Genomic DNA, 144,179 nt, shown 5'->3' on the forward strand with positions numbered 1-144,179 from the left:
GAAGTCGGAAGTTTGCATGCACTAAGGTTGGAGTCATTAAAACTACTTTTTCAACAACTCCACAAATTTTGGCAAGTCGGTTAGGACATCTACTTTGTGCATGACACAAGTCATTTTTTCAACAATTGTTTACAGACAGAGTATTTCACTTATAATTCACTGTATCACAATTCCAGTGGGTCAGAAGTTTACATATACTAAGTTGACTGTGCCTTTAAACAGCTTGGAAAATTCCAGAAAATGATGTCATGGCTTTAGAAGCTTCTGATAGGCTAATTGACATAATTTGAGTCAATTGGAGGTGTACCTGTGGATGTACTTCAAGGCCTACCTTCAAACTCAGCACCTCTTTGCTTGGCATCAAGGGAAAATAAAAATAAATCAGCCAAAAATGTAGACTTCCAGAAGCTGGTTCTACCTTGGGAGCAATTTCGAAACGCCTGAAGGTACCATGTTCATCTGTACAAACAATAGTACACAAGTATAAACACCATGGGACCACGCAGCCGTCAAACCGCTCAGGAAGGAGATGTCTCCTAGAGATGAACGTACTTTGGTACGAAAGTGCAAATCAATCCCAGAACAACAAGAAAGGACCTTGTGAAGATGCTGGAGGAAACAGGTACAAAAGTATCTACATCCACAGTAAAACGAGTTCTATATCGACATAACCTGAAAGGCCGCTCAGCAAGGAAGAAGCCACTGCTCCAAAACCGCCATAAAATAGCAAGACTACGGTTTGCAACTGCACAAGGGGACAAAGATCGTTCTTTTTGGAGCAATGTCCTCTGGTCTGATGAAACAAAAATAGAACTGTTTGGCCAAAGTGACCATCGTTATGTTTGGAAGAAAAATGGGGAGGCTTGCAAGCCGAAGAACACCATCCCAACCGTGAAGCACGGGGATTGCAGCATCATGTTGTGGGGGTGCTTTGCTGCAGGAGGGACTGGTGCACTTCACTAAATAAATGGCATCACTCTACAACATCCGCAGAGTACGACCCTGCCTCACACAGGAAGCGGCGCAGGTCCTAATCCAGGCACTTGTCATCTCCCGTCTTGACTACTGCAACTCGCTGTTGGCTGGGCTCCCTGCCTGTGCCATTAAACCCCTACAACTCATCCAGAACGCCGCAGCCCGTCTGGTGTTCAACCTTCCCAAGTTCTCTCACGTCACCCCGCTCCTCCGCTCTCTCCACTGGCTTCCAGTTGAAGCTCGCATCCGCTACAAGACCATGGTGCTCGCCTACGGAGCTGTGAGGGGAACGGCACCTCAGTACCTCCAGGCCCTGATCAGGCCCTACACCCAAACAAGGGCACTGCGTTCATCCACCTCTGGCCTGCTCGCCTCCCTACCACTGAGGAAGTACAGTTCCCGCTCAGCCCAGTCAAAACTGTTCGCTGCTCTGGCCCCCCAATGGTGGAACAAACTCCCTCACGACGCCAGGACAGCGGAGTCAATCACCACCTTCCGGAGACACCTGAAACCCCACCTCTTCAAGGAATACCTAGGATAGGGTAAGTAAGGGTAAGTAATCCTTCTCACTCCCCCCCCAACAAGAGTTAGATGCAAGTGGCTGTTCCACTGGTTGTCATAGGTGTTTGCATCAATTTGTAAGTCGCTCTGGATAAGAGCGTCTGCTAAATGACTTAAATGTAAATGTAAACGAGGAAGGGAAATTATGTGGATATATTGAAGCAACATCTCAAGACATCAGTCAGGAAGTTAAAGCTTGGTCACAAATTGGTCTTCCAAATGGACAATGACCCCAAGCATACTACCAAATACTAATTGAGTGCATGTAAACTTCTGACCCACTGGGAATGTGATGAAAGAAATAAAAGCTGAAATAATGAATTCTCTCTACTATTATTCTGACATTTCACATTCTTAAAATAAAGTGGTGATCCTAACTGACCTAAAACAGGGTATTTTTCCTGGGATTAAATGTCAGGAATTGTGAAAAACTGAGTTTAAATGTATTTGGCTAAGGTGTATGTAAACTGTACAGTACATATCTCGCAAGGTATCCGCCCACAGTGGGTACACAAAAGGATTCTTGTTTATCAGCACCGGTCATCCGCGTTCAGAATGAACTCAGCCTGTGTGCTGTGCTATCTTTATTTGGCATGTGAAAACCAGTTTGACTGGTTTTATGGCTCGCTTGACGAGTGTGCATGTGGCTTCACAGACAGTGATGTACGCCACCTGATTTCCTTGGCTTTCACCATTTCCCTGCTATCATCTACACTGAACAAAAACAAAAATATAAACACAACATGGAAAGTGTTGTTCCCATGTTCCATGAGCTGAAATAAAAGATCCCAGAAATGTTCCAAATGCACAAATAGCTTATTCTTCTCAAATTTGTTTTCATCTCTGTTCGTGAGCATTTCTCCTTTGCCAATATAATCCATCTACCTGACAGGTGTGGCATATCAAGAAGCTGATTAAACAGCATGATCATTACACAGGTGTACTTTGCGCCGGGGACAATAAAAGGCCATTCTAAAATGTGCAGTTTTGTCACACAACACAATGCCACAGATGTCTCAAGTTTTAAGGGACTGTGAAATTGGCAAGTTGAGTCAGTATGCTGACTGCAGGAATGTCCACCAGAGCTGTTGCCAGAGAAGTTCATGTTCATTTCTCTACCATAAGTCGCCTCCAACTTCGATTTAGAGAATTTGGCAGTATGCCCAACCGGCCTCACAACCGCAGACCATGTGTAACCACGCCACCCCAAGACCGCCACATCCGGCTTCTTCACCTGCGGGATCGTCTGAAGGGAGAGGGGGTGCTGAAGACTATTACTGTCTGTAATATAGCTCTTTCGTGGGGGAAAACTCATTCTGATTGGCTGGGCCCCGGTTTATGCTCTCCATGGCCCCCCCATGGCTGAACCCCAGCCGAGTCTGCAAATTCATAGATTAGGGCCTAATTCATTTATTTTCCTTGTAACTCAGTAACAGTAACTCAGTAAAATCTTTTAAATTGTTACGTGTTATGTTTATATATTTGTTCAGTGTACTATTTTACCCCAAAATTACATTTACATTTACATTTAAGTCATTTAGCAGACGCTCTTATCCAGAGCGACTTAAAAATTGGTGCATTCACCTTATGACATCCAGTGGAACAGCCACTTTACAATAGTGCATCTAAATCTTTTAAGGGGGGGGGGGGGTGAGAAGGATTACTTTATCCTATCCTAGGTATTCCTTAAAGAGGTGGGGTTTCAGGTGTCTCTGGAAGGTGGTGATTGACTCCGCTGTCCTGGCGTCGTGAGGGAGTTTGTTCCACCATTGGGGGCCAGAGCAGCGAACAGTTTTGACTGGGCTGAGCGGGAACTGTACTTCCTCAGTGGTAGGGAGGCGAGCAGGCCAGAGGTGGATGAACGCAGTGCCCTTGTTTGGGTGTAGGGCCTGATCAGAGCCTGGAGGTACTGAGGTGCCGTTCCCCTCACAGCTCCGTAGGCAAGCACCATGGTCTTGTAGCGGATGCGAGCTTCAACTGGAAGCCAGTGGAGAGAGCGGAGGAGCGGGGTGACGTGAGAGAACTTGGGAAGGTTGAACACCAGACGGGCTGTGGCGTTCTGGATGAGTTGTAGGGGTTTAATGGCACATGCAGGGAGCCCAGCCAACAGCGAGTTGCAGTAATCCAGACGGGAGATGACAAGTGCCTGGATTAGGACCTGCGCCGCTTCCTGTGTGAGGCAGGGTCGTACTCTGCGGATGTTGTAGAGCATGAACCTACAGGAACGGGCCACCGCCTTGATGTTAGTTGAGAACGACAGGGTGTTGTCCAGGATCACGCCAAGGTTCTTAGCGCTCTGGGAGGAGGACACAATGGAGTTGTCAACCGTGATGGCGAGATCATGGAACGGGCAGTCCTTCCCCGGGAGGAAGAGCAGCTCCGTCTTGCCGAGGTTCAGCTTGAGGTGGTGATCTGTCATCCACACTGATATGTCTGCCAGACATGCAGAGATGCGATTCGCCACCTGGTCATCAGAAGCAATGATAGGAGAGACCATGTGAGGTTATGACAGAGCCAAGTGACTTGGTGTATAGCGAGAATAGGAGAGGGCCTAGAACAGAGCCCTGGGGTACACCAGTGGTGAGAGCGCGTGGTGAGGAGACAGATTCTCGCCACGCCACCTGGTAGGAGCGACCTGTCAGGTAGGACGCAATGCTTGGATTGCGTCCTACCTGACGCGCCGGAGATGCCCAACTCGGAGAGGGTGGAGAGGAGGATCTGATGGTTCACAGTATCGAAGGCAGCCGATAGGTCTAGAAGGATGAGAGCAGAGGAGAGAGAGTTAGCTTTAGCAGTGCGGAGCGCCTCCGTGATACAGAGAAGAGCAGTCTCAGTTGAATGACTAGTCTTGAAACCTGACTGATTTGGATCAAGAATGTCATTCTGAGAGAGATAGCGGGAGAGCTGGCAAAGGACGACACGTTCAAGAGTTTTGGAGAGAAAAGAAAGAAGGGATACTGGTCTGTAGTTGTTGACATCGGAGGGATCGAGTGTAGGTTTCAAAATCGAGTGTAGGTTTCAAAATCAATGAATATTAATAATTTGACCCCTCCCACTGAGAATGTGATCCTGAGTTACAGTTCTCATTTACCACAAATGCATAGTCTCTGCTTTGTTCCTCTGAATCAAACATATGTCACAGTCTGTTTCGAGTAACCTTTAGTCTTTATCTCTCCTAGGCCCCCCCATGGCTGAACCTTTAGTCTTTATCTCTCCTAGGCCCCCCCATGGCTGAACCTTTAGTCTTTATCTCTCCTAGGCCCCCCATGGCTGAACCTTTAGTCTTTATCTCTCCTAGGCCCCCATGGCTGAACCTTTAGTCTTTATCTCTCCTAGGCACCCCCATGGCTGAACCTTTTGTCTTTATCTCTCCTAGGCCCCCCCATGGCTGAACCTTTAGTCTTTATCTCTCCTAGGCCCCCCCATGGCTGAACCTTTAGTCTTTATCTCTCCTAGGCCCCCCCATGGCTGAACCTTTAGTCTTTATCTCTCCTAGGACCCCCATGGCTGAACCTTTAGTCTTTATCTCTCCTAGGCCCCCCCATGGCTGAACCTTTAGTCTTTATCTCTCCTAGGACCCCCATGGCTGAACCTTTAGTCTTTATCTCTCCTAGGCCCCCCATGGCTGAACCTTTAGTCTATCTCTCCTAGGCCCCCCCATGGCTGAACCTTTAGTCTTTATCACTCCTAGGCCCCCCCATGGCTGAACCTTTAGTCTTTATCTCTCCTAGGCCCCCCATGGCTGAACCTTTAGTCTTTATCTCTCCTAGGCCCCCCCATGGCTGATCCTTTAGTCTTCATCTCTCCTAGGCCCCCCCATGGCTGATCCTTTAGTCTTTATCTCTCCTAGGCCCCCCCATGGCTGATCCTTTAGTCTTTATCTCTCCTTGGCCCCCCCATGGCTGAACCTTTAGTCTTTATCTCTCCTAGGCCCCCCCATGGCTGAACCTTTAGTCTTTATCTCTCATAGGCCCCCCCATGGCTGAACCTTTAGTCTTTATCTCTCCTAGGCCCCCCCATGGCTGAACCTTTAGTCTTTATCTCTCCTAGGCCCCCCATGGCTGAACCTTTAGTCTTTATCTCTCCTAGGCCCCCCATGGCTGAACCTTTAGTCTTTATCTCTCCTAGGCCCCCATGGCTGAACCTTTAGTCTTTATCTCTCCTAGGCCCCCATGGCTGAACCTTTAGTCTTTATCTCTCCTAGGCCCCCCCATGGCTGAACCTTTAGTCTTTATCACTCCTAGGCCCCCCCCATGGCTGAACCTTTATTCTTTATCTCTCCTAGGCCCCCCCATGGCTGAACCTTTAGTCTTGTAGATTTTTGCAAAATGGTCCCATTACATTCCTTGCAGGTCTTCCCATGTGCTGGACAAGCAGGGTCTTTTTGCAAAATGGTCTGCATGTCCACAACAATAGCACACCTCTTATTTGTCCTTCTCCATTCTGTCTCTTCCCCTTTTTGTAATGTTTCCCCTCTTTTTTGAAAACAGGAGGTCTCATTATCCTCAATATCTGTACTCACTGCATGGTGGCCATTTGCACTTCAGTTCTTTCAGATTGCGCGGCTAGCTCGAGGGACCACGCTAATGTTAGCCCAGGGCCCTCCTCCAATAGTTTTCAGCGCACATATTCAGTATTACAGTTGCTCAGTATGGCATCTCTAATCTGATTGCCCTTATCTCTCGTATGGCATCTCTAATCTGATTGCCCTTATCTCTAGTATGGCATCTCTAATCTGATTGTCTTTATCTCCAGTGTGGCATCTCTAATCTGATTGTCTTTATCTCCAGTATGGCATCTCTAATCTGATTGCCCTTATCTCCAGTGTGGCATCGCTAATCTGATTGTCTTTATCTCCAGTGTGGCATCTCTAATCTGATTGTCTTTATCTCCAGTATGGCATCTCTAATCTGATTGCCCTTATCTCCAGTATGGCATCTCTAATCTGATTGCCCTTATCTCCATTATGGCATCTCTAATCTGATAGCCCTTATCTCCAGCAAAATCACAGTCTTTAGCTGCTTGTCTAAGACGAGCAACACATTTCTGTCTCAGCAGTTTTCTGTGTTGATAAAATGTCTGTCTGTCACCTGTGGTACGACGTATGCAGCCACAGCCCTGCCGTAGTCCGTTGGTTCTCCGGTGTCTGCGAGAAAATGTCCTGCACATCTGTCCCAGCACGATGTAGAAGCAAAGCTGTCTGTCGTGTAATCAAACTTGTCTGTACGTGAGTAAAACTACTAATAGTGTATCTTTACGAAGGCACATGTACTGCTAACTTGATGTTGCTTCACATTACAAGCCACCTGAGAGAGATGCTTTCCTCATGAACTCCTACATTCCCACAGGCCCTCATTAGCATATGGCCAATCAGGATGCTATATGCAAATAACACCACACTTTCCTCCGTTGTTTTGTAACCGCATCAACGTCACCGGATAGTATTAATCCTTTACCATCAGCGAATAGCTCCAACGTCATCACCCACCTGTTCCAGCGTGGACCTAGAGTAACAGGCTCACTGTAGCAGTCACACTTTGTCACAGTGTTTTCCATCTTGACGACACTCAATCAATCAATCGTATTTATGAAGCCCTTTTTTATATCAGCCGATGTCACAAAGTGCTGTACAGAAACCCAGCCTAAAACCCCAAACAGCAAGTAATGAAGGTGTAGAAGCACGGTGGCTAGGAAAAACTCCCTAGAAAGGCCAAAACCTAGGAAGAAACCTAGAGAGGAACCAGGCTATGTGCGGTGGCCAATCCTCTTCTGTCTGTGCCGGGTAGAGATTATAACAGAACATGGCCAAGATGTTCAAATGTTCATAAATGACCAGCATGGTCAAATAATAATGATCACAATAATCAGTGGTTGTCGAGGGAGCAACAGGTCATGACCTCAGGAGTAAATGTCAGTTGGCTTTTCATGGCCGATCATTGAGAGTTAGAGACAGCAGGTGCGGTAGAGAGAGAGTCCAAAACAGCAGGTCTGGGACAGGTAGCAAGTCCAGTGAACAGCTCAGGGTTCCATAGACTCAGCAGCAGCATGACCACTTTTCAGATTTAACTATTGTTTTCTAACATTATCAACATTGTTCAAACCTATACTTACAACTTGTGTATTTCTAGTTACCCATTCTAAAACTGACTGAAGCTCTATGTTAAGGCTGTTGGTTATTTTACTGTCGTAGTCGAGGTGAATACTGTTGAGTCATCTTGAATGAGATCCAGCATGTATTTTTACTTAACCTTTATTTAACTAGGCAAGTCAGTTAAAGAACCAATTCTTATTTACAATGACGGCCTAGCCCCCCGTCCAAACCCTCCCCTAACCGGGACAACGCTGGGCCAATTGTGAGCCGCCCTATTGGACTCCCAGGCGGGTGTGACACAGCCTGGATACCAACCAGGGTCTGTAGACCGCTGCGCCACTCGGGAGGTCGTATACTTGTGCCATTTGATGAATGGAAATGGGCGTGTTACAAAACAACCCCAAAAATGCCTGATCTGCGATTGCCATTGATTGGCCTACATTAATTTATGCGTCTTGCTGACAAATTTACCTTTTTGTAGCCTGAAAAGTGGGACATCTGAAATGGAGCTGAAACTGTCCCGTGACAAACGTGATGGTCAACCTAACACACAGTCAACCTACTAGACTAGACTACAATGTGTTTTATAACATGATGGTCAACCTAACACACAGTCAACCTACTAGACTACAATGTGTATTATAACATGATGGTCAACCTAACACACAGTCAACCTACTAGACTAGACTACAATGTGTTTTATAACGTAATGGTCAACCTAACACACAGTCAACCTACTAGACTAGACTAGAATGTGTTTTATAACGTGATGGTCAACCTAACACACAGTCAACCTACTAGACTACAATGTGTTTTATAACATGATGGTCAACCTAACACACAGTCAACCTACTAGACTACAATGTGTTTTATAACATGATGGTCAACCTAACACACAGTCAACCTACTAGACTAGACTACAATGTGTTTTATAACATGATGGTCAACCTAACACACAGTCAACCTACTAGACTAGACTACAATGTGTTTTATAACATGATGGTCAACCTAACACACAGTCAACCTACTAGACGAGACTAGAATGTGTTTTATAACGTGATGGTCAACCTAACACACAGTCAACCTACTAGACTACAATGTGTTTTATAACATGATGGTCAACCTAACACACAGTCAACCTACTAGACTAGAATGTGTTTTATAACATGATGGTCAACCTAACACACAGTCAACCTACTAGACTACAATGTGTTTTATAACGTGATGGTCAACCTAACACACAGTCAACCTTAGACTACAATGTGTTTTATAACATGATGGTCAACCTAACACACAGTCAACCTACTAGACTACAATGTGTTTTATAACGTGATGGTCAACCTAACACACAGTCAACCTACTAGACTAGAATGTGTTTTATAACGTGATGGTCAACCTAACACACAGTCAACCTACTAGACTACAATGTGTTTTATAACATGATGGTCAACCTAACACACAGTCAACCTACTAGAATAGACTACAATGTGTTTTATAACATGATGGTCAACCTAACACACAGTCAACCTACTAGACGAGACTAGAATGTGTTTTATAACGTGATGGTCAACCTAACACACAGTCAACCTACTAGACCTCAATGTGTTTTATAACATGATGGTCAACCTAACACACAGTCAACCTACTAGAGAGACTAGAATGTGTTTTATAACGTGATGGTCAACCTAACACACAGTCAACCTACTAGACTCCCAGAATGTGTTTTATAACATGATGGTCAACCTAACACACAGTCAACCTACTGACTAGACTACAATGTGTTTTATAACGTGATGGTCAACCTAACCACAGTCAACCTACTAGACTAGAATGTGTTTTATAACATGATGGTCAACCTAACACACAGTCAACCTACTAGACTAGACTACAATGTGTTTTATAACGATGGTCAACCTAACACACAGTCAACCTACTAGACTAGAATGTGTTTTATAACATGATGGTCAACCTAACACACAGTCAACCTACTAGACTAGACTAGAATGTGTTTTATAACGTGATGGTCAACCTAACACACAGTCAACCTACTCTAGACTACAATGTGTTTTATAACTGATGGTCAACCTAACACACAGTCAACCTACTAGACTAGACTACAATGTGTTTTATAACATGATGGTCAACCTAACACACAGTCAACCTACTAGACTAGACTACAATGTGTTTTATAACGTGATGGTCAACCTAACACACAGTCAACCTACTAGACTAGAATACAATGTGTTTTATAACATGATGGTCAACCTAACACACAGTCAACCTACTAGAATACAATGTGTTTTATAACATGATGGTCAACCTAACACACAGTCAACCTACTAGACTAGACTACAATGTGTTTTATAGCATGATGGTCAACCTAACACACAGTCAACCTACTAGACTACAATGTGTTTTATAACTGAGGTCAACCTAACACACAGTCAACCTACTAGACTAGACTAGAATGTGTTTTATAACGTGATGGTCAACCTAACACACAGTCAACCTACTAGACTACAATGTGTTTTATAACATGATGGTCAACCTAACACACAGTCAACCTACTAGACTACAATGTGTTTTATAACATGATGGTCAACCTAACACACAGTCAACCTACTAGACTAGACTACAATGTGTTTTATAACATGATGGTCAACCTAACACACAGTCAACCTACTAGACTACAATGTGTTTTATAACATGATGGTCAACCTAACACACAGTCAACCTACTAGACTACAATGTGTTTTATAACATGAACTTCCTACAGGTCTACCGGTAGCCAGTGATGTAGAGGTAAAGAAAAGGAACAATCCCTTTACTTTCAATCTACTTTCAATGAATTTTTCTGAAAAAGTTGGGCCAACTGCGTTTATTTGAGTTGACCCTCCACTATGCCTACACTCAGGGTTGGCTAGGTTACCTTATACATGTAATCAGTTACTAGTTACCAGAGTCCAACATTTTAATCAGTAACGTAACCTTTGGATTACCCCAAACTCAGTAACGTAATCTGATTACATTTAGTTACTTTTAGATTACTTTCCCCTTAAGAGGGCATTAGAAGAAGACAAAAGGTAAGTTACCAATCGAACGACATCTATTGCAGGATAAATTAATGTTAAGGTTTACATAGCTGGCCATATATGGATGTTAAATGGTACTTTATGGTTTGGTTGTCGGCGTCTTCTAACCCATCGCTCTCTACTACATATAATAACATGATTAAATTATATCTTTACATTGAAAACCAAAGCCTATCAGAATTCCACTCATTTCAATAAATGTTATACTCCTTGATCTTCAAGAATAGGACTTGGAAATATGGAAGTATAGATTAGCCAAGTTGTTTGACCTGAGCATGACCCCAAAACTTCAGGAAACAGCAGAGGGAATACCCCCTATCCACATCGATGGAACAGTAGTGGAGAGGGTAGCAAGTTTTAAGTTCCTCGGCATACACATCACAGACAAACTGAATTGGTCCACTCACACAGACAGCATCGTGAAGAAGGCGCAGCAGCGCCTCTTCAACCTCAGGAGGCTGAAGAAATTCGGCTTGTCACCAAAAGCACTCACAAACTTCTACAGATGCACAATCGAGAGCATCCTGGCGGGCTGTATCACCGCCTGGTACGGCAACTGCTCCGCCCTCAACCGTAAGGCTCTCCAGAGGGTAGTGAGGTCTGCACAACGCATCACCGGGGGCAAACTACCTGCCCTCCAGGACACCTACACCACCCGATGTTACAGGAAGGCCATAAAGATCATCAAGGACATCAACCACCCGAACCACTGCCTGTTCACCCCGCTATCATCCAGAAGGCGAGGTCAGTACAGGTGCATCAAAGCTGGGACCGAGAGACTGAAAAACAGCTTCTATCTCAAGGCCATCAGACTGTTAAACAGCCAACACTAACATTGAGTGGCTGATGGCAACACACTGACTCAACTCCAGCCACTTTAATCATGGGAATTGATGGGAAATGATGTAAAATATATCACTAGCCACTTTAAACAATGCTACCTTATATAATGTTACTTACCCTACATTATTCATCTCATATGCATACGTATATACTGTACTCTATATCATCGACTGCATCCTTATGTAATACATGTATCACTAGCCACTTTAACCCTGCCACTTTGTTTACATACTCATCTCATATGTATATACTGTACTCGATACCATCTACTGTATGCTGCTCTGTACCATCACTCATTCATATATCTTTATGTATATATTCTTTACCCCCTTACACTGTGTATAAGACAGTAGTTTTGGAATTGTTAGTTAGATTACTTGTTGGTTATTACTGCATTGTCGGAACTAGAAGCACAAGCATTTCGCTACACTCGCATTAACATCTGCTAACCATGTGTATGTGACAAATAAAATGTGATTTGATTTGATTTGAAACTAAGGACGTATTAGCCAGCCCTACTCTGTTGTTTATGATTTTGTTGTCATGGAGACTGATTGGGCTCATGGAACAGCATGCTTTACCAGTGTGTGCAAAGCTGTCATCAAGGCAAAGGATGGCTACTTTGAAGAATCTAAAATATATTTTGATGTATAAAATAGTCAAAATTAAGAAAAACCCTTGAATGAGTAGGTGTGTCCAAACTTTTGACTGGTACTGTATATATCATTTAAGTCGAAAAATGGATGTATCAACTACAGCCTATGGAATAACAGCTGTATAGTGTGGATCCCAGCCTATGGAATAACAGCTGCATAGTGTGGATCCCCGCCTATAGAATAACAGCTGCATAGTGTGGATCCCAGCCTATGGAATAACAGCTGCATAGTGTGGATCCCAGCCTATAGAATAACAGCTGTATAGTGTGGATCCCAGCCTATAGAATAACAGCTGTATGTGGATCCCAGCCTATAGTAACAGGATGTTGATCCCAGCCTATAGAATAACAGCTGCATAGTGTGGATCCCAGCCTATAGAATAACAGCTGCATAGTGTGGATCCCAGCCTATACAGCTGCATAGTGTGGATCCCAGCCTATAGAATAACAGCTGCATAGTGTGGATCCCAGCCTATAGAATAACAGCTGCATAGTGTGGATCCCAGCCTATAGAATAACAGCTGCATAGTGTGGATCCCAGCCTATAGAATAACAGCTGCATAGTGTGGATCCCAGCCTATAGAATAACAGCTGCATAGTGTGGATCCCAGCCTATAGAATAACAGCTGCATAGTGTGGATCCCCCGCCTATAGAATACAGCTGTATAGTGTGGATCCCAGCCTATTGAATAACAGCTGCATAGTGTGGATCCCCGCCTATAGAATAACAGCTGCATAGTGTGGATCCCAGCCTATGGAATAACAGCTGCATAGTGTGATCCCAGCCTATGGAATAACAGCTGCATAGTGTGGATCCCAGCCTATAGAATAACAGCTGCATAGTGTGGATCCCAGCCTATAGAATAACAGCTGCATAGTGTGGATCCCAGCCTATAGAATAACAGCTGCATAGTGTGGATCCCAGCCTATAGAATAACAGCTGCATAGTGTGGATCCCAGCCTATGGAATAACAGCTGCATAGTGTGGATCCCCGCCTATTGAATAACAGCTGCATAGTGTGGATCCCAGCCTATAGAATAACAGCTGCATAGTGTGGATGTTATTCTATAGGCTGGGATCCACACTATGCAGCTGTTATTCTATAGGCTGGAATCCACACTATGCAGCTGTTATTCCATAGGCTGGAATCCACACTATGCAGCTGTTATTCTAAAGGCTGGGATCCACACTATACAGCTGTTATTCTATAGGCTGGGATCCACACTATGCAGCTGTTATTCTATAGGCTGGGATCCACACTATGCAGCTGTTATTCTATAGGCTGGGATCCACACTATACAGCTGTTATTCTATAGGAAGGGATCCACACTGTTATTCTATAGGCTGGGATCCACACTGTTATTCTATAGGCTGGGATCCTCACTGTTATTCTATAGGCTGGGATCCACACTGTTATTCTATAGGCTGGGATCCACACTGTTATTCTATAGGCTGGGATCCACACTGTTATTCTATAGGCTGGGATCCACACTGTTATTCTATAGGCTGGGATCCGCACCATGCAGCTGTTATTCTATAGGCTGGGATCCACACTATGCAGCTGTTATTCCATAGGCTGGAATCCACACTATGCAGCTGTTATTCTAAAGGCTGGGATCCACACTATGCAGCTGTTATTCTATAGGCTGGGATCCACACTATACAGCTGTTATTCTATAGGCTGGGATCCACACTATGCAGCTGTTATTCCATAGGCTGGAATCCACACTATGCAGCTGTTATTCTAAAGGCTGGGATCCACACTATACAGCTGTTATTCTATAGGCTGGGATCCACACTATGCAGCTGTTATTCCATAGGCTGGGATCCACACTATGCAGCTGTTATTCTATAGGCTGGGATCCACAGTATGCAGCTGTTATTCCATAGGCTGGGATCCACACTATGCAGCTGTTATTCTATAGGCTGGGATCCACACTATACAGCTGTTATTCTATAGGCTGGGATCCACACTGTTATTCTATAGGCTGGGATCCACACTGTTATTCTATAGGCTGGGATCCACACTGTTATTCTATAGGCTGGGATCCACACTGTTATTCTATAGGCTGGGATCCACACTGTTATTCTATAGGCTGGGATCCACACTGTTATTCTATAGGCTGGGATCCACACTGTTATTCTATAGGCTGGGATCCACACTGTTATTCTATAGGCTGGGATCCACACTGTTATTCTATAGGCTGGGATCCACACCATGCAGCTGTTATTCTATAGGCTGGGATCCACACTATGCAGCTGTTATTCCATAGGCTGGAATCCACACTATGCAGCTGTTATTCTAAAGGCTGGGATCCACACTATGCAGCTGTTATTCTATAGGCTGGGATCCACACTATACATCTGTTATTCTATAGGCTGGGATCCACACTATGCAGCTGTTATTCCATAGGCTGGAATCCACACTATGCAGCTGTTATTCTATAGGCTGGGATCCACACTGTTATTCTATAGGCTGGGATCCACACTGTTATTCTATAGGCTGGGATCCACACTATGCAGCTGTTGTTCCATAGGCTGGGATCCACACTATGCAGCTGTTATTCTAAAGGCTGGGATCCACACTATGCAGCTGTTATTCCATAGGCTGGGATCCACACTATGCAGCTGTTATTCTATAGGCTGGGATCCACACTATACAGCTGTTATTCTATAGGCTGGGATCCACACTGTTATTCTATAGGCTGGGATCCACACTGTTATTCTATAGGCTGGGATCCACACTGTTATTCTATAGGCTGGGATCCACACTGTTATTCTATAGGCTGGGATCCACACTGTTATTCTATAGGCTGGGATCCACACTGTTATTCTATAGGCTGGGATCCACACTGTTATTCTATAGGCTGGGATCCACACTGTTATTCTATAGGCTGGGATCCACACTGTTATTCTATAGGCTGGGATCCACACTGTTATTCTATAGGCTGGGATCCTCACTGTTATTCTATAGGCTGGGATCCACACTGTTATTCTATAGGCTGGGATCCACACTGTTATTCTATAGGCTGGGATCCACACTGTTATTCTATAGGCTGGGATCCACACTGTTATTCTATAGGCTGGGATCCACACTGTTATTCTATAGGCTGGGATCCACACTGTTATTCTATAGGCTGGGATCCACACTGTTATTCTATAGGCTGGGATCCACACTGTTATTATATAGGCTGGGATCCACACTGTTATTCTATAGGCTGGGATCCTCACTGTTATTCTATAGGCTGGGATCCACACTGTTATTCTATAGGCTGGGATCCACACTGTTATTCTATAGGCTGGGATCCACACTATACAGCTGTTATTCTATAGGCTGGGATCCACACTATACAGATGTTATTCTATAGGCTGGGATCCGCACTGTGCAGCTGTGGCTATCCACTGGTTTCAAAAACAATGATTTATAGGCAGCTAAAGCTTCTTAAATTCAACCATTATTGGGTTCAAATTCACATTTAGATTTGTGTTCAGCTATCCACAACAACCACAATCCGTAAGGCGCATATAGCAAAATGAGAGAGCAGCAGTGTGATTCACATCAATGCGCTATGTAGATATCAATAATAAGTGATATCCATATCACCGTAGACTACACCACTACTGGTTGGATAATCTTTGGATGCCGACTGCAGTCGCACCATTGAAAGAAATAGATTGGACTGTAACCTACAAAAGCCAATTCCTGCTCTTTTCCCACAAGCCATCAAGCACATTTGGTGTGTCATCATAGTGGTCAGTGCCACTCAGGTGGAACAAACTTAAACTTTGCACCTTTTTTCAATCCTGATTTGAATGTCATTGAGAAAACAGAAATGTCAAAGATTTTTCTCGCAAACATCGTATCTGAATTTAAAAGTAATCGTCGAAGTAGTCACCTAGTTTTTCAAAAGTATCAGTCATCTGATTACAATATCTTAGCTGGTAACGTAACTGATTACAGTAATGTAATCCCTTATATGTAATCTATTACTCCCCAACCCTGACTACACCACTGCTGGTAGTCTACCCTCCACTAGGACTACACCACTGCTGGTAGTCTACCCTCCACTAGGACTACACCACTGCTGGTAGTCTACCCTCCACTAGGACTACACCACTGCTGGTAGTCTACCCTCCACTAGGACTACACTACTGCTGGTAGTCTACCCTCCACTAGGACTACACCACTGCTGGTAGTCTACCCTCCACTAGGACTACACCACTGCTGGTAGTCTACCCTCCACTAGGACTACAGTACTGCTGGTAGTCTACCCTCCACTAGGACTACAGTACTGCTGGTAGTCTACCCTCCACTAGGACTACAGTACTGCTGGTAGTCTACCCTCCACTAGGACTACACCACTGCTGGTAGTCTACCCTCCACTAGGACTACACCACTGCTGGTAGTCTACCCTCCACTAGGACTACAGTACTGCTGGTAGTCTACCCTCCACTAGGACTACAGTACTGCTGGTAGTCTACCCTCCACTAGGACTACAGTACTGCTGGTAGTCTACCCTCCACTACAGTACTACTGGTAGTCTACCCTCCACTAGGACTACACCACTGCTGGTAGTCTACCCTCCACTACTACCACTGCTGGTAGTCTACCCTCCACTAGGACTACAGTACTGCTGGTAGTCTACCCTCCACTAGGACTACAGTACTGCTGGTAGTCTACCCTCCACTAGGACTACACTACTGCTGGTAGTCTACCCTCCACTAGGACTACAGTACTGCTGGTAGTCTACCCTCCACTAGGACTACAGTACTGCTGGTAGTCTACCCTCCACTAGGACTACAGTACTGCTGGTAGTCTACCCTCCACTAGGACTACACCACTGCTGGTAGTCTACCCTCCACTAGGACTACACCACTGCTGGTAGTCTACCCTCCACTAGGACTACACCACTGCTGGTAGTCTACCCTCCACTAGGACTACAGTACTGCTGGTAGTCTACCCTCCACTAGGACTACACCACTGCTGGTAGTCTACCCTCCACTAGGACTACACCACTGCTGGTAGTCTACCCTCCACTAGGACTACAGTACTGCTGGTAGTCTACCCTCCACTACAGTACTGCTGGTAGTCTACCCTCCACTACAGTACTGCTGGTAGTCTACCCTCCACTACAGTACTGCTGGTAGTCTACCCTCCACTACACCACTGCTGGTAGTCTACCCTCCACTAGGACTACAGTACTGCTGGTAGTCTACCCTCCACTACAGTACTGCTGGTAGTCTACCCTCCACTAGGACTACAGTACTGCTGGTAGTCTACCCTCCACTAGGACTACAGTACTGCTGGTAGTCTACCCTCCACTAGGACTACACCACTGCTGGTAGTCTACCCTCCACTAGGACTACAGTACTGCTGGTAGTCTACCCTCCACTAGGACTACACCACTGCTGGTAGTCTACCCTCCACTAGGACTACACCACTGCTGGTAGTCTACCCTCCACTACAGTACTGCTGGTAGTCTACCCTCCACTAGGACTACAGTACTGCTGGTAGTCTACCCTCCACTAGGACTACACCACTGCTGGTAGTCTACCCTCCACTAGGACTACACCACTGCTGGTAGTCTACCCTCCACTAGGACTACAGTACTGCTGGTAGTCTACCCTCCACTAGGACTACAGTACTGCTGGTAGTCTACCCTCCACTAGGACTACAGTACTGCTGGTAGTCTACCCTCCACTACAGTACTGCTGGTAGTCTACCCTCCACTAGGACTACAGTACTGCTGGTAGTCTACCCTCCACTAGGACTACAGTACTGCTGGTAGTCTACCCTCCACTAGGACTACAGTACTGCTGGTAGTCTACCCTCCACTAGGACTACAGTACTGCTGGTAGTCTACCCTCCACTAGGACTACAGTACTGCTGGTAGTCTACCCTCCACTAGGACTACAGTACTGCTGGTAGTCTACCCTCCACTAGGACTACAGTACTGCTGGTAGTCTACCCTCCACTACTGGACTACACTAGGACTACAGTACTGCTGGTAGTCTACCCTCCACTAGGACTACAGTACTGCTGGTAGTCTACCCTCCACTAGGACTACAGTACTGCTGGTAGTCTACCCTCCACTAGGACTACAGTACTGCTGGTAGTCTACCCTCCACTAGGACTACACCACTGCTGGTAGTCTACCCTCCACTAGGACTACAGTACTGCTGGTAGTCTACCCTCCACTAGGACTACAGTACTGCTGGTAGTCTACCCTCCACTAGGACTACAGTACTGCTGGTAGTCTACCCTCCACTACAGTACTGCTGGTAGTCTACCCTCCACTAGGACTACAGTACTGCTGGTAGTCTACCCTCCACTAGGACTACAGTACTGCTGGTAGTCTACCCTCCACTAGGACTACACCACTGCTGGTAGTCTACCCTCCACTAGGACTACAGTACTGCTGGTAGTCTACCCTCCACTAGGACTACAGTACTGCTGGTAGTCTACCCTCCACTACAGTACTGCTGGTAGTCTACCCTCCACTAGGACTACACTGCTGGTAGTCTACCCTCCACTAGGACTACAGTACTGCTGGTAGTCTACCCTCCACTACGACTACACCACTGCTGGTAGTCTACCCTCCACTAGGACTACACCACTGCTGGTAGTCTACCCTCCACTAGGACTACAGTACTGCTGGTAGTCTACCCTCCACTAGGACTACAGTACTGCTGGTAGTCTACCCTCCACTAGGACTACACCACTGCTGGTAGTCTACCCTCCACTACACCACTGCTGGTAGTCTACCCTCCACTAGGACTACAGTACTGCTGGTAGTCTACCCTCCACTAGGACTACAGTACTGCTGGTAGTCTACCCTCCACTAGGACTACACCACTGCTGGTAGTCTACCCTCCACTAGGACTACAGTACTGCTGGTAGTCTACCCTCCACTAGGACTACAGTACTGCTGGTAGTCTACCCTCCACTAGGACTACAGTACTGCTGGTAGTCTACCCTCCACTAGGACTACACCACTGCTGGTAGTCTACCCTCCACTAGGACTACAGTACTGCTGGTAGTCTACCCTCCACTATGACTACAGTACTGCTGGTAGTCTACCCTCCACTAGGACTACAGTACTGCTGGTAGTCTACCCTCCACTAGGACTACAGTACTGCTGGTAGTCTACCCTCCACTATGACTACAGTACTGCTGGTAGTCTACCCTCCACTAGGACTACAGTACTGCTGGTAGTCTACCCTCCACTAGGACTACAGTACTGCTGGTAGTCTACCCTCCACTAGGACTACAGTACTGCTGGTAGTCTACCCTCCACTAGGACTACAGTACTGCTGGTAGTCTACCCTCCACTAGGACTACAGTACTGCTGGTAGTCTACCCTCCACTAGGACTACACCACTGCTGGTAGTCTACCCTCCACTAGGACTACAGTACTGCTGGTAGTCTACCCTCCACTAGGACTACAGTACTGCTGGTAGTCTACCCTCCACTAGGACTACAGTACTGCTGGTAGTCTACCCTCCACTAGGACTACACCACTGCTGGTAGTCTACCCTCCACTAGGACTACAGTACTGCTGGTAGTCTACCCTCCACTATGACTACAGTACTACTGGTAGTCTACCCTCCACTAGGACTACAGTACTGCTGGTAGTCTACCCTCCACTAGGACTACAGTACTGCTGGTAGTCTACCCTCCACTAGGACTACAGTACTGCTGGTAGTCTACCCTCCACTAGGACTACAGTACTGCTGGTAGTCTACCCTCCACTAGGACTACAGTACTGCTGGTAGTCTACCCTCCACTAGGACTACAGTACTGCTGGTAGTCTACCCTCCACTAGGACTACAGTACTGCTGGTAGTCTACCCTCCACTAGGACTACACCACTGCTGGTAGTCTACCCTCCACTAGGACTACAGTACTGCTGGTAGTCTACCCTCCACTAGGACTACAGTACTGCTGGTAGTCTACCCTCCACTACAGTACTACTGGTAGTCTACCCTCCACTAGGACTACAGTACTGCTGGTAGTCTACCCTCCACTAGGACTACAGTACTGCTGGTAGTCTACCCTCCACTAGGACTACAGTACTGCTGGTAGTCTACCCTCCACTAGGACTACAGTACTGCTGGTAGTCTACCCTCCACTAGGACTACAGTACTGCTGGTAGTCTACCCTCCACTAGGACTACAGTACTGCTGGTAGTCTACCCTCCACTACAGTACTGCTGGTAGTCTACCCTCCACTAGGACTACAGTACTGCTGGTAGTCTACCCTCCACTAGGACTACAGTACTGCTGGTAGTCTACCCTCCACTAGGACTACAGTACTGCTGGTAGTCTACCCTCCACTAGGACTACAGTACTGCTGGTAGTCTACCCTCCACTAGGACTACAGTACTGCTGGTAGTCTACCCTCCACTAGGACTACACCACTGCTGGTAGTCTACCCTCCACTAGGACTACAGTACTGCTGGTAGTCTACTCTCCACTAGGACTACAGTACTGCTGGTAGTCTACCCTCCACTATGACTACAGTACTGCTGGTAGTCTACCCTCCACTAGGACTACAGTACTGCTGGTAGTCTACCCTCCACTACAGTACTGCTGGTAGTCTACCCTCCACTAGGACTACAGTACCCTCCACTACTGGTAGTCTACCCTCCACTAGGACTACAGTACTGCTGGTAGTCTACCCTCCACTAGGACTACAGTACTGCTGGTAGTCTACCCTCCACTAGGACTACAGTACTGCTGGTAGTCTACCCTCCACTAGGACTACAGTACTGCTGGTAGTCTACCCTCCACTAGGACTACAGTACTGCTGGTAGTCTACCCTCCACTACTAGTACTACTGGTAGTCTACCCTCCACTAGGACTACAGTACTGCTGGTAGTCTACCCTCCACTACTACAGTACTGCTGGTAGTCTACCCTCCACTAGGACTACAGTGCTGCTGGTAGTCTACCCTCCACTAGGACTACAGTACTGCTGGTAGTCTACCCTCCACTAGGACTACAGTACTGCTGGTAGTCTACCCTCCACTAGGACTACAGTACTGCTGGTAGTCTACCCTCCACTAGGACTACAGTACTGCTGGTAGTCTACCCTCCACTAGGACTACAGTACTGCTGGTAGTCTACCCTCCACTAGGACTACAGTACTGCTGGTAGTCTACCCTCCACTAGGACTACAGTACTGCTGGTAGTCTACCCTCCACTACAGTACTGCTGGTAGTCTACCCTCCACTACAGTACTGCTGGTAGTCTACCCTCCACTACAGTACTGCTGGTAGTCTACCCTCCACTAGGACTACAGTACTGCTGGTAGTCTACCCTCCACTAGGACTACAGTACTGCTGGTAGTCTACCCTCCACTAGGACTACAGTACTGCTGGTAGTCTACCCTCCACTAGGACTACAGTACTGCTGGTAGTCTACCCTCCACTAGGACTACAGTACTGCTGGTAGTCTACCCTCCACTACAGTACTGCTGGTAGTCTACCCTCCACTACAGTACTGCTGGTAGTCTACCCTCCACTAGGACTACAGTACTGCTGGTAGTCTACCCTCCACTAGGACTACAGTACTGCTGGTAGTCTACCCTCCACTAGGACTACAGTACTGCTGGTAGTCTACCCTCCACTACAGTACTGCTGGTAGTCTACCCTCCACTACAGCACTGCAGGTAGTCTACCCTCCACTAGGACTACAGTATTGCTGGTAGTCTACCCTCCACTAGGACTACAGTACTGCTGGTAGTCTACCCTCCACTAGGACTACAGTACTGCTGGTAGTCTACCCTCCACTATGACTACAGTACTGCTGGTAGTCTACTCTCCACTAGGACTACAGTACTGCTGGTAGTCTACTCTCCACTAGGACTACAGTACTGCTGGTAGTCTACCCTCCACTAGGACTATAGTACTGCTGGTAGTCTACTCTCCACTATGACTACAGTACTGCTGGTAGTCTACCCTCCACTAGGACTATAGTACTGCTGGTAGTCTACTCTCCACTATGACTACAGTACTGCTGGTAGTCTACTCTCCACTAGGACTACAGTACTGCTGGTAGTCTACTCTCCACTAGGACTTCACCACTGCTGGTAGTCTACCCTCCACTAGGACTATAGTACTGCTGGTAGTCTACCCTCCACTACAGTACTGCTGGTAGTCTACCCTCCACTACAGTACTGCTGGTAGTCTACCCTCCACTACAGTACTGCTGGTAGTCTACTCTCCACTAGGACTACAGTACTGCTGGTAGTCTACCCTCCACTAGGACTACAGTACTGCTGGTAGTCTACTCTCCACTAGGACTACACCACTGCTGGTAGTCTACCCACCAGTTTGACTACAGTATTAATATATAATAATAATAATAATATAATAATATATGCCATTTAGCTGACGCTTTTATCCAAAGCGACTTACAGTCATGTGTGCATACATTCTATGTATGGGTGGTCCCGGGAATCGAACCCACTACCCTGGCGTTACAAGCGCCATGCTCTACCAACTGAGCCACAGAAGGACAGTACTGCTGGTAGTCTACCCTCCACTAGGACTACAGTACTGCTGGTAGTCTACCCTCCACTAGGACTACAGTACTGCTGGTAGTCTACCCTCCACTAGGACTACAGTACTGCTGGTAGTCTACCCTCCACTAGAACTACAGTACTGCTGGTAGTCTACCCTCCACTACAGTACTGCTGGTAGTCTACCCTCCACTAGGACAACAGTACTGCTGGTAGTCTACTCTCCACTAGGACTACAGTACTGCTGGTAGTCTACCCTCCACTAGGACTACAGTACTGCTGGTAGTCCACCCTCCACTAGGACTACAGTACTGCTGGTAGTCCTACCCTCCACTAGGACTACAGTGCTGCTGGTAGTCTACCCTCCATTAGGACTACAGTACTGCTGGTAGTCTACCCTCCAGTTTGACTACAGTACTGCTGGTAGTCTACCCTCCACTAGGACTACAGTGCTGCTGGTAGTCTACCCTCCACTACAGTACTGCTGGTAGTCTACCCTCCACTACAGTACTGCCGGTAGTCTAACCTCCACTACAGTACTGCTGGTAGTCTACCCTCCACTACAGTACTGCTGGTAGTCTACCCTCCACTAGGACTACAGTACTGATGGTAGTCTACCCTCCAATAGGACTACAGTAATGCTGGTAGTCTACCCTCCACTAGGACTACAGTACTGCTGGTAGTCTACCCTCCACTACAGTACTGCTGGTAGTCTACCCTCCACTACAGTACTGCTGGTAGTCTACCCTCCACTACAGTACTGCTGGTAGTCTACCCTCCACTAGGACTACAGTACTGCTGGTAGTCTACCCTCCACTAGGACTACAGTACTGCTGGTAGTCTCCCCTCCACTAGGACTACACTTCTGTAGACTAGCTAGTGATATTGGTGTCTAGTGAAATCGGTGTCTAGCTGTCTAGTTATATTGCTGTCTAGCTGTAGGCTAGTGATATTGGTGTCTAGTTGTGGGCTAGTTGTCTAGTGATATTGGTGTCTAGCTGTGGGTCGTTGTCTAGTGATATTGGTGTCTAGTTGTGGGCTAGTTGACTAGTGAGTATGGTGTCTAACTGTAGGCTAGTTGTATTGTAATATTGGTGTCTAACTGTAGGCTAGTTGTCTAGTGATGTTGATGTTTAGCTGTAGGCTAGTTGTCTCGTGATATTGGTGTCTAGCTGTCGGCTAGTTGCCAGGTGTTTTGGTGTCTAGCTGTAGGCTGGTTGTCTAGTGATCTAGGTTTCTAGTGATATTGGTGTCTAGCTGTAGACTAGTTGTCTAGTGATATCGGTATCTAGCTTTCGGCTAGTTGTCTAGTGATATTGGTGACTAGCTGTGGGCTAGTTGACTAGTGATATTGGTGTCTAACTGTGGGCTAGTTGTCTAGTGATATTGGTGTCAAGTTGTGGGCTAGTTGTCTCGTGATATTGGTGTCAAGTTGTGGGCTAGTTGTCTAGTGATGTTGGTGTCTAGCTGTAGACTAGTTGTCTAGTGATATCGGTATCTAGCTTTCGGCTAGTTGTCTAGTGATATCGTATCTAGCTTTCGGCTAGTTGTCTCGTGATATTGGTGACTAGCTGTGGGCTAGTTGACTAGTGATATTGGTGTCTAGCTGTGGGCTAGTTGTCTAGTGATATTGGTGTCAAATTGTGGGCTAGTTGTCTAGTGATATTGGTGTCTAGCTGTAGGCTAGTTGTCTCGTGATATTGGTGCCTAGTGATGTTGGTGTCTATCTTTAGGCTAGTTGTCTAGTGATATTGGTGTCAAGCTGTCGGCTAGTTGTCTAGTGATATTGGTGTCTAGCTGTAGGCTAGTTGACTAGTGGTATTGGTGTCTAGCTGTATGCTAGTTGTCTCGTTATATTGGTTTCTTGCTGTAGGCTAGTTGTCTAGTTATATTGGTGTCTAGTTGTATAGTAATATTGGTGTCTAGCTGTAGGCTAGTTGTCTAGTGATATTGGTGTCAAGCTGTCGGCTTGATGTCTAGTGATATTGGCGTCTAGCTGTGGGCTAGTTGACTATTGATATTGGTGTCTAGCTGTGGGCTAGTTGGCTAGTGATATTGGCGTCTAGCTGTAGGCTAGTTGGCTAGTGATTTTGGTTTCTAGCTGCAGGCTAGTTGTCTAGTGATTTTGGTTTCTAGCTGCAGGCTAGTTGTCTAGTGATTTTGGTGTCTAGTTGTCTTGTGATTTTGGCGTCTAGCTGTAGGCTAGTTGTCTAGTGATATTGGTGTCTAGCTGTAGACTAGTTGTCTGGTGATATTGGTGTCTAGCTGTAGGCTACTTGTCGAGAGATATTGGTGTCTAGCTGTAGGCTAGTTTTATAGTGATATTGGTGTCTAGCTGTAGGCTAGCTGTCTGGTGATATTGGTATCTAGCTATAGGCTACTTGTCAAGAGATATTGGTGTCTAGCTGTAGACTAGTTGTCTGGTGATATTGGTGTCTAGCTGTAGGCTACTTGTCGAGAGATATTGGTGTCTAGCTGTAGGCTAGTTTTATAGTGATATTGGTGTCTAGCTGTAGGCTAGCTGTCTGGTGAATAATATAATATAATAATAATATATGCCATTTAGGACGCTTTTATCCAAAGCGACTTACAGTCATGTGTGCATACATTCTACGTAGGGTCCCGGGGATTGAACCCACTACCCTGGCGTTACAAGCGCCATTCTAAACTGAGCTACAGTGATATTGGTATCTAGCTGTAGGCTAGCTGTCTGGTGATAATGGAGTCAAGCTTAAATGATTCAACACTACTGAGTGGATAGTGCTGCCACAGAAATAGGGGGTGTTTGTGTCATTTGGAAGCTTTTATTTTCATATTTATAAAACATATTTACCACTGTAAAACATATTTACCACTACATTTGAAAGAAATAGGAGAATATTGAATTAGCATTATTTAGAGACCTCCCCACCCCCCCTCCCCAAAGTTTGACATTTGCTGAATTTAGGGGAGCTAACATCTCTGAGCCCTCCATAATTCCCACCTTGACTATGTGCATATGTTTTCATTATAGGCTAACTGGTCTAATCCAGTTTGCTTGCGTATATCTGATACGTCAGTACATTGTGGTGGATGAATCCGAATTAGTTGGGTAACATAAATAAGATGTTTTATTTACATAATATGCATATTCGAGATACTTGTCATTAGAATGTTTCCCTTTGGACTATAGGGTTGGCAGTTGCACTTCTCAGCTAGGGCTCAGTCACTTGGGGCCCAGAGAGGGGAGAGATCAGGCTTGTCTTCATATGTGAATGTATCTGTTAAACCATCTGGTGCTATGCAGAATATCAGAAGGGGAGGAAGACAGAATGGAACATTGTCTTCTTCTTCTTAAAACCTGTTAGGGATGATGCGAATTTTCGCAGCTTTTTGTAAAAAATCATGCAACATTTCAATGTCCTGCTACTCATGCCAGGAATATAGTATATGCATATGATAAGTATGTGTGTATAGAAAACACTTTGAAGTCTCTAAAACTGGTTAAATCGTGTCTGTGGCTATAACAGAACGTGTTTAGGAGTAAAAATCCCAGGGAAAAACTGTTCTCCAAAAACACAAAAAAAATATCCATCCGCCAGTCAATGTAGACAAAAAACGAGGCCCCCATTACAATGCCTACAGCTTCCACACGATGTCGCCAGTACTGGCATTTTTTGGCTGCTTTATCCTTGGTTAGATGACGTATAGGCACTTCCTTTCACCCCAGGATGTTGTGAAATTGAAAACATGGACGGTGATTTCAAGACGTGCTGCTATCGAATACAGAATTTTATAGATTATTAACGTTTATTAATACCTAAAGTTGGTTTAGAAAAGTAGTTTGAAGTGATTTGTAAAAGTTTATAGGCAACTTTTGTAAATTTATAAAGTGACGTTGCGTCTTGTAAAGGGGCATTTTCCTGGATCAGACCGGTCTGCAGCGAATGACATTTTGGGTATACAATGACGGATTTAATCGGGAAAAAGACCCAATTGTGATGTTTATGGGACATATAGGAGTGCCAACAAAGAAGCTCGTCAAAGGTAATGAATGTTTTATATTTTATTTCTGCGTTTTGGGTAGCGCCGGCTACCGCAAAATCTATTGTTTAGGTGACGTTCCGGTATTTTGGGGGGTGCATGCTATCAGATAATAGCTTCTCATGCTTTTGCCGAAAAGCATTTTACAAATCTGACTTGGTGGCTAGATTCACAACGAGTGTAGCTTTAATTCAGTACCTTGCATGTGTGTTTTAATGAAAGTTTGAGTTTTATCGAAAACTATAGGTGGCGCTCTGAAATTTCCGCTGATTGATGTTCCTGCACTGGGATTAGATTCTGCGTCATCCCTAACTTACCATGTGAAGGGATGGCGTGATTAATGGGGAACCAATTAATTGTCTCCACAATGTCTGTGCGCCAGTTGCTCCCTCCTTTTCCATTTGGGGGGAGGAGTATGGCAGTGTCTGGAACCATTGTATGTCCCCTCTGATGTTGCCCTTATCTTGACATAGTATATGACCTAGAGGCTCTCTCCCCTCAGTGAGCTTGTCCAGGAGTGGGGGATTCTTGAGATGGGAGTATCTAGAGTTGACAATTGATATATGCCATTGGATGAGTTGGTGTTTTTGTACTATGAAGTAGCAGGAACGAGATTAGAACCTTGTCTTAGAGAACAAACTGAACAATAATTTATAGATAATGCTATCTGGCTATGGGATACTCCTTTCTAAAGTAAAAAGCCCTTTGTGAAGAGTTCCTGAGATCTGTGGTTTGTCATGTAAGTTGAGAGGGGTGGATCTTTGCTATAAAAGATCTCAGTTGCCATTATGTTGACACTCAACTTTTCATTAGAGAATCGTTGAAAGTCAAATGCTATTGCAAAAGCTTAATAAGTATTATTAAAGGTGAAGTTTAAGTATAACTCTGACTGGTGTGTGGTTTGTAACTCTCCTCATTTGGTAATACAGGAAATTAATCTACCATAACATTCTGTCCTCTTTTAATCTGAACTTCCATTAAACCGTATACACTACATTACGGTATATGTACTATTAAGGCCTATCAAATATATACATATAGTATCTCACAGTGAAGGAAGACATATTTACAAACAGTTCGCTACATCCGCAGTAACATCTGCTAAACACGTGTATGTGACCAATAAAATGTGATTTATATATAGTCCTCCTACATGTCTCATACATTATTATAACGCAACAGTACTCCAAACAGTACAGTATATCTCAACAGTGCTCTAACCAGTACAGTGTATCTCAACAGTACCCTAAACAGTACATTGTGTGTCCTCTTTCTCGCTAAAAGGTCCTCTGGTGCAGCTAGAAGGTCCTCTGGTGCAGCTAGAAGGTCCTCTGGTGCAGCTAGAAGGTCCTCTGATGCAGCTGGAAGGTCCTCTGGTGCAGCTAGAAGGTCCTCTTGTGAAGTTAGAAGGTCCTCTGGTGCAGCTCGGCCACCCGTCTCAGAGCATCTCTCTGGTAAGAACACATCCTGGTTCTACTGCTCACCTCTGTCCACCGGACCAGCTCCACACAGCCCACGGTATTCTCAGCCTGGAGGGGAGAAAACATATAGTATTCATACTACACTTTATAGTACGTACCGGCTCCACAAAGCCCAGTCTACTAACTCTAACCCACTGGACCAGCACCACAGCCCAGACTACTAACTCTAACCCACTGGACCAGCACCACAGCCCAGACTACTAACTCTAACCCACTGGACCAGCACCACAGCCCAGACTACTAACTCTAACCCACTGGACCAGCACCACAGCCCAGACTACTAACTCTAACCCACTGGACCAGCACCACAGCCCAGACTACTAACTCTAACCCACTGGACCAGCACCACAGCCCAGACTACTAACTCTAACCCACTGGACCAGCACCACAGCCCAGACTACTAACTCTAACCCACTGGACCAGCACCACAGCCCAGACTACTAACTCTAACCCACTGGACCGGCTCCACAGCCCAGACTACTAACTCTAACCCACTGGACCGGCTCCACAAAGCCCAGTCTACTAACTCTCTAACCTACTGGACCAGCACCACAGCCCAGACTACTAACTCTAACCCACTGGACCGGCTCCACAAAGCCCAGACTACTAACTCTAACCCACTGGACCGGCTCCACAAAGCCCAGTCTACTAACTCTAACCCACTGGACCAGCACCACAGCCCAGACCACTAACTCTAACCCACTGGACCAGCACCACAGCCCAGACTACTAACTCTAACCCACTGGACCAGCACCACAGCCCAGACTACTAACTCTAACCCACTGGACCAGCACCACAGCCCAGACCACTAACTCTAACCCACTGGACCAGCACCACACAGCCCAGACTAATAAGTCTAAATCACTGAACCAGCTCCACAGCCCAGATTACTAACTCTAACCCACTGGACCAGCACCACACAGCCCAGACTACTAACTCTAACCCACTGGAACAGCACCACAGCCCAGACTACTAACTCTAACCCACTGGACCAGCACCACAGCCCTGACTACTAACTCTAAATCACTGGACCAGCACCACACAGCCCAGACTACTAACTCTAACCCACTGGACCAGCACCACAGCCCAGACTACTAACTCTAACCCACTGGACCAGCACCACAGCCCAGACTACTAACTCTAACCCACTGGACCAGCACCACACAGCCCAGACTACTAACTCTAACCCACTGGACCAGCACCACAGCCCAGACTACTAACTCTAACCCACTGGACCAGCACCACAGCCCAGACTACTAACTCTAACCCACTGGACCAGCACCACACAGCCCAGACTACTAACTCTAACCCACTGGACCAGCACCACACAGCCCAGACTACTAACTCTAACCCACTGGACCAGCACCACAGCCCAGACTACTAACTCTAACCCACTGGACCAGCACCACAGCCCAGACTATGAACTCTCACCCACTGGACCAGCACCACAGCCCAGACTACTAACTCTGACACAACACCAGGTGAAGTAAGGATAGGATATAGCATATTATAGGGCACGTGTTGTGGAGTATGGTGTTCTGTAAGGATAGGATATAGCATGTTATAGGGGAAGTGGTGCCGTGTGTGTGATCTGTAAGGATAGGATATAGCATGTTATAGGGGAAGTGTTGTGGAGTATGGTGTTCTGTAAGGATAGGATATAGCATGTTATAGGGGAAGTGGTGCCGTGTGTGTGTTCTGTAAGGATAGGATATAGCATGTTATAGGGGAAGTGGTGCCGTGTGTGTGATCTGTAAGGATAGGATATAGCATGTTATAGGGGAAGTGGTGCCGTGTGTGTGTTCTGGAAGGATAGGATATAGCATATTATAGGGCACGTGTTGTGGAGTATGGTGTTCTGTAAGGATAGGATATAGCATGTTATAGGGGAAGTGGTGCCGTGTGTGTGATCTGTAAGGATAGGATATAGCATGTTATAGGGGAAGTGGTGCCGTGTGTGTGTTCTCACCATGCGGTTGATATCAGCCATCAGTAGACTTCTCCTGTCTAGATGGATGTTCAGGACTGTAGTTTCTACCCAGGCATCGTCTGTGTTCCTGACGTCGTCTACGTAGCCCTCGTGGACCTGCAGAACACAGGTACAGCAACTGACCTCAGCTATCACCAGTATCCCTGCACTGGTATTGACCAGTATATAGTGTTTTTGCTGTTTTCTGACTTTGGCCAGGATTCAATCAGATCGCTGGTTACAGTCACTACAGCTTTTAAAGGCATTATTCCCACGTTAGTGGAGACTGCATTCTCCGTGAACGATGCATTTGTCAGCTCATTCTGAAATGACCTTTTCCTTTCTAAGGCGGAATCTGTAAAGCTTCAGCAATACAGATTGAATAGAACCCTCAGTGTTAGTGCTGTAATAGATTGATTGAATAGAGCCCTCAGTGTTAGTGCTGTAATAGATTGATTGAATAGAGCCCTCAGTGTTAGTGCTGTAATAGATTGATTGAATAGAGCCCTCAGTGTTAGTGCTGTAATAGATTGATTGAATAGAGCCCTCAGTGTTAGTGCAGTAATAGATTGATTGAATAGAGCCCTCAGTGTTAGGGCTGTAATAGATTGATTGAATAGAGCCCTCAGTGTTAGTGCTGTAATAGAGTGATTGAATAGAGCCCTCAGTGTTAGTGCTGTAATAGATTGATTGAATAGAGCCCTCAGTGTTAGTGCTGTAATAGATTGATTGAATAGAGCCCTCAGTGTTAGTGCAGTAATAGATTGATTGAATAGAGCCCTCAGTGCTGTAATAGATTGATTGAATAGAGCCCTCAGTGTTAGTGCTGTAATAGATTGATTGAATAGAGCCCTCAGTGCTGTAATAGATTGATTGAATAGAGCCCTCAGTGTTAGGGCTGTAATAGATTGATTGAATAGAGCCCTCAGTGTTAGTGCTGTAATAGATTGATTGAATAGAGCCCTCAGTGTTAGTGCTGTAATAGATTGATTGAATAGAGCCCTCAGTGTTAGTGCTGTAATAGATTGATTGAATAGAGCCCTCAGTGTTAGTGCAGTAATAGATTGATTGAATAGAGCCCTCAGTGTTAGGGCTGTAATAGATTGATTGAATAGAGCCCTCAGTGTTAGTGCAGTAATAGATTGATTGAATAGAGCCCTCAGTGTTAGTGCTGTAATAGATTGATTGAATAGAGCCCTCAGTGTTAGTGCAGTAATAGATTGATTGAATAGAGCCCTCAGTGTTAGTGCAGTAATAGATTGATTGAATAGAGCCCTCAGTGCTGTAATAGATTGATTGAATAGAGCCCTCAGTGTTAGTGCTGTAATATATTGATTGAATACAGCCCTCAGTGTTAGTGCTGTAATAGATTGATTGAATAGAGCCCTCAGTGCTGTAATAGATTGATTGAATAGAGCCCTCAGTGTTAGTGCTGTAATAGATTGATTGAATAGAGCCCTCAGTGTTAGTGTTGTAATATATTGATTGAATAGAGCCCTCAGTTTTAGTGCTGTAATAGATTGATTGAATAGAGCCCTCAGTTTTAGTGCTGTAATAGATTGATTGAATAGAGCCCTCAGTGTTAGTGCATTCCACAGTGCTGTATCCACCTGATGTAACCTGTGCACGTGACAAATACACTTGGACTTGTTTGAATTTGATTTGACTAGCACAGCTACTAACTAGAACAGTAACATGTATCGACTGTCATTGTAAAGTAATATATTTATTACATTAACGGCTTGGTGCTTGTAGTATACAGTAGAATCTGTGGTCATGTTTCATGGTACCACAACTACCACTGACAGTAGCTATAGGGCTTTTATTAAGCTTGAGGAGCCAGTCAGGTGTACCTTGGTTACCTCTACCACCTTAGTTTTGATCCTGTCATAGATCTTCTGTCCCATAATCCTCAGTAATCTGTCTGGCAGGGGCTCGTCTGATTGGACAGGACCCTTGAAGGAAACAGAAGAGTTTGTCAGTAGGATTCAACACTCTCGGATTTAAGTTCATGTCATAGAACCTTGATCTCCAAGCTTCCTCAAATAGAGGATAGAGATGATTATTTCATTATTTGTCGACTATGTAAAAGGATATTTATCAAAGCACACAAGAGTCCACATACTGTCCATTCTGTCCATTCTGTACTCACCCCAGGTAGTGTCCAGAGCCCATCCTCCTGGTCCCAGACCGCCAGGAACTCTAGAGCAGATCTCTCACTGTCTCTCCACCTGTAAATCAACAACAGGTTATTCTAATATTATAAACTATTAGAGCAGAGCTCTCAGTAAATCAACAACAACAGGTTATTCTAATATTATAAACTATTAGAGCAGAGCTCTCAGTAAATCAACAACAACAGGTTATTATAATATTATAAACTATTAGAGCAGAGCTCTCAGTAAATCAACAACAACAGGTTACTATAATATTATAAACTATTAGAGCAGAGCTCTCAGTAAATCAACAACAACAGGTTATTCTAATATTATAAACTATTAGAGCAGAGCTCTCAGTAAATCAACAACAACAGGTTACTATAATATTATAAACTATTAGAGCAGAGCTCTCAGTAAATCAACAACAACAGGTTATTCTAATATTATAAACTATTAGAGCAGAGCTCTCAGTAAATATAATATTATAAACTATTAGAGCAGAGCTCTCAGTAAATCAACAACAACAGGTTACTATAATATTATAAACTATTAGAGCAGAGCTCTCAGTAAATCAACAACAACAGGTTATTCTAATATTATAAACTATTAGAGCAGAGCTCTCAGTAAATATAATATTATAAACTATTAGAGCAGAGCTCTCAGTAAATCAACAACAACAGGTTACTATAATATTATAAACTATTAGAGCAGAGCTCTCAGTAAATCAACAACAGGTTATTATAATATTATAAACTATTAGAGCAGAGCTCTCAGTAAATCAACAACAACAGGTTACTATAATATTATAAACTATTAGAGCAGAGCTCTCAGTAGATCAACAACAGGTTATTATAATATTATAAACTATTAGAGCAGAGCTCTCAGTAAATCAACAACAGGTTATTATAATATTATAAACTATTAGAGCAGAGCTCTCAGTAAATCAACAACAACAGGTTACTATAATATTATAAACTATTAGAGCAGAGCTCTCAGTAAATCAACAACAGGTTATTATAATATTATAAACTATTAAAGCAGAGCTCTCAGTATATCAACAACAACAGGTTACTATAATATTATAAACTATTAGAGCAGAGCTCTCAGTAAATCAACAACAACAGGTTACTATAATATTATAAACTATTAGAGCAGAGCTCTCAGTAAATCAACAACAGGTTATTATAATATTATAAACTATTAAAGCAGAGCTCTCAGTAAATCAACAACAACAGGTTACTATAATATTATAAACTATTAGAGCAGAGCTCTCAGTAAATCAACAACAACAGGTTATTATAATATTATAAACTATTAGAGCAGAGCTCTCAGTAAATCAACAACAACAGGTTATTCTAATATTATAAACTATGAGAGCAGAGCTCTCAGTAAATCAACAACAACAGGTTACTATAATATTATAAACTATTAGAGCAGAGCTCTCAGTAAATCAACAACAACAGGTTACTATAATATTATAAACTATTAGAGCAGAGCTCTCAGTAAATCAACAACAACAGGTTACTATAATATTATAAACTATTAGAGCAGAGCTCTCAGTAAATCAACAACAACAGGTTATTATAATATTATAAACTATTAGAGCAGAGCTCTCAGTAGATCAACAACAGGTTATTATAATATTATAAACTATTAGAGCAGAGCTCTCAGTAAATCAACAACAGGTTATTATAATATTATAAACTATTAGAGCAGAGCTCTCAGTAAATCAACAACAACAGGTTACTATAATATTATAAACTATTAGAGCAGAGCTCTCAGTAAATCAACAACAGGTTACTATAATATTATAAACTATTAGAGCAGAGCTCTCAGTAAATCAACAACAACAGGTTACTATAATATTATAAACTATTAGAGCAGAGCTCTCAGTAAATCAACAACAGGTTATTCTAATATTATAAACTATTAGAGCAGAGCTCTCAGTAAATCAACAACAACAGGTTACTATAATATTATAAACTATTAGAGCAGAGCTCTCAGTAAATCAACAACAGGTTATTATAATATTATAAACTATTAGAGCAGAGCTCTCAGTAGATCAACAACAGGTTATTATAATATTATAAACTATTAAAGCAGAGCTCTCAGTAGATCAACAACAACAGGTTATTATAATATTATAAACTATTAAAGCAGAGCTCTCAGTAGATCAACAACAGGTTATTATAATATTATAAACTATTAGAGCAGAGCTCTCAGTAAATCAACAACAGGTTATTATAATATTATAAACTATTAGAGCAGAGCTCTCAGTAAATCAACAACAACAGGTTACTATAATATTATAAACTATTAGAGCAGAGCTCTCAGTAAATCAACAACAGGTTACTATAATATTATAAACTATTAGAGCAGAGCTCTCAGTAAATCAACAACAACAGGTTATTATAATATTATAAACTATTAGAGCAGAGCTCTCAGTAAATCAACAACAACAGGTTATTATAATATTATAAACTATTAGAGCAGAGCTCTCAGTAGATCAACAACAGGTTATTATAATATTATAAACTATTAGAGCAGAGCTCTCAGTAAATCAACAACAGGTTATTATAATATTATAAACTATTAGAGCAGAGCTCTCAGTAAATCAACAACAACAGGTTATTATAATATTATAAACTATTAGAGCAGAGCTCTCAGTAAATCAACAACAGGTTATTATAATATTATAAACTATTAAAGCAGAGCTCTCAGTAAATCAACAACAACAGGTTATTATAATATTATAAACTATTAAAGCAGAGCTCTCAGTAAATAAACAACAACAGGTTATTATAATATTATAAACTATTAAAGCAGAGCTCTCAGTAAATCAACAACAACAGGTTATTATAATATTATAAACTATTAAAGCAGAGCTCTCAGTAAATCAACAACAGGTTATTATAATATTATAAACTATTAGAGCAGAGCTCTCAGTAAATCAACAACAGGTTATTATAATATTATAAACTATTAAAGCAGAGCTCTCAGTAAATCAACAACAACAGGTTATTATAATATTATAAACTATTAAAGCAGAGCTCTCAGTAAATAAACAACAACAGGTTATTATAATATTATAAACTATTAAAGCAGAGCTCTCAGTAAATCAACAACAGAGTACACTGAAACAACACACTATCCATCAACTACATGGTTTATTCTCCTCAGAGAGTTTTATCCTCTAGCTAACTAAACTACCACTCTTTCCCAAATGGCACCCTATTCCCTATGTAGTGCACTACTATTGACCAGGGCCCATAGGGCTCTAGTTAAATGTAGTGCACTACTATTGACCAGGGCCCATAGGGCTCTAGTTAAATGTAGTGCACTACTATTGACCAGGGCCCATAGGGCTCTAGTTAAATGTAGTGCACTACTATTGACCAGGGCCCATAGGGCTCTAGTTAAATGTAGTGCACTACTATTGACCAGGGCCCATAGGGCTCTAGTTAAATGTAGTGCACTACTATTGACCAGGGCCCATAGGGCTCTAGTTAAATGTAGTGCACTACTATTGACCAGGGCCCATAGGGCTCTAGTTAAATGTAGTGCACTACTATTGACCAGGGCCCATAGGGCTCTAGTTAAATGTAGTGCACTACTATTGACCAGGGCCCATAGGGCTCTAGTTAAATGTAGTGCACCATATAGGGAAAAGGGTGCCATTTGGAATGCATATTAAGCTGTTATGTATCTGTGGAGCCTCGTACCGTGTGAGGACAGGGTCCAGGATCAGGTTTGGACCCAGACAGGTCAGTGCTCCTTTTCCTTTCATGCCTGTCCTGCCTCCTGGGTTTCTACACACGTTAGAGATGACTGATATTAGGCAACAAAACACATGGATTAAAAGATGGTTATAAGCTGTTTCTACGTGTTATGTCTTCATACCTGTAACGCTTTACAGAATCAGGTTCTGATCTGAGGGCGGAAAGCAGAGTGGGATACAACAGACACAAATAATGTCACGTGGTCACAGAGGAAGAATTACACTGTGGATTCCTCATCTATCTGCTCCTGACCCAAACAACTCACCCATCTGTCTGATCCTGGCCCAAACAACTCACCCATCTGTCTGATCCTGGCCCAAACAACTCACCCATCTGTCTGATCCTGGCCCAAACAACTCACCCATCTGTCTGATCCTGGCCCAAACAACTCACCTATCTGTCTGATCCTGGCCCAAACAACTCACCCATCTGTCTGATCCTGGCCCAAACAACTCACCCATCTGTCTGATCCTGGCCCAAACAACTCACCCATCTGTCTGATCCTGGCCCAAACAACTCACCCATCTGTCTGATCCTGGCCCAAACAACTCACCCATCTGTCTGATCCTGGCCCAAACAACTCACCCATCTGTCTGATCCTGGCCCAAACAACTCACCCATCTGTCTGATCCTGGCCCAAACAACTCACCCATCTGTCTGATCCTGGCCCGAACAACTCACCCATCTGTCTGATCCTGGCCCAAACAACTCACCCATCTGTCTGATCCTGGCCCAAACAACTCACCCATCTGTCTGATCCTGACCCAAACAACTCACCCATCTTTCTGATCCTGGCCCAAACAACTCACCCATCTGTCTGATCCTGGCCCGAACAACTCACCCATCTGTCTGATCCTGGCCCAAACAACTCCCCATCTGTCTGATCCTGGCCCAAACAACTCACCCATCTTTCTGATCCTGGCCCAAACAACTCACCCATCTTTCTGATCCTGGCCCAAACAACTCACCCATCTGTCTGATCCTGGCCCAACAACTCTCACCCATCTGTCTGATCCTGGCCCAAACAACTCACCCATCTGTCTGATCCTGGCCCAAACAACTCACCCATCTGTCTGATCCTGGCCCAAACAACTCACCCATCTGTCTGATCCTGGCCCAAACAACTCACCCATCTGTCTGATCCTGGCCCCAACAACTCACCCATCTGTCTGATCCTGGCCCAAACAACTCACCCATCTGTCTGATCCTGGCCCAAACAACTCACCCATCTGTCTGATCCTGGCCCAAACAACTCACCCATCTGTCTGATCCTGGCCCAAACAACTCACCCATCTGTCTGATCCTGGCCCGAACAACTCACCCATCTGTCTGATCCTGGCCCAAACAACTCACCCATCTGTCTGATCCTGGCCCAAACAACTCACCCATCTTTCTGATCCTGGCCCAAACAACTCACCCATCTGTCTGATCCTGGCCCAAACAACTCACCCATCTTTCTGATCCTGACCCAAACAACTCACCCATCTTTCTGATCCTGGCCCAAACAACTCACCCATCTGTCTGATCCTGGCTGTCTCCATTCAGAACAGGAGGATTGTAAAGGATGAAGTCAACCTGGAACAGAGGAGATGTATTTACTGAAACCATTATAAACACATAACAATAGCATTAGAATGAGATGTTCAACTGCAGTAGCTCAGCTGTGTCTGAAATAGCTCATATTCCTGTACAGTGCCATATGTGCTCTGGTCAAAAGAAGTGAACTATAGGAACAGGGTGCGATTTCAAACACAGCCTTAGTAACTCTACTGTGAGGTAACATAATACGTATGGGGCAATATTAGTCAGGCACCTCCCAGGGCACCTTCTCCTCTAGGAGTAATAATATTAGTCAGGCACCTCCCAGGGCACCTTCTCCTCTAGGAGTAATAATATTAGTCAGGCACCTCCCAGGGAACCTTCTCCTCTAGGAGTAATAATATTAGTCAGGAACCTCCAAGGGAACCTTCTCCTCTAGGAGTAATAATATTAGTCAGGCACCTCCCAGGGCACCTTCTCCTATTAGGTTATTTAAATCAGGCACCTTCTAGGGCACCTTCTGCTCTAGGAGTTATAATATTAGTCAGGTACCTCCCAGGGTACCTTCTCCTCTAGGAGTTATAATATTAGTCAGGCACCTCCCAGGGCACCTTCTCCTCTAGGAGTAATAACATTAGTCAGGCAGCTCCCAGGGCACCTTCTCCTCTAGGAGTTATAATATTAGTCAGGCACCTCCCAGGGTACCTTCTCCTCTAGGAGTTATAATATTAGTCAGGCACCTCCCAGGGAACCTTCTCCTCTAGGAGTAATAATATTAGTCAGGCACCTCCCAGGGCACCTTCTCCTATTAGGTTATTTAAATCAGGCACCTTCCAGGGCACCTTCTCCTCTAGGAGTAATAACATTAGTCAGGCAGCTCCCAGGGCACCTTCTCCTCTAGGAGTTATAATATTAGTCAGGCACCTCCCAGGGTACCTTCTCCTCTAGGAGTTATAATATTAGTCAGGAACCTACAAGGGCACCTTCTCCTATTAGGTTATTTAAGTCAGGCACCTTCCAGGGCACCTTCTGCTCTAGGAGTTATAACATTAGTCAGGCACCTCCCAGGGCACCTTCTCCTCAAGAACAGGGAAGCGAGGGATGGTACTGTCAGGGTAGTCCAGACGCCGGGCGTTGACATGGTAAAACGTCTTCTCTTGTCTATGGGGTTCATTGGGTTCACTTTCAGACCTCTTCAGCTTACCAGGTGAGGCTAGATAGATTACACATAGGACAACATGTAAATACAGCTATCTATCTACAGTATTTACTGTATCTACGGAAACAGAGTCCAGTGAGAGGGGGAATAATGTTCTACTCCAGAAATCAGGACCTCACCCAGCTGTGGAGCCTCCTCTTTAGAGTGTAGACCCTGAGCTTTGAGGGTGTCCATGATCCACTGGAGAGCTCTGGCTGACTGAGAGACCTGGAGAAGTGATAACAATAGTCCTGAAGGTGTTTAAAACGTTATAAACACAGTAAGTCAGAGTGATGGCTGGTAAAGTGATGTGGGGGTCAATACCTGCTCCTCCAGTCTGGTCAATCTCTTCACTAAAGCAACCGACCCTGTGGCCTCCTCCCTCTGGAGCAGCTCTGTTATGGTGCAAACCCTGGGGACGAAGACACTGAATCACACAGATCCTAACCCTGGGGACGAAGACACTGAATCACACAGATCCTAACCCTGGGGACGAAGACACTGAATCACACAGATCCTAACCCTGGGGACGAAGACACCGAATCACACAGATCCTAACCCTGGGGACGAAGACACTGAATCACACAGATCCTAACCCTGGGGACGAAGACACTGAATCACACAGATCCTAACCCTGGGGACGAAGACACTGAATCACACAGATCCTAACCCTGGGGACGAAGACACCGAATCACACAGATCCTAACCCTGGGGACGAAGACACTGAATCACACAGATCCTAACCCTGGGGACAAAGACACTGAATCACACAGATCCTAACCCTGGGGATGAAGACCTGTGACCTGGCCAAGATAAAGCAAAGCAGTGTGACAAAAACAACAACACAGAGTTACACATGGAATAAACAATAAACAAGCCAATAACACAATAAACAAGTCAATAACACAGTAGGAAAAAATAGTCTATATACAGTGTGTGCAAAATGCATGAGGGAGGCAATAAATAGGCCATAGGAGCGAATAATTACAATTTAGCAGATGAACATGTACAGGTAGAGATATTGGTGTGCAAAAGAGCAGCAAAGTAAATAAAATAAAAACAGTATGGGGATGAGGTAGGTAAATTGGGTGGGCTATATACTGATGGGCTATGTACAGCTGCAGCGATCGGTTAGCTGCTCAGATAGCTGATGTTTAAAGTTGGTGAGGGAAATAAAAGTCTCTAACATTAGCGATTTTTGCAATTCGTTCCAGTCACTGGCAGCAAAGAACTGGAAGGAAAGGCGGCCAAATGAGGTGTTGGCTTTGGGGATGATCAGTGAGATATACCTGATGGAACGTGTGATACGGGTGGGTGTTGCCATCGTGACCAGTGAATTGAGATAAGGCGGAGCTTTACCTAGCATGGACTTATAGATGACCTGGAGCCAGTGGGTCTGGCGACGAATATAAAAGCGAGGGCCAGCCGACTAGAGCATACAGGTCACAGTGGTGGGTGGTATAAGGGGCTTTGGTAACAAAATGGATGGCACTGTGATAGACTGCATCCAGTTTGCTGAGTATAGTATTGGAAGCTATTTTGTAGATGACATCGCCGAAGTTAAGGATCGGTAGGATAGTCAGTTTTACTAGGGTAAGTTTGGCGGCGTGAGTGAAGGAGGCTTTGTTGCGAAATAGAAAGATGATTCTAGATTTGATTTTGGATTGGAGATGTTTAATATGAGTCTGGAAGGAGATTTTACAGTCTAACCAGACATCTAGGTATTTATAGTTGTCCACATATTCTAAGTCAGAACCGTCCAGAGTAGTGATGCTATCCTGAGTGCGGGCAGCGAACGTTTGAAAAGGATGCATTTGGTTTTATATCATACACCAGACATAGAATGTATGCACACATGACTGTAGTCTTTGTAAAAGCGGCTAAATGGCATATATTATTATTATTATTTTATTATTATTATTATTATATCGTTGAACCTTGAGCCAGCTGGCAAAACCGGCAAACTGGATTGCACAGTGGAAAGGTTGATTCAAAATGGTCAGTGATCTGTTTAAACTTAAATAAAGACCTTAGAAACTCATAAACAGGTCTGTAAAGTTTGGCCTAGAGTGTCTCCCCGAAGAGGGGGATGACAGTAGCTTTCCAATCTTTAGGATGGCGATATGAAAGAGGTTAGAACAGTTGAACAGAATCACACAGACCCTAACCCTGGGGGAGACACTGAATGCCACAGATCCTAACCGAGAAGGTACGGGAGACAAAATGGTCATCCCACAGACCCTTAACTGGCTTTCAGACACTGAAAGACAGATCCTAACCCTGGGGGAGACACTGAATCCCACAGATCCTAACCCTGGGGGGACACTGAATTTCAGATCCTAACCCTGGGGAGACACTGAATCACACAGATCCTAACCCTGGGGGAGACACTGAATAACACAGATCCTAACCCTGGGGGAGACACTGAATCCCACAGATCCTAACCCTGGGGGAGACACTGAATCACACAGATTCTAACCCTGGGGGAGAACTAAATCACACAGATCCTAACCCTGGGGGAGACACTGAATCACATAGATCCTAACCCTGGGGGAGACACTGAATCACACAGATCCTAACCCTGGGGGAGACACTGAATCACACAGACCCCAACCCTGGGGGAGACACGGAATCACACAGATCCTAGCGCTGGGGGGGACACTGAATCACACAGATCCTAACCCTGGGGGGGACACTGAATCACACAGATCCTAACGCTGGGGGACACTGAATCCCACAGATCCTAACCCTGGGGGAGACACTGAATCCCACAGATCCTAACCCTGGGGGTGGGGGGGTGACACACTGAATCACATAGACCCTAACCCTGGGAGGTGGGGGGACACACAGAATCACTGGAGAAGTCCTCATTTTCAACCCTACGTGTCAGGCTGTTTGCACATTCAACAGGCCAGACAAGTCCAGTTGGGCTTGGAACAGAGTAGTACCCAGGTTGTGGTCCTTCTGTAGCTCAGTTGGGTAGAGCATGGCGCTTGTAACTGCAGGGAGTGGGTTTGATTCCCACGACCACTCTTCCTCCTCCACCTCATGTCTGAAACAAGGAGGAGAGTGGGATAAAAGAAAGGAAAGGAAGAGAGTGGAGAGGAGGAGATATTATTTATTATTTAGGTTGGTCATGTATTGCAGAAAAGACACTTCATAAAAACAGAGTAATAAGTTACTTGTCAGCGGTGTCTGTGGTACGTTGCTCCATGCTCTGGCTCTGCTGCTGTCTGCAGGAGAGAAGGTAGTTATCCTTCATAAAGGATTCCCACGACAATAACTCTTCCTCCTCCACCTCAGGCAGCCTCTCCTCTGGAAAAGAGAGGAGGAGAGTGGAGAGAAGAGAAGAAAGGAAAGGAAGAGAGTGGAGAGGAGGAGAGTGGAGAAGGTTAGAGGAGAGGAAGAGTGTGGAGAGGAGGAGAGTGGAGAAGACAGGAGAAGAGTGGAGATGAGGAGGAGAGAAGGAGAGAAGAGAGAGTGGAGAGGAGAGATGAGAGAGGAGAGACGGAGAGGAGAGAGGGAGAGGAGGAGAGGGAGAGGAGAGTAGAGGGGAGATGAGAGTGGAGGAGAGGAGGAGATGAGAGAGGAGGAGGAGAGTGGAGGAGAGGATAGATGAGAGAGGAAAGGAGGAGAGTGGAGAGGAGACAAGGAGAGGGAGAGGGAAAGGGGGAGAGGAAGAGGAGAAGGAAAGAGTGGAGAGGAGGAGTGACGAGAGGAGATGAGAGTGGAGAGAGGTGAGGAATAGGAGAGTGGAGAGAGAATGAGTGGAGAGGAGAGAGGTGTGTGGAGAGGAGAGTCGCGAAGAGGAGAGTGGAGAGGAGTGAGGAGAGGAGGAGAGTGGAGAGGATAGGAGGAGAGTGGAGAGGAGTAGAAAAGAGAGGAGAGGGCGAGAGTGGAGAAGATAGTGGAGAGGAGTGAGAAGAGGAGGAGAGTGGATAGGAGAGGAAAGGAGAATGGTGGAGAGGAGAGGAGGTGTGTGGAGAGGAGAGAAGAGAGGAGGAGAGTGATGATGAGAGTGGAGAGTAGGAGAGTGGAGAGGAGTGAGGAGAGGAGGAAAGTGGTGATGAGAGAGGAGAGTGGGAAGGATAGAGGAGTGGAGGAGAGAAGGAGAGTGGAGAGGAGAAGATGACAGGAGGAGAGAAGGAGAGAAGAGAGTGGAGAGGAGGAGAGTGGAGAGGAGAGTAGAGGGGAGATGAGAGAGGAGGAGAGACGGAGAGGAGAGAGTGGAGAGGAGAGTAGAGGGGAGATGAGAGTGGAGGAGAGGAGGAGATGAGAGAGGAAAGGAGGAGAGTGGAGAGGGGGAGACAAGGAGAGTGGAGAGTGGAAAGGGGGAGAGTGAAGAGGAGAGTGGAAAGAACAGTGGAGAGGAGGAGAGACGAGAGGAGATGAGTATAGTGGAGAGGAGGTGAGTGAATAGGAGAGTGGAGAGGAGAGGGTGGAGAAGAGAGTGGAGAGGAGAGGAGGTGTGTGGAGAGGAGAGGAGAGAGTGATAATGAGAGGAGGAGAATGAAGAGGAGAGTGAAGAGGAGAGATGAGGGGAGTGAAGAGGAGAGATGAGGGGAGTGAAAAGGAGAGAGGAGGAGAGGAGAGAGGAGAAACCATATGAAATAGAATAGACTGTATAATATATTTAGGACAGAAGAAAGAGCTAACCAGGTTAACAGTTTGAAGGCAGGTTTCCTGGACACAGACGAAGCCTTGTCTTGAAAGTGACTTTTAGTCCAGGACTAGGCTTCATTTGGATTTTATATATTTCAGGACTCACTGAAGGCTCTGTAACTATTGGGGGGTCTCTGCAGCACTATGCGTCTGATGAAGAGGAAGATGTGGGAGAGGAGGATGAGTGGAGGGGGGGCAGCGGGTCGGCTGTGGTACTCCTTGATCAGTTCATACCGCTGGAATTTCCAGATGGTGTCTGTGTTATCCTGAACCTCCTGGAAAGTATAGCTGGAGGGTGGAGAGGAAGGGGAAGAAGAGAAGAAGAGTGAAACACGGACAATATGATAGAAAGATGATAGAAAGTGCAGAGATTGATGAATGAAAGGATGGATGGGTGGATGGATGGATGGTGGATGGATGGATAGATGGATGGAGGAAGGGATGCAGGGATGGATGAATGGAAGAATGGAGGAATGGATGGATGGAGTAATGGATGGGTGGGTGGCTGGATGGGAGAATGGATGGATGGAGTAATGGATGGGTGGGTGGCTGGATGGGAGAATGGATGGATGGAGTAATGGATGGGTGGGTGGCTGGATGGATGAATGGAAGAATGGATGGATGGATGGATGGATGGATGGATGGATGGATGGATGGCTGGATGGATGAGGATGGATGGATGGATGGATGGATTGATGATGGATGGATGGATGGGATGGATGGGTGGCTGGATGGGAGAATGGATGGATGGAGTAATGGATGGGTGGGTGGCTGAGTATTGGATGGGAGGATGGATGGATGGATGGATGGGTGGATGAATGGAAGAATGGAGGAATGGATGGATGGAGTAATGGATGGGTGGGTGGCTGGATGGGAGAATGGATGGATGGAGTAATGGATGGGTGGGTGGCTGGATGGGAGAATGGATGGATGGAGGAATGGATGGATGGAGTAATGGATGGGTGGGTGGCTGGATGGGAGAATGGATGGATGGAGTAATGGATGGGTGGGTGGCTGGATGGGAGAATGGATGGATGGAGGAATGGATGGGTGGGTGGCTGGATGGGAGGATGGATGGATGGAGGAATGGATGGATGGAGTAATGGATGGGTGGGTGGCTGGATGGGAGAATGGATGGATGGAGTAATGGATGGGTGGATGGATGGATGGATAGAATGGATGGATGGGATGGATACATGGCTGGATGGATGGATGGATGGATGGATGGATGGATGGATGGATGGATGGATGGATGGATGGATGGATGGATGGATGGATGGATGGATGGGAGGATGGATGGATGGATGGATGGATGGATGGATGGATGGATGGATGGATGGATGGATGGATGGATGGATGGATGGATGGATGGATGGATGGATGGATGGATGGATACATGGATGGATGGATGGATGGATTGATGGCTGGATGGATGGCTGGATGGATACATGGATGGATGGATGGATTGATGGCTGGATGGATGGCTGGATGGATACATGGATGGATGGATGGATGGATGGATGGCTGGCTGGGTGGGTGGGTGGATGAGTAGCTGGATGGATGGATTGATTGATCGTTTGATTGATTGGTTGATGACTGGAACCTACTTGAAGATTGCTATGAGCAGGTTGAGCAGCAGTATGTTGGCAAACAGCAGGTAGACACACAGTAGGATTATGGTCAGCCACTCAGGGAAGGCAGGCATCTTGTCCTCGTTAAGAATAGGACATTTAGGCTTTTGAGACTCTGTACCATTTACACTGCAGGCCTTGATGTCAAACAGGGCATCTGAAGCAGATAGAGGACCCAACATGGATCAATTACATCGATCAACATCAAGTGTGCCAGTCTGTTTCGGCTCTCTTCAAATCAAATCAACTTTTATTTGTCACCAGAAAGTTACAGGCGTACAAATATCATACCCCGAAGACATGCTAAACTCTCACCATTACAATAACAGGGGAAGTTAACATTTTATATCATACCCTCAAGACACGCTAACCTCTCATCATTACAATAAGAGGGGAGGTTGGCATTTATATCATAACCCCAAGACATGCTAACCTCTCACCATTACAATAACAGGGGAGGTTAGCATTTTATATCATACCCCCAAGACATGCTAAACTCTCACCATTTCTGCCCATATCAGATATGTCTATGTCCTAAGAAATGTTCTAGTTACTTGAGTAGCCTGGTACACATTAGCCTATATTAGCTCAACCGTCCCGCGGGGGGAACACCTATCCCGTAAAGGATAATCATGGTAGCATCCACATTAATGTAGAAGTGTTATTTACCATTGGTTTCTATTGGGCACAAAATATTCTGAGACCAAAACAAACAGCAAATGCATCCAACAAGTTAGTAGAGTCTAAACATTTTGAGATGGAGATCATTTTTTAATTTATTTTATCTTTATTTAACCATGGAAGTCAGTTAAGAACAAATTCTTATTTTCAATAACGGCCTGTTCAGGGGCAGAACGGGGCAGAACGACAAATTTGTACCTTGTCAGCTCGGGGATATGAACTTGCAACCTTCCGGTTACTAGTCCAACGCTCTAACCACTAGGCTACCCTGCCACCCCATCATACAGCCTATGGAAAAAACAGGGGCTTTCACACAAGGCACAGTGTTATATTCCATGAAGCGAGCATAAAAGGCACTTGGCTCGTTTGGGAGTTCTGCATCGCTGGGCAACTCACGGCTGGGTTTCCCTTCGTAATCCAATATCATCTACAAGCGTCGGAGCCGGTGTAATTGGATTCCACCTTCCTCCTATATTATCCTTCTGCATGTTTGATGTCTCAGCTTTCTTGCATGTGTCCATGTCCATGTTTCCGTCCTTGTAAGCGGTAGCCTTTAGTCCAGTGTGATATTGCCTGTAATCTATGGTTTTTGGTATGGATACGTTGTTATAGTCACTGTGGGGACAACATCATCTATGCACTTATTGATGAAGCCTGTGACTGATGTTGTAAACACCTCAATGCTATCAGACTAATCCCAGAACATATTCCAGTCTGTACTAGCAAAACAGTCTTGTAGACTCGCGTCTGCTTCATCGGATTGAGCTGATTCCTCCTGTTTGAGCTTGGTAAACAGGAAGCAGGAGAATGGAATCATGGTCAGATTTGCCGAAGGGAGGAGGGAAGGCCTTGTATGCAATTCTGTGGGTAGAATAAAAGTGGTCTAGTGTTGCAGGAGACGTTAGTAAAAATGAGGTAGAATGGTTTTAAGTCTCCGCCCACCAGAAATGCTGCCTCTGGGTGAGAGGTTTCTTGTTTGTTTATGGCCCCACACAGTGTGTTGAAGCCAAAGTGGTGTTGGCTTGTGGAGAGATGCAGACAGCCGTGATAATTACGGATGAGAACATCCTTGGTAGATAAAAGAGTCTACAGGCAAAAGCTCCAGATTTCTTTCACACTGGAAGAAGGGCACCAGATGTTGTTTACGAAGAGGCACACCCCTCCCCCTTTGGACTTGCCCGAGGCCTCCTTTGTCCAATCGCGCCGCTCCATGGAGAAACCACTGAGTTCTACGTCCATAGAGTCATCCAGTCACTCCACGCCTGCCAACTTCTTATGGAATTGTCATGTTTGGAAATGGAGTTGGCAAGAGAACAAACATCTGGACCAGGTTACTCAAACAGGAGCACACACACCCCTGGACCAGGTTACTCAAACAGGAGCACACACACCCCTGGACCAGGCTACTCAAACAGGAGCACACACACACCTGGACCAGGCTACTCAAACAGGAGCACACACACACCTGGACCAGGCTACTCAAACAGGAGCACACACACACCTGGACCAGGCTACTCAAACAGGAGCACAAACACACCTGGACCAGGCTACTCAAACAGGAGCACACACACACCTGGACCAGGCTACTCAAACAGGAGCACACACACACCTGGACCAGGCTACTCAAACAGGAGCACACACACACCTGGACCAGGCTACTCAAACAGGAGCACACACACACCTGGACCAGGCTACTCAAACAGGAGCACAAACACACCTGGACCAGGCTACTCAAACAGGAGCACAAACACACCTGGACCAGGCTACTCAAACAGGAGCACACACACACCTGGACCAGGCTACTCAAACAGGAGCACACACACACCTGGACCAGGCTACTCAAACAGGAGCACAAATAGAAAGACATAAAACATAGAAAGACATAGCTGCATAGACGATAGGACGGTTCCTATTCATCTGCACAACATTTCATCATGCTCCTACATTTGCATTGCTTGCTGTTTGGGGTTTTAGGCTGGGTTTCTGTACTGCACTTTGTGACATCAGCTGATGTAAGAAGGGCTATATAAATATATTTGATTGATTAATTGATTGATCAGTTGACTTACTGTCGATGTTAGAGGGCATATTCCCGAAGATGATAAGGTATGGTTCGTAGATGACGCCCCGGACGATCCAGTCCAGTCTGTCCTCGTTGTGGATGAGGATGCCCTGCTTAGCAACGCCGTATGCTACCACCCAGATACTCAGCAGGAACATGAAGAAGAACATGTCCAACATCTGGAGGAGAGGAGAGAGATAACAAGTAGTTTAATACCCCATGATGGTCCATAGCAGTCAATTTTACGAGGGGTATTCAAGTCAAATGAGCCATAAATGTTGTTTTTAAGGGATGCATTCAGTATGTTTTTACATACTGAAATGTTCAATTGATAAGTGTGTTTAGATTCTGACAGATTTGACCAGTTTCCTCTCCTGCTAAGCATTCAAAATGTAACGATAACTTTTGGTGTCAGTGAAAATTTATGTCATAAAAAGTACATTATTTTCTTTAGGAATGGAAGTTAAGTAAAAGTTGTGAAAAATATAAATAGTCAAGTAAAGTACAAATATCCCAAAATACGACTTAAGTAGTATTTTAAAGTACTTTTACACCACTGGACATATATATCTCAAAGGTTTATCCATGTTTATCCGTCCGTGCCGATATCAAGAACTTTTAACATTTCTTCCGCAAAAAACAATCAAGCGCTATGTTGAAACTAGCTCTCATGAGGACCGCTACAGGAAAGGAAGACCCAGAGTTACCTCTGCTGCAGAGGATAAATTCATTAGAGCTTTAGAGTTACCAGCCTCAGAAATAGAAGCCCAAATAAATGCTTCACAGAGTTCAAGAAACAGACACATCTCAACATCAGCTGTTGAGGAGACTCAGGCCTTCATGGTCACATTGATGCAAAGAAACCACGACTAAAGGACACCAATAAGAAGAAGAGACTTGCTTGGGCCAAGAAACCTGAGCAATGGACATTAGACAGGTGGAAATCTGCCCGTTGGTCTGATGAGTCCAAATGTGAGATTTTTGGTTCCAACCACTGTGTCTTTGTAAGACGCAGAATAGGTGAATGGATGATCTCCGCATGTGTGGTTCCCACAGTGAAGCATGGAGGAGGAGATGTGATGGTGTGGGGGTGATTTGCTGGAGACACTGTCTGTGATTTATTTAGAATTCAAGGCACACTTCAAGCCATCCCACCTGGTTTGCGCTTAGTGGGACTATCATTTGTTTTTCCAACAGGGCAATGACCCCACACACCTCCAGGCTGTGTAAGGGATATTTTACCAAGAAGGAGAGTGATGTAAGTGGCCTCCCCAATCACCTGACCTCAACCCAATTGAAATGGTTTGGGATGAGTTGGACCGCAGAGTGAAGGAAAAGCAGCCAATAAGTGCTCAGCACATGTGGGAACTCCTTCAAGACTGTTGGAAATTCATTCCAGGTGAAGCTGGTTGAGAGAATGCGAAGAGTGTGCAAAGATGTCATCAGGGCAAAGGGAAGAATCTCAAATATAAAATATATTTGATTTGTTTAACACTCTTTTGGGAACTAGTTAAAAAAGCAAAATCAGATTATTATGTTAATACAGTATCTGAATGTACAGGAAACCCAGCTAAATTCTGGAAAGCTGTTAAATCACCGAAGTGTTGTGTCTCCTCTTCTCTCCCATAATAAATTAATTTAGATTCTTGCCCAATTACTGACAAAATGTATATCATTAATGCATTTAATCATCATTTTATCTCTACAGGTTTTATATTTGAATGTATTTCTAAGCCAGCTCTTGAAAAGAGTAGTTTGGATGTAGATGGTGAAAATGCACTGATCAAGAAGTCCTGGATGCTTTGTTAACATTAGACATGGGCTGATCATTTGGATCATCCCTTATTACTGGATCAGTAGCCAACATTTTTAATTTAACATTGTTATCAGGAAGGCATTCGACACTGTTGATCATTATGGGATATACAGCCTATTTATGGTTTCAGAATTACCTTAGCAACAGAACTCAGGCCATCTTGATAGATGGGGTTTAATCTGAATTACCTTAGTGACAGAACTCAGGCCATCTTGATAGATGGGGTTTAATCTGAATTACCTTAGTGACAGAACTCAGGCCATCTTGATAGATGGGGTTAAATCTGAATTACCTTAGTGACAGAACTCAGGCCATCTTGATAGATGGGGTTTAATCTGAATTACCTTAGTGACAGAACTCAGGCCATCTTGATAGATGGGGTTTAATCTGAATTACCTTAGTGACAGAACTCAGGCCATCTTGATAGATGGGGTTAAATCTGAATTACCTTAGTGACAGAACTCAGGCCATCTTGATAGATGGGGTTAAATCTGAATTACCTTAGTGACAGAACTCAGGCCATCTTGATAGATGGGGTTTAATCTGAATTACCTTAGTGACAGAACTCAGGCCATCTTGATAGATGGGGTTTAATCTGAATTACCTTAGTGACAGAACTCAGGCCATCTTGATAGATGGGGTTAAATCTGAATTACCTTAGTGACAGAACTCAGGCCATCTTGATAGATGGGGTTAAATCTGAATTACCTTAGTGACAGAACTCAGGCCATCTTGATAGATGGGGTTAAATCTGAATTACCTTAGTGACAGAACTCAGGCCATCTTGATAGATGGGGTTAAATCTGAATTACCTTAGTGACAGAACTCAGGCCATCTTGATAGATGGGGTTTAATCTGAATTACCTTAGTGACAGAACTCAGGCCATCTTGATAGATGGGGTTAAATCTGAATTACCTTCGTGACAGAACTCAGGCCATCTTGATAGATGGGGTTAAATCTGAATTATCTCAGCGACAGAACTCAGGCCATCTTGATAGATGGGGTTTAATCTGAATTACCTTAGTGACAGAACTCAGGCCATCTTGATAGATGGGGTTTAATCTGAATTACCTTAGTGACAGAACTCAGGCCATCTTGATAGATGGGGTTTAATCTGAATTACCTTAGTGACAGAACTCAGGCCATCTTGATAGATGGGGTTTAATCTGAATTACCTTAGTGACAGAACTCAGGCCATCTTGATAGATGGGGTTAAATCTGAATTACCTTAGTGACAGAACTCAGGCCATCTTGATTGTTAAATCTGAATTTCTTTAGATTCAAAAGGTGTTCCTTAGGGTTCGATAATGGGTCCATTATTGTTCACGTTGTATATTAATGACATAGGAAACCTGTTAGTCCTATAGGGGCAGTATTTCATTTTTGGATAAAAACACATGCCCGTTTTAAGCGCAATATTTTGTCACGAAAAGATGCTCGACTATGCTTGGAATTGATAGCTTTGGAAAGAAGACACTCTGACGTTTCCAGAACTGCAAAGATTTTCACTGTGAGTGCCTTAGAACAAAAGCTTCAGGCAAAACCAAGATGTTTGAGCGACCAGGAAATGAACAGGATTTCTGAAGGTACGTTTTCCATGATCGCCTTATATGGCTGTGAATGCGACAGGAATGAACGGACACTTTCTAGCGTTTCCCCAAGGTGTCTGCAGCATTGTGACGTATTTGTAGGCATATCATTGGAAGATTGACCATAAGAGACTACAATTGCCAAGTGTCCCGCACGGTGTCTGCGTGGAAATTGGTGCGCAAAAGTCAGCTATTTTTCCATCCGAATCAGAGAACAAAGAAGGCTTCTAGGACTGCCATTTCAATGAAGAGATATATGACAAAACACCTTGAGGATTGATTCAAACAACGTTTTCCATGTTTCAGTCGATATTATGGAGTTAATTCGGAAAAAAGTTTGACGTGTAGGTGACTGAATTTTCGGTTAGTTTCGGTAGCCAAATGCATAGTAACAAACGGAACAATGTGTCCTACACAAGAATCTTTCAGGAAAAACTGGACATCTGCTATGTAACTGAGAGTCTCCTCATTGAAACATCTGAAGTTCTTCAAAGGTAAATTATTTTATTTGATCCCTTTGCTGGTTTTTGTGAATATGTTGCGTGCTAAATGCTAACGCTAAATGTTAAGCTAGCTATCACCACTCTTACACAAATTATTGATTTTCTCTGGTTCTAAAGCATATTTTGAAAATCTGAGACGACAGGATTGTTAAGAAAAGGATAAGCTTGAGAGCAGGCATATTTATTTCATTTAATTTTTGATTTTTAGAAATCGCTAACGTTGCGTTATGGTAATGAGCTTGAGGCTGTAGTCACGATCCCGCATGCGGGATGGGGCGGACTAAGAGGTTAAAACTTGTAACATTCATCTCTATGCAGATGACAGAGTTATGTATTCCTGTGCCACCTCGGTGCAGCAAGCCATTTGTGAACGTCAGCATGACTTTGATTCAATTCAGAAATCACTTACAGATCTTAAATTAGTGTTAAATATAAGTAAAACCAAGCTCATGCTGTTCTCTAGGTCACGGAATGTTGACCCTGAGGACCTGCATATCTGTTCTATAAATGGAGCCCACATTGAGCTTGTTTCTCAATATAAGTACCTGGGTGTCTGGATTGATGACAAGTTGTCCTTTGTAATGCATATAAAACACCTGACTAAGAAGCTAAGATTGTTTTTTTATATCGAAATAAGTCATGCCTAATACCCTGACTACACCGCTTGCGTCGCTTGCGCGAGAGTTGCAAAATAAATTTAGAAATCTATGTTACTCAATTATTGCACCCACACTGCTCGCACGCGTCAACGAGTGTCTGCATTGCCAAAGGATAAAATAGAAGTCCTTTCTATTTCTGACGCAGATCGCGCTTATAGAATCACGTACCCACGTGTCATCTCCTCATTGGTTATACCCACGTGGGTGATTGAAAGACGAACTATGTTGCCGGTCGTCGTAGTAATACTATGAAAGTTTAGATGCCAATCACCATGTAAGTACAAAGATGAAAAAGCCTGGACGGAGGAGAGATGACTATAAAGAATTCGGTTGACCGTTTTATGTGTGGATTAATTGCCGGAGTAGAGGACCTTGTGCATTTCAAGTAAAATAACAACTCAATGTTTATATTCCAGGACAAATTACCTTGCAACAGCAAGCTGGCTAAATAGGACAAATTAGCTAGCAAGTGCAAGCTAGCTAGCTAAATTGCCATAAAGGTTTAATGCTTTTCGACCTGTCCCCAAATGTAATGTAATTGGTTCAGAGTTGGTTTTGATATTTTAACCTACGTGTCGTGGTCGCGTTTGGTGTAGGGGGACAAAATAATTGTATGCACGATGGTGCGCGCGCAGCCGGTTTGGGTTCCGTGTTAGTATTAAATACAGGAGAAAGATTGTTCAAACCACGCTTCTCCCTGTATTGGATTTTGGTGTTATTGTTTACATGCTGCACAACCTAAAACCCTTGGTTGCAATCTACCATTCAGTATTATGTTTTATCACAGGGGAATATTTTAGGACTCATCATTGTAGTCTGTATAAAATGTAGGATGTACCTCTCTGTCTGTAAGAAGAGAACACAATAACATGACCAGTTGAAGCTAGGGGGGTGCTATTTCATTATTGGATAAAAAAACGTGCCCGTTTTAAGCGCAATATTTTGTCACAAAAAGATGCTCGACTATGCATATAATTGCCAGCTTTGGAAAGAAAACACTCTGACGTTTTCAAAACTGCAAAGATATTATCTGTGGGTGCCCCAGAACTGATCTTACAGGCGAAACCAAGATGCAACTTCAATTCGTCCTAGATGTCTGCAGCATTGTGACGTATTTGTAGGCATATCATTGGAAGATTGGCCATAAGAGACTACATTTGCCAGAGGCCCGTCCGGTGTCCTTTGTCTACATTGGTGCGTAATTCTCAGTGTCAATAATTTTACCATGCGATACAGACAGAGAAGTATCGTTCCTGGAAGTGTGCATCATTGAAGAGATATGTGAAAAACACCTTGAGTATTGGTTCTAAACAACGTTTGCCATGTTTCAGTCGATATTATGGAGTTAATTTGGAAAAAAGTTCGGCGTTTGGATAACTGAATTTTCTTTTTTTTTGGTAGCCAAACGTGACGCACCAAACGGACCATTTCTCCTGCACAAAAAATCTTTCAGGAAAAACTGAACATTGCTATCTAACTGAGAGTCTCCTCATTGAAAACATCCGAAGTTCTTCAAAGGTAAATAATTTATTTGAATGTTTTTGCTGGTTTTTGTGAAAATGTTTCCTGCTGATGCTAACGCTAAATGATACGCTAGCTATCAGTACTGTTACACAAATGCTAGTTTGCTATGCTTGAGAAGCATATTTTTGAAAATCTGAGATGACAGTGTTGTTAACAAAAGGCTAAGCTTGAGAGCTAGCATATTAATTTCATTTAATTTGCGATTTTCATGAATAGTTAACGTTGCGTTATGGTATTGAGCTTGAGGCTATGATTACGCTACCGGATCCGGCATGGCTCCATACAAGAAGTTCATGTGTATCAATCCATCCTCTCACCATTCTCCTGACGATGATGATCTTGGGGCCCAGAGTTTTACTGATGATGAATATGGCCATGAGACGAAGACAGAAGATGATGAAGTCGATACACAGTATGACCTTCCCTGCATAGAACAACCTGGTGGTCAGTCTGCAAGTGAAATATACAGTAGATCAGTTGTATGAGATCATCTCTTGATAGACATTAACGCTGGAATCATTAATGGTGAAACTGCCACGGCCATTTGCTGTATTACATTGCTACTGCACATGGAGCTGTTTCCCCATCTTTAACGCTACAGCGGAGTCCATCTTTAACGCTAGCTAGCGTTTCCTACAGTGGAGTCCATCTTTAACTCTATCTAGCGTTCCCTACAGCGGAGTCCATCTTTAACGCTAGCTAGCGTTTCCTACAGTGGAGTCCATCTTTAACGCTAGCTTGCGTTCCCTACAGCGGAGTCCATCTTTAATGCTAGCTACCATTCCCTACAGTGGAGTCTAACTAGCGTTCCTTACAGCGGAGTCCATCTTTAATGCTAGCTACCATTCCCTACAGTGGAGTCTAACTAGCGTTCCTTACAGCGGAGTCCATCTATAACGCTAGCTAGCGTTCCCTACAGTGGAGTCCATCTTTAATGCTAGCTACCATTCCCTACAGTGGAGTCTAACTAGCGTTCCTTACAGCGGAGTCCACCTTTAACGCTAGCTAGCGTTTCCTACAGTGGAGTCCATATTTAACGCTAACTAGCGTTCCCTACAGTGGAGTCCATATTTAACGCTAGCGAGTGTTCCCTACAGCGGGGTCCATCTTAAATGTTAGCTACCATTCCCTACAGTGGAGTTCATCTTTAACGCTAGCGAGCGTTAGAGGAAGAAGAACATGAGGAAGAGGAGGCAGCTCACCTGAAGGCCAGGCCGATGATGAAGAGCAGTATGGACAGAAAGTCTAGAATGTTCCACATGTCATTAATGTACATATCAGCCTTCTTACGGAACCCAAACCCATCTGGGTCATGGAACAGCTGAGGGCACAAACAACACATAGTTAATACTGTAGACACATCCATCTTCTAACGTCATACTCGTTTGGCCAATTTATTTTGACTAGGATGTGTGTGTGCGTGCACAGGACAATGTGTCTCACCTGTCGGACCTCCTCACAGACCAATGAGATGAGCCAGACATAGAGAAGCCCCTCCCTCCAGGAGGGCGTGGTCTGGAAGTCGATCATCAGCACCACAGAAAACAGCAGCAGGAAGCTGAAGTAGGACAAGATGTTCCAGTAGAACTTCACCTGTATGGGGAGAGGTCAACAGAGGTCAGGGGCCAGGTAAGGTTTAACAACAACAGTAGAACTTCACCTGTATGGGGAGAAGTCAACAGAGGTCAGGGGTCAGGTAAGGGTTAACAGCAACCGTTGAACTTCACCTGGAGAGAGATCAACAGAGGTTAGTGGTGAGGGGTTGGGTAAGGGTTTACCTGAGGAGAGGTGAAGAGGCTGACCAGCCGGGTGGAGACTGTCAACGGCTTCAGACCCAGAGGGTTCCTGGCAGGGAGGTCACTGAGGGGGCAGACGGCAAAGGTGAGAGGTCAGGAGGGAGAGGTCAGGGGTGAGGTGTCAGGTAAGTGTTTATAGCTGCAGAATGTAACTCAATATGCAACAGAAATGTCACCCTTTGTCCTTCTAGTGAACTACTTTAATAGGGAATAGGGGGCCATCTGGGACAGACTCTCAGTGTATAATCAGACTCACTGTACAGGATACTTCCTCCTGGTGCAGGCCTGGCTTCCTGTTAATGACTCCATGGTGAGCAGCTCAGCACTCCTCTCTGCCTCTCTCTGGATGGACTCATCACGCCTGGGGGATTAGAGAGGATTTTACTCATCCAGACCCAGAACATGTTCAGCGTTTAGTCATTTATACATCCAGTTAGATTCACTTCCCTGAGTGAGCAAGATGGCAGTTCAGTCTTCTGGTGTTGCTGCAGCCATGTGGTGTGCCTGAGGTTTTACGACATTCTCTCTCCTCACCCAGACTCTGTCCTCCTATCTCTGGTAACCACTACATTGTTACAGAGCTGTGGCCAGCAGTACCTACCTGAATCCCAGGAAGCCAGTGTAGATGAGCAGGAAGAACAGCACAGAGTAGCAACCTCCACAGAGGGGTTAGTGGACAGAGGTTAGTTACCTGAATCCCAGGAAGCCAGTGTAGATGAGCAGGAAGAACAGCACAGAGTTACCTGAATCCCAGGAAGGGTAAATGAGAGGGAAGAACAGCATACATAGGGCACCCTCCAGGGCCATTGGTGTGCCTGAGGTTTTACGACCAGTCTCTCTCCTCACCCAGACTCTGTCCTTATCTCTGGTAACCACTAGGTTACAGGGATCAGAGTACCTACCTGAATCCCAGGAAGCCAGTGTAAATGAGAGGGAAGAACAGCATACATAGCAGCACCCTCCACAGAGGATTGTCCGCCGCCAGCTCCCCACACCAGATCTGGGTCAGGAGAGCCTGGGGGAAACAGAACGGAAGACTCAGGACCAGATCTGGGTCAGGAGTGCCTGGGGGAGACAGAACAGATGACTCGGGACCAGTTCTGGATCAGGAGAGCCTGATTCTGGATCAGGAGAGCCTGATTCTGGATCAGTTCTGGATCAGGAGAGCCTGAGGTTTTGGGGGAGGCAGAACAGACGACTCAGGACCAGTTCTGGATCAGGAGAGCCTGGGGGAGACATAACAGATGACTCCGGACCAGTTCTGGATCAGGAGAGCCTGGGGGAGACAGAACAGACGACTCGGGACCAGTTCTGGATCAGGAGAGCCTGGGGGAGACAGAACAGACGATTCAGGACCAGTTCTGGATCAGGAGAGCCTGGGGGAGACAGAACAGACGACTCAGGACCAGTTCTGGATCAGGAGAGCCTGGGGGAGACAGAACAGACGATTCAGGACCAGTTCTGGATCAGGAGAGCCTGGGGGAGACAGAACAGATGACTCAGGACCAGTTCTGGATCAGGAGAGCCTGGAGGAGACAGAACAGACGACTCAGGACCAATCACAGAAACAGTGCTACACAACACGCATAAGGGAACACCTGCTTTAGAAACCGTTTAATCCACTACTACTCCACTAGATCTCACAAGTCCAAAGGAAGTGTAAGGAAAATATTTGCGAGAAGTGTGATTAATTAAATACAATTCAAAAGGCTAGTGATAATATAACTGGAGTTACCTGAATCCCAGAATGACCTTTGACCTACCTGAACCCCAGAGTGAGCAACAAAGCTCTTGTCGTCAGCCTCCAGAGCCAGCCTCAGACAAGTGGTTTGACCCCAGGATGAAGAGATCCGGATTAGCAGCCTCTGGGCACGCTCCTCATCACAGCAGTGGCACTCATTGAACACACCTGAGACAACACACACGCACACAGGACATACACTGAACACACCTGATAGACAGGACAAGACCACTCACAGAACACACCTAAGAGAGACAGGACTTGGTCACTCAGTCTCACCACAAGATAACAGGACTGACAGATGGGAGAATAATTTGTAAAATAACAAAGTCTGCTCATTAATTTCCAGTGCTTGACTTGGACTGAAATAGATGTCAGTACTAATTTTTGGTGTCGGTACAGTTTATATTGTACCGGCCCAGTTGCAGGGCCCAGTTGCATAAAACCCTTCAGAGTTTACCTTAAGGAATTACCTTAATAACTACATGAGTGGAACAATTAATGTATTATGGATTGATTGTTTTGATTGTTGTTATGGTGACATGGGTATAGAATTTGTGTACCAAAGATATTGACACTTTTCTCAGCATGTCCTGGTGAATGAAGGGGGCGAACTCTGATCCTGAGAGTGAAACTGACCTATATCCAAATTGCAATTTTTGATGATAATGATAATACTCAGGAACTGTAGCAAGTTTATGCTAATGGAAATAGAGTCCATGGGCATTGCCTTATAAATAGTGAGATCATGATGCTTGTCCTGGGTCATGTTCATTAGGCACTAAACGGAATAAATCTTATGAAACCTGGAGTCACTACCTGGATTTATCCAACAAGATATGCTAATATTTGTTTCGACAGATGGTGCTATAGGGATGGAAATGGCTGTGTCCACCATGCTAACCAATGGGAGTATGCTCAGTTTCAACATGATTTGTTTCGTACTGATGAAAAATGTACTCTGACTTAGATTGCTGAGAATTTCCTAACAATATTTTAATGTCTTATAAAAGCTTGTAATTTTCTTTTAAGTGAGAGAAGTCTCAAAATGGGGGATTGTGGTAGAAAAATTACAACATTGTCTAAAACTGTTTATGCATAGAATAGGTATGACGAGTACTCTCCCATCTGTGTCTACGGGACTGAGTTGGGCCTCTGGGGCTTGAACTGACAGTTGACTTGGTGATAAAGCCTAAAGACTGCCTTCCATAGAAAAGATGTGGTGGGTCTAACTGAGATAGAGAGAGCGTGGAGGAGTAGAACAAAACTCTCATTGTTTCTAATCATCCTGGCCGGGTTGGGGGTTAAAACAACACTAGGTGCAGATAACCGCGAGATTAACCCAAAGTGACTTGTGATGCCCCCTGATCTGCATGGGAGGGGTGGAACCAGCCATGGCCAAACATTTTTAATGCTATATAAGAACCAGGATTCCTCTGGGAGGTTAAGGTATGTTCCAATCCCAATACCACAACACACACTACAGACGGTCGACCAGCTTCATTATTAGCAGGCTTCAGGTAAGACCCAAGTGCAGACTGTTTTGAAGTGCAGACTGTTTTGAAGTAACAATGTTTATTGCAACAACAGAGGAAGGCAAACGACAGGTCAAGGCAGGGCTTTCTCCTATAGAGCTCCATTTTTATGGAATGGTCTGCCTACCCATGTGAGAGAAGCAGACTCGATCTCAACCTTTAAGTCTTTATTGAAGATTAATCTCTTCAGTAGGTCCTATGATTGAGTGTAGTCTGGCCCAGGAGTGTGAAGGTGAACGGAAAGGTACTGGAGCAAAGAAACGCCCTTGCTGTCTCTGCCTGGCCGGTTCCCCTCTCTCCACTGGGATTCTCTGCCTCTAACCCTATTACAGGGGCTGAGTCACTGGCTTACTGATGCTCTTCTATGCCGTGCCGAGGAGGCGTGCGTCACTTGAGTTGGTTGAGTCACTGACGTGGTCTTTCTGTCTTGGTTGTGCCGTGGCGGAGATCTTTGTGGGCTATACTCGGCCTTGTCTCAGGATGGTAAGTTGGTGGTTGAAGATATCCCTCTCATGGTGAGGGGGCTGTGCTTTGGCAAAGTGGATGTTGTTATATCCAGCCTGTTTGGCCCTGTCCGGGGGTATCATCGGATGGGGCCACAGTGTCTCCTGACCCCTCTTGTCTCAGCCTCTTGTATTTATGCTGCAGTAGTTTATGCGTCAGGGGGCTAGGGTCAGTCTGTTATATCTGGAGTATTTATTCTGTCTTATTCCTTCTGTAGCTCAGTTGGTAGAGCATGGCGCTTGTAACGCCAGGGTAGTGGGTTCGATTCCCAGGACCACCCATACGTAGAATGTATGCACACATGACTGTAAGTCGCTTTGGATAAAAGCGTCTGCTAAATGGCATATATTATTATTATATTATTATTCGGTATCCTGTGTGAATTTAAGTATGCTCTCTCTAATTCTCTTTCTCTCTTTCGGAGGACCTGAGCCCTAGGACCATGCCTCAGGACTACCTGGCATGATGACTCCTTGTCCACCTGGCCGTGTTGCTGCTCCAGTTTCAACTGTTCTGCCTGCGGCTATGGAACCCTGACCTGTTCACTGTGATTACTATTATTTGAACATCTTGGCCATGTTCTGTTATAATCTCCACCCGGCACAGCCAGAAGAGGACTGGCCACCCCTCATTGCCTGGTTCCTCTCTAGAGTTCATCCTAGGTTTTGGCCTTTCTAGGGAGTTTTTCCAAGCCACCGTGCTTCTACACCTGAATTGCTTGCTGTTTTGGGTTTTAGGCTGGGTTTCTGTACAGCACTTTGATATATCAGCTGATGTAAGAAGGGCTATATAACTAAATACATTTGAATTTGATTTTGAATTGGATCGTCTCACCCAGCTCGGACGCCAGGGTAACGTCCATGAGACTCGCGTCGGCCCCTGAGTCGATGAGTATCTGGAGAGACTTGGACTGGTCGTCCCACCACAGGTTGGCACGGAGAGGGCAGCGAGCAAGGGGGATTACATTTTTTTTAAAGACCCACCAGAGTACTCACTCCAACGAATGAGCTGGGTCTCTTGAAGGGACAGGTAGACACATAATGACCAACAGTAGCGCAATACAGACCACTCTGGGTCTCAAGTCTGCTTATGTGTTCTGCTGAAGACAGCCTAGCCCTGTCGAGCTGCATCGGCTCGGGAAGAGGGAAATCGGCAGTCTCCGGAGGCTCTTGGAAGGACTCGGGTAAGGTCGGATCATCTTGGGGACGTAGACGACAAGGACTTCATCAGATGCAAGGTGGGATCCGTGATTGAGGGATTGGAACCGCAATCTGATCTCTTCTCCTACGTTCCCGTAACCGACCATCGATCTGGATGGTTAAAGCGATGAGTGAGTTGAGATCTGTCGGTAGTTCTCGGGCTGCCAGCTCATCCTTTACCTCATCCGATAATCAAAACAACGCTTCTAGGTCGAACAGGTTCCATGTTCCTCCTCTGCTAGCGTGCGGAACCCCACCGCATAGTCTGCCTGAGGGAGTCCTGCCGAAGCTGGAGTAACTTCCGGGCAGCCTCTCTCCCGGACACTGGAGTCTCAAACTTAACTCACCTCTGCCACGAATACCTCCAGACAGAGGCAGATGGCGGATTGTTGCTCCCACACCACCAGGCGAGTGCCCTCCCGAACATCAGCGTAATAATGTACACTATCTTCGAGCAGTCCAAGGGGAATGAAGAAGGCTGCAGCTCGAAACCAAGTGGGCACTGGGAGAGAAAGGCCCAGCAGGTTTTGGAATCTCCATCGTAGTGCTCCGGGGGAAGTAAGAGGGTCCTGGGAAACCGGGATGACGGCGTTGCTACCAGCCGGGTTACTGAGAGGCTGGGAGGCTGCCTGGTAGGCAACCCATGGAATTGGTTCCGCAATGCGTCCGATGTAAGGTCATAACGTTCGGCCTGAACCCGTCCATTAACAGCGAAGCAACTCCTCGTGTCTATTATTGATGGCTCCTTAGGAAGAGATGGCAATGCGGAGCTGGTCCAAGTCTGTTGTGTCAGTCATGGCCAGTTCGTACCATCAGGTTTCAGGTGAGACCCAAGTGCAGACTGTGTTGAAATAACAATGTTTATTGCAACAACAAGGGCATGCAAACGACAGATCAAGACAGGCAGGGGTCGATAATCCAGAGTGCGGCAAAGGTACAGGACGGCAGGCAGGCTTAGGAGCAGAGTGGTTAGGCAGGCGGGCTCAGAGTCAGGACAGGCAAGGGTCAAAACCAGGAGGATAAGAAAAAGAGAGACTGGGGAAAAACAGGAGCTGAGAAAACGCTGGTTGACTTGAACAAGCAAGACGAATTGGCACAGACAGACAGAAAACACATAAATACCCAGAAGATAAGTGGGGAAGATGGGCGACACCTGGAGGGGGTGGAGACAAGCACAAAGACAGGTGAAACAGATCAGGGTGTTACACCTGGAGGGGGTGGAGACAAGCACAGGTGAAACAGATCAGGGTGTTACACCTGGAGGGGGTGGAGACAAGCACAGGTGAAACAGATCAGGGCGTGACAATTATTGCAATAATGAATCAATGTTAAATAAAGATTGATTGTTTGAATAATTGTCCAAATCTCTCCGTGTACATGAATTTCCACTACACTGTGCTGCACTGTACCTTCGGTTCACACAGACAGTATGTCTCAGTGCCGTATTGTGTGTCTGTGCTGCACTATACCATTGGTTCATACAGACAGTATGTCTCAGTGATAGAAATCGAATCAATAGAATGGGCGTCCCCATTCACGTTAATGATGGCATAATGGGTGGACCGGCGGCCATTGCGAGTGTACCCATAGGCGCAAAGCACAAAGTAAATGCTAGGTTCAAAATATAGAGATTAAACCTGCACTGCGTAACTATGTGCGTACAGGTGTTATTGGAGGCTGCTTATTGGACGGTAAGTAGCTACAGGAGGGTAGTGTGTACATCACTGGGGCTTCCTGCTATCCAGGACCTCTATAGCTACAGGAGGGTAGTGTGTACATCACTGGGGCTTCCTGCCATCCAGGACCTCTATAGCTACAGGAGGGTAGTGTGTACATCACTGGGGCTTCCTGCCATCCAGGACCTCTATAGCTACAGGAGGGTAGTGTGTACATCACTGGGGCTTCCTGCCATCCAGGACCTCTATAGCTACAGGAGGGTAGTGTGTACATCACTGGGGCTTCCTGCCATCCAGGACCTCTATAGCTACAGGAGGGTAGTGTGTACATCACTGGGGCTTCCTGCCATCCAGGACCTCTATAGCTACAGGAGGGTAGTGTGTACATCACTGGGGCTTCCTGCCATCCAGGACCTCTATAGCTACAGGAGGGTAGTGTGTACATCACTGGGGCTTCCTGCCATCCAGGACCTCTATAGCTACAGGAGGGTAGTGTGTACATCACTGGGGCTTCCTGCCATCCAGGACCTCTATAGCTACAGGAGGGTAGTGTGTACATCACTGGGGCTTCCTGCCATCCAGGACCTCTATAGCTACAGGAGGGTAGTGTGTACATCACTGGGGCTTCCATCCAGGACCTGCTATCCAGGAGGGTAGTGTGTACATCTGGGGCTAGCTACAGGAGGGTAGTGTGTACATCACTGGGGCTTCCTGCCATCCAGGACCTCTATAGCTACAGGAGGGTAGTGTGTACATCACTGGGGCTTCCTGCCATCCAGGACCTCTATAGCTACAGGAGGGTAGTGTGTACATCACTGGGGCTTCCTGGGCCCTGCCATCCAGGACCTCTATAGCTACAGGAGGGTAGTGTGTACATCACTGGGGCTTCCTGCCATCCAGGACCTCTATAGCTACAGGAGGGTAGTGTGTACATCACTGGGGCTTCCTGCCATCCAGGACCTCTATAGCTACAGGAGGGTAGTGTGTACATCACTGGGGCTTCCTGCCATCCAGGACCTCTGTAGCTACAGGAGGGTAGTGTGTACATCACTGGGGCTTCCTGCCATCCAGGACCTCTATAGCTACAGGAGGGTAGTGTAGCTACATCACTGGGGCTTCCTGCCATCCAGGACCTCTGTAGCTACAGGAGGGTAGTGTGTACATCACTGGGGCTTCCTGCCATCCAGGACCTCTATAGCTACAGGAGGGTAGTGTGTACATCACTGGGGCTTCCTGCCATCCAGGACCTCTATAGCTACAGGAGGGTAGGGTACATCACTGGGGCTTCCTGCCATCCAGGACCTCTATAGCTACAGGAGGGTCATCACTGGGGCTTCCTGCCATCCAGGACCTCTATAGCTACAGGAGGGTAGTGTGTACATCACTGGGGCTTCCTGCCATCCAGGACATCTCTTCCTGCCATCCAGGACCTCTGTAGGAGGGTAGTGTGTACTCACTACTAGGAGGGTAGTGTGTACATCACTGGGGCTTCCTGCCATCCAGGACCTCTGTAGCTACAGGAGGGTAGTGTGTACATCACTGGGGCTTCCTGCCATCCAGGACCTCTATAGCTACAGGAGGGTAGTGTACATCACTGTCCAGGACCACTGTAGCTACAGGAGGGTCATCACTGGGGCTTCCTGCCATCCAGGACCTCTGTAGCTACAGGAGGGTAGTGTGTACATCACTGGGGCTTCCTGCCATCCAGGACCTCTATAGCTACAGGAGGGTAGTGTGTACATCACTGGGGCTTCCTGCCATCCAGGACCTCTGTAGCTACAGGAGGGTAGTGTGTACATCACTGGGGCTTCCTGCCATCCAGGACCTCTATAGCTACAGGAGGGTAGTGTGTACATCACTGGGGCTTCCTGCCATCCAGGACCTCTATAGCTACAGGAGGGTAGTGTGTACATCACTGGGGCTTCCTGCCATCCAGGACCTCTGTAGCTACAGGAGGGTAGTGTGTACATCACTGGGGCTTCCTGCCATCCAGGACCTCTATAGCTACAGGAGGGTAGTGTGTACATCACTGGGGCTTCCTGCCATCCAGGACCTCTATAGCTACAGGAGGGTAGTGTGTACATCACTGGGGCTTCCTGCCATCCAGGACCTCTATAGCTACAGGAGGGTAGTGTGTACATCACTGGGGCTTCCTGCCATCCAGGACCTCTATAGCTACAGGAGGGTAGTGTGTACATCACTGGGGCTTCCTGCCATCCAGGACCTCTATAGCTACAGGAGGGTAGTGTGTACATCACTGGGGCTTCCTGCCATCCAGGACCTCTATAGCTACAGGAGGGTAGTGTGTACATCACTGGGGCTTCCTGCCATCCAGGACCTCTATAGCTACAGGAGGGTAGTGTGTACATCACTGGGGCTTCCGGCCATCCAGGACCTCTATAGCTACAGGAGGGTAGTGTGTACATCACTGGGGCTTCCTGCCATCCAGGACCTCTATAGCTACAGGAGGGTAGTGTGTACATCACTGGGGCTTCCTGCCATCCAGGACCTCTATAGCTACAGGAGGGTAGTGTGTACATTACTGGGGCTTCCTGCCATCCAGGATCTCTATAGCTACAGGAGGGTAGTGTGTACATCACTGGGGCTTCCTGCCATCCAGGACCTCTATAGCTACAGGAGGGTATTGTGTACATCACTGGGGCTTCCTGCCATCCAGGACCTCTATAGCTACAGGAGGGTAGTGTGTACATTACTGGGGCTTCCTGCCATCCAGGACCTCTATAGCTACAGGAGGGTAGTGTGTACATCACTGGGGCTTCCTGCCATCCAGGACCTCTATAGCTACAGGAGGGTAGTGTGTACATCACTGGGGCTTCCTGCCATCCAGGACCTCTATAGCTACAGGAGGGTAGTGTGTACATCACTGGGGCTTCCTGCCATCCAGGACCTCTATAGCTACAGGGGGGTAGTGTGTACATTACTGGGGCTTCCTGCCATCCAGGACCTCTATAGCTACAGGAGGGTAGTGTGTACATCACTGGGGCTTCCTGCCATCCAGGACCTCTATAGCTACAGGAGGGTAGTGTGTACATCACTGGGGCTTCCTGCCATCCAGGACCTCTATAGCTACAGGAGGGTAGTGTGTACATCACTGGGGCTTCCTGCCATCCAGGACCTCTATAGCTACAGGAGGGTAGTGTGTACATCACTGGGGCTTCCTGCCATCCAGGACCTCTATAGCTACAGGAGGGTAGTGTGTACATCACTGGGGCTTTCTGCCATCCAGGACCTCTATAGCTACAGGAGGGTAGTGTGTACATCACTGGGGCTTCCTGCCATCCAGGACCTCTATAGCTACAGGAGGGTAGTGTGTACATCACTGGGGCTTCCTGCCATCCAGGACCTCTATAGCTACAGGAGGGTAGTGTGTACATCACTGGGGCTTCCTGCCATCCAGGACCTCTATAGCTACAGGAGGGTAGTGTGTACATTACTGGGGCTTCCTGCCATCCAGGACCTCTATAGCTACAGGAGGGTAGTGTGTACATCACTGGGGCTTCCTGCCATCCAGGACCTCTATACCAGTCGGTGTCAAAATTGTCAAAGACTCCAGCCACCCAAGTCATAGACTGTTCATTATGCTATCGCATGGAAAGCAATACCGGAGACCAAAAGACTCCTTAATTAATAACAGCTTCTATCCCCAAGCCATAAGACTGCTGAACAGTTATGGAATGGCTACTTGCATTGGCCCCCATTATTTTATTCGTATTTATTCTTTGCACTGACTACTTGTTATTGTTATTTTATTGTGTTACTATTTTACCTTTAGTTTATTTTGCAAATGTTTCTTATTTAAAAAAAAAAACTGCATTGTTGGTTAAGGGCTCATACAGTTAATTCAGAAACTATTCAGACCCCTTGACTTTTTCCACATTTTGTTACATTACTGCCTTATTCTAAAATTGATTAAATAAAAAATAATCCTAAAAATGTACTCACAATACTCCATAATGACAAAGCGAAAACAGGTTTTTCAAAATGTAGCAACTTTTTAAAACATTAAATATTATTTACATAAGTATTCAGGCCCTTTGCTATGAGACTCGAAATTGAGCTCAGGTGCATCCTCTTTCCATTGATCATCTGTGAGATGTTTCTACAACTTGATTAGAGTCCACCTGTGGTAATTCAATTGATTGGACATGATTTAGAAAGGCACACACCTGTCTATGTAAGGTCCCACAGTTGACAGTGCATGTCAGAGCAAAAACCAAGCCATGAGGTCGAAGAAATTGTCCGTAGAGCTTAGAGACAGGATTGTGTCGAGGCACAGATCTGGGTAAGGGTACCAAAAAAACTATGCAGCATTGAAGGTCCCCAAGAACACAGTTGCCTCCATCATTCTGCAGCATTGTAGGTCCCCAAGAACACAGTGGCCTCCATCATTCTGCAGCATTGTAGGTCCCCAAGAACACAGTGGCCTCCATCATTCTGCAGCATTGTAGGTCCCCAAGAACACAGTGGCCTCCATCATTCTGCAGCATTGAAGGTCCCCAAGAACACAGTTGCCTCCATCATTCTTAAATGGAAGAAGTTTGAAACCACCAAGGCTCTTCCTAAAGCTGGTCACTCGGCCAAACTGAGCAATCAGGGGAGAATGGCCTTGGTCAGGGGGGTGACCAAGAACCTGTTGGTCACTCTGACAGAGCTCCAGAATTCCTCTGTGGAGATGGGAGAACATTCCAGAAGAAAAACAATCTCTGCAGCACTCCGACAATCAGGCAGCGTAGCCTAGTGGTTAGAGCGTTGGACTAGTAACCGGAAGGTTGCGAGTTCAAACCCCCGAGCTGACAAGGTACAAATCTGTCGTTCTGCCCCTGAACAGGCAGTTAACCCACTGTTCCCAGGCCGTCATTGAAAATAAGAATATGTTCTTAACTGACTTGCCTGGTTAAATAAAGGTAAAATTAAAAAAAAATTTTTTTTTTAAATTCATGGTAGAGGGGCCAAACGGAAGCCAATCCTCAGTAGAAGGCACATGACAGACCATGAGAAACAAGATTCTCTGATCTGATGAAACCAAGATTGAATTCTTTGGCTTGAATGCCACATCCAGAGGAAACCAGGCACCATCCCTACGGTGAAGCATGATGGTGGCAGCATCATGCTGTGGGGATTCTTTCAACATCAGGGACTGGGAGACTAGCAGGATCAAGGGAAAGATGAACGTAGCAAAGTACAGAGATATCCATGATGAAAACCTGCTCCAGAGCGCTCAGGAACTCAGACTGGGGCAAATGTTAATATGGACAGTATGTCTTAGTGTGTCGGCTACTGTAGCGATGGTTAATAAGGACAGTATATATTATTGTGTCGGCTACTGTACCGATGGCGTGTCTCTCATAGTGTTTGGCCAGTTCTCTCATCTCCTCCGCCTCATCCTCCTCTTCCGCTCCTTCCTCAGCCAGCTTCTTCAGGATCTTACTAGCGGCCAGAGCTGCTGACGTACAGTCCCGGGACTGCACACAACGAACAAACATGTTAAGAGTAATAATATTTATTTCTCTAATCATATATTCTTATTTAGTCCGTTTCAAGCATTTTGCTTTAACTGCAGAATTAATACTTTGGGACAACTAGATAACTAGATAACTGTATAACTAGATAACTAGATAACTAGATAACTGTATAACTAGATAACTAGATAACTGGATAACTAGATACCTAGATAACTGGATAACTACACCAGACAGTCAGTTCCATATTTAGACTGCCCTGCACTGGTTCCTAACCTACTCTACCTGTTCCCAGGCGATCTCAGCCAGCTCTTTCTGGTTCTGCAGGATGGCCCAGAGGAAAAGGTCTCCGCCTGGGTCTCTGAAAGTCTCCTCTCCCCTTTCTGAATCTCTCCCTGGTCCTCTGTCTGGGTCTGGCGAGGCCTGGAGCTCCAGCTGCTCTTTAGGTGGCAGCTATCACAGAACAGATAGGTGGGTTAGTAGACAGCACAGCACAGATAGGTGGGTCAGTAGACAGCACAGCACAGATAGGTGGGTCAGTAGACAGCACAGATAGGTGGGTCAGTAGACAGCACAGATAGGTGGGTCAGTAGACAGCACAGATAGGTGGGTCAGTAGACAGCACAGAACAGTTAGGTGGGTCAGTAGACAGCACAGAACAGATAGGTGGGTCAGTAGACAGCACAGATAGGTGGGTCAGTAGACAGCACAGATAGGTGGGTCAGTAGACAGCACAGAACAGCTAGGTGGGTCAGTAGACAGCACAGAACAGATAGGTGGGTCAGTAGACAGCACAGAACAGATAGGTGGGTCAGTAGACAGCACAGAACAGCTAGGTGGGTCAGTAGACAGCACAGAACAGATAGGTGGGTCAGTAGACAACACAGAACAGATAGGTGGGTCAGTAGACAGCACAGCACAGATAGGTGGGTCAGTAGACAGCACAGAACAGATAGGTGGGTCAGTAGACAGCACAGAACAGATAGGTGGGTCAGTAGACAGCACAGAACAGATAGGTGGGTCAGTAGACAGCACAGAACAGTTAGGTGGGTCAGTAGACAGCACAGAACAGATAGGTGGGTCAGTAGACAGCACAGAACAGATAGGTGGGTCAGTAGACAGCACAGCACAGATAGGTGGGTCAGTAGACAGCACAGAACAGATAGGTGGGTCAGTAGACAGCACAGAACAGATAGGTGGGTCAGTAGACAGCACAGAACAGATAGGTGGGTCAGTAGACAGCACAGAACAGATAGGTGGGTCAGTAGACAGCACAGAACAGCTAGGTGGGTCAGTAGACAGTACAGAACAGATAGGTGGGTCAGTAGACAGCACAGAACAGATAGGTGGGTCAGTAGACAGCTAGCACAGCACAGATAGGTGGGTCAGTAGAAAGCACAGAACAGATAGGTGGGTCAGTAGACAGCACAGAACAGATAGGTGGGTCAGTAGACAGCACAGAACAGATAGGTGGGTCAGTAGACAGCTAGCACAGAACAGATAGGTGGGTCAGTAGACAGCACAGAACAGATAGGTGGGTCAGTAGACAGCACAGAACAGAAAGGTGGGTCAGTAGACAGCACAGAACAGCTAGGTGGGTCAGTAGACAGCACAGAACAGATAGGTGGGTCAGTAGACAGCACAGAACAGATAGGTGGGTCAGTAGACAGCACAGAACAGATAGGTGGGTCAGTAGACAGCACAGAACAGATAGGTGGGTCAGTAGACAGCACAGAACAGATAGGTGGGTCAGTAGACAGCACAGAACAGATAGGTGGGTCAGTAGACAGCACAGAAAAGATAGGTGGGTCAGTAGACAACTAGCACAGCACAGATAGGTGGGTCAGTAGACAGCACAGAACAGATAGGTGGGTCAGTAGACAGCACAGAACAGATAGGTGGGTCAGTAGACAGCACAGAACAGATAGGTGGGTCAGTAGACAGCACAGAACAGATAGGTGGGTCAGTAGACAGCACAGAACAGATAGGTGGGTCAGTAGACAGCACAGATAGGTTAGGTGGGTCAGTAGACAGCACAGAACAGATAGGTGGGTCAGTAGACAGCACAGAACAGATAGGTGGGTCAGTAGACAGCACAGAACAGATAGGTGGGTCAGTAGACAGCACAGAACAGATAGGTGGGTCAGTAGACAGCACAGAACAGATAGGTGGGTCAGTAGACAGTACAGAACAGATAGGTGGGTCAGTAGACAGCACAGAACAGATAGGTGGGTCAGTAGACAGCACAGAACAGATAGGTGGGTCAGTAGACAGCACAGCACAGATAGGTGGGTCAGTAGACAGCACAGAACAGATAGGTGGGTCAGTAGACAGCACAGAACAGATAGGTGGGTCAGTAGACAGCACAGAACAGATAGGTGGGTCAGTAGACAGCACAGAACAGATAGGTGGGTCAGTAGACAGCACAGATAGGTGGGTCAGTAGACAGCACAGAACAGATAGGTGGGTCAGTAGACAGCACAGATAGGTGGGTCAGTAGACAGCACAGAACAGCTAGGTGGGTCAGTAGACAGCACAGAACAGCTAGGTGGGTCAGTAGACAGCACAGAACAGATAGGTGGGTCAGTAGACAGCACAGAACAGATAGGTGGGTCAGTAGACAGCACAGAACAGATAGGTTAGGTGGGTCAGTAGACAGCACAGAACAGATAGGTGGGTCAGTAGACAGCACAGAACAGATAGGTGGGTCAGTAGACAGCACAGAACAGATAGGTGGGTCAGTAGACAGCACAGAACAGATAGGTGGGTCAGTAGACAGCACAGATAGGTTAGGTGGGTCAGTAGACAGCACAGAACAGATAGGTGGGTCAGTAGACAGCACAGAACAGATAGGTGGGTCAGTAGACAGCACAGAACAGATAGGTGGGTCAGTAGACAGCACAGAACAGATAGGTGGGTCAGTAGACAGCACAGACCAGATAGGTGGGTTAGTTAGTTGGGTTAGTTAGTTAGGTTAATTAGTTAGTTTAGTTAGTTAGGTTAGTTAGTTAGGTTAGTTAGTTAGGTTAGTTAGTTGGGTTAGTTAGTTGGGTTAGTTAGTTAGGTTAATTAGTTAGTTCGGTTCGTTAGATAGGTTAGTTAGTTAGGCTCGTTAGATCGATATGTTAGGTTAGTAACACGGAATCATGGCTCTCTCCAGATATACTGTCCCCGTCCATATATCCAGCTAGGTTCTATGTACATCGCGCTGACAGGAAGAAACAACTCTCCGGGAAAAAGATAAGTGGAGATGTATGTTTTATGATTAACTACTCATGGTGTGGTTGTGGTAATGTACAGGAACTCAAGTCCTTTAGTTCACCTGACCTGGAATACCTCACCATCAAATGCTGACCGCAACCTTCCGAAAGAATTCTCTTCAGTCAACGTCACAGCCGTGTATATTCCCCCTTCAAGCCGATACCACGACATCTCTCAAGGAACTACACTGGGCTTTGTGCAAACTGGAAACGTCTATCCCGAGGACGTATTTAGCCGGGGACTTTAACCAAGCAGATCTGAGTAAATGCTACAGAAGTTTTATCAAAACATCGCCTGCGCTACTGGCGCCTCAAAAAACTCTCAACCATTCCTACTCATGCAAAACACCCGTCTCGATGTCAACAGTGAAGAGGCGACTCCGGGATGCAGGCCTTCTAGGCAGAGTTCATCAATTAGCCTTTTAAAATGATAACCTTGGATTAGCTAACACAACGTGGAGTGATTGTAGCTGTTAATGGGCCGCTAGATGTTCCATAAACAATCAGCCGTTTCCAGCTACAATAGTCATTTACAACATTAACAATGTCTACACTGTAGTTCTGATCAATTTGATGTTATTTGAATGGACAATTTTTTTGGTTTTTCTTTCAAAAACAAGGACATTTGTAAGTGACCCCAAACTTTTGAACAATAGTGTGTGTATGTACATAAAAATATATCACTCCTGTCTCCTGTCTCCGACAGGGTCTCTATTTTTTAATTCCATTCTTTTACTTTTCAGATTATGTTGGAGTTAGGAACACAAGCTCTACGCTACACCCGCAATAACATCTGTTAAATATGTGTATGGACCAATAACATCTGTTAAATATGTGTATGGACCAATAACATCTGTTAAATATGTGTATGGACCAATCACATCTGTTAAATATGTGTATGGACCAATCACACCTGTTAAATATGTGTATGGACCAATCACACCTGTTAAATATGTGTATGGACCAATCATATCTGTTAAATATGTGTATGGACCAATCACATCTGTTAAATATGTGTATGGACCAATAACATCTGTTAAATATGTGTATGGACCAATCATATCTGTTAAATATGTGTATGGACCAATAACATCTGTTAAATATGTGTATGGACCAATAACATCTGTTAAATATGTGTATGGACCAATCACATCACACCTGTTAAATATGTGTATGGACCAATAACATCTGTTAAATATGTGTATGGACCAATAACATCTGTTAAATATGTGTATGGACCAATAACATCTGTTAAATATGTGTATGGACCAATAACATCTGTTAAATATGTGTATGGACCAATCACATCACATCTGTTAAATATGTGTATGGACCAATCATATCTGTTAAATATGTGTATGGACCAATCACATCTGTTAAATATGTGTATGGACCAATAACATCTGTTAAATATGTGTATGGACCAATCACACCTGTTAAATATGTGTATGGACCAATCACATCACATCTGTTAAATATGTGTATGGACCAATAACATCTGTTAAATATGTGTATGGACCAATAACATCTGTTAAATATGTGTATGGACCAATCACATCACACCTGTTAAATATGTGTATGGACCAATAACATCTGTTAAATATGTGTATGGACCAATCACATCACATCTGTTAAATATGTGTATGGACCAATAACATCTGTTAAATATGTGTATGGACCAATAACATCTGTTAAATATGTGTATGGACCAATCACACCTGTTAAATATGTGTATGGACCAATCATATCTGTTAAATATGTGTATGGACCAATAACATCTGTTAAATATGTGTATGGACCAATAACATCTGTTAAATATGTGTATGGACCAATCACATCACACCTGTTAAATATGTGTATGGACCAATAACATCTGTTAAATATGTGTATGGACCAATAACATCTGTTAAATATGTGTATGGACCAATAACATCTGTTAAATATGTGTATGGACCAATAACATCTGTTAAATATGTGTATGGACCAATCACATCACATCTGTTAAATATGTGTATGGACCAATCATATCTGTTAAATATGTGTATGGACCAATCACATCTGTTAAATATGTGTATGGACCAATAACATCTGTTAAATATGTGTATGGACCAATCACACCTGTTAAATATGTGTATGGACCAATCACATCACATCTGTTAAATATGTGTATGGACCAATAACATCTGTTAAATATGTGTATGGACCAATAACATCTGTTAAATATGTGTATGGACCAATCACATCACACCTGTTAAATATGTGTATGGACCAATAACATCTGTTAAATATGTGTATGGACCAATCACATCACATCTGTTAAATATGTGTATGGACCAATAACATCTGTTAAATATGTGTATGGACCAATAACATCTGTTAAATATGTGTATGGACCAATCACACCTGTTAAATATGTGTATGGACCAATCACATCTGTTAAATATGTGTATGGACCAATCACATCACATCTGTTAAATATGTGTATGTGACCAATAACACCTGTTAAATATGTGTATGGACCAATCACATCTGTTAAATATGTGTATGGACCAATAACATCTGTTAAATATGTGTATGGACCAATCACACCTGTTAAATATGTGTATGGACCAATCACATCTGTTAAATATGTGTATGGACCAATAACATCTGTTAAATATGTGTATGGACCAATCACACCTGTTAAATATGTGTATGGACCAATCATATCTGTTAAATATGTGTATGGACCAATCATATCTGTTAAATATGTGTATGGACCAATAACATCTGTTAAATATGTGTATGGACCAATCATATCTGTTAAATATGTGTATGGACCAATCATATCTGTTAAATATGTGTATGGACCAATCATATCTGTTAAATATGTGTATGGACCAATCATATCTGTTAAATATGTGTATGGACCAATAACATCTGTTAAATATGGACCAATAACATCTGTTAAATATGGACCAATAACATCTGTTAAATATGGACCAATAACATCTGTTAAATATGTGTATGGACCAATAACATCTGTTAAATATGGACCAATAACATCTGTTAAATATGGACAGATAACATTTGTTAAATATGTGTATGTGACCAATAACATCTGTTAAATATGTGTATGGACCAATCACACCTGTTAAATATGTGTATGGACCAATCATATCTGTTAAATATGTGTATGGACCAATCATATCTGTTAAATATGTGTATGGACCAATAACATCTGTTAAATATGTGTATGGACCAATCACACCTGTTAAATATGTGTATGGACCAATCACATCTGTTAAATATGTGTATGGACCAATCACATCTGTTAAATATGTGTATGGACCAATCATATCTGTTAAATATGTGTATGGACCAATAACATCTGTTAAATATGTGTATGGACCAATCACATCTGTTAAATATGTGTATGGACCAATCACATCTGTTAAATATGTGTATGGACCAATCACATCTGTTAAATATGTGTATGGACCAATAACATCTGTTAAATATGTGTATGGACCAATAACATCTGTTAAATATGTGTATGGACCAATCACATCTGTTAAATATGTGTATGGACCAATCACACCTGTTAAATATGTGTATGGACCAATCACACCTGTTAAATATGTGTATGGACCAATCATATCTGTTAAATATGTGTATGGACCAATCACATCTGTTAAATATGTGTATGGACCAATAACATCTGTTAAATATGTGTATGGACCAATCATATCTGTTAAATATGTGTATGGACCAATAACATCTGTTAAATATGTGTATGGACCAATAACATCTGTTAAATATGTGTATGGACCAATCAGATCACACCTGTTAAATATGTGTATGGACCAATAACATCTGTTAAATATGTGTATGGACCAATAACATCTGTTAAATATGTGTATGGACCAATAACATCTGTTAAATATGTGTATGGACCAATAACATCTGTTAAATATGTGTATGGACCAATAACATCTGTTAAATATGTGTATGGACCAATCACATCACATCTGTTAAATATGTGTATGGACCAATCACATCTGTTAAATATGTGTATGGACCAATCACATCTGTTAAATATGTGTATGGACCAATAACATCTGTTAAATATGTGTATGGACCAATCACACCTGTTAAATATGTGTATGGACCAATCACATCACATCTGTTAAATATGTGTATGGACCAATAACATCTGTTAAATATGTGTATGGACCAATAACATCTGTTAAATATGTGTATGGACCAATCACATCACACCTGTTAAATATGTGTATGGACCAATCACATCTGTTAAATATGTGTATGGACCAATAACATCTGTTAAATATGTGTATGGACCAATCACACCTGTTAAATATGTGTATGGACCAATAACATCTGTTAAATATGTGTATGGACCAATCACACCTGTTAAATATGTGTATGGACCAATCACATCTGTTAAATATGTGTATGGACCAATAACATCTGTTAAATATGTGTATGGACCAATCACACCTGTTAAATATGTGTATGGACCAATCATATCTGTTAAATATGTGTATGGACCAATCACATCTGTTAAATATGTGTATGGACCAATCATATCTGTTAAATATGTGTATGGACCAATAACATCTGTTAAATATGTGTATGGACCAATCATATCTGTTAAATATGTGTATGGACCAATCATATCTGTTAAATATGTGTATGGACCAATCATATCTGTTAAATATGTGTATGGACCAATCATATCTGTTAAATATGTGTATGGACCAATAACATCTGTTAAATATGGACCAATAACATCTGTTAAATATGGACCAATAACATCTGTTAAATATGTGTATGGACCAATAACATCTGTTAAATATGGACCAATAACATCTGTTAAATATGGACAGATAACATTTGTTAAATATTTGTATGTGACCAATAACATCTGTTAAATATGTGTATGGACCAATCACACCTGTTAAATATGTGTATGGACCAATCATATCTGTTAAATATGTGTATGGACCAATCACATCACACCTGTTAAATATGTGTATGGACCAATCATATCTGTTAAATATGTGTATGGACCAATAACATCTGTTAAATATGTGTATGGACCAATCACATCTGTTAAATATGTGTATGGACCAATCACATCTGTTAAATATGTGTATGGACCAATCACATCTGTTAAATATGTGTATGGACCAATCACATCTGTTAAATATGTGTATGGACCAATAACATCTGTTAAATATGTGTATGGACCAATCACATCTGTTAAATATGTGTATGGACCAATAACATCTGTTAAATATGTGTATGGACCAATCACACCTGTTAAATATGTGTATGGACCAATCACATCTGTTAAATATGTGTATGGACCAATAACATCTGTTAAATATGTGTATGTGGTCAATACAATTTAATTTGATTTTGATTTGATTTGATTAGGTGGACAGCTATAGAAACCAGACACATATAGTCTCTATAAAGTATATCTAGCCGGCAACTACAGAAATCGGAGACATGTGACTCACCAGCTGGATTCGGTCTTTGAAATGGTGTTTTCTTACATTGGATACAAGTAGAGACTCAGCGCTACAAAATGGTATACCATACACTGCGTTTGATGAACAATGGGAAAGTAATTCTGCTTTGAAAGTTGATTAACTTGTAAACACACTTTTGAGAAAATGGCCTTTGAATGTTTTGATACCTAGTGAAGAGTTCTTCTTTGTCTACACCCATTCAGCATTGTTCACACCCCCTTAAGCTTTAGCCCCACCCATCTTGTTTCGCTCTCGAAGGGCACACTCGACGCTCTGGCCGATGATTTGTTTACCTCTGGATAACAGGGAAACAGCCTAACCAGCTCTGCTGGCAACATTACATTACAACAATTTCATTACTCTTTTTTGCCAACGTTTACTGACACCGGCCATATTCAACAGGTGTTGTACACTTTAGCTTAAGACGTGTAGCTACCTAGCTAAGTAAACATTGAACCTAGCTTGGCAAACAACGTGTGAGATCAAACACGTCACGTAACATTAGCTAACGAGCCAGCCAGCTAACGTTATCTAGTTAAACAATAATGAACATAGTGCCAAATCACGTATTGACTACACTCCATGAATCTGCTGGGAGCTAACCAACCAGGTTCAATGTCAGCTAGCTAACATTAGGCTCCAACTAGCAAAGCAAATGGCTCCAGGATACAAATAATAACATCATACACAACGTTAGCTAGGGAGCCATCCCAGCTAACGTTAGCTAGCTAGCTAACAATACACTTTAGCTTAAAACATGTTGCTAGCTAGCTAGGTAAACAATGAGCCTAACTAGGTAAATAACGTGTAAGATCACACACGTCACCTAACGTTAGCTAATGAGCCAGCCAGTTAACGTTAGCTAGTTAAACAACAATGAACATAGTGCCAAATCATGTCGTTACTATCTTACATGAATCTGCTGAGAACTAAACAACCAGGTTCAATGTTAGCTAGCTAACATTAGGCTCCAACTAGCAAAGCAACCGGTTCTGGGATACGAATAATAACATCATACACAACGTTAGCGAGGGAGCCATCCAGCTAACATCAGCTAGCTATCTAACAATACACTTTAGCTTAAAACATGTTGCTAGCTAGCTAGGTAAACAATGAGCCTAACTAGGTAAATAACGTGTAAGATCACACACGTCACGTAACGTTAGCTAATGAGCCATCCAGCTAACATCAGCTAGCTAGCTAACAGCACACTTTAGCTTGAAATGAAACCACTTTGTCAAAATGATAAACGTGTAATATCTGAAAATGTAACTAGCTAACGCTAGACTATCTTACCTTTATACATTATCGCGCATGATGGATGCGTCTCCCTGTCATGGATGCCATGCCATGGTTGCCCTTAGTTTGAAGATGTAATCCAGAGACAGGTGTTTCCTCCATGTCTTTAGCTATCATAATCTAATTCCACTGATTTAAACACTTGATCCTCCAGAAAGTGGAGAGCAACACTTATACAGCTCCACTACACAATATTTTATTTTTAAAGCCACGTTTGACAGGATTACCAATACAGACAGACTAGCTCAAATAGACAGAAGCATTCTGTATGGCAGATCAATCCGAACTTCTCTCGGCATGTCCAGCATACTCATAATCTCAGCCAATCATGGCTAGTGAGAACGTTGTTGTCTTTTTCTGTGGCTTAACCAACAAGGCTCGTAGTTTAACAATGTTATTCGTATTTACAGATGGCATACAACTTTGATATTAAGGCACATGAAAGTTCACATGTTCCAGAAGGCATTTCTGCCCCAAAAAACGCATTTTGATAAAATATACATTTTAAAAACATTCAAATGGCTCTCTTGTGAAGTCATTACTTTCGACATACGCCTACTTTTCTGAAACGGGTCACATATAGTCTCTATAAGGTATATCTAGCTAGCTGCTACAGAAACCATAGACATATAGTCTCTATAAGGTATATCTCGCTAGCTGCTACAGAAACCATAGACATATAGTCTTTATAAGGTCTATCTAGCGAGCTGCTACAGAAACCATAGACATATAGTCTTTATAAGGTCTATCTAGCGAGCTGCTACAGAAACCATAGACATATAGTCTCTATAAGGTATATCTCGCTAGCTGCTACAGAAACCATAGACATATAGTCTCTATAAGGTATATCTCGCTAGCTGCTACAGAAACCATAGACATATAGTCTCTATAAGGTATATCTCGCTAGCTGCTACAGAAACCATAGACATATAGTCTTTATAAGTTCTATCTAGCTGGCAGCTACACGAGACATCTAAATAACTGGCCACGATATTATGACCCCAGACCAGATCCACTGCTTCTGTCACCATGGCGATGCTGTCTGACACAGTTTGATACTCACTGTGACAGCGACATCCTCCTTGGGCTCCTTTGGGTACCTGGTGGAGTGCAGGCCAGGCAGGGGGTAGAGGGGCTGGGTGAAACTGCCCAGTAGGTGGCGTATCTCATCCGAGACGTGACTGAGAGAGATGGTCCTCCCTGCAGCACCCCGAGGACTCAGGGTCTGACTACGTCGACTCTTCTCGGTCTGGATGCGCTTGGCTAGGCGGCGTAGGAAGAAGCAGGAAGTGGGCAGCTGGGTGTAGAGGTCACACAGAGTGGTCTGGTCCCCCAGGAACTCTCTCAGACACACTCCGTTCTCCAGGAGCAGCCGGACAAATTGCGGCTTGTGGCCCAGCAGGGCTGAGAACATGGCCTGATGCAGGTCACTGGACTGGACAGGAGAAGAGTGATTTCTTCAACATGATAATAATACTGTAATCTTGGAATTACCTTATAAAATATTAAATTTTGTCTATTACCATTGACTCTGTACCGGTACCCCCTGTATTTCACCTCCACATTGACTCTGTACTGGTACCCCTGTATATAGCCTCCACATTGACTCTGTACCGGTACCCCCTGTATTTCACCTCCACATTTACTCTGTACCGGTACCCCCTGTATATAGCCTCTACATTGACTCTGTACCATAATACCCTGTATATAGCCTCCACATTGACTCTGTACCGGTACCCCCTGTATATAGCCTCCACATTGACTCTGTACCATAATACCCTGTATATAGCCTCCACATTGACTCTGTACCGGTACCCCCTGTATATAGCCTCCACATTGACTCTGTACCGGTACCCCCTGTATATAGCCTCCACATTGACTCTGTACCAGTACCCCCTGTATATAGCTTCCACATTGACTCTGTACCGGTACCCCCTGTATATAGCCTCCACATTGACTCTGTACCATAATACCCTGTATATAGCCTCCACATTGACTCTGTACCAGTACCCCCTGTATATAGCTTCCACATTGACTCTGTACCGGTACCCCCTGTATATAACCTCCACATTGACTCTGTACCATAATACCCTGTATATAGCCTCCACATTGACTCTGTACCAGTACCCCCTGTATATAGCCTCCACATTAACTCTGTACCGGTACCCCTGTATATAGCCTCCACATTGACTCTGTACCATAATACCCTGTATATAGCCTCCACATTGACTCTGTACCAGTACCCCCTGTATATACATTGACTCTCCACATTAGACATTGACTCTGTACCGTAACACCCTGTATATAGCCCCACATTGACTCTGTATATAGCCTCCACATTGACTCTGTACCGTAACACCCTGTATATAGCCTCCACATTGACTCTGTACCGGTGCCCCCTCCACATTGACTCTGTACCGGTGCCCCTGTATATATAGTCTCCACATTGACTCTGTACCGGTGCCCCTGTATATAACCTCCACATTGACTCTGTACCGGTACCCCTGTATATAGCCTCCACATTGATCTGACTCTGTACCTCCACATTGGTACCCCCTGTATATAGCCCACATTGACTCTGTACCGGTGCCCCTGTATATAACCTCCACATTGACTCTGTACCGGTGCCCCCCTGTATATAGCCTCCACATTGACTCTGTACCCCCCTGTATATAACCTCCACATTGACTCTGTACCAGTACCCCTGTATATAGCCTCCACATTGACTCTGTACCGGTGCCCCCTCCACATTGACTCTGTACCGGTACCCCTGTATATAGCCTCCACATTGACTCTGTACCGGTGCCCCCTGTATATAGCCTCCACATTGACTCTGTACCAGTACCCCTGTATATAGCCTCCACATTGACTCTGTACCGGTGCCCCTGTATATAACCTCCACATTGACTCTGTACCGGTACCCCTGTATATAGCCTCCACATTGACTCTGTACCGGTACCCCCTGTATATAGTCTCCACATTGACTCTGTACCGGTGCCCCCTGTATATAACCTCCACATTGACTCTGTACCGGTACCCCCTGTATATAGCCTCCACATTGACTCTGTACCGGTGCCCCCCCCTGTATATAACCTCCACATTGACTCTGTACCAGTACCCCCTGTATATAGCCTCCACATTGACTCTGTACCGGTGCCCCTGTATATAACCTCCACATTGACTCTGTACCGTACCCCCTGTATATAGCCCCCTGTATATAACCTCCACATTGACTCTGTACCGGTACCCCTGTATATAGCCTCCACATTGACTCTGTACCGGTACCCCTGTATATAGCCTCCACATTGACTCTGTACCCCCTGTATATAGCCTCCACATTGACTCTGTACCGGTACCCCCTGTATCGCCCCACTATTATTATTTACTGCTGCTCTTTAATCATGTTATTCTTATCTCTTACTTTTTTAGGTATTTTCTTAAAACTGTATTGCTGGTTAAGGGCTTGTAAGTAAACATTTCACCTGTTGTATTCGGTGCATGTGACAAATAAAATTGGATGTGATTTTCCATCCAATTGGCGACTGATTTCCATGTGAATATTGTAAAATCCGCATAAAGAATATGTGCTGTGTTTCCATCAAACGGAGTTGTTGCTGATAAAAGTCTGTGCGTGATGACATAGTGCACACAAAATGTTTTTTAATGTACCGGATATAAATCTAAAGGTGTTTCCATCAAACGGAGTTGTTGCTGATAAAAGTCTGTGCGTGATGACATAGTGCACACAAAATGTTTTTCCATCGCATTTTAAAACCTAACAATAGTTTTGTCACAAAAACTGTTGCATTAAACAGCAAATGTGCCTACTCTGGTTTTAGTTCTTACACTCTAGCCAACAGCTGGCAGATACAGCTGGTAGACTGTGCTGGTAGACTGTGCTGGTAGACTGTGCTGGTAAACTGTGCTGGTAAACTGTGCTGGTAGACTTTGCTGGTAGACTATGCAGGTAGACTGTGCTGGTAGACTATGCAGGTAGACTATGCTGGTAGACTGTGCTGGTAGACTATGCAGGTAGACTATGCTGGTAGACTGTGCTGGTAGACTGTGCTGGTTGACTGTGCTGGTAGACTGTGCTGGTAGACTGTGCTGGTAGACTGTGCTGGTAAACTGTGCTGGTAAACTGTGCTGGTAGACTGTGCAGGTAGACTGTGCTGGTAGACTATGCAGGTAGACTATGCTGGTAGACTGTGCTGGTAGACTATGCAGGTAGACTGTGCTGGTAGACTGTGCTGGTAGACTGTGCTGGTAGACTGTGCTGGTAGACTGTGCTGGTAGACTATGCAGGTAGACTATGCTGGTAGACTGTGCTGGTAGACTATGCAGGTAGACTATGCTGGTAGACTGTGCTGGTAGACTATGCTGGTAGACTGTGCTGGTAGACTGTGCTGGTAGACTGTGCTGGTAGACTGTGCTGGTTGACTGTGCTGGTAGACTGTGCTGGTAGACTGTGCTGGTAGACTATGTAGGTAGACTGTGCTGGTAGACTGTGCTGGTAGACTATGCAGGTAGACTGTGCTGGTAGACTGTGCTGGTAGACTATGCTGGTAGACTGTGCTGGTAGACTGTGCTGGTAGACTGTGCTGGTAGACTGTGCTGGTTGACTGTGCTGGTAGACTATGCTGGTAAACTGTGCTGGTAGACTGTGCTGGTAGACTGTGCTGGTAGGCTGTGCTGGTAAACTGTGCTGGTAGACTGTGCTGGTAGACTATGCAGGTAGGCTGTGCAGGTAGACCATGCAGGTAGGCTGTGCAGGTAGGCTAGTATACATGACAACATTATTATTGATAAGAATATTGGTATTTGTCAAACGGCAAGCGTCAATCGTCATGTCACCAGAATAAGACCCTTGATATTGATTAGAAAGGACTGGATCATCAAGCCCATCACTGTGCTCTATCACCACCCTGTGAAGATCATCAAGCCCATCACTGTGCACTATCACCACCCTGTGAAGTTCATCAAGCCCATCACTGTGCTCTATCACCACCCTGTGAAGTTCATCAAGCCCATCACTGTGCTCTATCACCACCCTGTGAAGTTCATCAAGCCCATCACTGTGCTCTATCACCACCCTGTGAAGTTCATCAAGCCCATCACTGTGCACTATCACCACCCTGTGAAGTTCATCAAGCCCATCACTGTGCACTATCACCACCCTGTGAAGTTCATCAAGCTCATCACTGTGCTCTATCACCACCCTGTGAAGTTCATCAAGCCCATCACTGTGCACTATCACCACCCTGTGAAGTTCATCAAGCCCATCACTGTGCTCTATCACCACCCTGTGAAGTTCATCAAGCCCATCACCGTGCTCTATCACCACCCTGTGAAGTTCATCAAGCCCATCACTGTGCACTATCACCACCCTGTGAAGATCATCAAGCCCATCACTGTGCACTATCACCACCCTGTGAAGTTCATCAAGCCCATCACTGTGCACTATCACCACCCTGTGAAGTTCATCAAGCCCATCACTGTGCACTATCACCACCCTGTGAAGTTCATCAAGCCCATCACCGTGCTCTATCACCACCCTGTGAAGTTCATCAAGCCCATCACTGTGCTCTATCACCACCCTGTGAAGTTCATCAAGCCCATCACCGTGCTCTATCACCACCCTGTGAAGTTCATCAAGCCCATCACTTTGCACTATCACCACCCTGTGAAGTTCATCAAGCCCATCACCGTGCTCTATCACCACCCTGTGAAGTTCATCAAGCCCATCACTGTGCACTATCACCACCCTGTGAAGTTCATCAAGCCCATCACTGTGCACTATCACCACCCTGTGAAGTTCATCAAGCCCATCACTGTGCACTATCACCACCCTGTGAAGTTCATCAAGCCCATCACTGTGCACTATCACCACCCTGTGAAGTTCATCAAGCCCATCACTGTGCACTATCACCACCCTGTGAAGTTCATCAAGCCCATCACTGTGCTCTATCACCACCCTGTGAAGTTCATCAAGCCCATCACTGTGCACTATCACCAACCTGTGAAGTTCATCAAGCCCATCACCGTGCTCTATCACCACCCTGTGAAGTTCATCAAGCCCATCACTGTGCACTATCACCACCCTGTGAAGTTCATCAAGCCCATCCCTGTGCTCTATCACCACCCTGTGAAGTTCATCAAGCTCATCACTGTGCACTATCACCACCCTGTGAAGTTCATCAAGCCCATCCCTGTGCTCTATCACCACCCTGTGAAGTTCATCAAGCCCATCCCTGTGCTCTATCACCACCCTGTGAAGTTCATCAAGCCCATCACTGTGCTCTATCACCACCCTGTGAAGTTCATCAAGCCCATACCTGTGCTCTATCACCACCCTGTGAAGTTCATCAAGCTCATCACTGTGCTCTATCACCACCCTGTGAAGTTCATCAAGCTCATCACTGTGCTCTATCACCACCCTGTGAAGTTCATCAAGCCCATCACTGTGCACTATCACCACCCTGTGAAGTTCATCAAGCCCATCACTGTGCTCTATCACCACCCTGTGAAGTTCATCAAGCCCATCACCGTGCTCTATCACCACCCTGTGAAGTTCATCAAGCCCATCACCGTGCACTATCACCACCCTGTGAAGATCATCAAGCCCATCACTGTGCACTATCACCACCCTGTGAAGTTCATCAAGCCCATCACTGTGCACTATCACCACCCTGTGAAGTTCATCAAGCCCATCACTGTGCACTATCACCACCCTGTGAAGTTCATCAAGCCCATCACTGTGCACTATCACCACCCTGTGAAGTTCATCAAGCCCATCACTGTGCACTATCACCACCCTGTGAAGTTCATCAAGCCCATCACTGTGCACTATCACCACCCTGTGAAGTTCATCAAGCCCATCACTGTGCACTATCACCACCCTGTGAAGTTCATCAAGCCCATCACTGTGCACTATCACCACCCTGTGAAGTTCATCAAGCCCATCACTATGCACTATCACCACCCTGTGAAGTTCATCAAGCCCATCACTGTGCTCTATCACCACCCTGTGAAGTTCATCAAGCCCATCACTGTGCACTATCACCACCCTGTGAAGTTCATCAAGCCCATCACCGTGCTCTATCACCACCCTGTGAAGTTCATCAAGCCCATCACCGTGCACTATCACCACCCTGTGAAGTTCATCAAGCCCATCCCTGTGCTCTATCACCACCCTGTGAAGTTCATCAAGCTCATCACTGTGCACTATCACCACCCTGTGAAGTTCATCAAGCCCATCCCTGTGCTCTATCACCACCCTGTGAAGTTCATCAAGCCCATCCCTGTGCTCTATCACCACCCTGTGAAGTTCATCAAGCCCATCACTGTGCTCTATCACCACCCTGTGAAGTTCATCAAGCCCATACCTGTGCTCTATCACCACCCTGTGAAGTTCATCAAGCTCATCACTGTGCTCTATCACCACCCTGTGAAGTTCATCAAGCTCATCACTGTGCTCTATCACCACCCTGTGAAGTTCATCAAGCCCATCACTGTGCACTATCACCACCCTGTGAAGTTCATCAAGCCCATCACTGTGCTCTATCACCACCCTGTGAAGTTCATCAAGCCCATCACCGTGCTCTATCACCACCCTGTGAAGTTCATCAAGCCCATCACCGTGCACTATCACCACCCTGTGAAGATCATCAAGCCCATCACTGTGCACTATCACCACCCTGTGAAGTTCATCAAGCCCATCCCTGTGCTCTATCACCACCCTGTGAAGATCATCAAGCCCATCACTGTGCACTATCACCACCCTGTGAAGTTCATCAAGCCCATCACTGTGCTCTATCACCACCCTGTGAAGATCATCAAGCCCATCACTGTGCTCTATCACCACCCTGTGAAGTTCATCAAGCCCATCACTGTGCACTATCACCACCCTGTGAAGTTCATCAAGCCCATCACTGTGCTCTATCACCACCCTGTGAAGTTCATCAAGCCCATACCTGTGCTCTATCACCACCCTGTGAAGTTCATCAAGCCCATCACTGTGCACTATCACCACCCTGTGAAGTTCATCAAGCCCATCACTGTGCACTATCACCACCCTGTGAAGTTCATCAAGCCCATCACTGTGCACTATCACCACCCTGTGAAGTTCATCAAGCCCATCCCTGTGCTCTATCACCACCCTGTGAAGTTCATCAAGCCCATCCCTGTGCTCTATCACCACCCTGTGAAGTTCATCAAGCCCATCACTGTGCACTATCACCACCCTGTGAAGTTCATCAAGCTCATCACTGTGCACTATCACCACCCTGTGAAGTTCATCAAGCTCATCACTGTGCACTATCACCACCCTGTGAAGTTCATCAAGCCCATCACTGTGCACTATCACCACCCTGTGAAGTTCATCAAGCTCATCACTGTGCTCTATCACCACCCTGTGAAGTTCATCAAGCCCATCACTGTGCACTATCACCACCCTGTGAAGTTCATCAAGCCCATCACTGTGCTCTATCACCACCCTGTGAAGTTCATCAAGCCCATCACCGTGCTCTATCACCACCCTGTGAAGTTCATCAAGCCCATCACTGTGCACTATCACCACCCTGTGAAGATCATCAAGCCCATCACTGTGCACTATCACCACCCTGTGAAGTTCATCAAGCCCATCCCTGTGCTCTATCACCACCCTGTGAAGATCATCAAGCCCATCACTGTGCACTATCACCACCCTGTGAAGTTCATCAAGCCCATCACTGTGCTCTATCACCACCCTGTGAAGATCATCAAGCCCATCACTGTGCTCTATCACCACCCTGTGAAGTTCATCAAGCCCATCACTGTGCACTATCACCACCCTGTGAAGTTCATCAAGCCCATCACTGTGCTCTATCACCACCCTGTGAAGTTCATCAAGCCCATACCTGTGCTCTATCACCACCCTGTGAAGTTCATCAAGCCCATCACTGTGCACTATCACCACCCTGTGAAGTTCATCAAGCCCATCACTGTGCACTATCACCACCCTGTGAAGTTCATCAAGCCCATCACTGTGCACTATCACCACCCTGTGAAGTTCATCAAGCCCATCCCTGTGCTCTATCACCACCCTGTGAAGTTCTTCAGTTATTTCATCTGTAGCCTAATAAACTGCATGGTTTCCCAAGTCGTAGTGGGAGGACCACACAACATATAGTAAAGCGTGACTTTACTTCCCTATGCTGGTTATTATATATATATATATAATATATATATTATTGTTTTTATATATTTTATTATATCAACACATACAGTAAAGGATTTCCATTTCTCACATTATTAATTTTACTGACACAAAAAGATCCCAACAGGTCAAATGAACATATTTATAATTCATATAACATATTTATACCGAAACTTCCTGTTTCTATCACAGCTGTCGTGATTTTGTTTTTATACAGTATGACTTCACTCGCATAAAAACTGTGTATCTAATGTTTTTTTTAAATTTTGATCAAATTATACCCCACTTTCGTGGTATCCAACTCTATAGTTATGACCTTCTCTCATTGCAGTAACTCCCGAAAGGGCTTGGAAGAGCCTCAGTGCTTCTTTTACACACGGCTCTGATTGAAAGTTAGCCGAACCTACCTTCCACTGGCTATCCTCAGTGAAGATGTCAGTCTTAGCGATGTCCACTCTGTTCCAGGCTACGGCTAGCTCCAGTTGTCTCTCCCAGCGCTCCATCCCAACAGACTCACTGCTCCTGTTGGCTGGGAGGGGAAGAGGAGAAGAGAGAGAGATAAACCTGGATTAGAACTAAGGCTGTGGTGTTTCCCTGAAGTCTAGACCTTATAACCAAGGCAACCAGGTGCTGATCAGGTTGCGTGTGCAGTTCAAAACTGATATGGAAACCATTCTTCCAATGTGGAATTTAGAAAGTGACTTACTCTGCATAATTTAGCCGTAATGCGAATGCTTAGAGCTTAATATGAGACAGCCTTCATTAGCCTGGTAATATGTGACATGGTGATGCATCAGAATGTACAGATGAGGCACTCAGATTCTTCTAGATGGCGACGAATGAGACTATTTACAGAACGTCTCAGTCTGAGAGACATCCTAAACTCAATCATCTACTTCAGGAAGTGTGAAGAAGAGTCTAAGGTTTCAACATTAACACACTGTCTGGAAACCAAGCGGACAAAGTGCTGCTCATGTACTCAGTAGCATTAGTAATGTTACTCTGTGACTCAGCAGAAGAGCCTGTTATTCTGAGGTACTCAGCATTAGTAATGTTTCTCTGTGACTCAGCAGAAGAGCCTGTTATTCTGAGGTACTCAGCATTAGTAATGTTGCTCTGTGACTCAGCAGAAGAACCTGTTATTCTGAGGTACTCAGCATTAGTAATGTTTCTCTGTGACTCAGCAGAAGAACCTGTTATTCTGAGAAGCCACAAGGCCTGGTTGTTACCTTTGAGCAGCGCCTGGAGTATGGCCACATCAACATCACCGTGGTTGTCTTCACTCATACGGAACACTGTCAGTAGCTGAGGCATCCTGATGATGTCCTGAATCTGGAATAAAGGACTGAAACTCAGCTACAGTATAAAGTATTCTCTTTAAGAAGGAGCTCCATGTATTTACTAACCGTGTGAAACCAGAATGACCGGCTGGTTTAACAAGGCTATGTAGTACATAGTCTATAGGTAAATAGCTCACCCATTTTCACCTACCTCATTCCCATACTGTTTTTATACTGTTTTTATTTATTTACTTTTCTGCTCTTTTGCACACCAATATCTCTACCTGTACATGACCATCTGATCATTTATCACTCCAGTGTTAATCTGCAAAATTGTATTATTCGCCTACCTCCTCATGCCTTTTGCACACATTGTATATAGACTGCCCATTTTTTCTACTGTGTTATTGACTTGCTAATTGTTTACTCCATGTGTAACTAACTCTGTGTTGTCTGTTCACACTGCTATGCTTTATCTTGGCCAGGTCGCAGTTGCAAATGAGAACTTGTTCTCAACTAGCCTACCTGGTTAAATAAAGGTGAAATAAAAAAATAAAAAAATAAATAAAATTACCTTCTTGGTCCATTCTATGATCTTGAGCTCTGTGAAGGAGTCTTGGCCAGGTCGCAGTTGCAAATGAGAACTTGTTCTCAACTAGCCTACCTGGTTAAATAAAGGTGAAATAAAAAAAATAAAAAATAAATAAAATTACCTTCTTGGTCCATTCTATGATCTTGAGCTCTGTGAAGGAGTCATACTCCAGACCGAAGAACCGTTTCATTAGCTGGTGGATGACAGACAGGGTAACCTTGGTAACGGGGAGACCAGCCACATGGGCGAGGACGTCCGCAAGCCTCCCTGACCCTTCCAGAATGACACAGGGGGTCCTGTTCAGCATGGCACCGAAGATGGTCTGAGGTGGGGTGATGCGTGAGAAGAGAGGTCAGGGGTCTAAGGTCACAGTGCACGAGACCATCCAGTCAGAAGAATACGCTGAAGAAACTAAAGGAATGATTCAACTACTGACCTGGTCCCCTATTCAGCACCACACACATGATACTCACACTGAGAGTGCCTGGTCCCCTATTCAGCACCACACACATGATACTCACACTGAGAGTGCCTGGTCCCCTATTCAGCACCACACACATGATACTCACACTGAGAGTGCCTGGTCCCCTATTCAGCACCACACACATGATACTCACACTGAGTGCCTGGTCCCCTATTCAGCACCACACACATGATACTCACACTGAGAGTGCCTGGTCCCCTATTCAGCACCACACACATGATACTCACACTGAGAGTGCCTGGTCCCCTATTCAGCACCACACACATGATACTCACACTGAGAGTGCCTGGTCCCCTATTCAGCACCACACACATGATACTCACACTGAGAGTGCCTGGTCCCCTATTCAGCATCACACACATGATACTCACACTGAGAGTCCCTGGTCCCCTATTCAGCATCACACACATGATACTCACACTGAGAGTGCCTGGTCCCCTATTCAGCACCACACACATGATACTCACACTGAGAGTGCCTGGTCCTCCATTCAGCACCACACACACTACTGGGATCCTCACTCCACTCTCTGGAGGAGACAGACAGACAGACAGACAGACAGACAGACAGACAGACAGACAGACAGACAGAGGTACTCGGCTTAACTCTGTTTCTTGAACTGTATTGTTGGTTAAGGGCTTGTATGTAAAGCATTTCATGGTATTCGGCGCCTGTGTACATTTTGATTTGATTTAATTTGATAGACAGAGTCACACAGACACAGACACAGACACAGACGGGGGACTGACAGCAGACAGCACTGTGAATTACTGACAAACGGTTGCTGTGATTCTCATGTTTCTTTAACAAGGACACAAGCACAGAAAGATTAGAGAGAGAAAGAGAGAGAGATATCAATCACAATCAGAGCCCCTCTAGTCCTACCTCTGTTTCCCAGAGGCTGCTGGGAGATTAGTCTCTCTAGTCGGGAGCGTAGTTCTATCTCGACTCCGTAGCATCCGTGTGTTCCATCATCCACCAGCAGGAAGTGGGAGTGGTTGTTGTCTAGACAGGAGAGGTGACCCTGAGACGGCATGTCCAGAGAGTAGTGGGCTGGGAACCGGCCCTGGAGAGTACATTAGAGGTTTGGGGTGAGGGAGGGTTAAGGGTAGAACAGCCCCTGGAGAGTACAGTAGAGGTTTGGGTTAGGGAGGGTTAAGGGTAGAACAACCCCTGAAGAGTACAGTAGAGGTTTGGGGTTTGGGTTAGGGAGGGTTAAGGGTAGAACATCCCCTGGAGAGTACAGTAGAGGTTTGGGTTAGGGAGGGTTAAGGGTAGAACAACCCCTGGAGAGTACAGTAGAGGTTTGGGGTTTGGGTTAGGGAGGGTTAAGGGTAGAACAGCCCCTGGAGAGTACAGTAGAGGTTTGGGGTTTGGGTTAGGGAGGGTTAAGGGTAGAACATCCCCTGGAGAGTACAGTAGAGGTTTGGGTTAGGGAGGGTTAAGGGTAGAACAGCCCCTGGAGAGTACAGTAGAGGTTTGGGGTTTGGGTTAGGGAGGGTTAAGGGTAGAACAGCCCCTGGAGAGTACAGTAGAGGTTTTGGGTTTGGGTTAGGGAGGGTTAAGGGTAGAACATCCCCTGGAGAGTACAGTAGAGGTTTGGGTTAGGGAGGGTTAAGGGTAGAACAGCCCCTGGAGAGTACAGTAGAGGTTTGGGGTTTGGGTTAGGGAGGGTTAAGTGTAGAACGGCCCCTGGAGAGTACAGTAGAGGTTTGGGGTTTGGGTTAGGGAGGGTTAAGGGTAGAACAGCCCCTGGAGAGTACAGTAGAGGTTTGGGGTTTGGGTTAGGGATGGTTAAGTGTAGAACAGCCCCTGGAGAGTACAGTAGAGGTTTGGGGTTAGGGAGGATTAAGGGTAGAACAGCCCCTGGAGAGTACAGTAGAGGTTTGTCTGCGTGGCTCTAACCATCGAAGGGTTCGGACCTAAAGGAAGGTTAGAGAGTGATTTGGGAGCATCTCTACAACTCTCTCGCTCTCTCGTCAACTCATATCTCAGCTGTTTAACTCAATTCAATTTCAATTAAATTTAAGGGCTTTATTGGCATGGGAAACATATGTTAACATTACCAAAGAAAGTGAAGTAGATAATGGACAAAAGTGAAATAAACAATAAAAAATTAACAGTAAACATTACATTCACAAAAGTTACAAAATAATAAAGACATTACAAATGTCATATTATGAACAAATAGTTAAAGTACAAAAGGAAAAATAAATCAACATAAATATGGGTGTATTTACAATGGTGTTTGTTCTTCACTGGTTGCCCTTTTCTCGTGGCAACAGGTCACAAATATTGCTGCTGTGATTGCACACTGTGGTATTTCCCACTAGACATGATTGGCTGAGATGTGTGCAGGACATGCCGAGAGAAGAGTTCGGATTGGTCTGCCATACAGAAGGCTTCTGTCTGAGCTCGCCAGTCTGTGTTGGTAATCTTGTCGATCCCGGCCTTCTTTAAATGTGTGGTGGAGCTGTATAAGTGTTGCTCTCCACTTTCTGGAGGATCAAGTTTTTAAATCAGTGGAATTAGATTATGATAGCTAAAGACATGGAGGAAACACCCGTCTCTGGATTACATCTTCAAACTAAGGGCAACCATGGCATGGCATCATTGACAGGGAGAAGGCGACCATCATAAAAAGAGCTCTCTCTCACTCTCTCTCCAGTTCATAATTATATCAGGGCCACATCCTTGTCTTATACAAAATAACTATTTCTCCAGTCCTTACCTCAAGGTGTACCAGGGGTCTCCTGTCGTGTATGGCTCCCCAGGTCGCCACTCCAATGGCCACGATTTGCCCCTCCATAGAGCCACTACTGAGGACGTATTCCCTCACCGCCTGGCCTACATGCTTCATCACACCTGCATGGGTGCCACCTGTAATGATCCAGGCACCTATAACCAACACAGGTTAACAAGTTACAGATTAACTATGCTCCTGCACAGACCACAGACCACAGGCCATGACAACAGGCCATGACAACAGGCCATGACAACAGACAACAGGCATGACAACAGATCACAGGCCATGACAACAGGCAACAGATCATGACAACAGACCACAGGCCATGACAACAGACCAAATACTACAGGCCACAGGCCATGACAACAGACCACAGACCATAACAACAGACCACAGGCCATGACAACAGACCGTGACAACAATCCACAGCCCATGACACCAGACCATGACAACAGACCACAGGAAATGACAACTGACTACAAGCCATGAAAACAGACCACAGACCATGACAACAAACCACAGGCCATTGACAACAGGCCATGACAACAGACCACAAGGCCATGCCAACAGACCACAGACCACAGGCTGTGACAACAAACCACAGACCACAGGCTGTGACAACAGACCTCAGGCCACAAGCCATGACTACAGACCACATACCATGACAACAGACCACAGAACATGGCAACAGGCCATGACAACAGAACACAGGTCACAGGCCACGACAACAGACCACAGGCCATGACAACAGACCACAGGCCATGACAGCAGACCACAGGCCATGACAACAGACCACAGACCACAGGCCATGACAACAGACCACAGGCCATGACAACAGACCTCAGGTCTTGACAATAGACAACAGACCACAGGCCATGACACCAGACCACAGGCCACGACAACAGACCACATGCCACAGGCCATGACAACAGACCACATACCACACGCCACAGGACATGACAACAGACCACATGCCGTGACAACAGACCACATACCACAGGCCACGACAACAGACCACATGCCGTGACAACAGACCACAGACCACAGGCCACGACAACAGACCACAGGCCATGACACCAGACCACAGGCCACGACAACAGACCACATGCCACAGGCCATGACAACAGACCACATACCACACGCCACAGGACATGACAACAGACCACAGAACATGGCAACAGGCCATGACACATACACATACAATGCAAATCCACACACTGCTGAAACGACTACTAGACCTGAACGTCAACGGAGGCCTGGCATGTTGGATCAAGGACTTTATAATTGACAGCCCACAGAGGGTGTGTCCTCTCTCTGATGAACTGACCCTGAACACAGGGACGTGTCCTCTCTCTGATGAACTGACCTGAACACAGGGACGTGTCCTCTCTCTGATGAACTGACCTGAACACAGGGGCCCCCCAGGGACGTGTCCTCTCTCTGATGAACTGACCTGAACACAGGGGCCCCCAGGGACGTGTCCTCTCTCTGATGAACTGACCCTGAACACAGGGACGTGTCCTCTCTCTGATGAACTGACCTGAACACAGGGACGTGTCCTCTCTCTGATGAACTGACCTGAACACAGGGACGTGTCCTCTCTCTGATGAACTGACCTGAACACAGGGACGTGTCCTCTCTCTGATGAACTGACCTGAACACAGGGACGTGTCCTCTCTCTGATGAACTGACCTGAACACAGGGACGTGTCCTCTCTCTGATGAACTGACCTGAACACAGGGACGTGTCCTATCTCTGATGAACTGACCTGAACACAGGGACGTGTCCTCTCTCTGATGAACTGACCTGAACACAGGGACGTGTCCTCTCTCTGATGAACTGACCTGGACACAGGGACGTGTTCTATCTCTGATGAACTGACCTGAACACAGGGACGTGTTCTATCTCTGATGAACTGACCTGGACACAGGGACGTGTCCTCTCTCTGATGAACTGACCCTGAACACAGGGACGTGTCCTCTCTCTGATGAACTGACCTGAACACAGGGACGTGTCCTCTCTCTGATGAACTGACCTGAACACAGGGGCCCCCCAGGGACGTGTCCTCTCTCTGATGAACTGACCTGAACACAGGGGCCCCCCAGGGACGTGTCCTCTCTCTGATGAACTGACCTGAACACAGGGGGCCCCCGGGGGTGTGTCCTTTCACTGTTTTTCTCTATCTACACTAATGAGATTAATATCCGAGGAAACAATGTGAGCCTTTTTAAGTACGTGGATGACATGGCTCTGGTAGGACTCTTTATTAAAGATGCTACGTCAGATGGGGACAGCGATTTAAAAAAAGAGGCCATAACAACAGACCATAACAACAGGCCACAGGCCATGACAACAGCTACTGACAAAAAACTAAAGCTGCTTCTGCAACAGTACAGCTTCTGTCTAGAGCAGGGCTCGAACCAGGGACATTCTACACACAACAGCACTCACCACCCAAAACCGGCGCTGACAGAGATGGCCGCCTCGCTTCGCGTTCCTAGGAAACTATGCAGTTTTAGTTTTTTTTACGTGTTATTTCTTACATTAGTACCCCAGGTCATCTTAGGTTTCATTACATACAGTCGAGAAGAACTACTGAATATCAGATCAGCGTCAACTCACCATCAGTACGACCAATAATATGTTTTCCGCGACGCGGATCCTGTGTTCTGCCTTACAAACAGGTCAACGGAATTGATTCAATGCAGCGACCCCCAAAAAAAACGACTTCGTAAAAGAGGGAAACGTAGCGGTCTTCTGGTCAGACTCAGGACACGGGCACATCGCGCACCACTCCCTAGCATTCTTCTTGCCAATGTCCAGTCTCTTGACAACAAGGTTGATGAAATCCGAGCAAGGGTGGCATTCCAGAGGGACATCAGAGACTGTAACGTCCTCTGCTTTACGGAAACATGGCTTACTGGGAAGACGCTATCCGGGGCGGTGCAGCCAACGGGTTTCTCCACGCATCGCGCCGACAGAAACAAACATCTTTCTGGTAAGAAGAGTGGCGGGGGCGTATGCCTCATGACTAACGAGACATGGTGTGATGAAAGAAACATACAGGAACTCAAATCCTTCTGTTCACCTGATTTAGAATTCCTCACAATCAAATGTAGACCGCATTATCTTCCAAGAGAATTCTCTTCGATTATAATCACAGCCGTATATATCCCCCCCCCAAGCAGACACATCGATGGCTCTGAAAGAACTTTATTTAACTCTTTGCAAACTGGAAACCATTTATCCGGAGGCTGCATTCATTGTAGCTGGGGATTTTAACAAAGCCAATCTGAAAACAAGACTCCCTAAATTTTATCAGCATATCGATTGCGCAACCAGGGGTGGTAAAAACCTTGGATCATTGTTACTCTAACTTCCGCAACGCATATAAGGCCCTGCCCCGCCCCCCTTTCGGAAAAGCTGACCACGACTCCATTTTGTTGATCCCTGCCTACAGACAGAAACTTAAACAAGAGGCTCCCACGCTGAGGTCTGTCCAACGCTGGTCCGACCAAGCTGACTCCACACTCCAAGACTGCTTCCATCACGTGGACTGGGACATGTTTCGTATTGCGTCAGATAAAAATATTGACGAATACGCTGATTCGGTGTGCGAGTTCATTAGAACGTGCGTTGAAGATGTCGTTCCCATAGCAACAAGAAAAACATTCCCTAACCAGAAACCGTGGATTTATGGCAGCATTCGCGTGAAACTGAAAGCGAACCACTGCTTTTAATCAGGGCAAGGTGTCTGGTAACATGACCGAATATAAACAATGCAGCTATTCCGTCCGCAAGGCTATTAAACAAGCTAAGCGTCAGTACAGAGACAAAGTAGAATCTCAATTCAACGGCTCAGACACAAGAGGCATGTGGCAGGGTCTACAGTCAATCACGGACTACAAGAAGAAACCCAGCCCAGTCACGGACCAGGATGTCTTGCTCCCAGGCAGACTAAATAACTTTTTTGCCCGCTTTGAGGACAATACAGTGTCACTGACACGGCCTGCAACGAAAACATGCGGTCTCTCCTTCACTGCAGCCGAGGTGAGTAAGACATTTAAACGTGTTAACCCTCGCAAGGCTGCAGGCCTAGACGGCATCCCCAGCCGCGCCCTCAGAGCATGCGCAGACCAGCTGGCCGGCGTGTTTACGGACATATTCAATCAATCCCTATACCAGTCTGCTGTTCCCACATGCTTCAAGAGGGCCACCATTGTTCCTGTTCCCAAGAAAGCTAAGGTAACTGAGCTAAACGACTACCGCCCGTAGCACTCACTTCCGTCATCATGAAGTGCTTTGAGAGACTAGTCAAGGACCATATCACCTCCACCCTACCTGACACCCTAGACCCACTCCAATTTGCTTACCGCCCAAATAGGTCCACAGACGACACAATCTCAACCACACTGCACACTGCCCTAACCCACCTGGACAAGAGGAATACCTATGTGAGAATGCTGTTCATCGACTACAGCTCGGCATTCAACACCATAGTACCCTCCAAGCTCGTCATCAAGCTCGAGACCCTGGGTCTCGACCCCGCCCTGTGCAACTGGGTACTGGACTTCCTGACGGGCCGCCCCAGGTGGTGAGGGTAGGCAACAACATCTCCTCCCGCTGATCCTCAACACGGGGGCCCCACAAGGGTGTGTTCTGAGCCCTCTCCTGTACTCCCTGTTCACCCACGACTGCGTGGCCACGCACGCCTCCAACTCAATCATCAAGTTTGCGGACGACACAACAGTGGTAGGCTTGATTACCAACAACGACGAGACGGCCTACAGGGAGGAGGTGAGGGCCCTCGGAGTGTGGTGTCAGGAAAATAACCTCACACTCAACGTCAACAAAACTAAGGAGATGATTGTGGACTTCAGGAAACAGCAGAGGGAACACCCCCCTATCCACATCGATGGAACAGTAGTGGAGAGGGTAGCAAGTTTTAAGTTCCTCGGACTTCTACAGATGCACAATCGAGAGCATCCTGGCAGGCTTTATCACCGCCTGGCACGGCAACTGCTCCGCCCTCAACCGTAAGGTGTATGCACCAATTTGTAAGTCGCTCTGGATAAGAGCGTCTGCTAAATGACTTAAATGTAAATGTAAATGTAAGGCTCTCCAGAGGGTAGTGAGGTCTGCACAACGCATCACCGGGGCAAACTACCTGCCCTCCAGGACACCTACACCACCCGATGTTACAGGAAGGCCATAAAGATCATCAAGGACATCAACCACCCGAGCCACTGCCTGTTCACCCCGCTATCATCCAGAAGGCGAGGTCAGTACAGGTGCATCAAAGCTGGGACCGAGAGACTGAAAAACAGCTTCTATCTCAAGGCCATCAGACTGTTAACTCCAGCCACTTTAATAATGGGAATTGATGGAAAATGATGTAAATATATCACTAGCCACTTTAAACAATGCTACCTAAATATGTTACATACCCTACATTATTCATCTCATATGTATACGTATATACTGTACTCTATATCATCGACTGCATCCTTATGTAATACATGTATCACTAGCCACTTTAACTATGCCACTTTGTTTACTTTGTCTACATACTCATCTCATATGTATATACTGTACTCGATACCATCTACTGTATGCTGCCCTGTACCATCACTCATTCATATATCCTTATGTACATATTCTTTATCCCCTTACACTGATGTATAAGACAGTAGTTTTGGAATTGTTAGTTAGATTACTTGTTGGTTATCACTGCATTGTCGGAACTAGAAGCACAAGCATTTCGCTTCACTCGCATTAACATCTGCTAACCATGTGTATGTGAGAAATAACATTTGATTTGATTTGAAAACCAACAGAAGACAGAACCAAAAGTCTGCTACCGGGAAGATAATACGTTCATGCTTACTGCACCTATAAGGCCAAGAGGTCAACATGTAAGTGAGTGAGGCTTACTGTGGCCTAGATACAATTCCGATCAAATATTGCAGGACCTATCTTGTACCTGTAGTTTAGAGTCGGACAGTCAGGCGAGTCTGTTGTTACCTGTAGTCAGGTCAGTACTGTACCTGTAGTCTGTGCCACTTTAATGAGGCCCCTGCGGAACAGTGCTGTGAGGTGAGGTTTCATGTAGAAGTTCTTGGCCCCTCCGGTGACAGAGATGAGCAGGTTGGGAGGAGGGAGCTTCCACTGTTCTGTCAGTAGCTGGTACAGCAGGTCTGGAGAAGTGTCTGAGGAGACGCGCACGTACTGGAGGACACACAGAACGGCACAGACGACAGACAGACACACAGACACACACAGAACGGCACAGACAGCAGACAGACAACAGACAGACAGACCCAGAACGGCACAGACAGACAGACAGACAGACACAGAACGGCACAGACAGACAGACAGACAGACAGACAGACAGACAGACAGACAGACACAGAACGGCACAGACAGACAGACAGACAGACAGACACAGAACGGCACAGACAGACAGACAGACAGACAGACAGACAGACAGACAGACAGACAGACAGACAGACAGACAGACAGACAGACAGACAGACAGACAGACAGACAGACAGACAGATCCATGTATTAACACACAAAATAACACAATGAATAAATCTTAACAAGGATTGACAGAAATTCAGATATTTATACCTTGCCGATCTTCTGTCCAAGGCCACCGAACCAGATGTCTCCATAAGCGTCAGTAGGGACCTCGTGTACGTGTCTGTGTCTGTCCCATGTCTCTCCCAGGTAGTTCTCGGGTTTGATAGAGTCATCAACATGGTGGATCCTCTGGTAACCACACTTACAGATCCCCTTACTGTGGCAGGCAAACAGTACAACAAAAAATAATTTGACAACAAGTCATGAGAAAAACAGTCATTAAAAAACAGGCCATTATAGAACATTTCATTAGAGCACCAGTCATGATAGAACCAGTCATTATTGAACCAGTCATTATAGAACCAGTCATGATAGAACCAGTCATTATTGAACCAGTCATTATAGAACACATCATTATAGAACTAGTCATGATAGAACCAGTCATGATAGAACCAGTCATTATAGAACCAGTCATTATTGAACCAGTCATTATTGAACCAGTCATTAGAGAACCAGTCATTATAGAACATTTCATTAGAGCACCAGTCATGATAGAACCAGTCATTATTGAACCAGTCATTATAGAACCAGTCATGATAGAACCAGTCATTATTGAACCAGTCATTATAGAACACATCATTATAGAACTAGTCATGATAGAACCAGTCATGATAGAACCAGTCATTATAGAACACATCATTATAGAACTAGTCATGATAGAACCAGTCATTATTGAACCAGTCATTATAGAACACATCATTATAGAACTAGTCATGATAGAACCAGTCATGATAGAACCAGTCATTATAGAACATTTCATTAGAGCACCAGTCATTATTGAACCAGTCATTAGAGAACATATCCTTAGATAACCAGTCATTATAGCTTGTCAATACAGAAACCGTCACTACCGAACCAATAATTAGAGAACCACTCATTTGAGAACCAGTCATTTGAAAACCAGTCAATATAGAACCAGTCATTATAGAACTAGTCATGATAGAACCAGTCATTCTAGAAGCAGTCATTATAGAACCAGTCATTATAGAACCAGTCATTATAGAACACATCATTATAGAACTAGTCATGATAGAACCAGTCATTCTAGAAGCAGTCATTATAGAACCAGTCATTATAGAACCAGTCATTATAGAACACATCATTATAGAACACATCATTATAGAACACATCATTATAGAACACATCATTATAGAACTAGTCATTATAGAACTAGTCATTATAGAACCAGTCATTATAGAACACATCATTATAGAACTAGTCATTATAGAACCAGTCATTATAGAACACATCATTATAGAACACATCATTATAGAACACATCATTATATAACTAGTCATTATAGAACTAGTCATTATAGAACCAGTCATTATAGAACACATCATTATAGAACTAGTCATTATAGAACTAGTCATTATAGAACCAGTCATTATAGAACACATCATTATAGAACTAGTCATTATAGAACCAGTCATTATAGAACACATCATTATAGAACACATCATTATAGAACACGTCATGATAGAACCAGTCATTATAGAACACATCATTATAGAACCAGTCATTATAGAACCAGTCATTATAGAACACATCATTATAGAACACATCATTATAGAACACGTCATGATAGAACCAGTCATTATAGAACTTGTCATTATAGAATCAGTCATTAAAGAACCAGTCATTATAGAACACATCATTATAGAACTAGTCATTGTAGAACCAGTCATTATAGAACACATCATTATAGAACACGTCATGATAGAACCAGTCATTATAGAAGCAGTCATTAGAGAACCAGTCATTATAGAATCAGTCATTAGAGAACCAGTCATTATAGAACCAGTCATTATAGAACACATCATTATAGAACCAGTCATTATAGAACCAGTCATTATAGAACACATCATTATAGAACACATCATTATAGAACACGTCATGATAGAACCAGTCATTATAGAAGCAGTCATTAGAGAACCAGTCATTATAGAACTAGTCATTATAGAACCAGTCATTATAGAACCAGTCATTAGAGAACCAGTCATTATAGAACCAGTCATTATAGAACACGTCATGATAGAACCAGTCATTATAGAAGCAGTCATTAGAGAACCAGTCATTATAGAATCAGTCATTAGAGAACCAGTCATTATAGAACACATCATTATAGAACACATCATTATAGAACACGTCATGATAGAACCAGTCATTCTAGAAGCAGTCATTAGAGAACCATTAATTTGAGAACTAGTCAGTAGAGAAACAGTCATCAGAGAACCAGTCATTAGAGAACCAGTCATTAGAGAACCAGTCATTATAGAACCAGTCATTAGAGAACCAGTCATTAGAGAACCAGTCATTATAGAACCAGTCATTATAGAACCAGTCATTATAGAACACGTCATGATAGAACCAGTCATTATAGAACTTGTCATTATAGAATCAGTTATTAAAGAACCAGTCACTATAGAAATAGTCAATATAGAAACCATAATTCGCGAACCATTAATTAGAGAACCAGTCATTATAGAACCAGTCATTATAGAACCAGTCAATATAGCTTGTCAATACAGAAACCGTCACTACCGAACCAATAATTAGAGAACCACTCATTTGAGAACCAGTCATTTGAAAACCAGTCAATATAGAACCAGTCATTATAGAACTAGTCATGATAGAACCAGTCATTCTAGAAGCAGTCATTATAGAACCAGTCATTATAGAACCAGTCATTATAGAACTAGTCATGATCATTAGAAGCAGTCATTATAGAACCAGTCATTATAGAACCAGTCATTATAGAACACATCATTATAGAACACATCATTATAGAACACATCATTATAGAACACATCATTATAGAACACATCATTATAGAACTAGTCATTATAGAACTAGTCATTATAGAACCAGTCATTATAGAACACATCATTATAGAACTAGTCATTATAGAACCAGTCATTATAGAACACATCATTATAGAACACATCATTATAGAACACATCATTATATAACTAGTCATTATAGAACTAGTCATTATAGAACCAGTCATTATAGAACACATCATTATAGAACTAGTCATTATAGAACTAGTCATTATAGAACCAGTCATTATAGAACACATCATTATAGAACTAGTCATTATAGAACCAGTCATTATAGAACACATCATTATAGAACACATCATTATAGAACACGTCATGATAGAACCAGTCATTATAGAACACATCATTATAGAACCAGTCATTATAGAACCAGTCATTATAGAACACATCATTATAGAACACATCATTATAGAACACGTCATGATAGAACCAGTCATTATAGAACTTGTCATTATAGAATCAGTCATTAAAGAACCAGTCATTATAGAACACATCATTATAGAACTAGTCATTGTAGAACCAGTCATTATAGAACACATCATTATAGAACACGTCATGATAGAACCAGTCATTATAGAAGCAGTCATTAGAGAACCAGTCATTATAGAATCAGTCATTAGAGAACCAGTCATTATAGAACCAGTCATTATAGAACACATCATTATAGAACCAGTCATTATAGAACCAGTCATTATAGAACACATCATTATAGAACACATCATTATAGAACACGTCATGATAGAACCAGTCATTATAGAAGCAGTCATTAGAGAACCAGTCATTATAGAACTAGTCATTATAGAACCAGTCATTATAGAACCAGTCATTAGAGAACCAGTCATTATAGAACCAGTCATTATAGAACACGTCATGATAGAACCAGTCATTATAGAAGCAGTCATTAGAGAACCAGTCATTATAGAATCAGTCATTAGAGAACCAGTCATTATAGAACACATCATTATAGAACACATCATTATAGAACACGTCATGATAGAACCAGTCATTCTAGAAGCAGTCATTAGAGAACCATTAATTTGAGAACTAGTCAGTAGAGAAACAGTCATCAGAGAACCAGTCATTAGAGAACCAGTCATTAGAGAACCAGTCATTATAGAACCAGTCATTAGAGAACCAGTCATTAGAGAACCAGTCATTATAGAACCAGTCATTATAGAACCAGTCATTATAGAACACGTCATGATAGAACCAGTCATTATAGAACTTGTCATTATAGAATCAGTTATTAAAGAACCAGTCACTATAGAAATAGTCAATATAGAAACCATAATTCGCGAACCATTAATTAGAGAACCAGTCATTATAGAACCAGTCATTATAGAACCAGTCAATATAGAACTAGTCAGTAGAGAAACAGTCATCATTATAGAACTAGTCATTATAGAACCAGTCATTAAGCATTGAGTAAAACAAACTTAGGGAGGAGGCTTCTGATGTTGACATGTATGAAACCAAGGCTTTTTCCATTACAGAAGTTAACAAATGAGAGCACCTGAGGACACACAGGACCTGGATTTACCTCCACATCACCCGAGGAACAGAGGAGGAGTAGGATGAGGGTACGGCTAAAGGCTATTAAAACTGGTCGTCTCGTGCGTTGGGGACAGAGAATAAAAGGAGCAGATTTCTGGATGTGGTAGAATAGATTCAGGGCATAATGTGCAGACAGGGGTATGGTGGGGTGCGGGTATAGTGGAGGTAAGCCCAGGCACTGAGTGATGACAAGAGAGGTTGCATCTCTGGATGTGCTGGTTATACTGGGTGAGGTCACCGCATGTGTGGGGTGGGACAAAGGAGGAATCTGAAGCATGTAGACTGGGACTAGGGGCTCCACTGTGAACGAAAACAATGATAACTATCCTAAACAACAGTATACAAGGCATATTGACATTTGAGAGAGACATAAAGCGAGGCATAAAGCAATCACAGGTGTTGATTGGGAGAGCTAGCTAAGATAACATCAGCTAAATCAGCTAAGACAACAACATGGCAGTGAATGGGCAAAAAGGGTCGGTTAACTACACACAGGGCCTGAGTTCGCGGCTGGGGCCGACAGATAAACAAGGAATAAACAGAAAGGAGGACCGTGATTAATGAACAGTCCAGTAGGCATCAGCTATGTAGCCAAGTGATCATAGGGTCCAGTGAACAGCAATAGAGCAGGGAAGCCACGGCTAGCATGCGGGAGACACGGGGTTTAAAGTTAGCAGGCCAGGGTTATTAGAAGCGTCCGACGTCTGGCAATGGCCAGTTGAGGGCACAATGGATGGACTTACGTCTGCGGACCAGTCGTGGTGGTACGGCGGGGCGTTGTGTTGACAGAGGGGCCGGGCCAGAAGACGAAAGAGGTATTGTAGTTGTAGTAATTTAGTTTACTAGATGCGCCTGGCTCACGGCTAACTAGTGCTAGCTTCGGGGCAGGAGCATTAGCCACTATAGCCACTCGGTAGCAGCTAGCTAGCAGCGATGAGCCGCTGCAAAGGTCCAGAGCTTACGGCAAGTATCCGGTGGAGTAGCCGTGTTCGGGAGGCATCGGCTGGGTAGCTGGGTGATCACAGAGTTGGCTGGGAGGTGGGCCTGGATCAGGGCTAGCTTAGAGGCTGGGTCACTCGGTCGAAGCTAGCTAGCTGTGATGATCAGGAGTAATGGTCCAGGGTTTACGGCAGGAATCCGGCATTATAGTGGAGAAAAACAGTCTGAGGCTGTTAGGTATTATCCAGGCTAAAAACATGGTTGGTGCCTGTGCAGAAGGTAAAGGCCGCTAGCAGTGGTTAACAATGACTAAATAGCTAGTAGCTAATTATCTGGTTAGCTTCTGATGGAGGTTCTGGCTATAAGGTCTAAAAGAAATAGCAGATCCATGTCTCATTGAGTGAGGCGGGTTACCAGATGGTATATTTCATTTAAAATAGTGAAAGATTGAAAATAAATTGAAATATATACAAAAAAGACAAAAAATTACAAAAAGTAAAAGAGAGGACGACAAACCACGTCTGCACTGCTACGCCATCTTGGAAATAATATAATTAATCGATACTTAAAGGTCGATTGTTTGGAGAAATTGAAAGTCTCTTCTCCCTTACTTGATTAGAATTTCCACGACAATACACACACGTACACATGGATTTTGTGTTGTAGATATGTGATAGTGGAGTATGGGCCTGAGGGCACACACTTAGTGTCTCGTGAATTCTGTAAGTAATGTATTGCAATGATTTTAAAATTGTATAACTGCCTTAATTTTGCCAGACCCCAGGAAGAGTAGCTGCTGCCTTGGCAGGAACTAATGGGGATCCATAATAAACCCCCAGGAAGAGTATCTACTGCCTTGGCAGGAACTAATGGGGAGCCATAATAAACCCCAGGAAGAGTAGCTGCTACCTTGGCAGGAACTAATGGGGAGCCATAATAAACCCCAGGAAGAGTAGCTGCTGCCTTGGCAGGAACTAATGGGAATCCATAATAATCCCCAGGAAGAGTAGCTGCTGCCTTGGCAGGAACTAATGGGGATCCATAATAAACCCCAGGAAGAGTAGCTGCTGCCTTGGCAGGAACTAATGGGAATCCATAATAATCCCCAGGAAGAGTAGCTGTTGACTTAGCAGGAACTAATGGGGATCCATAATAAACCCCAGGAAGAGTAGCTGCTGCCTTGGCAGGAACTAATGGGAATCCATAATAATCCCCAGGAAGAGAAGCTGCTGACTTAGCAGGAACTAATGGCGATCCTTAATAAATACAAATACAGTACAGTTTAATCCTCTAACCCAGTGTACAGAAAAGTAGAATAATATAAACCAATGTACTATGCAATAGGCACAGTAGGGCTGGAATTTGATGTTCTTGCTCTTGAGAGAGATCTTCTTCCTGGATTCCTCCCTTCCGGGTTCTTCCCCGGCTTCTCTATTGAAGTACATGGTCGTGGGATTCAGCCTTTAATGACCCTCCTTGCGTTCACACTCCTTCTTTACGCCAGAGACTGTTGCTGAGATTGGCCTTTTCTACAATTATACTGTACAATGGCTAAGAGGAGTATACTGTAATAATAAAGGGCACTAGCACAATCCCAAACACTGCAGGATCTGATCGGCGCCACCCAGACCTTCCATACCCACCTCCCTCGCTGCAGGGACACTCCTCCTACAGCATGCACAATCAGTAAGCTTCCCTGAGGAGCTTAAAGCGCTGAAAGCAGGTCAGGAAGTGGCGAAGGACATGCGTCTTCTCTCTCTTGTCCCAGAGTATGACCAAATATTCAGAGTGACCAGAGTCACAGGGAGGCTGCACCAAGCAGGAATCTTGGATCCCGATGCTATCCATCCAATTATTCTTGACTCCAGACTCCCTATTACCAACCTCCTCATCAAGAGTTATGGGAGATGAGGCGGAAGTACTGGATATTTGGAGGACGAGGAGCCCCCACCAATACACCTGCATGGCATGTCAGAGATGGCGGCTGGAGCAACTGTGCCCAAAATGGCAGATTTGCCCCCTGCTCGCTTGCGCTTCCTCAAACCCCCCTCCTGGTCAACAGGAGTAGATTGCTTTAGGCCCTTTTACGATCAAGCTAAGTCGTCAAGTAGAGAAGCCCTGAGGCATTCTTTTTCAGTGCTTGACAACTAGATGTGTCCACCCGGAGAGTTTGGATACTGAAGCCCTACGGCGGTTTGGATACACTTAGCCTTACGGCGGTTTATCTCCCGATGGGGGAAACCCTATGAGATCCTGGCTGACAGGGGCACAAACTTCAAGGCAGGAGAAACCAGGTTGGATTAAGCCCTCCAAGCCAACGAACCAACCCTCCAGGATCAACTGATGGACCAACAATCTCATTCAAATTCATCACTCAAGGAGCTCCTCATTTTGGAGGAACATGGGAGACAGAGATCAAATCTGTGAAGACGGCCTTACTTCCCAAGGGACCAAACTGTCACTGAAACTGTCTTGCAGACCGTCCTGATAAAGGTGGAAGGGATACTGAACTCCAAACCCTTGGGATATCTCTCTTCAGACATCGCTGACCCAGATCCAGTCAGATCGAATCTGCTCTGGATGAGACGCCTCAATTCCTCAAGCCATGTATGCTGATACTAACCTCGTAGGCAGACGCCAGTGGCGGCAAAGCCAGATCTTGGCTGACCATTTCTGGGCCCGATTCTTTCGGGATTACCTACCAAGCCTACAGCACAGAGAGAAATGGCAGAGAGAAATGGCCAGCCGAGACACTGACCAAGTAGTAATGATAGTGGACCCTTAACTGCCTCAAGCTTCCTGGCCGGTGGGCCATATTACCAAGACCATGCCTGGGACAGACAGCCGTGCTAAATCAGTGGAGATCCAGGTAAAGAAACTGGCCAGTTGCCTAACTAATTCCTCTCCCTGAGATGACAGAGGAGATGGAGCGATGAGCCTTTTGAGGAGTGTGGAACTCAACACATTCCAGGTTGGCTATAGAATGGCCCATGGAGTTAGTGGAATCACCCTTTAATTAATGTAGAATGGCCCATGGTGTTAGTGGAATCACCCATTAACTCATGTAGAATGGCCCATGGAGTTAGTGGAATCACCCTTTAATTCATGTAGAATGGCCCAAGGAGTTAGTGGAATCACCCTTTAATTCATGAAGAATGGCCCATGGAGTTAGTGGAATCACCCTTTAATTCATGAAGAATGGCCCATGGAGTTAGTGGAATCACCCTTTAATTCATGAAGAATGGCCCATGGAGTTAGTGGAATCACCCTTTAATTCATGAAGAATGGCCCATGGAGTTAGTGGAATCACCCTTTAATTCATGAAGAATGGCCCATGGAGTAAGTGGAATCACCCTTTAATTCTTGGCCACTTGCGCAGCTGGGCCCGAGTACTTTAATTATGGCCGGGTAGAAATGTCTAAATGACCGAAATGACAGACTGAAAAGAAGGAAGCCTGTACACCGTAAAACTATTCCAAACCTAGTTAGAATCCTCAAACCCAGTGTACAGTACAGTATAATCCTCTAACCCAGTGTACAGTATAATCCTCTAACCCAGTGTACAGTATAATCCTCTAACCCAGTGTACAGTATAATCCTCTAACCCAGTGTACAGTATAATCCTCTAACCCAGTGTACAGTATAATCCTCTAACCCAGTGTACAGTATAATCCTCTAACGCAGTGTACAGTACAATCCTCTAACCCAGTGTACAGTATAATCCTCTAACCCAGTGTACAGTATAATCCTCTAACCCAGTGTACAGTATAATCCTCTAACCCAGTGTACAGTATAATCCTCTAACCCAGTGTACAGTATAATCCTCTAACCCAGGGTACAGTATAATCCTATAACCCAGTGTACAGTATAATCCTCTAACCCAGTGTACAGTACAGTATAATCCTCTAACCCAGTGTACAGTATAATCCTCTAGCCCAGTATACAGTATAATCCTCTAACCCAGTGTACAGTATAATCCTCTAACCCAGTGTACAGTACAGTATAATCCTCTAACCCAGTGTACAGTATAATCCTCTAGCCCAGTATACAGTATAATCCTCTAACCCAGTGTACAGTATAATCCTCTAACCCAGTGTACAGTACAATCCTCTAACCCAGTGTACAGTATAATCCTCTAACCCAGTGTACAGTATAATCCTCTAGCCCAGTATACAGTATAATCCTCTAACCCAGTGTACAGTATAATCCTCTAACCCAGTGTACAGTATAATCCTCTAACCCAGTGTACAGTACAGTATAATCCTCTAACCCAGTGTACAGTATAATCCTCTAACCCAGTGTACAGTATAATCCTCTAACCCAGTGTACAGTATAATCCTCCAACCCAGTGTACAGTATAATCCTCTAACCCAGTGTACAGTATAATCCTCTAACCCAGTGTACAGTATAATCCTCTAACCCAGTGTACAACCCAGTGTACAGTATAATCCCAGTCTCTAACCCAGTGTACAGTATAATCCTCTAACCCAGTGTACAGTATAATCCTCTAACCCAGTGTACAGTATAATCCTCTAACCCAGTGTACAGTATAATCCTCTAACCCAGTGTACAGTACAGTACAGTAAATCCTCTAACCCAGTGTACAGTATAATCCTCTAACCCAGTGTACAGTATAGTATAAGTATAATCCTCTAACCCAGTGTCCTCTAACCCAGTGTACAGTATAATCCTCTAACCCAGTGTACAGTATAATCCTCTAACCCAGTGTACAGTATAATCCTCTAACCCAGTGTACAGTACAATCCTCTAACCCAGTGTACAGTATAATCCTCTAACCCAGTGTACAGTATAATCCTCTAACCCAGTGTACAGTATAATCCTCTAACCCAGTGTACAGTACAGTATAATCCTCTAACCCAGTGTACAGTACAATCCTCTAAACCAGTGTACAGTATAACCCAGTGTACAGTATAATCTCTAACCCAGTGTACAGTATAATCCTCCCACCCAGTGTACAGTATAATCCTCTAACCCAGTGTACAGTACAATCCTCTAACCCAGTGTACAGTATAATCCTCTAACCCAGTGTACAGTATAATCCTCTAACCCAGTGTACAGTACAGTATAATCCTCTAACCCAGTGTACAGTATAATCCTCTAACCCAGTGTACAGTATAATCCTCTAACCCAGTGTACAGTATAATCCTCTAACCCAGTGTACAGTATAATCCTCTAACCCAGTGTACAGTATAATCCTCTAACCCAGTGTACAGTATAATGCTCTAACCCAGTGTACAGTATAATCCTCTAACCCAGTGTACAGTATAATCCTCTAACCCAGTGTACAGTACAGTATAATCCTCTAACCCAGTGTACAGTATAATCCTCTAACCCAGTGTACAGTACAGTATAATCCTCTAACCCAGTGTACAGTATAATCCTCTAACCCAGTGTACAGTATAATCCTCTAACCCAGTGTACAGTATAATCCTCTAACCCAGTGTACAGTATAATCCTCTAACCCAGTGTACAGTACAGTATAATCCTCTAACCCAGTGTACAGTATAATCCTCTAACCAAGTGTACAGTATAATCCTCTAACCCAGTGTACAGTACAGTAGAATCCTCAAACCCAGTGTACAGTATAATCCTCTAACCCAGTGTACAGTATAATCCTCTAACCCAGTGTACAGTATAATCCTCTAACCCAGTGTACAGTACAATCCTCTAACCCAGTGTACAGTACAGTATAATCCTCTAACCCAGTGTACAGTATAATCCTCTAACCCAGTGTACAGTATAATCCTCTAACCCAGTGTACAGTATAATCCTCTAACCCAGTGTACAGTATAATCCTCTAACCCCGTGTACAGTATAATCCTCTAACCCAGTGTACAGTATAATCCTCTAACCCAGTGTACAGTATAATCCTCTAACCCAGTGTACAGTATAATCCTCTAACCCAGTGTACAGTACAGTATAATCCTCTAACCCAGTGTACAGTATAATCCTCTAACCCAGTGTACAGTATAATCCTCTAACCCAGTGTACAGTACAGTATAATCCTCTAACCCAGTGTACAGTATAATCCTCTAACCCAGTGTACAGTATAACCCTCTAACCCAGTGTACAGTACAGTATAATCATCTAACCCAGTGTACAGTACAATCCTCTAACCCAGTGTACAGTACAGTATAATCCTCTAACCCAGTGTACAGTATAATCCTCTAACCCAGTGTACAGTACAGTATAATCCTCTAACCCAGTGTACAGTATAATCCTCTAACCCAGTATACAGTATAATCCTCCAACCCAGTATACAGTATAATCCTCTAACCCAGTGTACAGTACAGTATAATCCTCTAACCCAGTGTACAGTACAATCCTCCAACTCAGTGTACAGTATAATCCTTTAACCCAGTGTACAGTATAATCCTCTAACCCAGTGTAGAGTACAATCCTCTAACCCAGTGTACAGTATAATCCTCTAACCCAGTGTACAGTACAATCCTCCAACTCAGTGTACAGTATAATCCTCTAACCCAGTGTACAGTATAATCCTCTAACCCAGTGTACAGTATAATCCTCTAACCCAGTGTACAGTATAATCCTCTAACCCAGTGTACATTATAATCCTCTAACCCAGTGTACAGTATAATCCTCTAACCCAGTGTACAGTATAATCCTCTAACCCAGTGTACAGTATAATCCTCTAACCCAGTGTACAGTATAATCCTCTAACCCAGTGTACAGTATAATCCTCTAACCCAGTGTACAGTATAATCCTCTAACCCGGTGTACAGTATAATCCTCTAACCCAGTGTACAGTATAATCCTCTAACCCAGTGTACAGTATAATCCTCTAACCCAGTGTACAGTACAGTATAATCCTCTAACCCAGTGTACAGTATAATCCTCTAACCCAGTGTACAGTATAATCCTCTAACCCAGTGTACAGTATAATCCTCTAACACAGTGTACAGTATAATCCTCTAACCCAGTGTACAGTATAATCCTCTAACCCAGTGTACAGTATAATCCTCTAACCCAGTATACAGTATAATCCTCTAACGCAGTGTACAGTATAGTATAATCCTCTAACCCAGTGTACAGTATAATCCTCTAACCCAGTGTACAGTATAATCCTTTAACCCAGTGTACAGTATAATCCTCTAACGCAGTGTACAGTATAATCCTCTAACCCAGTGTACAGTACAGTATAATCCTCTAACCCAGTGTACAGTATAATCCTCTAACCCAGTGTACAGTATAATCCTCTAACCCAGTGTACAGTATAATCCTCTAACCCAGTGTACAGTACAGTATAATCCTTTAACCCAGTGTACAGTATAATCCTCTAACCCAGTGTACAGTATAATCCTCTAACCCAGTGTACAGTACAGTATAATCCTCTAACCCAGTGTACAGTACAGTATAATCCTCTAACCCAGTGTACAGTACAATCCTCCAACCCAGTGTACAGTATAATCCTCTAACCCAGTGTACAGTATAATCCTCTAACCCAGTGTACAGTATAATCCTCTAACCCAGTGTACAGTATAATCCTCTAACCCAGTGTACAGTATAATCCTCTAACCCAGTGTACAGTATAATCCTCTAACCCAGTGTACAGTATAATCCTCTAACCCAGTGTACAGTATAATCCTCTAACCCAGTGTACAGTACAGTATAATCCTCTAACCCAGTGTACAGTATAATCCTCTAACCCAGTGTACAGTATAATCCTCTAACCCAGTGTACAGTATAATCCTCTAACCCAGTGTACAGTATAATCCTCTAACCCAGTGTACAGTACAGTATAATCCTCTAACCCAGTGTACAGTATAATCCTCTAACCCAGTGTACAGTATAATCCTCTAACCCAGTGTACAGTATAATCCTCTAACCCAGTGTACAGTATAATCCTCTAACCCAGTGTACAGTATAATCCTCTAACCCAGTGTACAGTACAGTATAATCCTCTAACCCAGTGTACAGTATAATCCTCTAACCCAGTGTACAGTATAATCCTCTAACCCAGTGTACAGTATAATCCTCTAACCCAGTGTACAGTATAATCCTCTAACCCAGTGTACAGTATAATCCTCTAACCCAGTGTACAGTACAGTATAATCCTCTAACCCAGTGTACAGTATAATCCTCTAACCCAGTGTACAGTATAATCCTCTAACCCAGTATACAGCATAATCCTCTAACCCAGTGTACAGCATAATCCTCTAACCCAGTATACAGCATAATCCACTAACCCAGTGTACAGTATAATCCTCTAACCCAGTGTACAGTATAATCCTCTAACCCAGTGTACAGTATAATCCTCTAACCCAGTGTACAGTATAATCCTCTAACCCAGTGTACAGTACAGTATAATCCTCTAACCCAGTGTACAGTATAATCCTCTAACCCAGTGTACAGTATAATCCTCTAACCCAGTGTACAGTATAATCCTCTAACCCAGTGTACAGTATAATCCTCTAACCCAGTGTACAGTACAGTATAATCCTCTAACCCAGTGTACAGTATAATCCTCTAACCCAGTGTACAGTATAATCCTCTAACCCAGTGTACAGTATAATCCTCTAACCCAGTGTACAGTATAATCCTCTAACCCAGTGTACAGTATAATCCTCTAACCCAGTGTACAGTACAGTATAATCCTCTAACCCAGTGTACAGTATAATCCTCTAACCCAGTGTACAGTATAATCCTCTAACCCAGTGTACAGTATAATCCTCTAACCCAGTGTACAGTATAATCCTCTAACCCAGTGTACAGTATAATCCTCTAACCCAGTGTACAGTACAGTATAATCCTCTAACCCAGTGTACAGTATAATCCTCTAACCCAGTGTACAGTATAATCCTCTAACCCAGTATACAGCATAATCCTCTAACCCAGTGTACAGCATAATCCTCTAACCCAGTATACAGCATAATCCACTAACCCAGTGTACAGTATAATCCTCTAACCCAGTGTACAGTATAATCCTCTAACCCAGTGTACAGTATAATCCTCTAACCCAGTATACAGCATAATCCTCTAACCCAGTGTACAGCATAATCCTCTAACCCAGTGTACAGCATAATCCACTAACCCAGTGTACAGTATAATCCACTAACCCAGTGTACAGTATAATCCACTAACCCACGATACGATATGTATACGATTCTCATGATTCGCCTTCAGAAAGTATTCACATCCATTTACTTTTTCCAAAAATGATTTGTTTTGTTCCAAAGTGGGATAAAATTGATTTACTTCTATATTTTTGTTAATAATTTACAAAAAAGACTAATGTCAAAGTGGAAGAAGATTTTTAACATTTGTAAAACATTTATTAAAAATAAACACTATTTTCTTTAAGTATTCAACCTATTCAATTTATGTTACAATCACAGTGATTGGTAGTGATTTATACAGTGCCTTGCGAAAGTATTCGGCCCCCTTGAACTTTGCTACCTTTTGCCACATTTCAGGCTTCAAACATAAAGATATAAAACTGTATTTTTTTGTGAAGAATCAACAACAAGTGGGACACAATCATGAAGTGGAAGGACATTTATTGGATATTTCAAACTTTTTTAACAAATCAAAAACAGAAAAATTGGGCGTGCAAAATTATTCAGCCCCTTTACTTTCAGTGCAGCAAACTCTCTCCAGAAATTCAGTGAGGATCTCTGAATGATCCAATGTTGACCTAAATGACTAAATGACTGTGGCAAAAGGTCGCAAAGTTCAAGAGGGGCGAATACTTTCGCAAGGCACTGTAGCTGTGTCTTTCTGGGTAAGTTGTTATTTTCTAAATTCTTCAAGCTCTGTGAAATTGTTTGTTGATCATTGCTAAGTAACCATTTTCAGGTCTTGCCATAGATTTTTAGGCAGATTTAAGTCAAAAGTGGAGAGTGGTATTCAGTAATGTGTTAAATTGAATTTTCCCCAAACATAACACTTTGAATTCAGGACAAAAAGTTAATCGCCACATTGTTTGCAGTTTTACTTTAGTGACATTATTCTGTACAGGCGTCTTTCTTTTCACTCTGTCATTCAGGTTGTGGAGTAACTACCATGTTGTTCATCCATCCTCAGTTTCCTCCCATCACAGCCATTAAACTCTGTCATTAGGTTGGTATTGTGGAGTAACTACCATGTTGTTCATCCATCCTCAGTTTCCTCCCATCACAGCCATTAAACTCTGTCATTAGGTTGGTATTGTGGAGTAACTACCATGTTGTTCATCCATCCTCAGTTTCCTCCCATCACAGTCATTAAACTCTGTCATTAGGTTGGTATTGTGGAGTAACTATCATGTTGTTCATCCATCCTCAGTTTCCTCCCATCACAGCCATTAAACTCTGTCATTAGGTTGGTATTGTGGAGTAACTACCATGTTGTTCATCCATCCTCAGTTTCCTCCCATCACAGTCATTAAACTCTGTCATTAGGTTGGTATTGTGGAGTAACTACCATGTTGTTCATCCATCCTCAGTTTCCTCCCATCACAGCCATTAAACTCTGTCATTAGGTTGGTATTGTGGAGTAACTACCATGTTGTTCATCCATCCTCAGTTTCCTCCCATCACAGCCATTAAACTCTGTCATTAGGTTGGTATTGTGGAGTAACTACCATGTTGTTCATCCATCCTCAGTTTCCTCCCATCACAGCCATTAAACTCTGTCATTAGGTTGGTATTGTGGAGTAACTACCATGTTGTTCATCCATCCTCAGTTTCCTCCCATCACAGCCATTAAACTCTGTCATTAGGTTGGTATTGTGGAGTAACTACCATGTTGTTCATCCATCCTCAGTTTTCTATCACAGCCATTAAACTCTGTCATTAGGTTGGTATTGTGGAGTAACTACCATGTTGTTTATCCATCCTCAGTTTCCTCCCATCACAGCCATTAAACTCTGTCATTAGGTTGGTATTGTGGAGTAACTACCATGTTGTTTATCCATCCTCAGTTTCCTCCCATCACAGCCATTAAACTCTGTCATTAGGTTGGTATTGTGGAGTAACTACCATGTTGTTTATCCATCCTCAGTTTCCTCCCATCACAGCCATTAAACTCTGTCATTAGGTTGGTATTGTGGAGTAACTACCATGTTGTTCATCCATCCTCAGTTTCCTCCCATCACAGCCATTAAACTCTGTCATTAGGTTGGTATTGTGGAGTAACTACCATGTTGTTCATCCATCCTCAGTTTCCTCCCATCACAGCCATTAAACTCTGTCATTAGGTTGGTATTGTGGAGTAACTACCATGTTGTTCATCCATCCTCAGTTTCCTCCCATCACAGCCATTAAACTCTGTCATTAGGTTGGTATTGTGGAGTAACTACCATGCTGTTCATCCATCCTCAGTTTCCTCCCATCACAGCCATTAAACTCTGTCATTAGGTTGGTATTGTGGAGTAACTACCATGTTGTTCATCCATCCTCAGTTTTCTATCACAGCCATTAAACTCTGTCATTAGGTTGGTATTGTGGAGTAACTACCATGTTGTTCATCCATCCTCAGTTTCCTCCCATCACAGCCATTAAACTCTGTCATTAGGTTGGTATTGTGGAGTAACTACCATGTTGTTTATCCATCCTCAGTTTCCTCCCATCACAGCCATTAAACTCTGTCATTAGGTTGTAGAGTAACTACCATGTTGTTCATCCATCCTCAGTTTCCTCCCATCACAGCCATTAAACTCTGTCATTAGGTTGGTATTGTGGAGTAACTACCATGTTGTTCATCCATCCTCAGTTTCCTCCCATCACAGCCATTAAACTCCTTACCTTTTTTTAATGTCACCATTGGCCTCATGCTGAAATCCCTGAGTGGTTTCCTTCCTCTCCGGCAACTGAATTAGGAAGGACGCCTGTATCTTTGTAGTGACTGGGTGTATTGATACACCATCCAAAGAGTAATTAATAACTGCACCATGCTCAAAGGGATGTTCAATGTCTGCTTTTATTTTACCCATCTACCAATAGGTGCCCTTCTTTGTGAGGCATTGGAAAACTTCTCTTGTCTTTGTGGTTGAATCTGTGTTTGAAATTCCCTGCTTGACTGAGGGACCTTACAGATAATTGTGTGGGATATAGAGATGAGGTAGTCATTTAAAAAATAATGCTAAACACTATTATTGCACACAGAGTGAGTCCATGCAATTATGTGACTTGTTAAACAAATGTTTACTCCTTAATTAATTTTGGCTTGCTGTAACAAAGGGCTTGAAAACGGATCGACTCAAGACATTTAAACTTTAAAATTTTTATTAATTTGTAAAAACATAATTCCACTTTGACATGTTGGTGTATTGTGTGTAGGCCAGTGACAAAACATCTCAATGTAAAATCCATTTAAATACAGGCTTCAGAAACTGAATGTGGATAAGGTCAAAGGGTGTGAATACCTTCTGCCCTAGGACTACCTGACATGATGACTCCTTGCTGTCCCCGGTCCACCTGGCCATGCTGCTGCTCCAGTTTCAACTGACCTGAGCCCTAGGACCATGCCCCAGGACTACCTGACATGATGACTCCTTGCTGTCCCCAGTCCACCTGGCCATGCTGCTGCTCCAGTTTCAACTAGGACCTGAGCCCTAGGACCATGCCCCAGGACTACCTGACATGATGACTCCTTGCTGTCCCTGGTCCACCTGACTGTGCTGCTGCTCCAGTTTCAACTGTTCTGCCTTGTTATTATTCGACCATGCTGGTCATTTATGAACATCTTGGCCATGTTCTGTTATAATCTCCACCCGGAACAGCCAGAAGAGGACTGGCCACCCCACATAGCACATCCTCTCTAGGTTTCTTACTAGGTTTTGGCCTTTCTAGGGAGTTTTTCCTAGCCACCGTGCTTCTACACCTGCATTGCTTGCTGTTTGGGGTTTTAGGCTGGGTTTCTGTACAGCACTTTGAGATATCAGCTGATGTACGAAGGGCTATATAAATACATTTGATTTGATTTGATGTGATTTGATTTTGATTTGATGGCCACTGTACATACAACCCCTGTATATGTATTGTGACTCGATACTGTGATTTTATCGCGATTTGGAGTTCCAAACATATTGCTCACCACATGTCTGCTGCAGAGGGACAAGCGAGCCATGAGCACATTCGTTTTCATCAGTCATTGGAAATAACATTGTAAAAAACAAAAAGCCTCCCTTTTTAAAAATAAGATGGAGAACAAGCTATGAAGGAAAAATACTGGAGATTTGGTGCAGCTACAGCCAGCCAGTTCAAAACTAATATTATTCTCAAACAATACGATACCATATATTGTCAGCAATAATATCCTGAAACGTAACTGTTTAGATTTATCACCCAGTGCATAGTACAGTACAGTATTTTCCTCTAACCCATTGTACCTGTCACCGTCGACGTAGAAGCAACACTCCTTCTTCCTGATGTTGTCTTTGATCCAGGTGGCAAGGGAGCGCTGGGTGGATGTAGAAAGAGAGAGCTTCGAGGTTTTAGCTGTGCTGACGGCCAGAGTCTGAGCCAAGCTGGGCTCCAGCAGCAGAGACTCCCCCATCCTGAGAGAGAGGACAGCGAGGCAGGGAAACAGCTCACTGTCGGCTGGGGCTGGGAGAGAGGAGAGAGCTTCTGCAGTCCGCTACTGTGCCTCCAGCCTAGCTCTCAGCACTGCATTAGTGATGTCACTACAGCTAGACTATAGTGGTGGTGATGCTGCTTAAAGCTGGAATCACACCGAGCAGCTACAGTACTGTACAGGATAATGCTGGAATCACACCAAGCAGCTACAGTACTGTACACGATAATGCTGGATTTCACACCAAGCAGCCACAGTACTATAGAGGATAATGCTAAAATCACACCAAGCAGCTACAGTACTATACAGGATAATGCTGAAATCACACCAAGCAGCTAAAGTACAATATGCTACTATACAGGACAGGAGGCAGTTACAGTAGATCACTATACAGGACAGGAGGCAGTTACAGTAGAATAATACAGGACAGGAGGCAGATACAGTAGAATAATACAGGACAGGAGGCAGCTACAGTAGAATAATACAGGACAGGAGGCAGCTACAGTAGATCACTATACAGGACAGGAGGCAGCTACAGTAGAATAATACAGGACAAGAGGCAGCTACAGTAGAATAATACAGGACAGGAGGCAGCTACAGTAGAATAATACAGGACAGGAGGCAGATACAGTAGATCACTATACAGGACAGGAGGCAGCTACAGTAGATCACTATACAGGACAGGAGGCAGATACAGTAGATCACTATACAGGACAGGAGGCAGCTACAGTAGAATAATACAGGACAGGAGGCAGATACAGTAGAATAATACAGGACAGGAGGCAGCTACAGTAGAATAATACAGGACAGGAGGCAGCTACAGTAGAATAATACAGGACAGGAGGCAGATACAGTAGAATAATACAGGACAGGAGGCAGTTACAGTAGATCACTATACAGGACAGGAGGCAGTTACAGTAGAATAATACAGGACAGGAGGCAGATACAGTAGAATAATACAGGACAGGAGGCAGCTACAGTAGAATAATACAGGACAGGAGGCAGCTACAGTAGATCACTATACAGGACAGGAGGCAGCTACAGTAGAATAATACAGGACAATAGGCAGCTACAGTAGAATAATACAGGACAGGAGGCAGCTACAGTAGAATAATACAGGACAGGAGGCAGATACAGTAGATCACTATACAGGACAGGAGGCAGCTACAGTAGATCACTATACAGGACAGGAGGCAGTTACAGTAGAATAATACAGGACAGGAGGCAGATACAGTAGAATAATACAGGACAGGAGGCAGCTACAGTAGAATAATACAGAACAGGAGGCAGATACAGTAGAATAATACAGGACAGGAGGCAGCTACAGTAGATCACTATACAGGACTGGAGGCAGCTACAGTAGATCAATACAGGACAGGAGATCACTAGAATACAGGACAGGAGGCAGCTACAGTAGAATAATACAGGACAGGAGGCAGATACAGTAGAATAATACAGGACAGGAGGCAGATACAGTAGAATAATACAGGACAGGAGGCAGCTACAGTAGAATAATACAGGACAGGAGGCAGATACAGTAGAATAATACAGGACAGGAGGCAGCTACAGTAGAATAATACAGGACAGGAGGCAGCTACAGTAGAATAATACAGGACAGGAGGCAGCTACAGTAGAATAATACAGGACAGGAGGCAGATACAGTAGATCACTATACAGGACAGGAGGCAGCTACAGTAGAATAATACAGGACAGGAGGCAGCTACAGTAGATCACTATACAGGACAGGAGGCAGATACAGTAGAATAATACAGGACAGGAGGCAGCTACAGTAGAATAATACAGGACAGGAGGCAGATACAGTAGATCACTATACAGGACAGGAGGCAGCTACAGTAGAATAATACAGGACAGGAGGCAGATACAGTAGAATAATACAGGACAGGAGGCAGATACAGTAGAATAATACAGGACAGGAGGCAGCTACAGTAGAATAATACAGGACAGGAGGCAGCTACAGTAGATCACTATACAGGACAGGAGGCAGCTACAGTAGAATAATACAGGACAGGAGGCAGCTACAGTAGAATAATACAGGACAGGAGGCAGCTACAGTAGAATAATACAGGACAGGAGGCAGATACAGTAGATCACTATACAGGACAGGAGGCAGCTACAGTAGAATAATACAGGACAGGAGGCAGCTACAGTAGAATAATACAGGACAGGAGGCAGATACAGTAGAATAATACAGGACAGGAGGCAGCTACAGTAGAATAATACAGAACAGGAGGCAGATACAGTAGAATAATACAGGACAGGAGGCAGCTACAGTAGAATAATACAGGACAGGAGGCAGATACAGTAGATCACTATACAGGACAGGAGGCAGCTACAGTAGAATAATACAGGACAGGAGGCAGATACAGTAGATCACTATACAGGACAGGAGGCAGCTACAGTAGAATAATACAGGACAGGAGGCAGCTACAGTAGAATAATACAGGACAGGAGGCAGCTACAGTAGAATAATACAGGACAGGAGGCAGCTACAGTAGAATAATACAGAACAGGAGGCAGATACAGTAGAATAATACAGGACAGGAGGCAGCTACAGTAGAATAATACAGAACAGGATGCAGATACAGTAGAATAATACAGGACAGGAGGCAGATACAGTAGAATAATACAGGACAGGAGGCAGCTACAGTAGAATAATACAGAACAGGAGGCAGATACAGTAGAATAATACAGGACAGGAGGCAGCTACAGTAGAATAATACAGAACAGGAGGCAGATACAGTAGAATAATACAGGACAGGAGGCAGCTACAGTAGATCACTATACAGGACAGGAGGCAGATACAGTAGAATAATACAGGACAGGAGGCAGGTACAGTAGAATAATACAGGACAGGAGGCAGCTACAGTAGATCACTATACAGGACAGGAGGCAGGTACAGTAGAATAATACAGGACAGGAGGCAGCTACAGTAGATCACTATACAGGACAGGAGGCAGATACAGTAGATCACCACTATACAGGACAGGAGGCAGATACAGTAGAATAGTACAGGACAGGAGGCAGCTACAGTAGATCACTATACAGGACAGGAGGCAGATACAGTAGATCACTATACAGGACAGGAGGCAGATACAGTAGAATAATACAGGACAGGAGGCAGATACAGTAGATCACTATACAGGACAGGAGGCAGCTACAGTAGAATAATACAGGACAGGAGGCAGCTACAGTAGAATAATACTGGACGGGAGGCAGCTACAGTAGAATAATACAGGACAGGAGGCAGATACAGTAGAATAATACAGGACAGGAGGCAGATACAGTATGCTACTATAGAATAGTTTTATTATATTTATTTTAGTACATTTATAGCTAACCCTACCCCTACCCCTAACCGCTACCCCTATCCCTAACACAACCCCTAACCCTTACCCCCTACCCCTATCCCTAACCCTAACACCTATCCCTAACCCTTACCCCTCAACCTTACCCCTATCCCTAACCTTAGCCCTACCCCTAATCCTACCCCTAACCCCAACCCTAAACCCTACCATAACCCTAACCCTAACCCTAACCCTTATCCCTATCCTTATCCCTAACCCTACCTCTAACCCCAACCCCTAACCCTAACCCCAACCCTACCCCTCCCCTTACCCCTACCCCTAACCCTTACCCTTGCCCCTATCCCTACCCCTACCCCTAACCCCTAACCCTAACTCAAACCCTACCCTTACCCTTAACCCTACCCTACCCCTAACCCTACCACTACCCCTTACCCCTAACCTTACCCCTAACCTTACCCTAACCCTTACCCCTTACCCTAACCCTAACCCCACCCCTAACCCCAACCCTACCCCTCCCCTTACCCCTACCCCTAACCCTTACCCCTATCCCTACCCCTAACCCTTACCCCTAAGGGTTAGGGGTAGGCAGGGTAGCCTAGTGGTTAGAGCGTTGGACTAGTAAACGGAAGGTTGCAAGTTCAAATCCCTGAGCTGACCAGGTACAAATCTGTCGTTCTACCCCTGAACAGGCAGTTAACCCACTGTTCCTAGGCCGTCATTGAAAATAAGAATTTGTTGTTAACTGACTTGCCAGGTTAAATAAAGGTAAAATAAAAAAATAAAAATAAAACCTACCCCTATCCCTAACAGTAACCCTACCTCTAACCCCACCCTACCCCTAACCTTACCCCTACCCCACCGCTAACCCTACTCCTAACCTTACCCCTTACCCCTAACCCTAAACCTACCCTTACCCCTATCCCCAAAAACAAGGGCTTAGTAAGCCCCAGCTGTGGGCCAATATGGGACTAATTGGACGGGGAAGGAGAATTTGACCATAAACCTCACCTCGTTGCCTCTTTGTTCATCAATGGGTAGCGCACGTGCCTTTACAATCGGCCGGTCAGTGTTCGAGACCCACCTGGGTTAATCAATTCTTTTTCACAGGGCCTGCTAACCCAAAAAAGGCCCATAGGCCAAAAAGCCACTGCCCTGCCCTGCCCTGGCCTGGTACCTTCATATATGCATATAGGGCTTGAGAGGACACATACAGGCCCAAAGGTCATCACTCAATATCCAGGAACAGGCCTCTATCTGGGCATGACTTTACACACACAAGCCTATTGGCCCACACAAACTACCCGGGTTACAGGCTTCTCTCTCCGGGCATGAGAAGACACATACAGGCCTAAAGGCCTTAACTCCGGGCATGAGAAGACACATACAGGCCTAAAGGCCTTAACTCCCTATCTGGGAACAGGCCTCTTTCCGGGCATGAGAGGACACATACAGGCCTAAAGGCCTTAACTCCCTATCTGGGAACAGGCCTCTCTCCGGGCATAAGAGGACACATACAGGCCTAAAGGCCTTAACTCCCTATCCGGGTTACAGGCCTCTCTCCGGGCATGAGAAGACACATACAGGCCTAAAGGTCATCACTCAATATCCAGGACCAGGCCTATATCTGGGCATGACTTTACACACACAAGCCTATTGGCCCACACAAACTACCCGGGTTACAGGCTTCTCTCTCCGGGCATGAGAAGACACATACAGGCCTAAAGGTCATCACTCCCTATACGGGTTACAGGCCTCTCTCTCTGGGCATGAGAGGACACATACAGGCCTAAAGGCCTTAACTCCCTATCCGGGTTACAGGCCTCTCTCCGGGCATGAGAGGACACATACAGGCCTAAAGGCCTTAACTCCCTATCTGGGAACAGGCCTCCGGGCATGAGAGGACACATACAGGCCTAAAGGCCTTAACTCCGGGCATGAGAAGACACATACAGGCCTAAAGGCCTTAACTCCCTATCTGGGAACAGGCCTCCGGGCATGAGAGGACACATACAGGCCTAAAGGCCTTAACTCCCTATCCGGGTTACAGGCCTCTCTCCGGGCATGAGAGGACACATACAGGCCTAAACTCCCTATCCGGGAACAGGCCTCTCTCTCAGGGAATGAGAGGACACATAAAGGACTATAGGACCTCACCCATCACACGGGTAACACCCCTCTATTTCCGGGGATTGTGGAGGGGACACCCCCCACCTCCACAACCTTGCACACCAGGTGAACCAGGGCACCCACACTTAAGCACCCTTCCCCGGACTATAAATTATATAGCTGCGCTGTTACGAACTGCGTGCACCTGGTGACCCAAACCGGATGTCGTGCACCTGTTCACCCTGCCGCTTTCCGCGCAGGGCCTGAGGGGGCACTAATGGGTTACCAGGTGCCGGTGGTACTTTCCAGCCGGACACCCACCTTTCTTAGTCCGCTTGCCCACTCTCTCTCTGGGCCTCTGGACTCTGGCTCCTGGCCATGGCCCCTGGCCCCTGGCCCTTTTCTGTATACCTGGTTACCCATTTGTATTGAAGGGTGAAGGTGGAGGAAGACGCCTTCCGTCCCGAAAGAAGATTGGGCGCTCGATCCCGATACGAGCTTTAAGATACGCTATTGGAGCTGGAATTACCGTGGCTGCTGGCACCATACTTGGCCTCCAATGGATCCTCGTTAAAGGATTTAAAGTGTACTCATTCCAATTACAGGGCCTCGAAAGAGTCCTGTATTTTTATTTTTCGTCACTCCCTCCCCGAGTCGGGAGTGGGTAATTTGCGCGCCTGCTGCCTTCCTTGGATGTGGTAGCCATTTATCAGGCTCCGTCTCCGGAATCGAACCCTGATTCCCCGTTACCCGTGGTAACCATGGTAGGCACGGAAAGTACCATCGAATGTTGATAGGGCAGACATTCAAATGAGACGTCTCCGCCACAAAGGCTGCGCGAATGGCTCAAAGTTATCGAGAGTCACCAAAGTGGCCGTGGCCAACCGAGATTGGCCCGCATGGGTTTTGGGTCTGATAAATGCACGCATCCCCGGAGGTCAGCGCTCGTTGGCATGTATTAGCTCTAGAATTGCCACAGTTATTCAAGTAACGTTGGAGGAACCAGAACTGATTTAATGAGCCATTCGCAGTTTCACTTTCACTAAGTTGCACTTAGACTTGCATGGCTTCATATTTTAGACAAGCATATTAAACTACTGGCAGGATCAACCAGGTAGCCACTCACAACATAGAGGTTGTACCTGGTCGCACTAAGCAAAGAACAGCCAGGGACCGGTCCTATCCCGTCAGGGGAGGAGGCCCTGGTGCAATCCACCGTGCGCGCCCAGCGGGAGGCCCTGAACTGCCCATGACCGAGGCCACAGGTGCCAGGGCGCCGCTCGAGAGGTCTCTTGTCTAGCTGGAGGGTACATTCGGAACGCCATCAACTGGGCAAAAACAGAACCACAACCTCGGTCAGACCGCTTGGGTCAGCCGGGTAGGTCCACTTTAAAGACAGGGTTTGAGAATATGTGCCTCTGGCGCCGATGCATTACGGGATGAGCATCACCACATGCTTTGCAGCCTGGGTCATAATATAATAGAGACAGTAGATCTAGCTGGTCTGTAATGTTATAATAGAGACAGCAGATCTAGCTGGTTTGTCAGAATATAATAGAGACAGTAGATCTAGCTGGTCTGTCATAGTACAATAGAGACAGTAGATCTAGCTGGTCTGTCATATTATAATAGAGACAGTAGATCTAGCTGGTCTGTAATATTATAATAGTGAAATTAGATCTAGCTGGTCTGTCATGTTATAATAGAGACAGTAGATCTAGCTGGTTAGTCTGAATATAATAGAGACAGTAGATCTAGCTGGTCTGTCATGGTACAATAGAGACAGTAGATCTAGCTGGTCTGTCATATTATAATAGAGACAATAGATCTAGCTGGTCTGTCATATTATAATAGAGACAGTAGATCTAGCTGGTCTGTCATAATATAATAGAGACAGTAGATCTAGCTGGTCTGTCATAGTACAATAGAGACAGTAGATCTAGCTGGTCAGTCGTAATATAATAGAGACAGTAGATCTAACTGGTCTGTAATATTATAATAGAGACATTAGATCTAGCTGTTCTGTGATGTTATAATAGAGACAGTAGATCTGGCTGGTTTGTCAGAATATAATAGAGACAGTAGATCTCGCTGGTCTGTCATAGTGCAATAGAGACAGTAGATCTAGCTGGTCTGTCATATTATAATAGAGACAGTAGATCTAGCTGGTCTGTCATATTATAATAGAGAAATTAGATCTAGCTGGTCTGTCATGTTATAATAGAGACAGTAGATCTAGCTGGTTTGTCAGAATATAATAGAGACAGTAGATCTAGCTGGTCTGTCATAGTACAATAGAGACAGTAGATCTAGCTGGTCTGTCATATTATAATAGAGACAGTAGATCTAGCTGGTCTGTCATAATATAATAGAGACAGTAGATCACATTTACATTTACATTTAAGTCATTTAGCAGACGCTCTTATCCAGAGCGACTTACAAATTGGTGCATTCACCTTATGACATCCAGTGGAACAGCCACTTTACAATAGTGCATCTAAATCTTTTAGGGGGGGGGTAAGAAGGATTACTTATCCTATCCTAGGTATTCCTTAAAGAGGTGGGGTTTCAGGTGTCTCCGGAAGGTGGTGATTGACTCCGCTGTCCTGGCGTCGTGAGGGAGTTTGTTCCACCATTGGGGGGCCAGAGCAGCGAACAGTTTTGACTGGGCTGAGCGGGAACTGTACTTCCTCAGTGGTAGGGAGGCGAGCAGGCCAGAGGTGGATGAACGCAGTGCCCTTGTTTGGGTGTAGGGCCTGATCAGAGCCTGGAGGTACTGAGGTGCCGTTCCCCTCACAGCTCCGTAGGCAAGCACCATGGTCTTGTAGCGGATGCGAGCTTCAACTGGAAGCCAGTGGAGAGAGCGGAGGAGCGGGGTGACGTGAGAGAACTTGGGAAGGTTGAACACCAGACGGGCTGCGGCGTTCTGGATGAGTTGTAGGGGTTTAATGGCACAGGCAGGGAGCCCAGCCAACAGCGAGTTGCAGTAATCCAGACGGGAGATGACAAGTGCCTGGATTAGGACCTGCGCCGCTTCCTGTGTGAGGCAGGGTCGTACTCTGCGGATGTTGTAGAGCATGAACCTACAGGAACGGGCCACCGCCTTGATGTTAGTTGAGAACGACAGGGTGTTGTCCAGGATCACGCCAAGGTTCTTAGCGCTCTGGGAGGAGGACACAATGGAGTTGTCAACCGTGATGGCGAGATCATGGAACGGGCAGTCCTTCCCCGGGAGGAAGAGCAGCTCCGTCTTGCCGAGGTTCAGCTTGAGGTGGTGATCCGTCATCCACACTGATATGTCTGCCAGACATGCAGAGATGCGATTCGCCACCTGGTCATCAGAAGGGGGAAAGGAGAAGATTAATTGTGTGTCGTCTGCATAGCAATGATAAGAGAGACCATGTGAGGTTATGACAGAGCCAAGTGACTTGGTGTATAGCGAGAATAGGAGAGGGCCTAGAACAGAGCCCTGGGGACACCAGTGGTGAGAGCGCGTGGTGAGGAGACAGATTCTCGCCACGCCACCTTGTAGGAGCGACCTGTCAGGTAGGACGCAATCCAAGCGTGGGCCGCGCCGGAGATGCCCAACTCGGAGAGGGTGGAGAGGAGGATCTGATGGTTCACAGTATCGAAGGCAGCCGATAGGTCTAGAAGGATGAGAGCAGAGGAGAGAGAGTTAGCTTTAGCAGTGCGGAGCGCCTCCGTGATGCAGAGAAGAGCACTCTCAGACGGAAGGGACGTAGCCAGCGGTCAGGGATGAGTTGATGAGCGAGGTGAGGTAAGGGAGAAGGTCTCCGGAAATGGTCTGGAGAAGAGAGGAGGGGATAGGGTCAAGCGGGCAGGTTGTTGGGCGGCCGGCCGTCACAAGAAGCGAGATTTCATCTGGAGAGAGAGGGGAGAAAGAGGTCAGAGCACAGGGTAGGGCAGTGTGAGCAGAACCAGCGGTGTCGTTTGACTTAGCAAACGAGGATCGGATGTCGTCGACCTTCTTTTCAAAATGGTTGACGAAGTCATCTGCAGAGAAGGAGGAGGGGGAGGGGGAGGAGGATTCAGGAGGGAGGAGAAGGTGGCAAAGAGCTTCCTAGGGTTAGAGGCAGATGCTTGGAATTTAGAGTGGTAGAAAGTGGCTTTAGCAGCAGAGACAGAGGAGGAAAATGTAGAGAGGAGGGAGTGAAAGGATGCCAGGTCCGCAGGGAGGCGAGTTTTCCTCCATTTCCGCTCGGCTGCCCGGAGCCCTGCTCTGTGAGCTCGCAATGAGTCATCGAGCCACGGAGCGGGAGGGGAGGACCGAGCCGGCCTGGAGGATAGGGGACATAGAGAGTCAAAGGATGCAGAAAGGGAGGAGAGGAGGGTTGAGGAGGCAGAATCAGGAGATAGGTTGGAGAAGGTTTGAGCAGAGGGAAGAGATGATAATATATGCCATTTAGCTGACGCTTTTATCCAAATGATAGGATGGAAGAGGAGAGAGTAGCGGGGAGAGAGAGCGAAGGTTGGGACGGCGCGATACCATCCGAGTAGGGGCAGTGTGGGAAGTGTTGGATGAGAGCGAGAGGGAAAAGGATACAAGGTAGTGGTCGGAGACTTGGAGGGGAGTTGCAATGAGGTTAGTGGAAGAACAGCATCTAGTAAAGATGAGGTCGAGCGTATTGCCTGCCTTGTGAGTAGGGGGGGAAGGTGAGAGGGTGAGGTCAAAAGAGGAGAGGAGTGGAAAGGATGCAGAGAGGAATGAGTCAAAGGTAGACGTAGGGAGGTTAAAGTCGCCCAGAACTGTGAGAGGTGAGCCGTCCTCAGGAAAGGAGCTTATCAAGGCATCAAGCTCATTGATGAACTCTCCGAGGGAACCTGGAGGGCGATACATGTCATAGTACAATAGAGACAGTAGATCTAGCTGGTCAGTCATAATATAATAGAGACAGTAGATCTAGCTGGTCTGTCATATTATAATAGAGACAGTAGATCTAGCTGGTCTGTCATAATATAAAAGAGACAGTAGATCTAGCTGGTCAGTCATAATAAAATAGAGACAGTAGATCTAGCTGGTCTGTCATAATATAATAGAGACAGTAGATCTAGCTGGTCGGTCATAATATAAAAGAGACAGTAGATCTTGCTGGTCTGTCATAATATAATAGAGACAGTAGATCCAGCTGGTCTGTAATATTATAATAAAGACAGTAGATCTAGCTGGTCTGTCATATTATTATAGAGACAGTAGATCTAGCTGGTCTGTCATAATAAAATAGAGGCAGTAGATCTAGCTGGTCTGTCATAGCACAATAGAGACAGTAGATCTAGCTGGTAAGTCATAATATAATAGAGACAGTAGATCTAGCTGGTCTGTCATAAATCAATAGATCTAGCTGGTCTGTCATAATACAATAGATACAGTGATATAGCTGGTCTGTGATAATATAATAGAGACAGTAGATCTAGCTTGTCGGTCATAATATAAAAGAGATAGTAGATAATAATAATAATAATATATGCCATTTAGCAGACGCTTTTATCCAAAGCGACTTACAGTCATGTGTGCATACATGCTACGTAGATCTAGCTGGTCTGTAATATTATAATAGAGACAGTAGATCTAGCTGGTCTGTCATAATATAAAAGAGACAGTAGATCTTGCTGGTCTGTCATAATATAATAGAGACAGTAGATCTAGCTGGTCTGTAATATTATAATAGAGACAGTAGATCTAGCTGGTCTGTCATAATATAATAGAGACAGTAGATCTAGCTGGTCTGCCATAATATAATAGAGACAGTAGATCTAGCTGGTTTGTCAGAATATAATAGAGACAGTAGATCTAGCTGGTCTGTCATATTATAATAGAGACAGTAGATCTAGCTGGTCTGTCATAATATAATAGAGACAGTAGATCTAGCTGGTCTGTCATATAATAGAGACAGTAGATCTAGCTGGTCTGTCATAATATAATGGAGACAGTAGATCTACCTGGTCTGTCATAATACAATAGAGACAGTAGATCTAGCTGGTCTGTCATAATATAATAAAGACAGTAGATCTAGCTGGTCTGCCATAAGATAATAGAGACAGTAGATCTAGCTGGTCTGTCATATATTAATAGATCTAGCTGGTCTGTCATAATACAATAGATACATTGATCTAGCTGGTCTGTCATAATATAATAGAGACTGTAGATCTAGCTGGTCTGCCATAAGATAATAGAGACAGTAGATCTACCTGGTCTGTCATAATACAATAGAGACAGTAGATCTAGCTGGTCTGTCATAATATAATAAATACAGTAGATCTAGCTGGTCTGCCATAAGATAATAGAGACAGTAGATCTAGCTGGTTTGTCAGAATATAATAGAGACAGTAGATCTAGCTGGTCTGTCATATTATAATAGAGACAGTAGATCTAGCTGGTCTGTCATAGTACAATAGAGACAGTAGATCTAGCTGGTCAGTCATAATAAAATAGAGACAGTAGATCTAGCTGGTCTGTCATAGTCCAATAGAGACAGTAGATCTAGCTGGTCTGTCATATATTAATAGATCTAGCTGGTCTCTCATAATACAATAGATACAGTGATCTAGCTGGTCTGCCATAAGATAATAGAGACAGTAGATCTAGCTGGTTTGTCAGAATATAATAGAGACAGTAGATCTAGCTGGTCTGTCATATTATAATAGAGACAGTAGATCTAGCTGGTCTGTCATAGTACAATAGAGACAGGAGATCTAGCTGGTCTGTCATATATTAATACATCTAGCTGGTCTGTCATAATACAATAGATACAGTGATCTAGCTGGTCTGTCATAATATAATAGAGACTGTAGATCTAGCTGGTCTGCCATAAGATAATAGAGACAGTAGATCTACCTGGTCTGTCATAATACAATAGAGACAGTAGATCTAGCTGGTCTGTCATAATATAATAAAGACAGTAGATCTAGCTGGTCTGCCATAAGATAATAGAGACAGTAGATCTAGCTGGTTTGTCAGAATATAATAGAGACAGTAGATCTAGCTGGTCTGTCATATTATAATAGAGACAGTAGATCTAGCTGGTCTGTCATAATATAATAGAGACAGTAGATCTTGCTGGTCTGTCATAATATAATAGAGACAGTAGATCTAGCTGGTCTGTCATGTTATAATAGAGACAGTAGATCCAGCTGGTCTGTCATAATATAATAGAGACAGTAGATCTAGCTGGTCTGTTATAATATAATAGAGACAGTAGATCTAGCTGGTCTGTCATAATATAATGGAGACAGTAGATCTAGCTGGTCTGCCATAATATAATAGAGACAGTAGATCTAGCTGGTTTGTCAGAATATAATAGAGACAGTAGATCTAGCTGGTCTGTCATATTATAATAGAGACATTAGATCTAGCTGGTCTGTCATAATATAATAGAGACAGTAGATCTAGCTGGTCTGTCATATAATAGAGACAGTAGATCTAGCTGGTCTGTCATAATATAATGGAGACAGTAGATCTACCTGGTCTGTCATAATACAATAGAGACAGTAGATCTAGCTGGTCTGTCATATTATAATAGAGACAGTAGATCTAGCTGGTCTGTCATAATAAAATAGAGGCAGTAGATCTAGCTGGTCTGTCATAGCACAATAGAGACAGTAGATCTAGCTGGTAAGTCATAATATAAAAGAGACAGTAGATCTAGCTGATCTGTCATAAATCAATAGATCTAGCTGGTCTGTCATAATACAATAGATACAGTGATATAGCTGGTCTGTCATAATATAATAGAGACAGTAGATCTAGCTGGTCGGTCATAATATAAAAGAGATAGTAGATCTAGCTGGTCAGTCATAATAAAATAGAGACAGTAGATCTAGCTGGTCTGTCATAATATAAAAGAGACAGTAGATCTAGCTGGTCTGTCATAATATAATGGAGACAGTAGATCTACCTGGTCTGTCATAATACAATAGAGACAGTAGATCTAGCTGGTCTGTCATATTATAATAGAGACAGTAGATCTAGCTGGTCTGTCATAATAAAATAGAGACAGTAGATCTAGCTGGTCTGTCATAATATAATAGAGACAGTAGATCTAGCTGGTCTGTCATAATATAATAGAGACAGTAGATCTAGCTGGTCTGTCATAATATAATGGAGACAGTAGATCTACCTGGTCTGTCATAATACAATAGAGACAGTAGATCTAGCTGGTCTGTCATAATATAATAAAGACAGTAGATCTACCTGGTCTGTCATAATACAATAGAGACAGTAGATCTAGCTGGTCTGTCATAATATAATAAAGACAGTAGATCTAGCTGGTCTGCCATAAGATAATAGAGACAGTAGATCTAGCTGGTCTGTCATATATTAATAGATCTAGCTGGTCTGTCATAATACAATAGATACATTGATCTAGCTGGTCTGTCATAATATAATAGAGACTGTAGATCTAGCTGGTCTGCCATAAGATAATAGAGACAGTAGATCTACCTGGTCTGTCATAATACAATAGAGACAGTAGATCTAGCTGGTCTGTCATAATATAATAAATACAGTAGATCTAGCTGGTCTGCCATAAGATAATAGAGACAGTAGATCTAGCTGGTTTGTCAGAATATAATAGAGACAGTAGATCTAGCTGGTCTGTCATATTATAATAGAGACAGTAGATCTAGCTGGTCTGTCATAGTACAATAGAGACAGTAGATCTAGCTGGTCAGTCATAATAAAATAGAGACAGTAGATCTAGCTGGTCTGTCATAGTACAATAGAGACAGTAGATCTAGCTGGTCTGTCATATATTAATAGATCTAGCTGGTCTCTCATAATACAATAGATACAGTGATCTAGCTGGTCTGCCATAAGATAATAGAGACAGTAGATCTAGCTGGTTTGTCAGAATATAATAGAGACAGTAGATCTAGCTGGTCTGTCATATTATAATAGAGACAGTAGATCTAGCTGGTCTGTCATAGTACAATAGAGACAGGAGATCTAGCTGGTCTGTCATATATTAATACATCTAGCTGGTCTGTCATAATACAATAGATACAGTGATCTAGCTGGTCTGTCATAATATAATAGAGACTGTAGATCTAGCTGGTCTGCCATAAGATAATAGAGACAGTAGATCTACCTGGTCTGTCATAATACAATAGAGACAGTAGATCTAGCTGGTCTGTCATAATATAATAAAGACAGTAGATCTAGCTGGTCTGCCATAAGATAATAGAGACAGTAGATCTAGCTGGTTTGTCAGAATATAATAGAGACAGTAGATCTAGCTGGTCTGTCATATTATAATAGAGACAGTAGATCTAGCTGGTCTGTCATAATATAATAGAGACAGTAGATCTTGCTGGTCTGTCATAATATAATAGAGACAGTAGATCTAGCTGGTCTGTCATGTTATAATAGAGACAGTAGATCCAGCTGGTCTTTCATAATATAATAGAGACAGTAGATCTAGCTGGTCTGTTATAATATAATAGAGACAGTAGATCTAGCTGGTCTGTCATAATATAATGGAGACAGTAGATCTAGCTGGTCTGCCATAATATAATAGAGACAGTAGATCTAGCTGGTTTGTCAGAATATAATAGAGACAGTAGATCTAGCTGGTCTGTCATATTATAATAGAGACATTAGATCTAGCTGGTCTGTCATAATATAATAGAGACAGTAGATCTAGCTGGTCTGTCATATAATAGAGACAGTAGATCTAGCTGGTCTGTCATAATATAATGGAGACAGTAGATCTACCTGGTCTGTCATAATACAATAGAGACAGTAGATCTAGCTGGTCTGTCATATTATAATAGAGACAGTCGATCTAGCTGGTCTGTCATAATAAAATAGAGGCAGTAGATCTAGCTGGTCTGTCATAGCACAATAGAGACAGTAGATCTAGCTGGTAAGTCATAATATAAAAGAGACAGTAGATCTAGCTGATCTGTCATAAATCAATAGATCTAGCTGGTCTGTCATAATACAATAGATACAGTGATATAGCTGGTCTGTCATAATATAATAGAGACAGTAGATCTAGCTGGTCGGTCATAATATAAAAGAGATAGTAGATCTAGCTGGTCAGTCATAATAAAATAGAGACAGTAGATCTAGCTGGTCTGTCATAATATAAAAGAGACAGTAGATCTAGCTGGTCTGTCATAATATAATGGAGACAGTAGATCTACCTGGTCTGTCATAATACAATAGAGACAGTAGATCTAGCTGGTCTGTCATATTATAATAGAGACAGTAGATCTAGCTGGTCTGTCATAATAAAATAGAGGCAGTAGATCTAGCTGGTCTGTCATAGCACAATAGAGACAGTAGATCTAGCTGGTAAGTCATAATATAAAAGAGACAGTAGATCTAGCTGGTCTGTCTTAAATCAATAGATCTAGCTGGTCTGTCATAATACAATAGATACAGTGATATAGCTGGTCTGTCATAATATAATAGAGACAGTAGATCTAGCTGGTCGGTCATAATATAAAAGAGATAGTAGATCTAGCTGGTCAGTCATAATAAAATAGAGACAGTAGATCTAGCTGGTCTGTCATAATATAAAAGAGACAGTAGATCTTGCTGGTCTGTCATAATATAATAGAGACAGTAGATCTAGCTGGTTTGTCAGAATATAATAGAGACAGTAGATCTAGCTGGTCTGTCATATTATAATAGAGACAGTAGATCTAGCTGGTCTGTCATAATATAATAGAGACAGTAGATCTAGCTGGTCTGTCATATAATAGAGACAGTAGATCTAGCTGGTCTGTCATAATATAATGGAGACAGTAGATCTACCTGGTCTGTCATAATACAATAGAGACAGTAGATCTAGCTGGTCTGTCATAATATAATAAAGACAGTAGATCTAGCTGGTCTGCCATAAGATAATAGAGACAGTAGATCTAGCTGGTTTGTCAGAATATAATAGAGACAGTAGATCTAGCTGGTCTGTCATATTATAATAGAGACAGTAGATCTAGCTGGTCTGTCATAGTACAATAGAGACAGTAGATCTAGCTGGTCTGTCATATATTAATAGATCTAGCTGGTCTGTCATAATACAATAGATACAGTGATCTAGCTGGTCTGTCATAATATAATAGAGACTGTAGATCTAGCTGGTCTGCCATAAGATAATAGAGACAGTAGATCTAGCTGGTCTGTCATAATATAATAGAGACAGTAGATCTAGCTGGTCTGCCATAAGATAATAGAGACAGTAGATCTAGCTGGTTTGTCAGAATATAATAGAGACAGTAGATCTAGCTGGTCTGTCATATTATAATAGAGACAGTAGATCTAGCTGGTCTGTCATAGTACAATAGAGACAGTAGATCTAGCTGGTCAGTCATAATAAAATAGAGACAGTAGATCTAGCTGGTCTGTCATAATATAATAGAGACAGTAGGTCTAGCTGGTCGGTCATAATATAAAAGAGACAGTAGATCTAGCTGGTCAGTCATAATAAAATAGATACAGTAGATCTAGCTGGTCGGTCATAATATAAAAGAGACAGTAGATCTTGCTAGTCTGTCATAATATAATAGAGACAGTAGATCTAGCTGGTCTGTCATAATATAATGGAGACAGTAGATCTACCTGGTCTGTCATAATACAATAGAGACAGTAGATCTAGCTGGTGTGTCATAATATAATAAAGACAGTAGATCTAGCTGGTCTGCCATAAGATAATAGAGACAGTAGATCTAGCTGGTTTGTCAGAATATAATAGAGACAGTAGATCTAGCTGGTCTGTCATAATATAATAGAGACAGTAGATCTAGCTGGTCTGTCATAATATAATAGAGACAGTAGATCGAGCTGGTCTGTCATAATATAATGGAGACAGTAGATCTACCTGGTCTGTCATAATACAATAGAGACAGTAGATCGAGCTGGTCTGCCATAATATAATAGAGAGAGTAGATCTAGCTGGTTTGTCAGAATATAATAGAGACAGTAGATCTAGCTGGTCTGCCATAAATCAATAGATCTAGCTGGTCTGTCATAATACAATATATACAATGATATAGCTGGTCTGTCATAATATAATAGAGACAGTAGATCTAGCTGGTCGGTCATAATATAAAAGAGATAGTAGATCTAGCTGGTCAGTCATAATAAAATAGAGACAGTAGATCTAGCTGGTCTATCATAATATAAAAGAGACAGTAGATCTTGCTGGTCTGTCATAATATAATAGAGACAGTAGATCTAGCTGGTCTGTAATATTATAATACAGACATTAGATCTAGCTGGTCTGTCATGTTATAATAGAGACAGTAGATCTAGCTGGTCTGTCATAATATAATAGAGACAGTAGATCTCGCTGGTCTGTCATAATATAATAGAGACAGTAGATCTAGCTGGTCGGTCATAATATAAAAGAGACAGTAGATCTAGCTGGTCAGTCATAATAAAATAGAGACAGTAGATCTAGCTGGTCGGTCATAATATAAAAGAGACAGTAGATCTTGCTGGTCTGTCATAATATAATAGAGACAGTAGATCTAGCTGGTCTGTCATAATATAATGGAGACAGTAGATCTACCTGGTCTGTCATAATACAATAGAGACAGTAGATCTAGCTGGTCTGTCATAATATAATAAAGACAGTAGATCTAGCTGGTCTGCCATAAGATAATAGAGACAGTAGATCTAGCTGGTTTGTCAGAATATAATAGAGACAGTAGATCTAGCTGGTCTGTCATAATATAATAGAGACAGTAGATCTAGCTGGTCTGTCATAATATAATGGAGACAGTAGATCTAGCTGGTCTGTCATATTATAATAGAGACAGTAGATCTAGCTGGTCTGTCATAGTACAATAGAGACAGTAGATCTAGCTGGTCAGTCCTAATAAAATAGAGACAGTAGATCTAGCTGGTCTGTCATAATATAATAGAGACAGTAGGTCTAGCTGGTCGGTCATAATATAAAAGAGACAGTAGATCTAGCTGGTCAGTCATAATAAAATAGATACAGTAGATCTAGCTGGTCGGTCATAATATAAAAGAGACAGTAGATCTTGCTAGTCTGTCATAATATAATAGAGACAGTAGATCTAGCTGGTCTGTCATAATATAATGGAGACAGTAGATCTACCTGGTCTGTCATAATACAATAGAGACAGTAGATCTAGCTGGTGTGTCATAATATAATAAAGACAGTAGATCTAGCTGGTCTGCCATAAGATAATAGAGACAGTAGATCTAGCTGGTTTGTCAGAATATAATAGAGACAGTAGATCTAGCTGGTCTGTCATAATATAATAGAGACAGTAGATCTAGCTGGTCTGTCAGAATATAATAGAGACAGTAGATCTAGCTGGTCTGTCATAATATAATGGAGACAGTAGATCTACCTGGTCTGTCATAATACAATAGAGACAGTAGATCGAGCTGGTCTGCCATAATATAATAGAGAGAGTAGATCTAGCTGGTTTGTCAGAATATAATAGAGACAGTAGATCTAGCTGGTCTGCCATAAATCAATAGATCTAGCTGGTCTGTCATAATACAATAGATACAGTGATCTAGCTGGTCTGTCATAGTACAATAGAGACAGTAGATCTAGCTGGTCTGTCATATATTAATAGATCTAGCTGGTCTGTCATAATACAATAGATACAGTGATCTAGCTGGTCTGTCAGAATATAATAGAGACAGTAGATCTAGCTGGTCTGCCATAAGATAATAGAGACAGTAGATCTAGCTGGTTTGTCAGAATATAATAGAGACAGTAGATCTAGCTGGTCAGTCATAATAAAATAGAGACAGTAGATCTAGCTGGTCTGTCATAATATAATAGAGACAGTAGATCTAGCTGGTCGGTCATAATATAAAAGAGACAGTAGATCTAGCTGGTCAGTCATAATAAAATAGATACAGTAGATCTAGCTGGTCGGTCATAATATAAAAGAGACAGTAGATCTTGCTGGTCTGTCATAATATAATAGAGACAGTAGATCTAGCTGGTCTGTCATAATATAATGGAGACAGTAGATCTACCTGATCTGTCATAATACAATAGAGACACTAGATCTAGCTGGTCTGTCATAATATAATAGAGACAGTAGATCTAGCTGGTCTGCCATAAGATAATAGAGACAGTAGATCTAGCTGGTTTGTCAGAATATAATAGAGACAGTAGATCTAGCTGGTCTGTCATAATACAATAGAGACAGTAGATCTAGCTGGTCTGCCATAATATAATAGAGAGTAGATCTAGCTGGTTTGTCAGAATATAATAGAGACAGTAGATCTAGCTGGTCTGTCATAATATAATAGAGACAGTAGATCTAGCTGGTCTGCCATAAATCAATAGATCGAGCTGGTCTGTCATAATACAATAGATACAGTGATATAGCTGGTCTGTCATAATATAATAGAGACAGTAGATCTAGCTGGTCGGTCATAATATAAAAGAGATAGTAGATCTAGCTGGTCAGTCATAATAAAATAGAGACAGTAGATCTAGCTGGTCTGTCATAATATAAAAGAGACAGTAGATCTTGCTGGTCTGTCATAATATAATAGAGACAGTAGATCTAGCTGGTCTGTAATATTATAATACAGACATTAGATCTAGCTGGTCTGTCATGTTATAATAGAGACAGTAGATCTAGCTGGTCTGTCATAATATAATAGAGACAGTAGATCTCGCTGGTCTGTCATAATATAATAGAGACAGTAGATCTAGCTGGTCTGTCATAATATAATGGAGACAGTAGATCTACCTGGTCTGTCATAATACAATAGAGACAGTAGATCTAGCTGGTCTGCCATAATATAATAGAGACAGTAGATCTAGCTGGTTTGTCAGATTATAATAGAGACAGTAGATCTAGCTGGTCTGTCATAATATAATAGAGACAGTAGATCTACCTGGTCTGTCATAATACAATAGAGACAGTAGATCGAGCTGGTCTGCCATAATATAATAGAGAGAGTAGATCTAGCTCGTTTGTCAGAATATAATAGAGACAGTAGATCTAGCTGGTCTGTCATAATATAATAGAGACAGTAGATCTAGCTGGTCTGCCATAAATCAATAGATCTAGCTGGTCTGTCATAATACAATAGATACAATGATATAGCTGGTCTGTCATAATATAATAGAGACAGTAGATCTAGCTGGTCGGTCATAATATAAAAGAGATAGTAGATCTAGCTGGTCAGTCATAATAAAATAGAGACAGTAGATCTAGCTGGTCTATCATAATATAAAAGAGACAGTAGATCTTGCTGGTCTGTCATAATATAATAGAGACAGTAGATCTAGCTGGTCTGTAATATTATAATACAGACATTAGATCTAGCTGGTCTGTCATGTTATAATAGAGACAGTAGATCTAGCTGGTCTGTCATAATATAATAGAGACAGTAGATCTCGCTGGTCTGTCATAATATAATAGAGACAGTAGATCTAGCTGGTCTGTCATAATATAAAAGAGACAGTAGATCTAGCTGGTCAGTCATAATAAAATAGAGACAGTAGATCTAGCTGGTCGGTCATAATATAAAAGAGACAGTAGATCTTGCTGGTCTGTCATAATATAATAGAGACAGTAGATCTAGCTGGTCTGTCATAATATAATAAAGACAGTAGATCTAGCTGGTCTGCCATAAGATAATAGAGACAGTAGATCTAGCTGGTTTGTCAGAATATAATAGAGACAGTAGATCTAGCTGGTCTGTCATAATATAATAGAGACAGTAGATCTAGCTGGTCTGTCATAATATAATGGAGACAGTAGATCTACCTGGTCTGTCATAATACAATAGAGACAGTAGATCTAGCTGGTCTGCCATAATATAATAGAGAGAGTAGATCTAGCTGGTTTGTCAGAATATAATAGAGACAGTAGATCTAGCTGGTCTGTCATAATATAATAAAGACAGTAGATCTAGCTGGTCTGTCATATAATAGAGACAGTAGATCTAGCTGGTCTGTCATAATATAATGGAGACAGTAGATCTACCTGGTCTGTCATAATACAATAGAGACAGTAGATCTTGCTGGTCTGTCATAATATAATAAAGACAGTAGATCTAGCTGGTCTGCCATAACATAATAGAGACAGTAGATCTAGCTGGTTTGTCAGAATATAATAGAGACAGTAGATCTAGCTGGTCTGTCATATTATAATAGAGACAGTAGATCTAGCTGGTCTGTCATAGTACAATAGAGACAGTAGATCTAGCTGGTCTGTCATATATTAATAGATCTAGATGGTCTGTCATAATACAATAGATACAGTGATCTAGCTGGTCTGTCAGAATATAATAGAGACAGTAGATCTAGCTGGTCTGTCATAATATAATAGAGACAGTAGATCTAGCTGGTCTGTCATATAATAGAGACAGTTGATCTAGCTGCTCTATCATAATATAATAAAGACAGTAGATCTAGCTGGTCTGCCATAAGATAATAGAGACAGTAGATCTAGCTGGTTTGTCAGAATATAATAGAGACAGTAGATCTAGCTGGTCAGTCATAATAAAATAGAGACAGTAGATCTAGCTGGTCTGTCATAATATAATAGAGACAGTAGATCTAGCTGGTCGGTCATAATATAAAAGAGACAGTAGATCTAGCTGGTCAGTCATAATAAAATAGATACAGTAGATCTAGCTGGTCGGTCATAATATAAAAGAGACAGTAGATCTTGCTGGTCTGTCATAATATAATAGAGACAGTAGATCTAGCTGGTCTGTCATAATATAATGGAGACAGTAGATCTACCTGATCTGTCATAATACAATAGAGACACTAGATCTAGCTGGTCTGTCATAATATAATAAAGACAGTAGATCTAGCTGGTCTGCCATAAGATAATAGAGACAGTAGATCTAGCTGGTTTGTCAGAATATAATAGAGACAGTAGATCTAGCTGGTCTGTCATAATACAATAGAGACAGTAGATCTAGCTGGTCTGCCATAATATAATAGAGAGAGTAGATCTAGCTGGTTTGTCAGAATATAATAGAGACAGTAGATCTAGCTGGTCTGTCATAATATAATAGAGACAGTAGATCTAGCTGGTCTGCCATAAATCAATAGATCGAGCTGGTCTGTCATAATACAATAGATACAGTGATATAGCTGGTCTGTCATAATATAATAGAGACAGTAGATCTAGCTGGTCGGTCATAATATAAAAGAGATAGTAGATCTAGCTGGTCAGTCATAATAAAATAGAGACAGTAGATCTAGCTGGTCTGTCATAATATAAAAGAGACAGTAGATCTTGCTGGTCTGTCATAATATAATAGAGACAGTAGATCTAGCTGGTCTGTAATATTATAATACAGACATTAGATCTAGCTGGTCTGTCATGTTATAATAGAGACAGTAGATCTAGCTGGTCTGTCATAATATAATAGAGACAGTAGATCTAGCTGGTCTGTCATAATATAATAGAGACAGTAGATCTAGCTGGTCTGTCATATTATAATAGAGACAGTAGATCTAGCTGGTCTGTCATAGTACAATAGAGACAGTAGATCTAGCTGGTCAGTCATAATAAAATAGAGACAGTAGATCTAGCTGGTCTGTCATAATATAATAGAGACAGTAGGTCTAGCTGGTCGGTCATAATATAAAAGAGACAGTAGATCTAGCTGGTCAGTCATAATAAAATAGATACAGTAGATCTAGCTGGTCGGTCATAATATAAAAGAGACAGTAGATCTTGCTAGTCTGTCATAATATAATAGAGACAGTAGATCTAGCTGGTCTGTCATAATATAATGGAGACAGTAGATCTACCTGGTCTGTCATAATACAATAGAGACAGTAGATCTAGCTGGTGTGTCATAATATAATAGAGACAGTAGATCTAGCTGGTCTGTCATAATATAATAGAGACAGTAGATCGAGCTGGTCTGTCATAATATAATGGAGACAGTAGATCTACCTGGTCTGTCATAATACAATAGAGACAGTAGATCGAGCTGGTCTGCCATAATATAATAGAGAGAGTAGATCTAGCTGGTTTGTCAGAATATAATAGAGACAGTAGATCTAGCTGGTCTGCCATAAATCAATAGATCTAGCTGGTCTGTCATAATACAATAGATACAGTGATCTAGCTGGTCTGTCATAGTACAATAGAGACAGTAGATCTAGCTGGTCTGTCATATATAATAGATCTAGCTGGTCTGTCATAATACAATAGATACAGTGATCTAGCTGGTCTGTCAGAATATAATAGAGACAGTAGATCTAGCTGGTCTGCCATAAGATAATAGAGACAGTAGATCTAGCTGGTTTGTCAGAATATAATAGAGACAGTAGATCTAGCTGGTCTGTCATAATAAAATAGAGACAGTAGATCTAGCTGGTCTGTCATAATATAATAGAGACAGTAGATCTAGCTGGTCTGTCATAATATAAAAGAGACAGTAGATCTAGCTGGTCAGTCATAATAAAATAGATACAGTAGATCTAGCTGGTCTGTCATAATATAAAAGAGACAGTAGATCTTGCTGGTCTGTCATAATATAATAGAGACAGTAGATCTAGCTGGTCTGTCATAATATAATGGAGACAGTAGATCTACCTGATCTGTCATAATACAATAGAGACACTAGATCTAGCTGGTCTGTCATAATATAATAGAGACAGTAGATCTAGCTGGTCTGCCATAAGATAATAGAGACAGTAGATCTAGCTGGTTTGTCAGAATATAATAGAGACAGTAGATCTAGCTGGTCTGTCATAATACAATAGAGACAGTAGATCTAGCTGGTCTGCCATAATATAATAGAGAGAGTAGATCTAGCTGGTTTGTCAGAATATAATAGAGACAGTAGATCTAGCTGGTCTGTCATAATATAATAGAGACAGTAGATCTAGCTGGTCTGCCATAAATCAATAGATCGAGCTGGTCTGTCATAATACAATAGATACAGTGATATAGCTGGTCTGTCATAATATAATAGAGACAGTAGATCTAGCTGGTCTGTCATAATAAAATAGATACAGTGATCTAGCTGGTCTGTCATAATATAATAGAGACAGTAGATCTAGCTGGTCTGTCATAATATAAAAGAGACAGTAGATCTTGCTGGTCTGTCATAATATAATAGAGACAGTAGATCTAGCTGGTCTGTAATATTATAATACAGACATTAGATCTAGCTGGTCTGTCATGTTATAATAGAGACAGTAGATCTAGCTGGTCTGTCATAATATAATAGAGACAGTAGATCTAGCTGGTCTGTCATAATATAATAGAGACAGTAGATCTAGCTGGTCTGTCATAATATAATGGAGACAGTAGATCTACCTGGTCTGTCATAATACAATAGAGACAGTAGATCTAGCTGGTCTGCCATAATATAATAGAGACAGTAGATCTAGCTGGTTTGTCAGATTATAATAGAGACAGTAGATCTAGCTGGTCTGTCATATTATAATAGAGACAGTAGATCTAGCTGGTCTGTCATAATACAATAGAGACAGTAGATCGAGCTGGTCTGCCATAATATAATAGAGAGAGTAGATCTAGCTGTTTGTCAGAATATAATAGAGACAGTAGATCTAGCTGGTCTGTCATAATATAATAGAGACAGTAGATCTAGCTGGTCTGTCATAAATCAATAGATCTAGCTGGTCTGTCATAATACAATAGATACAATGATATAGCTGGTCTGTCATAATATAATAGAGACAGTAGATCTAGCTGGTCGGTCATAATATAAAAGAGATAGTAGATCTAGCTGGTCAGTCATAATAAAATAGAGACAGTAGATCTAGCTGGTCTATCATAATATAAAAGAGACAGTAGATCTTGCTGGTCTGTCATAATATAATAGAGACAGTAGATCTAGCTGGTCTGTAATATTATAATACAGACATTAGATCTAGCTGGTCTGTCATGTTATAATAGAGACAGTAGATCTAGCTGGTCTGTCATAATATAATAGAGACAGTAGATCTCGCTGGTCTGTCATAATATAATAGAGACAGTAGATCTAGCTGGTCGGTCATAATATAAAAGAGACAGTAGATCTAGCTGGTCAGTCATAATAAAATAGAGACAGTAGATCTAGCTGGTCTGTCATAATATAAAAGAGACAGTAGATCTTGCTGGTCTGTCATAATATAATAGAGACAGTAGATCTAGCTGGTCTGTCATAATATAATAAAGACAGTAGATCTAGCTGGTCTGCCATAAGATAATAGAGACAGTAGATCTAGCTGGTTTGTCAGAATATAATAGAGACAGTAGATCTAGCTGGTCTGTCATAATATAATAGAGACAGTAGATCTAGCTGGTCTGTCATAATATAATGGAGACAGTAGATCTACCTGGTCTGTCATAATACAATAGAGACAGTAGATCTAGCTGGTCTGCCATAATATAATAGAGAGAGTAGATCTAGCTGGTTTGTCAGAATATAATAGAGACAGTAGATCTAGCTGGTCTGTCATAATATAATAAAGACAGTAGATCTAGCTGGTCTGTCATATAATAGAGACAGTAGATCTAGCTGGTCTGTCATAATATAATGGAGACAGTAGATCTACCTGGTCTGTCATAATACAATAGAGACAGTAGATCTTGCTGGTCTGTCATAATATAATAAAGACAGTAGATCTAGCTGGTCTGCCATAAGATAATAGAGACAGTAGATCTAGCTGGTTTGTCAGAATATAATAGAGACAGTAGATCTAGCTGGTCTGTCATATTATAATAGAGACAGTAGATCTAGCTGGTCTGTCATAGTACAATAGAGACAGTAGATCTAGCTGGTCTGTCATATATTAATAGATCTAGATGGTCTGTCATAATACAATAGATACAGTGATCTAGCTGGTCTGTCAGAATATAATAGAGACAGTAGATCTAGCTGGTCTGTCATAATATAATAGAGACAGTAGATCTAG

General features: G+C 43.9%; 1 protein-coding gene and 1 long non-coding RNA gene across 17 annotated transcripts; one reads left to right on the forward strand and one right to left on the reverse strand.

Annotated features, from left to right (window-relative positions):
• Positions 1-27,708: 27,708 nt before the first annotated feature.
• trpm2 (transient receptor potential cation channel, subfamily M, member 2) lies at positions 27,709-117,884 on the reverse strand. Of its 4 annotated transcripts, none has more exons than XM_052523304.1 (33): positions 117,678-117,884; positions 98,979-99,147; positions 98,393-98,573; positions 92,331-92,497; positions 90,485-90,665; positions 90,067-90,128; positions 89,237-89,437; positions 88,473-88,575; positions 87,651-87,772; positions 79,111-79,482; positions 68,234-68,401; positions 67,819-67,951; positions 57,577-57,722; positions 56,716-56,828; positions 56,070-56,174; positions 55,796-55,877; positions 55,461-55,610; positions 55,220-55,338; positions 54,335-54,467; positions 47,933-48,104; positions 45,159-45,339; positions 43,658-43,839; positions 42,072-42,204; positions 39,214-39,301; positions 39,030-39,117; positions 38,753-38,904; positions 37,666-37,727; positions 36,274-36,303; positions 36,096-36,182; positions 32,367-32,445; positions 32,077-32,169; positions 30,215-30,331; positions 27,709-28,293 (listed from the first exon to the last, which is right to left on the reverse strand). In XM_052523304.1, the coding sequence occupies exons 1-33, from the start codon at positions 117,842-117,844 to the stop codon at positions 28,168-28,170; spliced, it is 4,464 nt and encodes a 1,487-aa protein (XP_052379264.1). In that variant the 5' UTR covers positions 117,845-117,884; the 3' UTR covers positions 27,709-28,167. The 4 variants fall into 4 exon arrangements, with proteins under 4 accessions (XP_052379264.1, XP_052379263.1, XP_052379266.1 ...); XM_052523303.1 differs by having other exon boundaries at positions 32,068-32,169; XM_052523306.1 differs by lacking the exons at positions 56,716-56,828; positions 57,577-57,722; positions 67,819-67,951; ... (9 more) ...; positions 98,979-99,147; positions 117,678-117,884 and adding an exon at positions 56,505-56,516 and having other exon boundaries at positions 32,068-32,169.
• Positions 114,319-116,084, forward strand: LOC127931266 (uncharacterized). 13 transcript variants are annotated; one of them, XR_008140576.1, is made up of 5 exons: positions 114,319-114,587; positions 114,668-115,067; positions 115,225-115,624; positions 115,782-115,861; positions 116,016-116,084. It is a non-coding gene; the product is annotated as an uncharacterized LOC127931266 (long non-coding RNA). The 13 variants fall into 13 exon arrangements; XR_008140574.1 differs by having other exon boundaries at positions 115,782-115,941; positions 116,016-116,075; XR_008140572.1 differs by lacking the exon at positions 115,782-115,861.
• Positions 117,885-144,179: the final 26,295 nt, after the last annotated feature.

The sequence above is a fragment of the Oncorhynchus keta genome, chromosome 7 (assembly GCF_023373465.1).
Source record: "Oncorhynchus keta strain PuntledgeMale-10-30-2019 chromosome 7, Oket_V2, whole genome shotgun sequence".
NCBI classification, from domain to species: Eukaryota; Metazoa; Chordata; class Actinopteri; order Salmoniformes; family Salmonidae; genus Oncorhynchus; species Oncorhynchus keta.

Coding starts and splice junctions, on each gene's coding strand:
- trpm2 (XM_052523303.1), bottom strand. CDS start 117,844: ATGGGGGAGTCTCTGCTGCTGGAGCCCAGCTTGGCTCAGACTCTGGCC. Junction 68,402..79,110: donor AGGAGGATGTCGCTGTCACA/GTGAGTATCAAA, acceptor GTTCTGTGATAG/CTGCCACCTAAAGAGCAGCT. Junction 37,728..38,752: donor AGGAGAAGGTGCCCTGGGAG/GTGCCTGACTAA, acceptor CCTCTGTTCCAG/GTTGACTTCATCCTTTACAA.